Raw genomic sequence first — 144,179 nt, 5'->3', positions numbered from 1 at the left:
ATTATAAATGCGCGACTGCCAGCGACACCCCATTACTCGGTCGGGGCCCTCTTCTTTTCGGCGCCATTGCATCGAAAATGCTCGCACGGCTGAAAACAAAAGACGGAATACTGCAGGCTCCCTTTCGAGAGTTGTTTTTTCACTCGTATTAATGCGGTACGCGGCGCAGATACACGGTTAAAATATTAAAACGCGTCCCGGAATTTCAAGCGAAACGCGTCCGACGAATTTCGCCAGCGGAGCTTCCGTCACTTTCGCAAACAGCGTCAAAGAAATCTGAAACAGCGTATACCGTAGCGGGGAAAACGAAAAAATAAACGCGAAATCGATCGACCAGGGCGATTTTTGTTTAAAATATGTTTTTTGGCGTGCAGGGCGAGTCTGATAATTTTGCAGGAAATAGTTTCGATTGAACATTCGTTGAAGTATCAAGGGGAGAATTTATTGACGTAGAAAAAGCATTCAAAAGTTATTTAAAAATCATTCGAACAGAAAAAAAGGATTCTTTTTATTGAATTTTCACATCAATTAATTCTTCATTCGTAAAAGAATAATTGAAACATTTTTTTTTCAATTCTCAGAGCCAGTTAAAAAATCGTGAAGACCAATTTACGACTCACTCTCTGTAACATTCATAGTTTTCAAATAACCAGAAATAACAATAACGAGTTTTCATAAATTTATGTACTGAAACAGAACTGAATTTTTATCTTTCCCAACTCTTTGTTGTAGGCAACGAAAAGAGAACAGACATTACATTGAAGAACATCTTTATACAGGATGAATATAGAAAGTATCGAGGACAAATTGGTAACTATGTTAATAAAAATATTTTACCATTTTTAAACTAATCTATTGGAATTCTCATAGTGTATGAAGAATCATATATACACGTATAAATTGTAGATTTTCTGTAAGTGTCATATTTTTGCAAATATTTGGATTTTGGTAGGTGTCCCCCGTTAACTCGTTTGTTTAACAGCACTTTGTTGAATATCAGCGTTTACCAGAGCTACCGCGATAAGGTCAGGAGACACGACCGTTCCCTTTTCTTCTCGTCTTCTTTTTTTCCATTCACTTCAACCTCGTAAATCCGCGTCCATGTTGGCCTGGGGTTGAGCGCGCACTCCGACGCGCATCGATCCGAGGCGTCGCGACGCCTGCCTCTCTTTTTGGATCCTCGGTATGTGTATCCCTTCGAACCTACCGACGAATGCCATCTCCACCTCCCTTTTTCGCTATCTGTATTGAAAGACGCTACGAATACACGCGGGAAATCTTAATAATCAACGAACAAATGTTATTTTACAAGAGTTTGTATCTGGTCGAAACTGTAAACTTCATAAATTGTATTTAACATTTCAAAATTTTATTAACACTGAGAACTGTTCAATTAACTGTTGGACGGTTCATTTTATTATAAATAAAAGAAACGAATTTAATTCAGGGAGTATCGTTACATATCGTAATATTCTTGTATGCAGGGTGACGAGAAGAATTATTTACAAAAGCTGACGTGGTTCTATTATAAAAAAAAATTCAATTGAATTGTTGAATGCACAAACAAATATGGATAAAATTAGCTTTTATTACATTGGGTAATATTTTTAATCTCCGCTTACGACGGGGATACAACTATTTTATTCCCTTAAATTATTTTGTATAATATATGTTACGTATACATATCGATGTAAAATAAAATGTACATGCTACAAAGTCTTGAATGAAATGAAACAGAATTTTTTTTATTAATAATCAGCATTTCCTAGCGGTGTATTCACTTTACTATTTTAATTTACCATTACATGTTTTAGACCCCTTCTAATTAATCATTTTAAAGAGGAGAGGAAGATCTTTTCCAAAGTGAACGTGTATACACGTTGAGCTCCTTATACCTTAAGTATCTTAATTCTCGAATACAACTTTATTCTCCGTCTTCCTTATCTTCATTCGGGACAGAAGTAAACTGGTCCCGAGGAAGAATTAACTTTATTAGCGTGTCGTAACTTCCCTTCCATTATCCACGGTAATTGTTACCGCGATGCTTACTCGGTGACTTTCCAACGTTTCCGTTCTAAGATTAATTTAATGCGGATATACGAATCGCAAACTAATTTCTTGTCCAACGAAGTTCGTTCCGAAGTTCCCGTTTGTTGGATCGCTGTAACTTGAATGGAGCACGAGAGCCTCGGGGATCCAGCCACCGTATTTTATTGCTTTTTCATGTCGCGTCGCGAACGCATAATGAATTTGCAAAGATGTTTACTTCGAAATGAAGACACAAGATTGTATCTTAAGTGGATACATTAATCTATTAAGAGATTATTAATTGGACTATTGATACTTTACCGATTAGAGGTTTATTAATTGTCTTCTTGCTATGGAAACTGGTACTTTATTATCTATTACTGGAATAGCATTGTATGTCCCAATCATTATATGCATTATGAAATATAATATGAACATTAATCTGAAAACGATTGAAGAATAATATATTAATAATAATGTACACCACCCACAGATATTGCAGCTAAGAAAGAACTCACATACATTACTAGATTGCAGATATATATATAATGTATTATAATATAATATATATATTCATATTTTTGCACATACAGTCAATTCCACAAGTATTCGTTCCAGTTTGTCTATCGAAGACATTTGTCTAAATTAATTGATAAGCTTGATGTTTCCAAGTAAATTATTTATTATAAATATATACACGTGTGAAGTCTACTTATGTACATATTTATAATGAACCATTTATTTGGAAACATCAAACCTGTCATTTAATTATACAAATTTCTTCGATAGAGAGTGCGAATACTTATAAGGCTGACTGTGTAAGTGACGAATTGAGAATTAAATGAAAATAGGTGTTATCTTCTAAAGAGTTCCAGATGAATTTCATCTATTTTTGCACATCTTCATAAATTTTTCCATATTTCGGGAGTTCGCTTTCACACTTGTAACATTCCCCGGTTGAAATCGTAAAAGAAGCCTGCGTTGAAAAATCACGCAACACGTGCGCGCGCGCGCGCTCTCGCGGAGGACGTAAAAAGGAAGTCTGAGCGATTTCCATCTCGAGCGACCTTTCGTCGGTCGGGAAAACGCGAGCGTGTAAAAGCTCGAAAGCTGGAAAAAGCTTTTCGGTTCGGTGCCGGTCGGATAAAAGTTCTCCTATACCTCCTTGCTGCCTCCCTCTGCCCCCCCTCTTGGTTTCTCCACCTTCGAGATCCCTTTTTCGCCCCCTCGCGTTCGCCCTGTCCAACCCACCCCCGTTGGCCCTCCGTTCACCCCCGCGCTTCGCTCTCGCGCGATGGAAGGCGAAGATTGAAGCTTACGCGAGTCGTCTCTGTGTTCGCATATTCCGTCTGGTCTCCTTCATGGGCTTCTCCGACGCCCGTGCGTTCCCTCGAAACGCCCATGCGTGTGTACACACCTTGACGGCACGAGGGTGTACGTGCCCTCCGCCGCTCGCTGTTGCCCTTCCTCTCGCGGCGGTAGCGCGCGCGCTCTCTCATTCTCTTCGGATACAATGTGTGCGCGTCAAGAATACACGCTATTGATCGCGGGTGGATGCGAGAAAGAGGCAGGAAATACGAGAAACCGGTCCCTGCTTCTGCAAACTCCTTTCCTCCCCGTGTTCTTCACGTGAGAGGAAGAGAATGTGACGTTATTCCGACGGAATTCCCCGGGTATTGCCCGCGCGCTTGATTTATGCGGATGACTCCGAGAACGGGAAAGTATTTCGGAACGTTTCGACGTTCTCGCGTCAACGTTCTGCGTCGAGTGGAATAGAAACAGGGTGAAACGGAGTAAGGTTTCAAAAAATGGTTGAAACTGGAGGCTCGAATGTTACGAGAATCGTCTTTGGAGTGGGTAATGCTGGAAGGGTAGATTTCTCTGTTTTAGCCTGAGAGTATAGTAAATAGAAGAATAGATAAATTTGGAAAATTAAATGTTTGAAACTGAAGGTCCAAGGTAACAAAGATTTTGTTCGGGGTTGAAAATATAGATGAAAGTTTCAGCTGGTTGTTTAACCCTTTGCACTCCTATATCGAGCGCGACTCGACATCAGTTTTTATCGCAGGAACTCCTTTGTCGAATCCCACTCGACGTTCTTTCATGTCGATATCATACACTTGAAAATTACAAACTACAATAAAAGTGAGAATAAAACTGTTATTTAAGTAAATTTGTTTCTTCCTTTATTTATGTAAATTGCCTTATTTTTTAGTTAAAATAAATTCAAAATAAAACGCGTTTAGAGCTGCTGGTAACGAATTTGAAATATAATTCATGGTGCAAAGGGTTAAATTACTTGAACAGTCCCAGTCCCAATCCCAATTGCATTCTCCAAATATTTGATTTACTAAGACGTTCAAGTATTTAACACTAGAACTACCAACGACCAACATATATCTATGTTAGCAACACCATTAGTTTCCTATTTCAGTAACTATCGCCAAAAATTGTATCAAAAGCTCTCTTGTTAACAAAAAAGTTAACAATTGACCAATCTCAGAAATAAATCCAACATACATAAACGAAACTAATGCGTTCTATAATTGTAGCGTTTAATAACTAGCAAGAAAAGTGAGAAGCGAATGTATCCGAGCAGGTGAGATGATCGTTAGAGGAGATTACAGCAGCGAGGCATAGCACGTGTGAAGCAGAGAATTTTCAAGTAGAATTTTTCCGTAAGAATCGAAGAACAAAGTTATCGTAACGAGCGTTGCAGCTGGTACGCCCGAGCTCCCTTCGTATTTAATAAGACATTGTTTCGGTGTTTTCTCTCGTGATTTATTGATAATCGGCATAACGGGGCACGCTGGAAGCCGGAGACGCTATAACGATGCCACTCCATCTTGGTTCGCCCTGGCGACGCTATTCGTTGCTCTTCTTCTCTTTCTCCTTCGAGTTTTTTGTCTCCTTCCGTTCGCGCCCTCGGATCCCGGTGATGAATGGATCCTGGCGAACCTCCAGGACAGGGAGGAGGGAAAAAAGATATCCCGGCCTATGCGGGAATTATTCGAAGACGAAGACGTCGTTGTCGGGGGTGTGAAAGAAGAAACGACAACACGGGCCTCCGAGGTGCCTGAGACGGACAGGGAATGGGGAAGAAGGTCTGCCGGCGACGTCGGGCTTTCGTATGATTGATCGAAGCTACTATAGTTTACTATAGGAGATGATCGTTAATGATATCCATCGGCTGGAGAACCCGATCCATTATTAACGTTGTCATCAATATCTCTTCGCGAGTATTTTGCTTCGTCGTATTCTCAGCCGCGCTTACAGCGGAAACGTTCGTTTATTTCACAATTGCGGGCCCCGCAATTTTGATCATCTGCCCTTCTTTCATATGGCAAACACGTTTTGCAACATTTCTTCAGTTTCTATGGGGTGGGACAAAGTCATCGTGTTTGGATCACTTCACGTATTTCCAATAAATAGCATATTTGGGAGGTTAAATATTTTCTTAGCAATGTGTTCATTTTCATGCAAGTCTTACATTTTTGGGAAAATATAAACGTATTCTGTCTTATTCTCTTATATTTTCCATCTTTTTTTTATTAGCATAACCAGGACATACACTTTTTTGTTCGATTCAAACTGGTTAAAATTTAATGAAATTTTTTTTTAACTGGAATCACCCAGGTTCAATATATTCATTAATTTTATAAATAGATTAATTTCATGTCAATGTCCTAACAGAACCAATTGAAAAGTACCTCTACATTACAGTTATTCATAGAAAATTCAAACATTGTTGAAGTATTGCAGCATTATATTTTATAACAATCATAGTACCTTGCAAATAAAAATGCATGAAGTATCATATAAATACAAAATAAGCATTTTCAAGCTATATTTCAAGCAATAATAATGTATGCACATTTGCCCGTCACATGTTCGGCATCTTCCCTCTCTTGAATATCAATGGCCATTGATACGTGTCATCTTCTTTCTTTTCCGCGTCACTACACACCTGCTCTTACCGGACGCAGGTAAAACACACGTTGGATGTTTAAATTAAACGTGGGAAAAGGTTGACGCGGCCGTTCGCTTCTCCATTCGCCCGGGAAGATCGCATAAATCAGCATACATGCATTCGTCGAAGAAAAAACTTCGACACGGTACGTTTGGGGGCGAGGGGTTTTCTCCTTGGAAAAGTTTCGAGGGCCTTTCCGGGTTGCGGGAAGGGGGAGGGGCAAGGTAAACGCGTACCGGGGCTGGAAAAGAGCGAGAGAAACTCGTTCGAATTTTCCATTTCCAAGAGTAGGAACCCTTCGTGCACGAGGTGTGCGCTTTCGAATAATAGTCGTGTTTATCTCAGGGGTGAGACAAGTGGGTATCAAATGTCATACTCTCGTTTGATGCCAGGTCATCTATTGCTGGTGGTGTGCTACTGCTATTGAATTTCTACATCTGTGGTACTTAGTAAAATTCCAGTATGACAGATAAAATCATTTTTAATATAATTCAAGAGTGATAAGTGTATCATTCATTTCCTTTTGATTTGATCAATTTTTAAATGATAGACGGGAGCTTATCGACATTGGAATCTCACAGAATTATATCAGAAGTGTAGCTTAATGAATTGGTAAATTATTCTATTAGATATAAAATATAATAAATTGTTCGAAGACGTGCAAAAGGCACAGTGAATTTCTAAGATCTAAATAATCGTCATCGAATTTAAATGTGACTTCTATTAATTTTATTTGATTTTATTAGTCATTATGTGTGATTTTTTTTTAAACATTAACAATGTAGGAAATACGTGACATTCGTAACGTATAAATCAGAGTATGGGTAGTACACCGGCAAGTATCCTGACAAAGGATTCGGTAGGTCGTATATCCCAGGACCGCGAGCACTGCGGTTTACAATAGACGTGCGGTACAATGGTGTCGATACAAATATACCTCAAACGTCAATTAATCAATCTTGAGAGAGGTCGGAGGTCGAGAGCGATATGACAAACCTAAGTGCAGCTAGAAATCGGATCCTAATGCACAAAGGGAATGGTTACAGTTTGTCAAAACCGAACCATTTATCCCCGTCAATGTAGAAACTATTGATCTGTTAGGTACTCCACTCTTCTCCATTATGAATGAAGATTTCTTGCTCTAATGACCATCAATGTCTCTTTAGCTATTAATGAACGACACGCACGTGTACCTGCAGCTTCGTTTTTCTCAATTTCCTTCCACTCTTATCTTCTGTTTTTTTGTTAATTATTCTTGACAAGTATTACACTAGGAATTTTCTTCAATTGATTGATTTTATTTAATAATTTGTGGAGTAATTACACGAATTATAAGCATGTAATTAAATCGTTACTGTACAACTATAACTATACAAAAAAGAATTATTTCACTTACTTATGCAGAATAACATTTATCCAAACTTAAACGATAAATAAATAATCACATTTTTTCTAATTTTTATTAAACTAATAAATAAATTATCTCCATAGAAATTCGTGATGTCGACATATTATAAAGTGATTCGATAAATTATATAGTGGGTATCGATAAGTGAACGAACCTCGATGTCGTATGAATTTTTATTTCATAGAAACGTTTATTAGAAAGGTATCCTATATTGTTCCACAAAAAGAAATACGAGGATATTAAACGGGTTAACGTAAATTTAAATCGACGTTTCGCGGTATGCGGCACAATTGTGTTTTGACTCCATCGATCGTTAATGATGCATTCTTTTGTGCCCGAGAGCTCCGGGTTCTCTTATTTTTTTCCTTCGCCGTTTTCCTCGTTCCCTCTTTCCCTCTCCCTCAATTAAGGAAGCTGAAGATCGCGCGCCGACGCGCTCGTTTAACCTTCCATTTTTCCAGGGACTCGTTCTCTATTTATTTTCTTAGTAAATTACTTGAGGACGGTCCGGGACACGGCAAAAAGGGGTGGTCGACGGGGGTGAATTGTCGACGAAGGGTGTGAGGGAATGAGAGAGGGCAGGAGAGAGACAGTCGCGGTGAAAGGGAGACAGAGAGAGTTTAAAGACGTCTACACCCACCTGTTGAGACGTTCTCATAATTAATTCCATTTCACACCGCCACGCGCTTACTTTCTTCGCGCCACGATGGAAAGAATGAGAAACGGAAAGGAAAAAAAAGGTGACAGCGGGTGAGATTGAATGTTTATCGTACAATTTAAGAAATTCTTTCCTAATTTGTAACGTATTTAGAAACCCTTATAAAATATTACGTCATTCTTCATTAAGCATTAAACCCTTTGTGGCTGCAACTGGTTCTAGCGAATATATTCTCTTTTCTTTAGTGCACATCCGTGAGTTTTGCAGCAAATATAGTGAAATTACAGAGCTATGATTTGTTTAAGAATATAATTAACATTTTTCGAAAAATCACCCCTAATGTGGTTACAATTTACACATTATAATAATAATGGAAATTCGTTTTCACTGAGAATCAGAACATTTTCTCTCCTTTGTCACTTTTGTCACTGTTATCTGAGATCCTGATTTCCCTTCCCCTCACTTTTCTGTTTATTTTAATAATATCAAAGCAAAGATTGCTTTCTTATATTTAATCTTGAGTTGCTCTACAAGGTTGCAGAATAAACTCGGTCTTCGATCACTCGTTCGAGCAGTTGGTGGCATAGTGATTGATAGCGGTCAGCAACGGGCAGTTTCAATTTACAATTGCATCCAGATTTTCCGGTTAGTTTCCAGTTCCAGAAAGAATCGCTCGAGACTCGCGAAGGGGGCTGCATACACAGCGAACTCGTTTCTATGTGTACAGTTCGGACTGGAGTATAGTTCGCCAGCTAAACTTTCTTTCGCATCCATTCGGTCGCGTTTTAATCTTTCTCCTGGTTTGGAAACCCGCGGGTCCGTCTGCTCCTTCGGGTAGTTTCATTTCAATTTCATCCCCCGTCCCGTATTCCAGCCATCTCCAAACCTCGAAGCTAACGGAAGAGGCAAGGAATAGATATCTACATTATGCTGATACGAACCAACTACGTTTCATCCGCTTCCTACCGTGGTCCACCCTCGCGTCTTTCTGGCCACCCCCTTTTTTCCCTCCCTTTCTCTCCGCCGCGGGTCTTTCCGTGGCTTAATCTTGCCAACTGCGATATGTAAGAATCTTCCATCGAACTCACGCGACGTGCAAAAAAGAGCGCCATGGTGTTTGCGAAAGTAAAGTTTTTACTGGTAAAAATTGTCTTCAACGTCGTAATGGACGTTTCGCGTTGGAAGTAATTTTCTGAATATAACGTTATCACTTGGTAAATGTTAGGGGGGAATTTCGTTGGAAATATAATACGCAAGAGTCAAGAGAAATTTATTACTTTGGAGAAATTTATTACTGGTTACATTGAAATGTTATGTAAAAATATCGAATGTTTAAGCCACCATTTTGTTTAGACAACGGAATTTTGAAGGTTCTCGAGAATTTTTTAACCGACTTCGAAAAGCAGGAGGTTACTCTATTCGACATGTATATATTTTTTTTATTATTATTCTTGTATATGTATGTACTGTTTTGGGTTTCTATAGCATATGTACTTTGAATTTATGCAACTATCTATGCGAACCTCGCGTTGAACATCCAACAAATAGAGACATAATATCGTATATTATAAATTTATGTTCACTGTACATCTAGAAAAAAATTCTTCATCTGAAAATAAATCGAGACTGTAGAATAAAATTTCTTGTGCAAGGCCTCGCATTTGAGAAAATTAATTTTCAAAATTCTCGAAGCACGTGAGCCATTGACTGCGACTTGCCAATAACACGTGTGCCCTACAAATATTTAATCTTGATTTCCTCGAAAACGAAGTTCTCCACAGTAAACCTTTACTTTACATTTTCGATTCTTTTTTTTTTTCAAATAATCACCCTGCGATGTTACATTCGAAGGGACAGTTTATGCTTTCAAGAAACCAGTCCCACAAACGTAGATGTTAAAGGTTCGCATCTCGGCGTTAATCAGTCTGCTGGGTATGACGAGTGTACTCGTCATCGCTCGATTTTCGCGACACACATAGATGCGCGCTCTCAAAAGGGGGGCGCCACAGCTAACCGGTTAAGGGAAAAAGCAGGATACGCAAGAAAGTAGCCATCGCTCGGCTGAAAGCGGAAAAGGAAATCACCCCCCCTCCCCCGTCGTATGGGGGTGACCCTCTTCCTTCCTTTTTCCTTTTTTCCAAGTGAACTCATGCGAAATATCGATTCGCCATGGCAGCGTGGAGCATATAAATAAGAAGAGTTTTCCTGCGTGCACACGCGTCACTGCCCGCGCCACGTTCTCGCAGCCCCTCCAGCCCATTTCTCTGGCATTTACGTCACGGCACCGAGAGGGAGGAAAAAGGAGAGAGGGAGTTTTACACCGGAGATGGGTGGAGGACTGTGCTCGCGGAACAGAGGATGAGCGAGTTTCGCCGTTGGGGTAGAGGGATGCGAAAGAGACGGGCCAGAGAGACGGAGATTATGCTGCGGGACTTCTGGGCTGGAGCTTCAGGAGCGGGAGGGAGGGAGGCTCCTGCCTACGAACGAAACATCTCCCTCAAAAACCACCCTCGTTCCCTCACCTCCGTCATCCTTCTATCCTCTCTCGTTCTCTCCATCGGACGACCCCGTACATCCACCTCTCGTATCGATTCATTCGCGATCTTGGCACTGGCGACGGATACTTTTGCTCGAAAAAAGAGAGAGAGGAAAAAAAGGAGAGAGAGAGAGAGACAGAGAGAGGGAGAGAGAGAGATAATCGATGACAGCGCGATAGGTGAAAGTGAACGACAGCTGTGCGTCCTTCTGACCGTTGTTCCATAGGGTACTGTTGGGAACCGAACAGATTCGACCTGGGAGGAATGCGAGTTCTATTGGACAGGTTTATTTAGATCTTACACTCCAATTAGTTGGAGACGGTTGAAATAGATGGTAGCTTACTATCGTTAATGTTTGTAAATACTGAAATTGATAAAAATAAGTAGAAATGTCCAGACGAATGGGCCAATATGTTCTTAAAATTGATTTTCTTGAAAATTTAGATTGTGCGAACGATTTGTATATTATGTGTGTATAGCACTGTAACCTTTGTGGGTGATGGTACTGTTGGAGTCTGAAGAGATCCAACTTGGTATTTAACTACTAAATTAATCTTTCACTATTTTCAAGAACTTTTATTCTTGTAATCTATGTATCATTCAATAAAAGTCAGTTAACAGTGTGAACTAATGATCGCAATGTAACTTGCTTTTGTTTAAATAAAAACCAACCAGTTGAAAGTCCCAGAATTTTTTACAAATATATGACATACGTTCAAAACAGTAGGATAAAATCTGCATAAAGTTACACAAAGGGGTGCAGCAATACTTACAATTAGTCCAGCGCCAAAACAATTTCGCTCTTCCCTTTATAAGAATTTTAATTTCAAATTCATTAGAAAAGAATTTCGTAAATTTGGAGGATCCTTTGGTCCGCCTCGCAAAGAATAGTCCTTCTCTCGAGCACGGCTCGCGTTGCCTTTGGATCATAGATTTCGTGTTGGGAAGTGTCGAATAATCACGCGTCGCATTGTCAAACGGTTCCTTTCGATGTCAGTCGAATAAAAAGTTGCTTTCTGATAATGGGAAAGAAGGGACACGATCTGCGACTCTGGAATTATTCGATCTGTGCCCCCGTGATTCGAGTGGTATGAGATAGAGAGGGTGGTCGAGGGGTTGGGGGTTGGTGTTTTGGGCGACTTGAGGGGTGGAGGAGGGGGTGGCGTTCGCGTGGCTGCTTGGAAGTTTGCCGGGCGGAGCATAATGTCCCTAATGAATCCTCAAACTCAAATTAAAACTTCGAAATTGTCGGCAGTCAGCGAATGCGACACTCGATTCCGTAACAATGCAAAAGTTCGCTGTCCCGTGTACTCTCTGTTGCGAAGGAGAGAAGAGGTCCAAAACAAATTATCGGTTGTCTCGTTCACGATACGCCTTCGAGGGGTTTCCATGCATTGGCCGCTGCAGGAAGGAATTTCTCTTTCTTGCTTGACATCTTGTTTTCCTCTCGAAAAGTCCGCGTTTCGTCGGCCACGCTCAGTCATGCTCCGTTTATCCAGAACAAATTAATTGAACGGATGAGACGACAGCGATTCCGCCAGATACTTTCATCCCCCTTCTATCAGCCCTCTTCGTGTAACGTAAAAAAAGTTTTATTGTACGCGCCGTGTAGGAGAAGTATTTCAAATTCGTCGAGAGGAATCTTTATGTGCAAAATAAGACAGCTTAGACGGCTTTCTGTTCGAGATATTCTTTTGCTTTAAATAATATAGACTTGGTAAAATTTTGGAACGCCTCTCCATTCTGCTGTACATTTAAAGTGAATAATAATTTAATAGAAAAAATTGTGACTATGATAATTGATCTGTTGTATCGTAATAGTTTAATTGAATAGTAAATGATATTATTGAAAAAATAGAATTTTATTTTATAGGTAATACAAGTGAACTTATATGAAATTAATAAGATTATAGTGAACGTGAAAATGTCAAGAATATGCGACATAAAGCCAGGCCCTTGGAAGTCAAATTACTTAACTTTATAAAATAGGTATTAGTGGAAATCCACGTTATAAAAATTGTTTTAACATTGTTCCTTAAAATCAACCGCTACGTAACTCAAGGCAGACGAAGAATAGTCCAATAGCCAAAGAGAAAAGTTAAAGTCCTAAGGGGTTGAACTGTGTCCATATAATACAAAGTTATTCTCTATATACCTAAATAGTGTTAGAGGTGGTTCTATTTAGAACCTATCGTATTTTTCTAGTTTTTCCGTTTTTCAATGTCTTTCGAGATGTTTAAACGAGCCTCGTCTCGATACTTTTACAACCGAGACACGAACAACAACCCTGTCCGTGAAATTCCGATTGCCCGTTCTCTCGAAAAAAATTGAAAAAATACACGACCAACGAAGGAGGTAAATTTTCATACAACAGTAGGATTCGCGACAACGGGCATCAACTAACGAACCTCTTTCATCCCCCTGAAACGTAAACCGTGTCGTCCCCAGCCGTCCGGCGTTGTCGTTAATAATTGAATAAATCGCGTCCGCATTGTTACAACTTTCGCCGGTCCGCGGCTGTGCACGTAATGTTTGCCGGTCGCGTTACAAAAAGAAAATGATTACCTTTTGGCCGCGAAGTCGCGGGGAACCGCGCGGGTAATTTTCCGCAGGAAATTTACCGCGGTACATCATTACCTGCTGCAGTCTCCCCTGTTCGTGTCTATGTTCACAAAGAACCAGAGCGCGAGGGAGCAAAGAGGAAAAGAAAGACGGGGGGTAGGTGGTTTGTACCACCCTCCCACCCCTTTTCTCTCTCATCCTTTCCGCTTTCGTTGGTACTCCCGATCTCGTCCTCTCGCTTCCACGTTTCGCGGTGCCCGCTCACTCTTTTCTTCGCGAAAAGCGAAAGAACGTCGTTAGCTCGCACGCCGTACCGGCTTGCCTTCCACCCTCCCCCGTCCCTTAGACGTCGCGAAAGCCAACGTGGAAGGGGAACGTGGCTAGTGGTGGGCGTTGGTTACCGAGGGTCGTCGTCGACCTCCACCCTCTCACCCGTGTTCCCCTTGAACCGCCCTCCCATGCAGGTCCGCACCCTCCACACCCTTCCGCCACCCTCCCTCTGCCGCCCCGTCGCGTTCACCCGGCGAGGGTGGCCCGGGAGGGTGGGATTGTGTATTCGAGATAAACCACCCTCCCCGTCGACGGCACTGCCACGTGTGCGCCGACCATTTTGCTGAAACATAATGTAACTCGGAACGATGTTAAAATATGGCGCGGCCTCGGAATTACACGCACCCCCGCGTGTATTAGAGCCACGAACCACTTTCATCCCTTCCTTTTCGCCGTTCTTATCGGGAATGGATTCTGGCAGGTTCACTTCGCGCGATTGAATATCAGGCAAAATGGAAAGAAAATGAAAAATGTTTCACCCGGGCTTTTCCTCGGAGACATCAGTCTTGGGGAGTGCAACTTGTTGTTACAGATTCGTTTCCTGTTTGTAGAATACGAGGACACCTGGGGTGCGCTGGAAACATTTTGCAAATGTAGGTATTTTTTAAGGTTAGCGTCAATCGTTTGTTCTGCAGTGTCGTTGATCGCGAGGTCTGCGCAGATGGTCCCTTGGTTTTAGTTCGGGGTAGTTTAAATCTAACCGAGCGCCGTTTTAAAGGGGAGGGACGCTCGTTCCGGGCAGGGATGGGCGAAATTTTTACCTAAATAGCAGTTTTGAGTAACAAATAAAAGGAAAATAGGTCTTTACTACGATGAATCCGTTGGTTCTCATCGGGTAATTTAAGAATTATTTAATAATGCAAAATTGTGTCGTAAAGACATTATGTTGCACAGTTTATTAACGAAGAAGAGAATCTGTAAACATAAACCTATACTAGCTATAAACAAACTTAATATTTAACGGTGTAGGTAGGTAGTAGAATATTATGTCACAAAACGATATAAAGCAAATAAGTTAATTAATATATTTATTTATTGAAATTAGATATTTATTTCTTTATTTAATTTATTGACATTGTTTAAATCGGATGTATGTTAAAACATCCTGTTTTTTTTGTTAAATATTTTCTTTGATACGTCACTAACAGTATTATTACATAAAGCAACAAAATTTAATAAATAATGAAGTACTTCGACAAAAATTACAATTTGGACTATAAAATAAAACAACATTTAACATTCAATGAATAAAAGTTTCACAACTGCCTGGTCGAATAAACGTATCAAACAAAGCATCGATATAAACTGTATACAAATCGTTATACGACTAAAAAAATTCAAGCTGATACCGGAATAATAACTGGCCTCGCATTTCATCGAGAACGAACCACGACCACGTTGTACCGCGCATAAACGAGCGCGAATTTGGCTTCAGGCGGACGGCTCGTTAATTTTCTATAATTTTCATCGAAAACGTCGGGCTCGGGGCGCGCGGTTAATTTATAATGCTAGCACATGCTCGTCGAATTAAGCTTATCGCAGCCCCGGTCTCACGTGACGCGCACCGTCGCGAGAGGAAAAATGTCACGGTTATGATTGAATATTTATAACGGGGGCCGTGTTACCTTTGCATCGAATCTCGCCTGGGAAACTCGTTCTGCTCGAAACTCTATTACAACGTCGCCGTTTATTTATGTACCATTAAAACTTATAACGGGAACTTTTCCTTCCGTACTTCGACCATGTAAAAACTGTCGCAACTTCATTTTGTGACATTATGAAATTACTTGTCCGGTTTTCCTTGCTGTCGAGCGTGCCCGGTATCCCGCGTAAAATGAACTTACAATATGTAGAAATTATTAAAAAACTTTATTACACGGACAACCGACACGCCTGCCCCGTTTCGAGATACGTTCGGGCATAATTTTCCCATCAGGGTCGAGTCCGAGCGCGTTGCCTGAGTTTTACAACGTTCGTTTCGCGTCAACACTTCCCGTCGTATACGTTCCGATCGACGAAATAACTAGGGTTTCAGCAAGACATAATTCCACGCGTAGATCACGCTAGGTTCGCGAGGAATTTTTGAAAAAAATCCTATCGATGGATCACTCGCGAGGCTCGTCGAATAAGCGCCGAGGGGGATGCACCGAGCGGTCAGTCGTTTTGCGAGCTACTGGCCACTCGCAGTTGCATCCGCTGCACGAGATGCATTCACACACACATGGAATCATCTCGTCACATACTACACCAACGGAAACGAGGGAATCTGCATGACGGAGTCAACGCTTGCTCTCGTAATTCGATTTCTGGAATTAACTCAACCCCGCTCGGGCATCTGTTCACACGATGTTTTTTTCAGAGAAATTCGCTAAACGCTCGACTCTTATTATCCTTACAGGTGTGCAATTAGCGCACCGAGTTACGGCGAAATTGGTACGATTACGTTGAAACGAGGAAGAGAGATGAATTTATGGGGATGATGTATCCCAATTGAACGAACGCGTTGTGATAAATTGTTGACAAGCGTGCAGAAGAAAAAATGTGTCAATGTAAAGCAATTGATGCTTTAGTAGAAATGTGTAGAAAACCTATAATTTTTTTTAAGTAATAATATTACATTATTAGTGGATTTATGTGTGTACTATTTGCATTCATTAAAGGTAATTTGTACGCTCTGCACTAAGCAGTTACTATAAGTATTATTACTATTATTATTCGAGAATAATATAATTAAAAAATTGTATTTTGTCTTTATTTTCTAACTTTTTATTTGAATTATTGATTTCAATGGTTGTATGTATGTACACCTCCGTTCGTAAGTATATGGACACTTCCTTAATTAGAATAAGAATCTAAAAAATGTTACGAATATATTAATAACTATCACTTATGTTTCTCTATTTAGTTTGCAGTATAATACTACATACACATTTAGTACACATATACTATATACTATAGTACACATTTTATAATAATAATTGTTTTATATATGTTTTTTATAAATTTTCTACATTTCACACTTATTCAATTTCGTAATATTTTACAGAACAAACTCTTTTTTTCATCAGACATACCGAAGAGGTTTATAAAATCTAATGGTTAAAACGTGTAAACAAAATGCTTGGACAAACACATGTTCACTTGCGGAACATGTTCGTTCGCAATCGGTACGATTTTTTAATTTGGAAACATCCGATACAAATATACGACGTATCAGTCCATGTATATAAAAGTAACACTTTCACTGTCTATACAATACGGCCTGAAGCCTCGAGTACGGTTCACAAAAAGACAAAGTTGCCATGGAAGTCGAACCCCCCCAATTATTTTGAGCACTGGGCAACGAAGAGTCGCGCAACTTTCCGGAAAAATTGGAAAACAGTCACCGTCACTGGTCAGACACACTCGAGGGCAAACAGTACCGGCGCGTTAGAACTATTTTTTTACCCCGACCGAAACGCTATGTAGCCTCGTAACGACTAGTGGACTTCACCCTTTGCCTCGTCTCCGAATAATTTTTTTTCTCTCTTTCCCTCGCGTTGCTCGCCCCACCCCCCCTCCCCGTGAATCACGAGGCACGAACAAAGGGGCCCGAATAAATACAAATAGCACTTTCGAACAACGGGCCAACGAGGTCTCCGCCTATGGCGTTGTCTGCGAGGGCCCCGTCCTCGTTCTTCCTCCTTTTCTCTTTTTTCATTTCCTATTCATTTTCTCACCGATGCGTCGCTTCGCTGTGCCACCCCTTTGTGCGTCTCACGACGTTCCTCGAGAGAGCGCACCGAACGCGACGGATCCCCACGCTATAATTGGCTTTCACCGGCGTATCGATACCGCATTATGCCTGCTGATTAGCATACTCGCCTCTGCCAAGATCTCTTTCGTCACGCGCATAATCGTTAGGTGTGCCGAGGGCCCAAGGGGTTTTCGGGGACTCCACGCATGACTTGGCCCGCGTCGAAGCTGCGACATGGCGTCGCGTCGATTTGAAGTCCATAGAAATTATTTTGGTTTACTAGGTATTTCAGTAGGATAATTTAGTGAGTTGATTTAGCAGTGATGGTCTGAATTTGCTGAAAGTGTTAAAGAAGTTGATCTTATACTCGATCGAAAACTTTGAATTTTATTTTAATTGTTCGAATTTAATTAACATATATTAATTGTTTGTTTTTTATGCGTCCATGAAATAACGAAGACTCGAACACATTGGACATGTAAAGATTTTTCTGTAAGAACACGTCGTAAGTATATCACTGGAAATTTTGGAATTTATTAATCTATTAAGTGATGTGTGATGCTTTCTTATAGGAATATGTGGTAACTCTGCTGGTTCAACTGTGCAATGTTCAATTTTTCATTCAATCGTGATTATATAAACAACTGAGAAATATTTTCTTTTTATAGGTTTCTGGAATTAAAATAAAATTTGAGTCACCGAGAGTTAGAAAAGAACAAGAAAGATGTATTTGAGCTAATTTGTGTAATTTAAACGAAAATAATAGACTCTATCGTGACGAAGGAGTGTTGTTTTGAACAAAATTTTACAATATTTTGTTAAATCGAAATTCTTGAACAATGTCGCAATTATTCACGCTATGTAAAATAACTAATAATTTTGTTTATACTATGTACAGTATAATTTGGTACAGAATGTTTTGTCTTGAACAAAATCTGTCGTGCGTTTTATCAAACGTTCCTGCCGCTTTTGTTTTTCCCTCTGTTGGTTTTTTGCATTCCTCCTTTATGCAAATCGGATATGGGATTACGGTGCCAGGGACGGTTGCACTTTTGCCAGCCAGGCCTGGTTTTGAATAATTCCCCTAGAACCCAATGTCACGGTGTCACCTGGGTGAATGAAATCCGAACAGCCATGAGAGAGAACTTACCGTTTAAAATTCTGTAGAGCTCGTGATGTAAAACAATATTATACGGGTAACCGTGTTTTGTACCGTTCGTCACAGTTTCATTGCCGCTTAAACAATTATCCATGTACTTTTTATAAATAGTTAAGAGGCATTTCTATTTCAAAATTTATATTCATTATGGAGAGTTATGTTTAGTACAGATTTCTTAAAGTGTTTATTAAATTTAGTAATTGCTTAGTTAATTGGAGCAATCCATTGGCTATTGGATTTATTTATTCGTTACATTTTTGGGTATTTTGATTTAACTTATAGTTATATTATGAAAAGTACTGGGAAGTTATTTCTATTATTATTTAATTTTATCATGGATGAGTGACGTAATCCCTGCTTTTCCATTTAAAAACAATAAGACAAATTCTCATCGTCGATAAATATTTCCATTCCATTTCCATTCCTATTGTTAACGCCTATTAAAAATAAAACCAAGCAAAATGGCTACTACTACTTGGAATCACACGGTTAAAAAAAAATATTCTAAAATTAAACCTAAATTCTACATTGAAACTAAGTAATAGATGGGATAGTATGTAATCCATTTAACCTGAAGGAGTTAAGATGTTTTACGACATCGAGAAACGAAATAAACGCATCAACACCTGTTGTGCTACTGGTACTTTTTTCTAGGTTACTTGGGGAAACGCGTACCCCTCGAAAAATACTTACCTCGAATGAGAGCAGCGAGTGCAATTTAATGAATATTAATGCACGCGTTACTTCAGCGAATTGCACGCCGTTGTCCCGAGGGTCCCGTAACTTGCTTCTCGCCAACGAGTGGCAGTTCCCAACCGGAAGTTAATTTTGTACGAATAAGGAGCATCGGGCGGGTCGAGCGTGTTCGTCAATGAATTTGCGAAAAGTAAGGCTCGTGAAGTTTTCAACAGGCCGAAGGTCGAGCCCGTTTTTAATTCGAGGTCAATGGTACTCGAGGGAGACTTAAAACTCGGGCGAACGATGGGTCTGTTGACCCCTAAGATTTTTTACCCAAGGGTGGATGAAACCGGACCACCCTGTCATTAGCATACAAAAGTCTGGTTCTCCGCTGGAGAGGTCCGTGGCGTGGTTAACGACAGTCATTACGCGAGGTTGGCAGCTCGTAAACTTTCCTTGCGGTTCTTTAAAATTCGTCCCTTCCTTTGCGACCGCACTTCCGCATTCACCTTGTCCATTTAACGTTTATTTGCGCGTTATCGTCCGTTGCTTATGCGCTACCCCTAAACGGAGGATTCTATGATCACTTAACTGCGGAATGAGTCATTTCCATTGGCTCACTGAATAAATTACGAATCACGAACGGGAGGTATTTAGGTGGCAGGTTGAGTCGATGCAATCTTTGTCCGATTGTCACGTGATTAAGATTGCTTTGACAAAGGAGTAAAATTAGTCTTTGTGCTAAAATAGTAACTAATATTTTATCTAGTGTTTAATATATTTCCTGTATGTATATTTGAATTTTTTATTTTTAAATACAGATAATCAGTGTTTCATTTAAATTTATAAATAGAATACATATTAATAATTTAAGAGAACCATATTTTCCCTAGAAATGTTCTCGATATAGTAACTTCATGCGCGCTGCTTCACTCGCAATTGAACCGTTATTGCTTTCCTCCATTTATAACTCTATACAAATTTGATTTACCCATCCCACGTCATATTTTAATGTAACAATTTTATTCCCAGTACTAATGAATGAAAATAGAATCTAAAATCACAAACATCGGTTGAACGAACAGAATTCCAAATTAAAATTCAAATAGAAATGCTGGCCGTTTGTTATTCGAATAAGATTTTAATATAGCCTCAAATTCCACGGCTTCCTTCAGCCAGCTTCGATGGAAAAATTCCGCAAACGTTTTCACAGCGCACAATGCTCGTGGCGTATTTTCCTAACAAGGATTTCCGTATTTATTGTAGCATCGAAATTGAATAGCGCAGAAAATACACGATGCCAACAATTCCATCGACGACGAACTCGACACGGCGCGTTCTGAATGGCACACACGCGCGTCGTCTTGAGAAAAGTTTCGCCAGGAAATGCCAGCATCCTGGAAGAAGGAAGGCGTCTGTTTTTTCGTAGTCTGTTGGCTTTTTTGTCTCTGCCGGCTGAAAGGGTTGTGAAACGAGCAAGGGAAAGGTAAAGGAAGCCTGAGAGAGACGGAGGCTAGGCGAGGTGGCTGGGCAAAGAGAAGGACGGAACGATCGCTGCTAAGACGTGTGGGAAACTAGCCTACGGTATGCAAATGAACTGGTGGAATGAGGAACGGCTGAGGGGAGCAGGGCTACGGTGCAAAAAAACGCTAACCTTCGCGTTGGCATTGTGCTCCTCATAATGGACCAGTGGCACCGATCTTATGTAAATCGTCGCTCTGATCAAAGACGTGCCAGTTTCCTTCTTCCTCCACGCTTTCTGATCTTCTGATGTATTCCATTCGTTCGACGTACTGTCGATGACTCGGACCTCGCCTGTTTTTCTTTGCCTCTACTCAATAACCGTGTAATTGTTCTCCTCGTCCAGCTTTTCATTTCGCTTACGTCGGGACCGTTGTCTTAGAAACGACCGAAGGTTTATTTTCAACTGCGAAGGCCGGGAGACGGATTAACGATGGCGGATACACTTTCATGGAAACGTGATTGTATTTATTTATTTTTCAGTTCTTAGGATGTTTCTTCTTCTTGGTATGCCAGCTGGACGGCTGCGTTTCATAGTTTGTCGAGAAAGCATAGTTTGTTTTTGGGGGGATTCGTCTTCGTTGAATGTAGGAAAGTATTTTTCTTACTTTACTGATAGTTTCGTTATTTTATATTAGAATTATTCGTATTCATAGTGCGTTAATAACGAGTACAGGTTATTAAATGAAAGCTATTCAAGAATTTGAAGATGGAGGGAAAGTATTATATTGAAATGTAGAGTCAAAAAGTGAACACCACCTATATGCAATATTTTAATCACAGTTTTAACGATGTTTTCTATGTATTAGTTTCTTCTTAGTTTATTTCTTTATTATCGCATCTGTTTGCAAATGGAGTCATTGGCAGATCACATATTGCCTTTTTACTTCAATACACTTTTAACCCTTTGCAGACTTATGTCGAGTGAGGCTCGGCAATAATATTCAAGAATTTTAAGCTGGAGGGAAAGTATTATATTGAAATGTAGAGTCAAAAAGTGAACGCCACCTATATGCAATATTTTAATCATTGTTTCAACGATGTTTTCTATGTATTAGTTTCTTCTTAGTTTATTTCTTTATTGTCGTATCTGCTTAGAAATTGGAGCCATTGGCAGGCCATACATTGCCTTTTTATTTCGATACAGTTTTAATAAATCCGTGCTATCCAAACTTTTTCTAGCTTACCGTATGCGAAATTCAATTAGGAATTTTTATTGATACTTAAAGCTTGCCTTGAATAGAGTCTACAATCAGAAATTGTTACGTCATCCGCAATAATTTAATATAAAGTTGAATGCTTTTAAAGTAATCTCTATTTCCCTTGCCTACTTATACAACAAAAGTATTTTATATACTTCACAGTACTGTTGTTGAAGATCTACCGAATTTTATTTAAGAAACCAAAACTTTCCCAGTTCTCGTGTTTTTCTCTGCTCTGTCCTCTCAAACATCGAAATGGATAACGCAATGGAAATATTGCGGCTAGGCTCAAGAGAGGAACGTAATAACGATAGAAATTGAGATCGAAGACTGGGCGACGACTAACTGGCGTTGATTCAGATTCCACCGTAGCGAATAATCCATTTTCCCTCGTAATTCTCGCTTTCACTTTTTGTTTCTGTTTAATCGCCGTCTGGCAAGCTGCAAGAGAACCTCGGTGCCGTCCAGAGGCGACATCCGGCGGCGTTTCCGCGTCTTCCCCGGAAGTTAGGAGCGCCGGAGGTGGAGAGGAACGCAGAGGGTTGGAAGTGGGCCGAGTAGGATGAAATCGATTTTTTTTTGCTCGCGCCGCCGGAAGTCCGAATACCGTTTCCCTAATTTTATCACGAGATGGCGCCAAATCAACCGTTTACAGATGATGTTATTATTTTCGCTCGCACTTCTCAGGCGCAATTTCATTATCGGCCAACTTTAAGGAAAGATGAATTGTTGAACAGCACAGCCTCTTTTTAACATTAATTTTCCTAATTAATAAATTAAATGAATACGAAGACTATATTATGAAAAACATAGTAAGAGTTCTGCCCTTAGTTGTAGGTATTTCTCAGTATAAACGATGAAATGTCTACAAATAAAAGCATGAAAAAGTAATTAGACAACTTGCAATATTTCGAAGTAAGAAATAAAAGTTGTTCACATGTATCAGTTCAACTTATAACAACGTATGTTTGTAGAAAGTGTTTAATTCAGATATATACGAAAATTTAGTGTTATGAATTCGAGTACATAAATAAAAGTTTTTTAATTTAAATATTTAATGTTAATTTACAAAACTACGAATACAAATGCAATAATAAATGGAGTCGATAAAAAGGAGTAAATAAATTGTTGCATATATTCGGATTTATAATACCGCATGTTTTCCATTACATTTGATTTGGAGCCTCTATATTATATTTTACTTTTCTACCTCGTGGTATTCATTAATCCTTCAAGAACACATTTGCAAAACACGGCTGCTTTTAGAAATGTACAAACATTTGAAAAACACGGAGTCTCAAATATCCCAGAGTAATTTTTAACAAATTCCTACGTTTCATGAATTAATCAAGTTAATTATGCAATATTCTACGAATAAAATTCCGAGTGTTTCCCCTTAACATGTCGTCGCGATGACATGATTAGTATCGTCGTATGGGCCATGCGTAATTCACAAAGTACAATTTCCCGCTTTTTATTAGGAACCTGGGAAATTGTGAAACGAATTACCGTGTCTCGCCTTAATCATCCGGCCAACCAGAGCGTAGACCAGAGATAAAGGAGTAATTAGCATATGTCGCGGGACATCGGAGACAGAGACATCTGACAACGGGTGTCGAAAGGTCGATGCTTGATTTTGTGCACCCCTTACGAGGCCACCTCTAGCCCACATGGAAGGTGGGGCTTGATGGTATCCGAACGTCCATGAACCCACCCTTCGCCCTGCCCAACCATGCCTCCCCTACGATCCTCCCTTTTTCTCTATTTTCCATCCCTCCCAGCATCTTCTTCCACGCCATCTGCGACCCTGGCGTTGTACTTTCGATAGAGACGGACAGGGTTGGAATTTAATTTGACACGGTTTGAAAAACAATACGCAGCAGAACTTTCCATCGTCGGTCAGCCACATTCTCCCTCTCGAGGTGAACAATTCGCCTTGTCGAGTCTGTCGCAATAATCGTTATTGTTGCCTTGACTGAAATTTTTTACAGTCTTTTTTTCTACAGATATCGCTTGTTGGTAGACTTTTAACCCTCTGCCCTCGAGACCTTTTTTTCTGGTATCTACCAGCAAGTCGAGATGCTTTCTTAGCATATAATTGCCACGAATGTTAAGCTTTGATTGACTTCGAAGATGAGATCTCAAATTTGAGATTTGAAAATCAGGTCACCCTTACCCCTTCAACAATCATTTTATTGACACTTTGAGTTCCAGTGAAAGTATACTTAAACAAACATTATTGCTGGTTGATTTACTACGTCAAACCTAGTTACCTCTTATGTGACTGAGAGTCACCTCTCGAAGGCAAAGGGTTAATATTTATAACGTTTGAGGAATAAGCTATGTTATGTAAGACTGCTCAGAAACAGTTAGGGGATGTTTTCTGACTTATTATTGTAGAGTAGACACTACTCTATACAATAGAATGGGGATGTTTGGTTACTCGGAAGTAGAATAAAAATTTTTTGTTTGCAGAAGTGTGATGTAAGTGATACTAATAAATCTTCTAGGAGTGGAAACATCCCTTCAAATTAATTATGAATTTTCCTAAAGCATTGGAAGAAAAGTTATTTCTAAGTTCTGAATTTTTAATACATAGTTTACAGTGTGACGAAAGAAAATCTTGTGACAGATATATTTCCTTCCTCATCCACCAATTGCAAAATATATTCAAATTATATAGAATTTAAATCTGTTCTTTCCTAAGAATATTAGTAAATTGCACGCGTACGACAAATAATTAGTCCAAGGGACTGGTAATCGTGACTTAATAAAAAAGTGTGTCAAACTTCGAAACAGCGTTCACCGCGAAAAACTGCAAAATGCAATAGCACGAGTACGTTGCAATTCGCTAACATAGATATCAGCAATCTTCGACTAGAATCTCGGTAGCCTTGATAACGAAAGCGTACATTCTCGGGGCGCAGGACGAATTGCAGCTGCAGAAAACGAGGAAAACTTGTGATCAGATAAGGGCGAAAGTGGAGGCGAGTAGCGTTATAAAGGAGTCGGTGAAAAAGAGATAGCGGAAGAGGAACGGAGGGGTAGCGGGGGTACAAATTACGACCACCCGGAACTGGTCTCGTGGCCATGTTAACTTTCGTCGCGTGCCTTCAGGAAATGCCTCAACTTTTGCAGCCACATGTTATCGTCGGGGCATTATAAACTTTCCATTGCTCGGCCTTTCCCTCTCCATTCCTTTTCCCTTTCCTTGTTTGCCTTCGTTATTTACGACGCGTTAACGAAATTTGCCTCTCAACCACCGCGTTCTGTTGTAGAACTTGTACCTTACACCTTTGTAGAATCTTTCTTCTATGTTTCACGCATATAATAAATGATTGGAGCACTATACGTGAATAAATTAGTCATTTTGCATGAGAGTGACAGTTACATAATAATTACATACTATTAAGTGTCAACTATTCTATTTAAATTCATCGTCAAGAAATATTAGAAGCTTTTCTCCAAGAATTAGAAGTGTAGAAGTATGCCTTCATCCATAAACTAGCTATCGAATTCCATCAGAAGTGTTCCAGAGGTTCCATAAAATTTGCCTGGCGCAGGTACCTTGAAATGATATGTTAAAGAATTACGGGTACAAGAACGATGGACAAGTCGAGCATAATTGGCCCGAAGTCTCTCCGAGAAGGACCAGCTGCGTGTCTAAAAGCGATGCGTCCGTTTGCTAACGCGCTAACTGTTCATAAGAGAAGTTCATCGCTGGCCTCTCGCCCACTTTTTCCTCGCTGAATATTAATTATTCTCTCGGAGGGTACACCTGCCCTCACCCCCGGGCCCGGACATACCTATACACTCTGTATACATGTATCACGGCTCATGATTCTCGCCGCAGATTATCCTAACAGTTGTGTAACGAAGTCGGTAACGATCGGTCTCTCGAGGATACGAAACCAGTCCTATGTTTTAATACGACCTGCTACCCCTGAAAATGGAGAAAACAGCGAATAATACTCGCTTTTCAGCAGGATGCTCATCCTTCGTTTAAGGGGGCATTTCACTGTGAACACACAAAAAAAAGCATATTTTCAATAATTTTTTTCTCAGGTACTATTGCATAAAATTGAATGAATGTTTTTTTCCCTTAAAGGTATGATTAAGGAAAGTAAATAAAACATTTTTTTTTTTTGGTTAAAAATATTTCGTCATTTATTTACAAAATAATATGCATGTGTGTAAAAAAAAAAAGTTATCCGCTGGCGCAGGTGATTTTGGCTCTCCTGGTAATCTGAAACAGAAAATCGAAAAAGTTTATTAAACTATGTCGTCACACCTATGGTTGGAACCTCCACTTATTTATTTGTTTAATAAACAAAATGGCAGCGTTTCTTGTGAAAGGGAGAAAAAAAAAACACTTTTTTTGTACCGTAAATCAGGTGAAATTGTAAAAGTAAAAATCAAAATATCAACTACTTGGAGGTTCCGACGATAGGTGTGACGACATGGTTTAATAAACTTTTTCGAAGTTCAAGATTCGGGACAATAAAATCTTCACATAATAAATAAAGCATTATTATGCTACACGTCTTTCACCCAGTCATTCGAAACTTCAAACCAAACTAATTTACTATTCCTTTATGAAAAATTCTGAATAAAGTTCAACTAGTCTAAATACATACAGTCAGTCCCATAAGTATTCGTACCCTCTATATCTATTCAAGACATTTGTCTAAAATTTAGATTTTAAATTAAATGACAGGGTCTGATGCTCCAAAATAAATGTTTTATTATAAATATATATACGTGCAAATTTAATTCATATATATATATATGTTTATAATGAAAAATTCATTTGGAATCGTCGAAGCTATCATTTAATTTCGCCAAATTTCTTCAATAGACATGGAGGGTACAAATACTTATTGGACTTACTCTATATCCCTAAATATCAACGTCTGGAATAAATAAGCAACCAACCGAATATTACTTTTTCACGCTCCTATAGGAAACCATTTACCATCGAATAGACTTCCGCGATAGATCCGACGCCTCCGATCATTCCCAGGGATCTCTGCGATCGCAACGATGCGCGTGGCAACGGGAACAGTTCTATCAGCTATCGCGTTCCCCCTTTTAATATACATTTTTTTTTTACCCTGGTTGTATATATCTCGAAAAGCAGATGTCACGGGTGGAATCCTCTCCGACGCTTTCACGCTTCCAACTCTATCTCTATGATTCATATTTTTCGACGTGCAACCGGTTTTGTTATTCCCTGTCGCATATTTTTTTTTTTACTTGAACGCGGGTTCGAGCACGAAACGTCGTGCGCGTTTGGTGACGAGAAACGAGGCTGAAGGAGGAAGAAAGAGAGAGAAGGGATGCTCTAGGGCGAGACGATAGGATGGACAAAGAGGTGGTGAACGGAAGATGAAGAGGATAACGAGGAAGGAAGGGAGATACGAAGCTGGTCCACGCCGCCACGTCGAATGAGTTAACGGACAATGGCGGTCCACGTTAAAAAAATAAAAGAAAGAGGGACGGAGAGCGAGGGGAGGGGGCCCTCATTACGAGGGGCGCCCCCGGTGTATTTGTCGATAAGGGGGCCTATATGCAAATGGCCGTCCCTTGGCTGGCGACGGAAAGAAAAAGTTTCCCTCTCTGTTGCGCCCGTTTGCTCTGTTTCCCTTGGTGCACGAATAATGCCCTCTGACGGTGTACCAAAGTAGAAAAAGGGGGGTATAATGTATCGTAATCAGATGATCAATTATTAAGAGCGCGGCAAAAAAACAACGAGGGTTGACATAGAACTGACAGGACAGGAACGTATCCGGATACGAGGGGGCCTTCGTACTTTTTCTCTCGCACGGGGCTTCTCCTAACCGTAATCGATACCCTCACCAATTCTAAAATTATTCAGCGACGTTTTGCATATGTTCTCTAACTGTTTAAGCAGTTCTCAAGATGGGGCAGAATTTTCGTTTGGATGGAACACTGATTCTGTTTCGTTAATTCAGGAAGGATAAAGAATGCAATTTTGAGACGATTTTCTGAGAGGTGTTTTGTTTGATCTGGGATCTGGACCTTGCAGAAACTTAAAGGTCGATTCAGACTATACGTCACGGACCGTCACGTTCCGGCAACGACACGTACCGGCACCGACACGACAAAACATTAAAACACGCGTTTTAATGGAACTATTCACACTATTCCCGTTGACGGAACGTTCAGGTCGGTGTCTGTTAAGTGTGAATAGTTCCATTAAAACGCGTGTTTTAATGTTTTGTCGTGTCGGTGCCGGTACGTGTCGTTGCCGAAATGTGTCGCATAGTCTGAATCAACCTTAAGAAATGAACTAGTAATTAGCTTGAAGTTGTGTATGAGCCGTTCGCTGCACAAATCGATTAACTTCACCAGTCACATCAAAATTGTAACATTACTGGCAGATTATTTTTTGGCTATTCTTTCTTATTAATTTTATATACTGTTGCGCCGGGGGGTTGAAGCACGAGAATTCATTTTAATTAAATATAAAGTTTATTAACAAACTATAACTTTTGAACAATTTAACGATAATATAACGATAATCTTGGAGGCTTGTAACGAAACGTCTTCTCTCTCTGAGTTCTCGAATCGCTCTCTACTATTTTAAAAGTTTGCCGCTTCCTGGCAACCGGAAGCGCGGGAACTCGTTTCCGCAACTTCACATCGTCGCAACAATACCGTTAGATAAAAGCTACGTCTGTATTTATGCACTCTACAATGTTTATTTGAATTTATATTATAAAGGGAATTTATAAAAATAATGTACATTATTTCATCACGTGTAAAAGATTTGTGACCTATTGTGGAAAATCATGTGATATGTACAAAATTAATTGGAATGAAATCTTTGTTCATGATTCATTAAAACATATTCACAATTTTTCAAATTAAAATTTAATGGCAATTGGCAATTTTCATTCAATGAAATGTGAAGGAATCTAAATCAACCTATAAAGTTCAGCAATGGAGACGAATAATAAACTGCTTTTGGAAGTTTACCAGACTGCTTCAAAAATATTAAGTGCGGATTTCATGTTTGTGTGAATAAATAAATTGAATAACTTATCGTTACCCACGTTTAAATTCAGTCTACTGAAGTCTGAAGAATGTGCCTTAATACTCTTCCACATACATCTGTAAATATTATTTTAATGTACCTATGTGAAGAATATTATTTTGAAAAGCTGCATGAAAATTAATGTACCGGCGTAACTAGTCCTCTTCAGCTTCTGCTTCAGGAATATTCAACGTTATGAACAAACACTGCTGACAAGCAAACTCGTCCTGCGCATTGTTTAGACGCCCTGCATAATAAACGTTTCGATCTTTTTCAGTCTCCGCTGCATAATAAATGTATCGCTTTCTTCGGTTTCTCCTGCATAAGCTAACAAACTTTCCTAGGCATGTGCATCGAATACGTTAGGACAATAACCCGATATCGAGTTACCAATTCTTAATGGATGTGGATCTAGCCGCGATCATGCGTGTGATCGGAGGTAAAAGCTTGTCGTGGGTATTTAAAACGCGTATCCGTTATGCGCGTCGGCCGGGCTTTGAAATTATAATTTCCATATGAAAACAGATCGATACGAAGCGTTTGGAGAATTCATAATTTCATTCGAAGGACATTTTCGAAATGTCTGAGTGGAAGTAATTCGTTATGAAATGTATGGGAGATTATAAACATTCATTGCAATCTTTGCAAACTTAATTTTTACTGAAACATTTTCTGAGTCTTTTTTGGATCTTTATAGTAATATACAAGAATTATCTGTAATATAAATACATAAAATTCATTTCAAATAATTGTTTCTGTTATGTAAGGATACAAATTTTAGTGCTATACAATTTTTGACTAATATGGTCTGCGTTCCATTCGGGACAATTTTTGTAAGTTCCTATTCGTAGATGAATAACTGGTACACAGAACATAAAGGCAGTTGTGGCTATGAAACAAGGCCACGATAAATATTAATGTGAACTTTTCTTTCGTATTACATGTTGAATATATTCTTAAAGTTATGCTCATAATTTATGAAATGCTCTGTGAAAAGTAATTTTTGGTTTCAATATGTTACAAACTACTATAGGACTAGATTGTATTAATGCAATCGATAGGTTGATTTTAAATTAATTCGTTAGAGTAATGTTAGTGATGTGAATACTCACATGTTTGTAGGTACTTTTACAGGTAGTTTCTTGGATCACCATCTGGATTAAGACAGATTAACCTAGAACCGGATTAGCCGTGTGATTCTTAATAGATAATCATTTTCGAATTAACCTTTGGGTTGCAGGCTACAACTCGTAGCTGTCTTCGTAAATTAAGTGAGATGCTCGAGTAGATTATACCTTTCCTGCAATTTTTCATCGCTGTTATTCTTATTCTATTAATCACAGTGATTTTTGCGAAATACGTGTTGTGAAAGGTCAGGGTAGATCATAAATCACCCCATAATCAGACATCAACAATATAGAAACCATCTTGTTTGATGTAGAACATCTCAACTACTAAATCATTCTAAACGACCTCTGTTATTATTTTCCTTGCTATTTAATTTTCTAATTTATTTGTAAATGGGTACAGTTAATTATACTTCATAATACATGTTTCAGTAATTTATTACTGTCTTTTGAACAATTTTTAAATAATTTCAAGACTTAAATTTTCCATCAAACAGTACAGAAATAAAAATTTACATTGCTCCATGACATCTCTCAACCTCGCGACAACGTTGCTGTGTTAATTTATAGCAATGGTTACTTCCATTTTACGCTATTTAAAATAATATAAAAACTAAACGTATATGCTAATCCATCTAAAAAAATTAACTGATTCATTTGTAGATGATTTTGAGTGGTTTACTGCCTCAAAATATTAATTACTTTCCCGCTATTAAGTATTAGCTTGATATATTTTTATTACGGTTTTCCCATTGATTTTCCCATATACTACATCGAAGGTTTCTGCGTTTGTTAAATTTCATCCAGTGTATCGATACCAATTCGACAGCTGATACACAACGGTTATCGGTTTATCGTTAAAAGTGAAAAGGACAGCGATGCGTGTCAGATATTGTAGATGTACCTGACTCGTGGCACGTGCCACTGAAAACAGGATAATTTGCTGCATACTCGCAGGTAGCACGAACATATTTGGGGTTGCGGCAGGTATACACGCCTATATATCGAGTCGATACCGAGGGGTGGCTTTGCCAATCAATAGATATTCATCCCCATCGAACCATCGACACTATTGTCGATACACGATGCATTCAGCTGCACCGTGGGACACGCAGGTTGCGCTTTGATGCACCGTGCCACAAGTTAAAGAGATCGCTGACAAAGCGACGGACACAGGTTCCTTCCCGGTTCATTCTCAAATTTCTCACTTTTCCTCGACCAAATGCGTCGCTCAAAATAATTAGAACATTACTAAACGATTGGGTGATGATCCAATACTATAGTTGTTTTCAAACATTACGCAAGACATTTTCTTTAAATAAATATAGAACCTGTATGGTCAATATTTATACACGAAGAACTTGTATTATTTAGACTTTTTTTCACTTGTCTCTGGACAGAGAAATGAATTGAATTTATCTGAATAAGTATTGATAATAGCGTGATGGAATCATGTGGTATATTCTTATAATTTTGTTAAATCAAAATTCAGGAACAAAGGTACATTGTTAATTGGTTCAGTGGTACATTTCAACTCTTCTACGAAACAGGCATAGGCACGTTTATGTTATATGAAATATTGTAACATGGAGATAATCACTGTAAATGTCAATATATAATACAATTAATTTTTCCAATGATGCAACATCGTAACACTATTATTATTAATAATACTACTATTATTAATAATATTTATACAAATAGACTCACTACATTATATTTAAAAAACAGTCTTAAAGAAATAAAAAAATTCTAACAAATCATACAGGTATGCTTCGAAGCTAATCCTCTACTTATCATAAAATAAAAAACCAGAACTTTTCGGTTCATCAATATGTACACACAAGACAATAATTATGTTACTTTGATCTACTAATGTGGAAGAGTATGGTAACAATAATAACGAACAACTCAGTATCCTTTCAACAATCACAGTCGTTCATTCGAATGGGAATGCTAATTGGTCGGAATTCCTTTTTCTCTATCGTAGCCGTTGAACATTTCAATCTCGCAACGAAGTTCGGTTCGACCCCCTTCACAGAAAATTAATTAATTAACGGTCGATCCATCGACGACTGAGAATGCGTGCCGTGCAAAATCGTCGCACGAACGTTTCCCCTCGCGATGGAGGAATAAAGAGGGAAACTGCCGGCAAGGGAGGCTGGTTTAAACCTCCGCGTGTCCCGCTGAGCGAAAATTTGCATACGCGTTCGGGACTTAATTAGGTTACGCCTAGAAAACGGGTTGAAGTTCACACACCTCATTAGAAATTCCAGAGGGCCGTTTCGTTTTGATGTATGCGCCTTTCTTCTTGTTTTTTCCCGCTCTCCGACCTTCGCCCCTCGTTCTTTCGCATCGTTTGCTCTTCTCCGTGATAATTGAATGCGGAACGTTCCAAGATTTATTTTCGTCTTGATTGTTCGCTCGTATCTTTTCTCATCCTTAAAATGAACCCTGGATGGCGATTCATTTGTATGAATTTTGATTGACGGGAACCAATCAGAATTTCTCTCATATAGTTCTTAAAAAAAGAAGACACACAGTAACTGGATCTCATTAACCACATTTTCATTGCATTCTCTCGATTCAAAATTCATGAAACTACTCTATATTCAAGAAAAATATCAACAAGCAAATTAAGGCTCATCTGTTATCATTAACCTTCCTTTTGCCACGCCAGAAAATGAACTTTAATTCCTATAGGTAATATTCAATACGTAATTCCAACCTGATAAACAAGACTGTAAATCTACTGGTTTTTAAGAAAATATCTCAATGATTTACATAACTATCGCGTAAGAATATATAACGAAATGAAACACGGGTAATGCGATACGAAGATGTAAGTCGTCGCTATTATTGTGAGAATTTGCATGGAGCCGGCACCCTACTAATTATAAATTTCATGCGGTAACCGTGTAAGGGTACGTGTCTTTGGCATAGACGAAACGAAACCCGCGATTCTGACGTGCCACGAATCAGGACCTTATGTAAATGATATCCTGTGCACGAGCATCAGCTGTTCTTAACCTATTCCAAGACACGATCGCGCAGGAAACCAGATAGTTGGGCCTCCTCGTTCGAGAGAACGATCCCACGCTAGTCCCTGCGAGACTCGTTTCATTGATACATGCAGCAAGTTCTGAACAGGCAGCTTGGATCATCCTCCTGCTTAAATGGATGAATAAAAAAAGTATTATTTTACTGCATGGAGTGCTTGGAAGGTATTTTCTTATTCAAATAGGCAGGATCGAAAGTATTATTTGTTGACAGTTAGTTATAAATCTAAGAGGACTGTATAATATTACTGCAACGTGACGAAGAAAATTATCATTTATATAGTTCCATATACATAAGTACATACGAGTCGTTCAGTCGTACAAATCGATTGAGTCTATAAAATGCGATGAAATATTTTACAAATAATAATAATAATAATGCGATGTAATAATGTTTGTCGATTAATGGTGTTAATCTTTATTATTCAGAAAAGTTATTATAAATATAAAAAGTTACGACTATAGCCAGTGCTCTGACAATTAAATTCAAGATTTTTTAAATAGGTTCATCGATTTGTGCAGTGAACGGCTCAATTGTGAATGATTCTTTCAAAAGTAATCGCAAAGAAATCCCTGTCCAATTCGGTTACCAGCTTCAAACGACCTGGCGATTACTCACGGCGCAGGCGGCTGCTTTGCGACAGTCGCTCGCCTACGCGATTCTCACTCACGACTCCTTCCTGATTGCGTCGCGTCGTTAGGTGGGAGAACGACTTTAATTGCGAACGCGACCGACAATTTGTACGGGGAACGGCTTAACGAACTTTCCCTTTGTCACTCGCCTCTATCGATCCCGAATGAATACCTCTTCCACCTCGCCCGGAAGGGGGTGGCACGGTAGTAATAATTTTTTAAGAACTCTCGACTTCCTTCCCGCCCCGCACCAAGGTCCCCGTCCGTGCATTTCCGCGGTCGTGATTCGTACAAATTGCAATTTAACAGTGACGAGGAGAGAGAAAGAAACGAGCCCCGACGGTCGTTCTGCTTCTCGAGGATTTTTATCGAGAGACGTAATCCCACGGCGAAGGGGGGCAGGCGGAGGCGGCTCGGGGTCGTTTAATAACGTAATTAGCCCAAAGGATCGGAAATTTCTGCGGCGGATCGGGAATAAATTAATGCAATTATCCTTGATCGAGGGTGGTAGCGACTGGGCGAAAGGGGTTGGGAGGCACCAACTTCACCCCTCTCCCTTCCTCGGCGGTACTAGCGGCACGACGGAAACGTTTCGGTCGTTTTCCGTACTCTTTGTCGATTCTCCGTCTTTCGAGCTCGAGTCAACCACCGAAAGCGACCTGGGTCTTGTTCCGCGATGGAGGAACGCTTATTAACATCGATGGATTTGATCAATTAAGTAACTTGTTGTCTGTCCTCTCACTTGAATTTCGCAGCTGCGATATGGTGCAAAATGTTATTAATTGATAGATGGATATACGGTGAAGATTTAGGCTTCTCAGTTTGTCATATATCGATCTCGACGTCATTCAACTTTAATATTTAGGTTCTGTAGCAAAAATTACGAAACTTTGGTTCTTCTCGCGGCTACTTTTTGCAGAGAGTTCAATACTTTTAATTGTACAATACAAAATGTATTTTTATTTCACTTTTAAAAATCAATTTTATTAGTAGTTAAAATGATCTACATTAAAATTCTCGTAAATGATACGCATACGTATATGTTGTTGATTTGAAAATGTATTTTTAATATTTTTTATATGATATACATAATTGTGTGTATATCTTACACGAAACATGTGCAGCTGCATTCAATAGTAGTTAGATAGAACGCCAATAATTTTGTAAAAATTTTTTATTTGGTGATCCAAACCACGTGTCCATCGCATAAAATGCTCCTATAGGTCGTTTTCTTTTCTTTCATTTTCACTAAAGGACAATAAATGCTCTCTGATGCTTTCATAGCTTAATGACCATAGCGCTTAAACATTTATTTTTATAAAGTTTCTCTAATCTCCACGACAAATTATTGCAACAATCCTTGATCGAGAATAGATCTGACTGAGCAAAACGTGTTGTAGACACGAATTTCATTCCTATTTCGACAACAACAATTCGATAGTTCTTTTTACGCATTATCAGTTTTCCAATCTCGAGTCAACCGCCATAAGCGACCCGGGTTTCGCTCCACGACGGCGGAGGAACGCTTATTAACAAACATCTCATCGATTCGACTCGCCCAATTAACCGACTTACTTTCTTTCCTCTCCTTTCTTTTATTTTTTGTACGCGTTCGAAAGCTGCATCCTCGAGCTCGGCTTTAAATGAATACTCCATGGAGCCAAGGGCCCCGCGGGTGGTTTCTTTAGTATGCTAAATATCCCGCCGCTCGGCCTCCGGGGAAAAAATGTCAGTCCCTAAACGCCTGACCACCGATTAATAGTCGCTTTTTTCGATTTCCCCGGGAAAGGCGAGCGTTACGGTCAATTATTAACTTAACGACAACATCGATGTAACGTGTAACCCTTCGATCGCCTCGCGTGCACGATACTTCCATGCTAAGTGTTCAGCTTTGTAATTTTGGTATTATGCAAAATGCTTCCCCCCTTTTTCGTTTCGTCTCGTGTTGCCCGACGCTTTGCGTAGGCACACTTTGAGAATGTAATCCGAGGGATCGACGTTGAGGCGACTCGTGTCGTGGTTGGAATTGCTTCTCGAGGAAATTTTACTCGGAATCCGTCTCACGGATGATCGAACTGTTGCGTTTGGTTCCATGGTATTTTCGATGTAACGGTTGGAGTTCGATTTTGCCTCCTTAGTTCGTGATGAAATTTGAAGACAGGTGTAGTGTTTGATTTTATTTGTGATCGAAGCTGTCGAGCGTATTATCGCGTACAAATTTCGAATAATAAGTAGAAGTTACATAAATGTCCATTTGTTGTTATTCTGGTGAAAAATTCTACAATTAACGAATACATATCAAATAACCCCATTCGCTTTACTTGTAGGAACAATTTTGTAAAATAAAATCTTTTATTGAAATCTTAATCAATGTCTTCATACACCAAACAGTATAACATTTCGTTATGTCTTTCACGCAAGCCTTCAATTAAAATACTGTCGCTATAAGCAAAACGTAAGAACTACATTCTTGGTTCGAGATCTATTTACCAGTTTCTACTTCGTAGCATAAAAAAAATTGATCTAGCAAGTTAATGATTAAGAGCGGAATATAGGCTCGCAACAGGAAACATTTATACTATGAATTAAATGCGAGTGTAAAAAGATATACGACTGCCATTACTAAAGATATTCCGTGACGTTGGTTTCAACGAGGCTTCCACCCTCGTCTTTGAACGTTGATCCATGTATAGAACTCTGGAGGCGGTTCTCTCGGTGGATCACCGGGTGGCGACGTGATCTCGCACGAATTAACGGGCCCGCATATGAAAAACGGCGCTCGCATGCACAATCGTGCGCGTCACGAAGAAAAGAAGAAAAATAACGAGAGCACAGGAGTAGGGGAACTTTGTATAATTCGCGCGAGAAAGGGGTACGTCTTCCGTTCTTCTTTCGTGGACGTGGGTTTAGATTCTCAGGCACGGCCGTTTGTAATTATGCAAACGCGGTGACAAGGGCGCGGGAACGTGGTCGACCTGAACCATCCAATCCGGAGTAATGAAATTTGGGTAATCGTGCTTCTGATTGCTTCTGAATTCTGACGGGGCAATGTCGTTACTCTTCACTTTTAATAATCGAATAAAGAAAAATGCAGCCAGAATAGTCATTTTCTCGGGCCAATGTGCAGATGGGAGAATGAAATATTTGTCCATGAAACTAGTAAGTATATCAATGTAGTTTTATCATTGACTCTAGATGAGTAAAGTTGCTATATATTTGCTGCATCAATGGTACTAATTTTAGTGTGAAGTTATTAATGGCACCAGATGAAAGTACGGAAAATGGGATCGTAATCATTTTTCTGTAATATTATGACAAGTTAGCATGGATAAGGGTAAAATTATTCGGTATTAACATACAATTTGCTACAGAGGTTTCATAGATTTGGAGAAAAGATGATAAGAACGTTTCAAATCACTGTTATACACTCGCAATCATATGTCACCCCTTAGCATACATAGACCAAGAATGAGTTCGTACTATAAAATGAAGAAAATAAAAATCAAAACTATCAAATTGGTACAACAGATGTGCATTATAATCAAACATTAAAACAAGCACATGTAACCTACACATTATCCTCCATACACGCTATAGCAAACCAACGTTCAATTAGTATACTTCTACTTGCAGTCTTCACTTAAATTCCTATTAGGTTGTCCCGAAAGTTTCTTTCGCGAGTTGCACTCAAGTATTTTACGTGGTCGTGTTTATATAAATAGACAATCTAATTTCTTATACATTGATACTGTAACAGTAATGAAGCGAAATGAATCGTACACAATTCAGTAATGTAACATAAAACATAAAATATCGTGTATATACTAATTATTAATAAAACGAAAGACACTTTTGGGACAACCTAAATTACAAAGGAATTTTGGCCATTGAGTAACAATTCCATTCCACGGTTGCAAGGAAGAAGAACACGACGCGGAAATTGAAGGAATCTCGGGACAGATGTGCCAGCAAATCACGCCCCTGGAAGAGAAGGAGCCCTGAAGGTAGCCCGTGCAAGGGGCCCATTACGCGAACCGGCCCCGGAACAAGAAAAAACGACACATTGTGATGGGATGTATGCGCAAAGGGTCGCACCGTGGGACTAGAACAAAGCCCTGCGATAAAAACTGGGCATGAATCCGAGGGCCCGAGCGCTTGAGAAGGAGGAGGAGGTGGAGGAGGGGTAACGGGGGCCAGTGGGGGCCCCGCGCTTTCAAACCTGCTCCAATACTTTCAGTCATCCGCGCGTATTCGAGCCGCGTTTCCGCTCGTTTCTTCGCTTCTCTCCGCGTCCTTTGTTCCGCGCGATCCTCGACTACGATAACGATTCGCTGTTGCAATGATCGCGATTTCCCCGAGGTTTCTTCCATATGTCACGTCGCACAGGTATTTTTGAAGTGACACACACTGAAATACGTGATTTTTGAGTTACCATTACGAAGGAGTTCGGGAGACACTCTATTAATCATTGAAAGTGCAGGATTTTAATTCTGTATTATAAGGGGCCACCTTCTATAGAAGTGATAGATTGTTCAGGTGTGACCTGAATTGTGAACGTGTTGATAAAAGATTGCGCTTGGGCTATGTTTCCTAGGGACTACTTTCCAGCGTTATTTGTTCGGTGAATGATCTTTTTTTTATGTAACCAAGGCTGTTGGTAAATATAAATTGACTTGAAAGTGTAGAGAATTATAGAGGATAAGCTATAAAAGGTGGAACACGGTTTTCAGACTTGAATATTACTTTGTCACGTTCATTGCCGGACTAATACTCTTGAAGATGTCTGCTGTGATTAAATTTTGTTTACGGACTATTGGAAACTGTGTAATGAAACATTTATTGTGGTATTTAGTTTTGTAACTTCATCAAAGTTCAAGTATTTCATTTAAATTCATTTTCTGTGACACTTAACTTTCAGGATTAATTTTTGTAGTTTGTCAGTGAAAACCACTGTCACCCATATATGGATGACGTGGCGATCAACTTGTTCATTAAAAATTTTATGTAGTTAATTTTTAAAAATGATTGATGTCAAGTACGAAATTTTATACTGTTCATTGTACTACTCAAATTGAATATTAACGGACATTTTGCTATTACATTAACAAGTTTTTGAAATGACTATTCTTACGAAATAGCAATAGATGACACCTTCATTCATAGTATCTAGAACACTATTAAAAGGAAGTTCAAAGTCTTATAATTGGTTATACATATAAAATTCTAGAATTCAAGTAGTGAATGTGACAGTGCCAGCATAATCAATTCCATACTGTTATTTAAAGTCAACTATTCACATCTTGTACCTACGAAATTTTCGATATCATTTGTAAATAATTCTATCAGTTATATAAGGGCGACCAGTATCTCAAATTTATTTTAATTTTTTAAGGTTTAAATCCGTCCTTAAAGTTGTATTCTCATTTCACGAATTATTTCGAGCAATGAACATTGACTTGAGTTATATTACAATTTCATGATCAATACAAGCTGGTACACTGAAAATTAGAAGATAAATTAACCGTTTACTGCACAAATCAATTAACTCCACTTTTTCAAATGAAATCTTATTCAAGTCTTTGCACTCGAGAGGTGACTCTCAGTCACTACTAGGTTTGACGCAGCAAATTGACCAACAATAATGTTGCTTTAGGTTTAATTTCTTTGGAACTCGAAGTGTTGATAAAATGATTGTCTAGGAGGTAAAGGCGACCTGATTAAGCTTAGCGTTCGTTTTAATAAAATGCTAAGAAAGCATCTCGAATTGTTAGTAGATACCAGAAAAAAAGGCCTCGAGTGCAAAGGGTTAAGTGTCCAAGCACTTGGTATAGTCATAACTTTTTATATTTATAACAACTTTCCTGAATAATAAAGATTACCACCATTAAACGACAAAATTTTGTTGGCCATTGAATAATAAATAATTTATTTCAGAGGCCATTTTGATCGCATTTCTCAACTTTATGTTTCATGGAGTTAATCGATCTGTGCAATGAACGGATAAAGTAGTACGCAGAGACGTTTGTTTACCCGTTCAAGAGCGCGTGGCAAGGGGGTGGTATACGAAATTCCTGAATCGAGTCGCAGGATCTCGCGTTTACAAAAGATTTTTTGCGCGCCTTAGACTTCCCACGTGGTCTATAGTAATTTACAAGGACACGAACCGGAAAGGAAGCAAGATTCGTGGGATCCCGAGAATCGAGAACCGGAATGATGCTATCCCCTCTCGTTAGATTTGCACGCGTCTGGCCCAATCGTTTCACCTTAGGCCTGGAGCAACCAGTTTTCGTGCGAACCGCGTCAGGTTAACCTGTTCCTTTCCTAATCGTCGCAAAATTAATGAATACCTCTCTCGCAACAGTGACAGTCTTCGTAGAAACGATTCGAGGCGTTCAAATAGAATTGGACCCGCGACGTGACACAGTGCGAGAACGTTCTGTCGCGAAGTTTCATTTTAACGATGTCAGCCGACGTAATTGAGAAGTATTTAACGTGTTCCTAGTTCGTTGGGGGTGTTTCGCAAAGATGGCGGCCGTTGGTTCGAACGGTCGTGCTACCGGGGGATGTGGAGCATTAGGGCAGTTCGAAATACACACCCCTGTTTGTGGGACGCAAACCGACAGAGGGTGGTGGACTTTTCAAGATGGTCGAATCGACATGAAGTTTTTGTGTCTCCGAGTGGAAAGTTTTCTAACGTCGTGGATATATTTGTTGGAGATTTTCTCTTTGTACGTTGCATAAATGACAGAGTATATTCAGGGAGATTCGATATGGGAAACGAGGTAGAATTAGGAAATGGTTCTTTAACCTATTCACTACGAACTACGACATGTCTCGTAGTTCAAATGTGTTGCAATTAGTCAAGGGATAAGTTTATAACGTTTTAAGTCACGAATTATTGCAAAGGAAGATCGTAAATTTTCTTTTTAAAACAACAAATTTAATATTACTTTTTATTATCAAAATAGTAACATAGATTACACATCTTTATTAAATCCTGGCGCCCAAAGCATTAAATTTGTCTGGCAGTGAATGGGTTAATAGTGTTATGTAATTTTATCAAATGTTCATCGATCCCTGAGATGTACATACAGTAGAATATGAAATCATCAAGTTGCAGTAAAAAATTTTCATTTGTATGAAAATTATGATCAAGAAATGAATATAAAAATATGGTTGACTGTAGAAAAAGGCATCCACTCGTGAAGTTAATTCATATAAAAATAAAGCAAGAAAGTTCTATGATTTTAGTTAGTGTTGTTGTTATGAAGCGTATGCATTATTCCTACTTGCATTCTTTGATGCGCAAGTTGATCTCAAAGTTGACCCCACGTATTTCTAAATCATTTTTAACGCAACTAAAATCTAACGAAGTAAATGATAATTTGATATGACATCAAATTAATTTTACGGTTATTAAACAAATTTCTAAATCACCTTAGCTAATATTACTCAGGTAACGTTATTAATTCTATACTTATATTTATTAAAAGCGAAATTATACCAGTAGTTCTTCACAACATTTTGCTTCTTCTGATAATATGAACTTGGGTAATTCAAGTATAAGTCATCCTGAGGTTAACACGTTCCGTGTCAAGCCGTTTTAGTCTGACTTGTTGATCAGGTCATTTGATGTTTTGACTAAAGATTGCTATATTATCACAAAATATTTCATTGCATCATAAATCCATAAATAGTTAGCTTGTTTAGAGCAGTTATCATATCGTGTACCACTTCATTCTATTAGTGGAAATATATTTTACAGAATTAAATTTGTCATGAAATATATGTTTTCAGCAAATTAAATAAATATGTTTGCCAGCGGTGGTACACGTGGCACAGAACGTGTTAACAGACATTCGGCGAACGGAAGGCGCGAAAACACCGTCGATATTGAATACGCGGGTTACGCGCGAGGAGCGAGTCTACCTGGTTAGTCAGGCTTTCATCCCTCGCGACGTAGGGAGCACGTCTCGAGAGAACGAAGAGGGGTGGAAAAAAGAACGAGATAGAGGGCATAGCCGCGTATGGATTTGCTCGGTGCCGTTTCAAGGGTGAGGTTAGACCAGGGCGGTTTGAAAATGATGAAAAAGCTTCTTGCGTCACTGTCAGCCTCTGTCGCCCATCCCTTTCGCCCTCTCCTTCCCTCGTCACCTACAGAAGAACCTGCACCCTCGCCCCTATCCATCTTAATATTATTATTTCATTCCGCGAGCCCGTTTTTTAGAGCCTCTCTCGGTTCTCCTCCTCTTCTTTCGCTCTTTCTCCCGATCTAATCGTACGAGTACGAGTTCAACCTCCGTTCCCTTCACGGTGGAAACCACCTACCGCCCCCTCACTCATCCCCAGAACCGATCCACCCCCGTCAGGGGACACCCTCCACCTTCCGCAGCACCATCACTTACGGATCAATAGGGTATGGAAGATAAACGCACCTAGAGGGGATTCAGAGGGGGCTGTCGGTCGGAAGGAGGAGAAAGAGGAAACGCAAATGGCATCCACGCTGACTCCCCTTCTCTTGTCAACAAGCTACAGTAATTGTCCTGTTGTTGTTGTTGTTGTTGTTGTTCTCGCCATCGCCGTGCTGGATTACGATTTTCGCGGTCGCCGGCTTTGTGCGTTGCGCTATTTATCGTCCGCGTTCTGTTTATCGGGAGACCTTGCGGTGTTGTCTGGAAACTCGTCAGGTTATTTTATTCTCTTCTACTGTGGTTATCTAGAGCAGAGCGTCCTGTTAAATTAAGGGTGGCTCATCAAGGCGTAGCTTAACATTTGTGTGGTGGACGCAGAGAATTTGTTGAAAGATTATTCTTTTGAATTGTTAAAATATTTTATTTGTACCAACCTGTTTGACGCTTAAGTAACGAAGAATGAATTGCTCAGGTGGTCGAACTCGTTAACACAACCTACTAAGGTTTCATTTGTACCAGTTTCATCTGTAATCGAATTAATTAGCCTTAGTGACGTTTTTTTCAACTGAATGCATAAATATTTCACGTGGTACTAAATTGAATAATGTATGAAACAATTGCTTATAATTTATATATTATATAAAATTTTATTGTTTTGAAGACGAATTTCTAAATCATCTTAGCTGATATTACTCAGATAACAGTATCAATTCTATATTTATATTTATTAAAAGCGAAATTCCACAAACATTTTTCACAACATCTTGCTTCTTCTGGTAATATGAACTTAGGTAATTCAAATATAAGTCATCCTGAGGTTAGTAGACATTTCCCAAACGGAAGGCGCGAAAACAACGTCGGTATTGATTATGTATATAGTATACAGTCAGGCCCATAAGTATTCGTACTCTCTATGTCTACTCAAGAAATTTGTCTAAATTAATAGTTTCGATGTTTTGAAATAAATGATTCATAATAAATATGTACATGGATAAATTTTATCTTTTAATTTAGACTCCTCAATATACATAGAGGGTACGAATACTTATGGAACTAACTGTATATACTATACAAAAGTTTGAAAACGGTCATTTGATCTGCCACGGTTGGTTCAGTGTCAATTCCCTTTTGAATCCATTTTCCACAAATGACACAGTGGCAAGAAATCCCAAAACGATCGAAATCCATCAGTTTACACCGTCTCGGCTGGATCCATCTTGAACATCCCTAAAAATCGAAGCAGACCTTCACCCCCCAGTAAACAGTATCGGCATTCCTTTGGCTTCGCCGAAGAAGACCAATCTTCGTATCAAGATGAGCCCCCCTGAAATATATTTAGAATCTCGCGGTGGCATCGCGACTATCTCGCATAGAAACGAAGGGGGGGGGTGGCACCTTATTCAACGTCATTTCTTTTATCGATGAACGGGATGAAGCGTCGAGTTCGCTCCTCGAAGAAGGAAATCGTTAGGAGAGCGACATGCAAATTCGTTCGAAAGTTTCGCCCACCTCTGGGCTCCGGCACCCTCTGGGCAAGAAAAGCGGGACAAGGGCGGGGAGGGGCCCTCGGATGAGACGTAGGAGCGCCAAGGAGGCGAAGAAGAAGAAGATAAAGAAGAAGGTGGTCGCGAATGTTTTCTGTTCCTGGCTGCCGGCGATTTATGCGCTCGAAATCGCATCGCCCCTGGAAATGAAACGTCGCGAGGTAGACGGTGCCGGTAGGGGAAGAATGAGTCTGCACGCGGGGAAGAAGACGGTGATCTACGTGAGACGTTTTCGCACGACCTCCTTGTCTTAAGAAAAATTGAAGATGTGGCTCGAATCCCCGGGGATACTCGAAGCTTGCCACTCGAGTGGCTCGCTTTGGTACTGTAAGTGAAGATCAAAGAGAGAACTTCTTGCCGAGCTAAACAGTACAGGGCCCTTGCGCGTACCTTCCCGACTGAAAGTAATTACGGTAGTGGCGTCAGGTGATTTCAGGTGCGCCGGTCTCCTGTACCGGATTTTAAAGTTCCGATGGGAACTGTGGATTTCTTCTCGATGATTGTGGCGGTGGTTGGCCACTCTAAATTCTTGCGAACTATCTTTCAGGTTCGCCTTGCGGTACCTTCGTGTTTCAGATCTTTAGATCAGAGTTCCGCGAAGTACAAAGTGCGAATCACGAAGTGGAGGGGTGTTTTGTAACCCAAGGGGACGCGAGAGGATATTCTTAATGTAGATAGATGTGGATAGTTTCATTTTTAGGTGGCAGACTCTCGAGTGCTAAGGCTGGGTCTTTTGCGACTCGTGCGAGTGTCTTAATCAATGTGAATTACGTTACTGTGTCCAAGGTTTATTTAGAGTTTTGTTAATTCTTTCCTTTAACACATTGGCTGCCAGACTGAACCCCGTGGAAATGTCTATAAAATTAAAATTTTTGCTCGAGACTATCGAAGATTAGATAATTTAACACTTGTCCTAGTATTTAATTATTTTACCTCACCAAATTAACGGATCCTATCCAGATTTAGTTCCATTACCGCTTCACCTTCGAAATTAATATATTTAGTTCCTCGATGGAAAGTCCTGTCACCTATTTCTGAGTGACGTGGCGACCAACGTGTTAAAGGAGTCCGCAAATATCGTAATAGCATTTATTTGATTCTCTGAAAAAGGATCCTGCTTCCATATATTGAATTTACAGGCACTTGCATGTCTGCTCATATTACGGTTCATTCTATCAGTATAGTTTTCCTGATTACAACTATTATCTTATACTGTTAGGTTCCTGAAAATTGGGAACAAATAGTAAAACGGTATTACACAATTTCGAGGTATCTTAGATAAATATGAATATATCCTTTGTTCCTCGGAAATTTTGTTTAGATAGTCATAATAAACTTGGGTCAGAAAAGACCCAACCTCAGTCATCGAAGAGTTATTTGTAAGAATGCGTTTTGTTTGGTAACCTTGTATTTAGTTTCACGTCATTTTCATTGTATAGTACAGTGAATACAAGTTATTAATTAGTGCAAGAGATTTGAAAGTATACAATTTAATAAAAATTGTTCGTGCATATATTTTCATCGTTTTTCTTCTTTGAAGGGATGGACCTTCCAAAAAGTTTGGATACCACTGCTGCGGAGAGAGTCGTTAGGCACTTTCGATAATAATCCTGTGTTATATATTGGAAAGTCTAGGACACGATTGGACTCTGGGAGTCTTCTCAAAGCTTGCCGGTCGAATGTTCCGCTGGCAGCGGAGATCAAAGAAGTAGAATCTCTTTGTCTTGCGTCGAGGATTTCCGGGGTACTTTGGAGAAGACGGAATATTAAAATCTGGGGAATTAAATTTTGAGAACGTCGCGAAATTTTCGCTTACGAAACACTCGCAAACCATCGTCTGTATATTTCGTTGGAATCTGGTACTTCAACACACGAATGCTTTGTTATTTATTCAAAAGTGAACCGCTCGTATGTCATATTTGTTGAAATATCACTTAATTCTGCTTACACGCGTTAGTTGATTTTAAAAGTAGCAATTAGAACAATGACAAATGAGATGAATAAGTTTTTTCGATTCACCCATTCAATGACAACTAAGTAATGTTTTATACTTTGCGTCATAAGTTTAGATTGATTACAATTCGTCACGGAATAAGTTTACAGACAATTAAGTTACGAATTATTAAAAAGGATAAACATATAGAATAATATTTTGTTCAAAAAACAACAAGATCAGTGTATAATATAAAAGAAATAACTTAGGTTACATAGGCTTGAATAAATCTTGACGCCCAGGACAGAACGAATAAGTGAATTGATAAATGGATTAAGATATCAGGTACTCAAGTGCATATTTATCATTTTTACCATGATTTTTATTGAACATGAGCGTCTTTGGACTCGTTAACCATTTGACTAGGACTGGGTAACTTACGACAACCCGTTCGAATCGAACTTCAGTCCATAAACATATACAAGGTATGAAAATAATCCCCGTATCGGCGAACGGAAGAGCAAACAGCGTCGGGGGTGCTGTTTATCGACAACAAATTCTCGCGGTACCCAATTATTTTGATATCCCTACTCATAAATCTCGCGCTCGCGCGAGATAGCGCGACCTCGGTCTCCAAAATCGCGCGGTCGCCTCGTTTTTCAAGCTTCGTGAATTTTTATCGCGTCGCGACGCGTCCGGGGGGCCGCGTGCCATATTTCCCCGGCCACCCGATAGATTTTCGGGGCGGAGGGGGACCAGTGCGAGAAAATATCGTCGTAGCAAGATAAAAACATAAAACGAGAGGGAAAAAAAACAATGGCGTTCGGTTTCGGATCACCGAAGCCGCCGCCATCCCCTCCGACTTCCTCGACTTCTTTTCTTCCTCCTCGGGAATTTTCTTTTTCTTTCTATTTTTTTTTTTTATTCTTTTTCAATCGCCTGCACGCCGCTCGGCGCAGGGGCCCCGGATGGCAATATTCGAAGCGAATCGAGCCAAACCCGTTTAATATCAGCAGATCGAGGCACAAATGAATATTCATTAAACACATTTTTCCGATTTTAATTACATCCCCTAAGCGGATCTGGCCCGGGCTTATGCAGCGGTTCTCCCTGCCTTCTCTCCATCTTTTCCCTCTGTCTTTCTCCGGTTTCCTCCGCTCCATCTGGCCGTCTCTTTCCCGTTTCTCTGCTTTCTCATTCGCATCTTTTTTTTTTTTTTATTTCCACGTTCAGTTCTGCCCACCCTCGGTGCCTTGCCCGCCAACGTATCATCTCCTGTCCCATTCTCTGTTCGCCGTTCTCTTTACATCGTAGCCGCTTTTTAATGAAATCCACCGCGGCGCGGGAGCAACGGACGCCCATTATTAATATCACCGGTCTTGTCTTTGAGCGCTATATAGAATTACTTTGTTATTAATTCCGATGTTCGGTAATTCCGCCACCGTCTGGGATGCTCGTGTTCCATTCGTCGCGCGAAATTGCTGTAACCGTTCGCGTCGAGCCGATGATACTCCTCGAAGGGAGGCGAAATACTTTCTTTTAGAATCTGGGGTTAGACGTGATCGTTGACGTGGAAACGCTGTCCCGCTGTCCTGTCCGGATTGTTTCCTCTTTCAAGTTTTAATTTTTAACTTCGATGTCGCGTGAGTGACGCGAATATTTTATTTATTGTAGTGTTATGTGATATTATAGTTTATCGAAGTTTGTTCTAGTGCTGTGGTCATTGTGACGACGCTAAGTCGTTACTGGAACATAAGTATTATATTTTCATGTATAGTACTACTTTAGGGAATTGGTGAAGAGACATCGTTGTTTAATGAACTCTTTATTGAACCTGTTAAGGAGAGTCTAAACAAAGTATTTACATTCCGCATTATCTACAGTACCCAGCAGAGCATCTATTAATTTTTAGTTATCAAAAGAAAAGAATTAAATTCAAAATGTGTAAGACGAAACGTTGAATAAAACTAGCCCGTACAACATCGACGATTAATCGTCAAATAAATAACCCATCGATTAAATTTAACACTAAACCTACCGACGTTTCATTTGTACCTATTTCGATTTCGATCGAACAAACAGCTAGTCTTAAAGACACTCTTTTAAACGAAATGCAAAAATATTTCACGTGGTACTAAATTAAATAATGCATGATACAATTGCATATAATTTATATATTGTATATAAGAATTGTACACAAAAACTTGAAAACGGTCATTTTGAGTAATGAACGCCAATCATCGACTTTCATCAAAGTTCGAATGGAACGTCAATCCACCTCTATCGCACTCAACAGTTGATCTTGTTTCGACGATGACAAAGTTGACAATCTCAGTTGTTTTATTCTTCCTTCAACCTATGACTGTTCGTCAAGGTTGGTCAACACCGGCGAGCCGCATCGTCCCTTGGGCCCTCAGCGTGCTCCTTATCACTTCAGAGGGTGCACGGATGCGTGCGCACGCACGTGCTCGACGAAACGACAACGTCTCAGGAAGCGCGACGCGTTCGAGTCGAAAGGGTCTCGTTAAACAATCGTCCAGGGCCTTTCCTCAATCCTTCTTCTCTTCTCCAGACACCCCCGAAATTTTTCTTTGTGCCGCTGCTACCCCCGTTCGGCGTTGCCCTCGTGCAGAGCCGCGCACACATGACGCGATGGCGAATGGTGGAATCGTGGGACGCATGCGCGTCCTCGACATCACGTTCTTTTTTTCCTCTCCTTTCTGGGTAGCCCACACCCCACTCGCAAGACGAGGGGTGGCTTGACGGTCGGGGGTGCGGGTCTGCGAGGTAAGGGTGTTGCCACGGGCAACGCTAACGAGCTCCATGAGCGACGTTAGATAGAGCAACACACCCCCATGGTGCCCTCGGAATTCCCCTCCTTTCCTGCCGCTGCTACGACAAACCCCGTAGAAAGTTGGTTATGTATAAATACTCCCTCTTACGCGGCTACCGTCTACGCGATACGGAGGACGAGTGCGTGTAAAAGTGAAGAAAAAAAGATGAAAGCAAAAAACGGAATATACGTCTATCACAAACGCTGACTTTTTAATTTATTGTTAATCGAGGGGTAGAATTTGTTACTTTAAAAAGAACGCCGTGAAGTTTCTAATCAAGATTGATTGTACCTGTACTTTATTTTAATAAGACAGCGTACAAGTCGGAGTTTCAGAAACACATGATGAATCTAGAATAGCGCTAACTTATTGTTCCATGTTCTCTTTTATAGATAATTGTACTTTTAAAAATTCCTCATATTTTTTCAAGCCAATTTTTAAGTACATTGTTTAGTAAACTAATGCTCGAAAGTTGATCAATTTAATATCGATACAAAATTGACTAGTTACGTATTGATCTATTTTGTACTAAACATTCGATAACTAACATTCGAGAGTTGACATTACTAAAGAATGCATACCATTTGGACATCGATCGAGTAAATTCATACCCATACAGAGCTAACCCCATAGAAAGTTGGTTATGTATAAATACTCCTTCTTGTGCGGCTACCATCTATACTATTCGAAGATGAGGACATGTAAAAATGAAGGAAAAAGAAATAACTGAAAACGGGACGCGATGTACGTCGATTCAGATTCCTGGTCTCTTTTTTATTTCATTCTTCCGCGCGCACAGATGTAATTTAACCACTTTCGTTCGCCATTCGTTCTTCTTGCCGGAACAGCTTGCAGCTTTGTTTTTCGCTGCTTTGTGCCTTACCTCGAGGCCTTCTCTTTATTTCTTCGATCCAGGAAATTGATTGTACGTGAGAAAGTGGACGATATTTTCATTATACAATAGCAATAACACACCTGTGTGACTACAAATTAATATTTATATACATTTATCTATTCCGTTTGGATCCAAACATTTCCAAATAATTTACAGTTCACTTTGTATTTATAACGAATATATATGGCTCGAGATTACAGAAACTATAATGCACGTCATCTACGCCCCGATATTTTACGAAATTTGATTTTGGCTCCTACCACCTTAAATCTAATCCTAGATCACATCAGAAATACTTTTATTCGTACAGAAAAGAATGTAGAAATTGTTGAAAGCAAAATAATACATAGACAACGTGGGAGTAACGAGCAGAAAGGGAATCGATGGTTTTTTTAACGAACCAACCAGAGACCAGAGTCTCCACGATGGGAGTGAAACATTTCTGGTTTCACGGACAATGTCGACGATTTAAGAATCGTGTTTTAATGCGTTCCCGAGGGTTCGCGCGGGAAAGGTATGCCTGGGAAGAAAATTAATTCGAGCTAAAAGGGTTCTTTCTTTCAGGAAGATGTTCAGGGTGAGGATCATGCTGCTAGGGGTGAATCAGCGGGGGGTTTACCGGCCGCGGCGGGCTGTGGGAGGGTGATTGTCGGAGCGGGAAGGCAATTACGTAATCAAGTAATTAGTCCCTGACCCCGGTTAACAGGTTTCACCGTGCCATTCAACCGTCCTGATTTCCTACCGTGTCTCAACTTCCTTTACTTTCCATTCTTTCGCGTGGGACGTCAGCACCGCCAGCGAGATAAGTCTCCGTAATTTCGAATATCTTCACTGAAATATCATAAGACAAACATTCCAACTGTCTCTCGTAGTTCAACACATTTTTTGACAAATTGCTACTTTGAATTCATTTTATACAAGTTACAAGAATTTGATTATTTAATTATAGGTGACTTCTACTTCATATTTCCTCTGTTTCATTTTGCATTCTTATTAATATTTTTCAATTTTTGTTTTATCCATTTATATTTTATTTTATATATGCTGTCATATATTGTACATTTTTTGTCAAGTCTTCGTTAGGAATTTTGTGTTCATCTCTTGTATATTTTTAATTGGTCTGTATGCTTATGTTTATTTGCCATGCCAATCTCAATAAATACAATGCATATTTAGAAGAAGTATCAATGCTTTTACCGATTCACAAATAAACATATTAATGAAATTTTAGTTATTTCGAACTTCGTGAATTTTTGTATTCCGACTCGGTGTTTCCTTCAATAATTTTTTACGTAGCATTGGCAGTCTATAACGTAGTTCAAAGATCGATAGTTCCATTCCTATTCGGCAAAAACGAGGGAAGAAAATTCGGCGAAAATGTTGTGTTTAATTGACCTGTCTATCGGTACGCGCTGGTAATTCCAAAGTTATTTCGCCGATGCGAGCGGAAGTGGCTGTCTGAACGTGCTTCTGCCGTTTCTCTTTTTCCAGAAAAAAAAAGTGTACGCGCGAACTCACTGTAGCCAAACAAGCAAATGAATGGTAGGGAATGAAAGTTCGCGTAAATTAAAAGACTCCCTTTAAGCAACGCTATTGCGAGGAAAATTGTTTGCGCTTGTGTTCGATACGGGAGCGAAGGAACGCGTTTACGCAAACAAGTGTGCAAGTTTCTCTGTAGTCGCGTGGAAAATCATACGAATTTTCATTTATTTACATATTTGTTCGTTGCGTAGACGGAGAAACCCTTCCTGTACACAGAGGGTAATGAAATGCAAGCTTAAACTTTTCACAAAATGTGGATACAGCACAGACGGGTATTGAAGAAAATAATCCGATGTTTAACAATGAAAAAAGAGGATAATGTTATTAGAAGTCAAAATTTCAAATCAGCTAGAAGGATTATGGAAACGTGGACTATGAAGCTTTCCGAAAGAGGTGCTAGGATTTAGTTTTTAATATAACACAAACGATATGAAATATCTTCGGTTTTAAATTTTAAATGAAAGTTCAGAGATTATAATTACACATGAAAGCTAACGTGTCCATTACTACTGTGTTAACAAATGTCTTTTGTTCTTAAAAAACAAAATCCTAAAGCTCTAGTAAGCTAAATCATAAATTTCTACGTGAATCTAGACTTCGATTCGCTCGTTATTTATTAAGTGTTGAAATAATTAAAAAGAAAACGAGCAATTGGAAAATTTGTTATACTAATCAACCTCTAGATCACAAATGCTGCCACATTTTAGTTCGCAGCGATCGAACGGTTGCCGCGACAGAGTAACTCGATTTTTTTGTTCAACGGGTGGAATCCATGTAGAAATATTTATTGGAGCGAAAAATGCGACAGGGTACCGGCAGACCGTTCTCTTTTCCCCCTTCGGGTTCGGAAAGTTTTGAGCAAATTTTTAAAAGCTCGATAAAAAGACTAGACGAGCCGGCGGGCGAACAGGCAAACGAGTTTCGCGCAAATTGGAGAGCTCCTTTTCGCAAACACAGTCACGGTTAAATCGTTATATTTGAACTGCGTGGAACACGTACGATTAAAAAGGGGGAAAAAAAAGGAAAATTCAATCCTCCGGCTCTTTGTGGAGCCACGTACGATTTTTCCTAATGAGATACTCGTATTTCAAGAGGGGGGTGGAAGCGTTAAGCGCTTGCAACACGAATTTTTGTTTTGAAGACATCAAAGGAAGCCCGTTCGGTCTGTTTAAAAATATCGATCGTTATGATGTCGCGTACAATTATGCCGAGAATCCTTATTCGTATAAGCGAGAACAAGCGGCAATTACCAGTCGCGGTGAATTATCTATAATTCGTAAAAAAAGAAAGACGAACACTATAGAAAAATTATGGAAGGAATAATGCATATGTGCCATTATAACTCTTCATGGACGAATTAGTTTGACTGAATTGAACGAAAATCCAAACTGGTATCGAGTCGTGTCCAGACTACGGATTTTATGCATTCATGACGTACTCGAATATGAAAAACGTGTGTTCAATTTATTCAAGGTAGGTATGTATACAGCTGAGCAAAATCATTAATACTATTATTTCAATTTTAAAAATAAATTCGATATAGATTTGAGTTATGTTGTTCGTATCAGCATGTAGAAATGTAAGGAGTCAAATTCTGAGAGAATACTAAATTGTGACATACAATTAGTCCCATAAGTATTTGTACTTTTTATGTTTATTAAAAAAGTCCATCTAAATTAAATGATTGGTTTTGTGTTTCCAGATAAATGCTCCATTGTAAGTACGTACAAGAATAAACTTTACACACGTATATATTTCTAATGAAAAATTTATTTCAAAATATCAAACCTATCATTCAATTCAAACAAATTTGTTTCAGTAGACATACAGGGTATGGCTACTTATGGGTCTGCCTGTATATTCTTCCTACTATTTTAGTTTCTTGATTGAAATACTACATGTACAGTTTCTTATTTATTTCTGGTACCAGAAACACCAGCATTCTGTTCTAGAAATAAAATTTCCATATATTATGAATATTACAGGTAAATATTCGAGTATAGTGCTTTCCTAACTATTTATATCAATAAATACCTGAAAGTTTCAAATGATATATATCGTCTTTGCGCGACAATGAACGTTACAGACATCTCGTCTTCATCCCAAGAAATGAAAAAAAAATCCCGCGAGCACACGGGAGACAAGAGAGTGGCTTTGAGGGTGGGGGTTAACATCGAAGGCAAGAGGAGAGAACAGATCGAGGGAGGCTTACTTATTGCTATGTTTTAATATAACGATGCTATAACGATGCTTCGTCTGCTGTTACGTTTACTCCGACGTCGCCCACTCCTATTTGCTCCCATCACCCCCGTCCGTGGTTTTGCTTCAATAATCCGTTCGCGATACTCGCTATGTGTTCGTGCACCTACACGATACAACGACGTCATTTCTGATTTTCATTGAAACTGGTTTTCTATTTTAAGAGACCAATCGTCGAATTTTCTGTCGTTGGCATTCTCTACAAAATACTGCTACAGCAGGAATAAATATTGCTGGAATTATTTGTTATTTTCGATCAAGAAGAAGGTAACAGGTATATTATTAGAAGAAATAAAAATTTCAGTGAGAATTTAATTTAATAAAGAGGGACTAAACAATTGTGGCTCTATCGTAAACAGTTTAGTTATAATGATGTTTTAACGCGTTATGTTGTGCTAATTATTAATGTCGTTTTGGGTTATTAATTTTAATGGACAATTAATTTTAGTTTCATTTTTCACACACACACAGATATTGTTTACACATTTTAAACAATATTACCTGATCGCGGTCATTACTGTACAGTGTTATCTTTTTGGTGGTACGTATGTTAACAAGAATTTTAATTTACCATGTAATGAAGTTTAATTTTCCCTGAAGGGGTTAAACGAAATCAAGAAAAATATATTCCCATAGTCAAAGTTCGAAATGAAAATATCAATAAAAATATTTCAGTTATCCAAATTATTCCTACCTGAATAACTTCACAATGCTGGTGTACATGAACTTCATTATACTAAAAAATTAATCTCGTTCATAACGAAGATAATTAAATAACGGTTCCAGTAATGCCTCGCAGTGAAACTGCTGCGAAACTCGCGGAGCACATGGTCAATGCTAACGGAAGGCCTCGTATTCTTTCCTTTTCCGAATATTCCGCAGGATGCAAATTATTTTTTAACTGGATCGATGTCCCCGGAAGGGCGTGTGTCTCCGATGAGCTGCATCTGGAAGGGAGCAGGATCGGCAGGACAAAGATATCCCGGCAGTCAAGAAGAAATGATCAACGAGGAGGAAGAGTCACAGGCGGCGGAGTGTTCTCTCTCGATTATTGTGCATGCCACAAAGCACGGTTCTTTTCTCCATTTCTTTCCATTTCTCTTTCTACTGCGGGCCCCTCTGAGTAACCTTCTATATCAGTTCCTCCACTCGCCGTCCTCATCTTGGCGGATAATACCGGCTCGGATATAATAATACTCCCGCACAAGGCACAATGCGATATTTTCTCTTGGAAAATTATCTCTGTGTTGCTTTCTCAAGCTTCTGCTCCTTTCCACCTACTGCGTTTTCCTTTCGTCGTCCCTCCGACTCCTTTCCGACGATCACTCTCGCGGCCGTCCCTTTGCTCGACGACTTCCACTCTTGATGTCGCTTTTAATAACACGACCCGCGGATCAAATTTCAATTTCATTAACAGCGAGGAGAATATGTATTTTTTTCATGCGAGCTGGTCCCTGTTTACCGTGCTCTTTAAATAAATCTTTCATTCACGTGGCTGTTGTAGCATACGACATGTGCACTTCGCTTATTTTTAGTGCTATTCGACTAACATATTTTCTATCGTGGATTATAAGATTTAGTAGGATCATTATGGTTTTCATGGTTACATTAGATACTTCCTGTGTCTTCCTTCTGTAGAAATTGATCGAATTTGAGGAAAAAATTTTATTTCTCCACCATCTAGTATCATGCCTACCTTATTTTATTTTCCATGTATGTTTTATTAATCAGACAGGTGAAATTTAGCAAAACAGCTCGTAAACAAAATGAAACAAAATCTTCCAATGCTCTCCTCCACAGAAATATTCCAGCCTAAGCTGTTCCAATTTCAGGGTACAATTCACAAAACGTCAGAGAAGACTGGATGCAGACAAAATAATCGAAAGTACTCGCAGATTTGAAGCGCGAGTCAAATGAAAAAAAAAAGTGTACGGTACACGTGTACCGTTCTCTCCGGGATATTTCTATTTTTACAGTCTACAGTAGCGAATGAAAGGAATTGGCGCGAAAGCGTGGAACACAAACAATCTGGCACGTTCGCGGATGATACATGTTTTCGTTTCGCGATCCCATCGAAGTGTGGCGCTTTTACATCCAATTCCTATAATGCCAGCCGCTTCCATACCCCTCCCCCTCTGTAGCCAGTCCTCCGTACATCTTTCTCGCCGTCTCCAACCAAGAGGATGGACGCCGCAAGCGCGTCCAAACAAACCTAGACCGAGGGAATCGAAGAGCCCCGCGTTCCGAAGGATTTGAGAAAACGGGCTCAACGCTTGCTCAATTTTCCCTCGCCGCCTGGAAATCCACGGTCCCCCGAAAATAGACGCCGGAATCCCATGATAATGCAAAACCAGGTTCAGATACATCCGAAACGATTGAAACGAACGTCGAAATCCTTCCTTCACGGATAAACCTTCTTCCTCGAACGATGTTTGAAGGTTTCGAGAAATCGAATATTTATTCTTGCATTTTTTAAAGATGTAGTTTGGTATTACCCTGTAGTTCATGAATATTGATAGACTTTTAGTAGGTGGTCGACTTTTTCAGATATACGTGGACCTTTGAAAAATAACAATTGCATGTAATATATGGAAACTTTAAGTAAACCGAAGGTAAGGATCATGGAAAAATATAGAAATTAAACTGATGATCATGAGGTAGGAAATTGCGTCTTAAAAACCATAATAATGTGGAAGTTTGATATTATAGAAATAATTTAATTCGTACAATGTTCATAAGAGTAATCTTAATGCAATATTTATTTCGAAAATGGTATGCAATATATATATACACGTGTTCTTTTGGTTCGTATCCAGAGAACGCTCATAACGTTTCATTTTGGGAGAAGGCACGAGTATGAATATCAAGGGAGCCGAGGTTTTCAGCTGACAAAGCGAGTAATTTCATCGTCCGACATGCTTCCTTTGAAAAAGATATGGTTACGCGAGAAATTATGAAATCGTGCAAGCAGAACGATACACGAGCCTGTACAATATTCTGAAATGATTTTCTTCCCGTATACTCCTGCTTGCATTCGTTATGATTTTATTGAACAAAGAGAAAATGAAATTGCAATGCAGTTTGCGTATGTCGAATTTTACTAATCGATGTATTGTAAGTAGAAAGAAAGATCAGTTTTGGTTTAATGCATTTCCTGTCCATTACCTATCAATACTGGTCCAGAATTTAAAAATGCGTAACCATGATTATTTCTTCGGTGAAAAATCAATCTATATGCAAATCCAAATTGACCCAGTGAAAAATTGATATACGATAATAGGTTTAACGTATCATCTGTCCAGCGCCTGTGTACGCTTTGTTTTAAAATTAAAAAACGTTTAATAATGATACTTTTCTCAATGAAAAATCAATCTATATGCAAATATAGGTTGACCGAGTGAAAAATTAATGAATGAAAATATTTCTTTCTTGGACTAGTTTTGCTGGAATCGATACTACTATTGTTGCCAAACGAATACAAAATGACTTGTTGACATACATGTAAAATTGTGGGTTATAAGAATAGTTTTCTTTGCAAGCAGAAATAAATGATGTTACAAATCAAGCCATCTCGGCATAATCGGGGAACATATAAAAAAAAAAATATATATATATATATATATATGTATGTCGAATTAAGTGACCTCCTCCTTTTCGAAGTCGGTTAAAAATTGAAACTTTACACGCATTATTGAAACTAGATGTTTAAAACTGGCTTCCCTGATATCAAGTAGAGTAATTGGCCAGTTAACTTGAAATCTTGTACAGATTTCTTATAAATATTTCTTTAATGTCTGAACTAAGATATATTACATAGTTTTCTTTTACAAATAAGAGGAGACTGAGAAATGTCGTGAAAATCAATATTTGTCACTATACGTCCTCTTCTTGTGGATTAAAAATAATATCGAATTATTGCAGAAAATTAATATTAAACTCTCACAGAACATAATAGAATTTTAGACCAATAAGATGGACGTTATCACGAAAACCATGGACCAATTTAAATGTAAACAAGGCTTACATTGAACCCTATCATTTTTCAAATATTAAGTACAGTTTTAGATTGCCTCTAAGGATTAAAAAATATGTAAGGTAAATTATGAATTAAAATACTTTAGTTGTGCACACACAAAAATTACAAGGATCTCTTACTTTTGACATGAAAACAGAAGAATACCCTGTTTATTGCAGTGGTGTCTTACGAGCTGCAGAGATCCGAAGGAGGAAAGAGTCACACAGTTCCTGTCGCAAAATAATCCCCTATACCAGCTTATTGATCAGATCACAAGTCGTTGGAGCACGCCACCCCATTTCGTCTGCCCCTCTCTCTCACTCACTCCCAACCGTTCCCACCCCCCGCACAGAAACCGGGCATTTTTATTCGTGCAGTTTCATCCCCGTCCTTCCTTCCCATCTCGCCTCACCTCCCCCGCGCCGCCTTCTCAACGACACTGGGGTGGCAAAGTCGTGAGAGCGCCATTTTTTATTTCACCTACGTCGAGGAACGGCCGCATGGAGATTCATTAATAACAAGCTGCGGTGGTTCCTACGAGGATTAGAGAGAGAAAGAGGGAATCGAGGGGAAAGTGGGGGAAGGGGAGGGGTGGGACTCGTTTGTTAGGTGGGATCAATCCACGGACGAATATCGGGGGAAAAGGAAAATTGCACGAGTCGAAATATTCGATGGATTAGAGGACACGTGCCGTCGCGGTAAGTCTGAAGAAAATTGGTAGGAAATTTTAATAAAGCGCCTGTCTCGGTTGCAATTACAATTCGCTGCCCCGTTCGTAGACACCCCGGTTTCTAAGTAGCTACGAATGAAAGACACTTGGGTGCATCATTTTTACATGGAGTTTTTCGATTGTAATAGTTTTATAGTATACACGTATAATATTGGAACCGATACACGATATGTGTGTGCGGGGGGATGGAATTGAGGACTATGTCTGACCCAATTTGACTCGCAATTCCTTCCAGGATTAATTATTCTTTTTCTTTACGATACATTTGGGTTTACAATCTTGGTTTCAACAGCCAACGTTTACATTTAATTATTTTTATATGAAATGCGTTGTAATAGGAGCGAAAGTGAGCAGAATGATGAAAAATCAAAACACAGGCTAACGTATTTATTCCATACCTTAAAAATCGTTCTACAAGAGTCTCGATATGATGCTTGGAATGTTCGTATTCATTTTCAAAAACTGGAATGAATGTCCATTAATGAAAGAAGGTTCATTTGTATCTGTCTTATGAACGTTGAGGGGTGGTTTCACCCACTAAATATGGAAATTGATAAAACTAACAAAGTTATTCGTAAAATATTAATCGATGTTGTACACGCACTGAAAGTTTCAAACCAATGGCACCAAACAGAACCAGACACCAAAAAGCATCCCCTCGTCAGACATTTTTCGCTGGATGGCGAGTCTCGAGGAACCAGCTTTTTCCTCGGCGCTTCAACGACTGTGTTTAAGACAAAGAGTTAATATGAACGCAGTGAAATACGATGTTTTATTATGCGTCAACATATTACTCTTTCCTTCTCCTTTCGACCGTTTACTCCTCCCGCTCTGCCAACACTTTTATATGGCCGATCCTGGGGGTTGGTCTCCGCTGAGAAGCGCCTTAGGGTGGATTGCTGCTGTTGCAACGAAGAAAGAGGATTTTTGGTATTTCGCGGGAGGAGGGAGACGGAACGACGGATAGACGAGGACAGATTACAGCTGGTGGGGGTCGGTTAAATAAGGAACAGAAATAAATAGGAAGGGAAGAAAAGAGCTCGTTAGGGGGTCTCCGTGAGTTTCTGAGTACCCAACTACCCGGCCAAACCCACCACTCTTCTTTCTCATCCTCTCTCCTTCCCTTCCCACCCTTCTGCTAGTTCTGTCTTCATTTCTTCGTTCGTCCCTCGTTCCTCATGTCCCATTTCGTTCCATGAGCGTTTCGAACCACTCTCTCGCGTCACCGATTCGACGATATTTTCAACAATGCTATTAGTTTCCTTCGATATTTATACGTAAGTTAAATATTGACAAGTTCATTTTTACAAGTGAACCACGTGCTAAAGGCTAATTTGTATTTAATATGCTTGTATTGCAAATGAATTTTTATTTCCCTTGTACACGTCGCATTGAACTATATGAGAGCAGTAAGTATACTGGATTTTTTTTTTATATTCATATGAAATACTTGAGATAATATTTTTATAGATTTAGAGAAAATATTTATTCGCAAGAAATGGTCATCGGAATAAGATGGTCGGTACATCGCTAATTATTAAATAAATTCTAATTTCATAGCTAATTGTAAGACCCAGTTATAAAAGTAGCAAGACAATCATAGTTTATGTGTGTTTCACTTTAACGTTTCAACCGTTGAGTTTTCACCTTTTCCAGTACTGTACTACATTTTTTTATAATTAGTACCAGTAATATAGTTTAAAGTTTGATCCTATGTGAAACACAGAAAAAAATAGTAGAATAAACTAAACTAAAGTACACATATACAATCGTTGTCAATTAGAATGCAACGTATAAAACAACGTTTAAAATTGTTAATTGCAACATTATGTTCTGCTTAAGCTATTTGTTAGAGAAAAATGATACAAATTAAAAATGAATCCTCAGGGATTGTAGTTATGCTTGGCCTCAGCTGTAGTACTGGTTTGGGGAACCCGAGGTACCCGACCTCCTTGTAGATCCATTAGGCCTTACAATAAGAATATAACATATGAAAGAGGAAAAACGTACGGAAATATATTTTGTAAAGAATCGTACATTTTGGAGGAAAAAATGAAATTATCTTGCATAATTTGGACACCGTTAAAAATTATACCAATCAATCTAAATTAAAAATAAATCGAACAGAAGAACCAGATGATTATATATCAATTATACGAATAAACACTACAAGAACATAAATTACAAGAACAAAATACGAGAGAAATATAAGTAAGATGTCTTGAAGTACCTAGTGGAACAATTTTAGCAAACTTGGACAAAACAAATTTCCACGATTTCCAAGTAAAACAGAATGATTAAAAGTTTGACACGCGTTTAATAGGACGTTAATCGTTTCCAAGGGGGATGGTAAATTTTAACGGGTTTAATTTTTCCCAATATACTTGGTGTTTCGGGTGGTAGGTTGGTCAACCCTTTCACCACGGAAGGAAGGAAGGAAGGAAGGAAGATCCGTCTCCCTGGCAAAGGGTCGACTAGGTTTTGTCGGGCGGTAGGGGGGTGGGTCTTTCGTCGGTGAGTTTAACGGGGTTTTGCTGGTCGCTGGATCGAGGGTTTAGGTTAGGTGGAAAGAGGTGGTTTAGCGAGTTACGAGCAATTGCCCACCGCCATTCTGCGCCATTGCTTCGTTCTTTAACCGACCAGCCACTTTCTCACCCCCTAAGACCGGCTTCCTATACCCACAGTAGGAGGGTAGAACTTGATAGGAACCGGCGAAAATTGCGTGATTAACTGAAACCGTCTCCCCTCCCCCTACTGTTCATCAGTACGCTCGTACAACCACGAGGATCGGGATGCCTTCGGGTTATTTGGCCACGGACAATCCTGAAGGACCACGACGTCCTGTTTCGTCCTGCTCTTCGATACATCCGACCGTCGCCGTCGGTGGGGTACCTCGGAACGAAGGTTCTCCAATCGTTGTTGCTGGTCCGAACGACCTGTTCTGCGGTCTTATTGTCGTCGATGCGGTTGACCGGATACTCGAGGGTATATTAAGGGTTACCACGACTCAAACTACATGTCGCGTTTCGAGGCCGATGAACAATTCCACGATATCTAATATACCTCGAACGGAAGTAGTCAATTACTTGAGTTTTTATTTGGTCCACTAGAGCTGGAAAATTATATTTATTATTTTGTTTTGTTTATTGGTATTCATAAAGTATATTTATAATTTTATTAAATTAAGAAATAGTGACATATATAAATAAAAACACATATAAATTGAATATATACGTACATTGGGTTTCGGATCTTTAGAGTATTGTTCTTTAGAGTATTAAATTCTGCTAGTATACTCGAAAAAAGGTTGGTTTATTTTGAAAGTAACATATACAAGTGCATGAAGTTAATATTAGATAATCTGTAATACTCAGATACACGTATATCAAATTCCTTGAGTTGTCTGTGAGTACTGCGTCCATTCTTAAAGCAGCCCCATTAAGAAAAATGCTCCTTGTCGGAGACAATTCAAGTTTCCTCTTTGTATGTCAAGATTACAGCTAATGTATGTAGTTTATTATTTATTCCCTTGCCAGTCTCTAAGGACATCCTCTTCTCAATGTCCACATCATACTCTTCACAGATCTAAAACTGGCATGGGATACTTCGAAACAAAAATTTCAAAGAATCTAATATAGGAGACTTAGAATTATTTTAGATATAGTTGCGTTCCTTTATTCCCTCCATTTAAAAAAATAAAGAATCCAAAAGGAAGTCTATGTTATTTCTGACTAATTGATCATTTTTAATTCCCGAGCCAAATAGTGAAACAAATTTGTACCTAGCCCAATACAAAAAAGGTTAAAAAAAGGTTCTTTGCGTACTTAGTTTTAAGATTGTACAGAGAGACCGAAGGATTCTATCACCCTCTGAGTCTCCACTTGAAGCAACCTCCACGTGGCGCGACCTGGTAATCGGTATTACTCGCGACGAAAGATTATTCGAACAATCCTTGGTCGCGAGTAATGGCGAGCTAATGGCTACGAACTTGTAATAAGGTATTTAGATACAAAAAGTGGTTGCATGGAATGCCGCGTTAGAAGTGTAACTTCTTGGACACAATAGTGAAATTTTATTAATTCTTCCCAGATATACGGAAGATGATGCAAGGAACTTGCGACACTTTCCTTATACAGTCTCCTAATGAACTGCTCGTCCACGAATTGGTGAAGTGCCACGTGACCTTCCGGCGCCAGAAGGTTCACCACTTCTGGTGTATTTAGTTTGAACTCGAACGAGAGAATGATCTACTAAAACCCTCGATGAAAATAAGACCAAATAAGAGGGGAAAAATAATGTTAACGAGCTCCTTGGCCGCGTGTCTCCATTTTCAAGGTGAAAACCATCGGTATTCCCGTTTTCCCGCGTGTTTCTCACCCGAGCACCCTTTCCACCGTCTCCTCTCGAGACACGGCCTAATAGTCCTGTCGCTATCTCGCATTGTAATCAGAGGGTGGCAGCATGGCTTCCTGCCGTTGGCCCAAAACATTCGCACGGCATCAATATTTGATCATGGCGGGCGGGGGCACGTGTAAGTATGTGCGCTCACGCATTGAGGGCGGGGCGAAGGTACACAGGGAAACGTTACAAGGATTACAGACATACCGTTCCGTTGACCCTGCCGAATTTTCATAATTCCCATTTCCCATAGAAGTTTCACCTGTGCGATGCAAAAGTTCTACAAGATTTGGAATATTTAAGGTAACGTAAACAATTTGCGTTTCAGACCGAGTCGATTTGGCCCTCTACGTTTAGGCTTCTGAAGAGAATTTTATTATACTATAGAGTTATCGATAAACTCTTGCAATGGTATGTAAACTGAAGGATAAATCTTAATGAGTATATATTTTCATCTGTATTTAAAGAGAATTCTACGATAGAATTATCGATAAATTCTTGTAGAGGGATGTAAATTGAATGATAAATTTTAATGAATATAAATTTTCATGTGGATCTACCCTGGTGTGAGAAAGTGTTGATCGTTGCTTGTAGATTATGCCTAGACTGCAGGTGATTATGCAAATTCCTATTTTTATGTGCGCAGATGATGAACAGCAACGTAAATTGAAATACAGTGGGTGTAGAATGTATTTGTACATTGATCGATTTCTCCAAAAAAGTTTTGTGTGAAATTGTAGTCTCTTAACTTCTCTTTTTATAATCAATGATATTTTACATATTCTCGGAAGTCTCTAAGATAGATATAGTCCAAACAACATTTACTAGTTAATATAATTTGTGAAATTAACAAAAAATTGCGAAAAGTGGGTAAAGGTATAGAAGCAATAAGTATTTGTACGATTCTTATGACGAACCATTTACAGTAGAGTTTATAACATAAACACATTAATTTATTGTTTCGTATAAATTAGAAAACATCAAATTTCCAGTAAAGTACTTTTAAAAAAGGCTCCAATAGAGGAATGGAAAAAGATGTACACTTCTTATTAACTTCTAGCTAATAATTTAGTTAATTTAATGCCTAGAAGAGTTACAATAAGTATAAAATCAAAAGGAAATCTCACGAAGGAAGTATTATATACTTGTAAATTAATGTAAATTTCTTCTTTTTTAACCAAACTTTTAAAAATTAAACACTTGTGCGAATACTTATTGCTTCAACATTTCTATCGATTAATTGCTTATTCTTGTTAATTTCCCAACTTACATAATTAGCTATTTTTTTTGTAATCTATCTACTCTAGAGATTTCCAAGAATATGTAGAATGCCATTGCTTATAAAAAATAAGTTATTAAATTACAATTTTACATAGTTTTTTTGGAAATTGATCGGTGTACGAATACTTTCTACATCCACTGTATGTTGTATCTTCTAAATGTCGTAAAGTGTATTTAATTTTTCATACTTTGTATATTTATTCATTTATAAACATCGTTGTATGTATTTGTATATTTGAACTTGGCATAAATGGAAATATTCGTACTACAACTAAGACTACAACTTATCCAACTTAACGAATAATTTCCTTTTTCGTGAGCACTTTAGAGGTGAAAATATTTGAGTAACTTGAACAAAGCATAATATCTATTATAACAAATATGAACAAACCTTTACACGATAGTATCTGTATGTCCTCCATGCCTTATTCAAAATTATTCTCTAATGCAAGAATTTCGCTCGTGCTCAAATATTAATGTCCCGTCGAGCAGGTACTATTATAATTACAACGTGCACTCCTCGTATTGTGCACTGAGAATTTTAGTTTCAATTTTAATTTTAATTGTAATGTTAATTAGACTCGGCCAGAAGCAGAAATAATAGTCGTACACAGAATGGTCGCACGAAACGTAGGTAATCGAAGGCAATATTCGTCGCAGGCAACGCGTGGCGTGTCGACGATCTGATTTCAGCCCTTTCCCTTCTGGCTAGTGGCGGTATAATGTAATCGGAGTCGCGCAAGCACATTAGCTCCCTTGGAGCTATCCCGGGCGTACCTTGATATCCTACCGTGTTATGGACCGTCCTAATTGTCCCTTAGGAGCCAATGTTTGCACAGGCGAAACTTTTTTCCCTTCTTCTCGGCGTGTACACAAAATTATTTCTCGATCCGTCAACGAGGAGGCGAGCGTAAATATCGAGTTTCGTCGGGACTCGAGTTCAGCGTGGAATTACCGCGGGAACACCGATTGGAAAACGCCGAAACGGAACAAAAAAAGAAATAAATGGAAAAGAGAAAGGGCCGCTTGTAATTTTCACCGTTTATAGTCGAAACGTAAACAATATTGTTTCTATCGGCGCCGCTTTTCCTCCGGAAATAATACCGGGTATTCGCTAATTCAAGTTTTTCGATACCTTCGATCGACGAATACCGCGAAGAGAAATTTCGCGTTTCGCTCGTTGTTTGAAATAAAAACTTTTCCCTCTGTATCGTTCCCGTTTCAACGTCTAACGGTATACGCGACTGGTTTTTCAGCGATGCGTTGTTTCCGAGTTACAAAAACAGGTATTGAATTAACGCGGCGTAACTGTTTTCTGTGGTGCGCTGCAGCGGGGGAGTTTTATTTAAATAATGTGGAAATTGAAACACATTTGTCGAGCTCCCGGTCACGGTACGATATTCCATTGTGAAGAATTATTGCGCATAATAATATATGTTTTCGACTTCAATGGTCATCGTCGTGTATGGGAAATAATTTTAATCATTCACGAATCATTGATATTTGTTATTCTATTGTTATTTTAAAAGAGGTATTGTGCATCCATGTTTTCAATTTCACTGGTTATATTCTGATATGAGAAATAATATTCAATAATCACACTCAAAGAAATTTTTATAAACGAATTATTAATATTAGTAATTTTAATATATTATTAAACCAGAAATGTTACTGTGCGGTTATGTTGTCAACTCCAATGATCGTATTCAAATGTGAGAATAATCCGCCAAAAAATCTTTTTGTAGACGTCAGTGCACAAAACCTGTATATACAGTGCTTGCAAGATAAACAGAGAAAAATTGTTTATCGTCAAATCTTCAGATATCAATTAGGTGAGTTTCATTGGTACAGCATCCCTTTACTTTTATCATAACTTTACGACCCCATATCCCATTCCATGATTAAATAATTAGCGCTGCTCCATCTTATTCTAAAATATATTTTAGAAATAAAATATCCATCGAGAATCCAAAAGCAGCCATTTTTGAGCATTGTTCTCCCTTTCCTTGTTATAACGACGTCGCCACGGACCACAAGGGTGGTCTAACGTCCGTATAATTAGAGGAATATTAAGACAGAAATATTCTCAGAAACAACTGGTTAATCATATATTACAGTCCGATGATCACGGACGGTTGCATTAGATCTTAAACTTAATTCGATGCTCCATTTCGATAATTGGACCTAGCTCGAGTTGTTTACATTCGGAGCGAGTCGCTCGTCCTCCTCAGGATGACGTTAATTAGGCTACCCTGATCCCTGCTCGAGGGTCGTTTAGATATCACCCCAGCGATTATATCGCGTCTCTAGAAAGACAGCGTTTAGCAGGCCTGCCCGCTGCGACTTCTCTTGTCGATAATTGAGGTCGACCGTGCCCATTTGTCTCTGCATTAAATCGAGGCGATCGACCGTGTCTTCTGTTTTCGTTCTGCTTATCTGCTTCCCATGGACTCTCGCCTGCTTTTGTTTACAGACTTCAAAGACGTAAACATGTTGTTTCATATCCTAGATTACTAATTAATTTTAATAAAGCATATATTCTCCTGCCTGATATATGTATAATAGTTACGAGTATACTGCGGATCTTTTTGCAAAATAAAATCTTCGCGAATGTGCCTACAAAAATTGAACCTAAATAGGAATGTATTTTATTCTGCAGATACTATAACATGAACTTTACTTTCAATCTTTTTTATAATCTTGCATATTGTTTGCATTTTGTAGTTTCTTACACATTCAAATTTCCTATAAATCCATAAAGATCCGCAGTCTAGTTATGAGTATCTAATATTCACGACATCTTGTACATAAGGTACAATATATGAGCCGTTTACTACACAAATCGATTAACTCCACCAGTCACATAAAAATAGTAACATTACTGACGATTATTTTTTGCCTATTCATTCTTTTTAATTTTATATACCGTTAGATGAAAGCTACATCTGTATTTATGCATTATACAATATTTATTTAAATTTATATTATAAAGCATTTCTCAAGTTTTTCTTTTATAGAGTTAATCGATTTGTGCAATTAATGGCTCGTATGTTTTACTTACATAACTTCATACAGTGATTTCGTTCACAAAATTTCAAATTATTTTTATTTGAATCTTCTAAAGTATATAGTAAAAAAGAAAACACTGAAGAGACTTGTAAGGGGATGAAACGTTATCCAACTAAATTTCATTTAAATATCGTCGCATCCATCCTTCGTCCACCCTTATTTATGGATGCTTCAGAATGTCTGAATCGTACATTTTCCTTCATTCGCCAATGAAAAATGTTTTTCCCCCTAAAGAAACGCGTTAAAATCTACAAAAAAAAAAAATGAGTATACTGTGAAAAATCAATGACAACGATTGCTCGTGACAAACACGATACACGGCTGAGCCTAATTATTCGAGGGGAAACAGATTTCCCGACTTTTTGACTGCCGTTAAGTTTGATCGACCGGTCAAAGGAATCGGCGATGCAGTCAGAGGAGCGTTCGACAAAGTCGTTAGCAGTTAGTATATAAAGAAACGGGGGAGGTGGCGAGCGGAAAGGGGGTGGTCCAAGGGGGCATAACTGAGTCTTCTGCCGTGAGATGAACCATGAACAGAGCTCAATCTCCCGGAATCCTGAAGAACGGACACCGAACCACTTCAGGGCTGGCTTTAGAGCAAACCGTCTGGAAGATCGTCTTCCAAAAGGACCAGACACAGAGGCTGTGGCCCCTGTGGACGAGCGCCCATATACACGCGTGCATCGCGTTTATACACACGTGCTCCACACGGAACTTCCGCACACACGACCTGGACCGTTGATGGAGCGTGAGAACGTCCTTTGCCAGGCCTCGATTCTTCAAGCTTAATTGGTCCGCGAGTCAATTTGAGAGCCGAAAAAGGAAGAGCAGGTAGCATAGACGCGAGGCTGCTTCCGCTCGTGGGGATCTGGAGTAATTTATCGTTAGATGATGGAAGCGTCGAACTCCAGTCAAGGTTAATTCACCAAACAATGGCCCGAAGAAACGCGTAAGAATTGAAAGTTCGTAGACATTTCGTGGTAATTTATACGAGAAAAGAGATGAAGCTAAATTTGGAGTTTCAAATATTCTTAGAGGGAAAAATATATTCCTGTTAGTACTCTAGTTAATGAATTTACCATTAAGAAGCACTTATTCATTGATAAATACAAAAGTAATACGGTAATGGTTGTAGGAATTGATACGAATACTGATCATATGATCCTTAACATTAACCCTTTGTACTCCTATGTCGAGTATGACTCGACATCAGTTTTTGTCTTAGAAACTCCTTTATCGTATCCCACTTTCATGTCCAAGTCAATAGGGATGTACTGCCTGGTTTCATTTTCGTACATCCCAAAGGAAAACACAAGGATTGTGTAGTTTGCTCAAATAGAAAAACACCTGGAGGAAGAAAGGAAACCAACAGAAAACCAGGATTCCATCCTGAAAATTTTTTCAAAAAATATCATACACTTGAAAATTACAAAATACAACAATAGTGTAAATAAAACTGGTACTTAAGCGAATTTGTTTCTTTCTTTTTTTATATAAATTTCCTTTTAGTCAAAGTAAATTTCAAAGAAAACACTTAAAAGCGTTGGGAATTGTTGGTCACGAAATTGTAATATAATTGAGAATGCAAAGGATTAAAACCTCGAAACCCATTTGCGTAACAATGCTAACGAATATAAACTGCACACAACTATTCATTCGCGTCCTCCTATTAATGTTAATTTTAATTCCTACAATCATTACGAATTTAAATTCTCCATATAGAAGTCAGAGTTCCACTCTCGGTTCAGTTCCAGTCGAAGTAAAGACCAATTGACGTGTCTTTGATACTCCAGGAGGGCTTTGACGATAATCGTTTGGTAACAGTGCGTCACTTTTTGCGGCCGCGTTCTGTCGGTTCATTCTGTCGAGAAAACCGAGGTCAGAAATGGGAAAAAAAGAGGCGCAATCTAACAGACGATTGGCCGAGAATGGGCCCGGTGTCGGTTGAACGATTTTGCCTGCGGGCGACATGTGGACAGGCAGCAGGTGATTCCGATGTAACGTGTAAACCCCTGGTCGCGTGTACGTGAGTGCAGTCGCGCGTGTGCAATGCACCCACGTGTCGTTCCTCAAACCCCGTACACCGTGTTCCACGATATCGTCGAGTGCAACGAATTGCACCGGAATATATTGAGTCCTCAAACGAGGAGATTACTCGTCCTGCTGACGAGCTTCATGTGTAAATTGAATTTATAAAAATAGCTTCTTTTAGATTAAAAGAATACATATCTTCTCTTCGTTTCACTTTAAGTAGTGAAATTATCGCGTCGTTTCGTTGGATATTGTGCGTTCTTTGTTTATGGAGATTCAAGTAGGTCATCTACATGTAAAGGAATTTAATGTAAGAAGTTAGGGATTCATGAAAAATAATGTAAATGTCATATGAAAAAAAGACTTATATGTAAGACTAGTGATATATAACAAGTAAGAGAGAAAGTGCGTTAATATAAAACAGATTACGTGCTCTTCTAATGAAAAAAGAAATGTAAATGTGATATGAAAAAAGACACATGTGCAAGACAGGTGATTTATTAAAAGCAAGACTGGGCCAACAGGTACAATAATCGATATAAAACAGATTACGTACCCTTACAAAAGAAAGAAAGAAAAAAAGTACGGTTTGCATTTCGTTCGAAGCATGATGGCTCCCGATATATGGCTGGCAGAGACCTGACGGTAAACATAAAATTCAAGTCGATAAGTGGTCCGATCGATTTTCGATTAATCAGCACGCGTGCAGCCACACGAGAGCGAATTGATTCTCTCTCTCTCCTCCCTCTCTGCTCCTCGCTCTGTTGTCTCGCGACAAGACTGGTACACAATCAAGACGAGCGGATACTGTTTACGAAGCGTCGCTTCAGCGACGACGGGCTAATGGCTTGAAGACATTAAGTTAATTGCTCGGCACATCGTACCTATGTACTCGCATTTGCGTGCGCGGACGAGCCCATCTTTCTTTTCCCTATCTACCTTCCTGCCGCGTGTACCCCTGTCCCCCTTGTCGCCCCTTTCTTCAGCCGTCACGTAATGTTCACCGTAATGGAAGCATCGTAAAGGACATAAGTGCTCCTACCGTGGACTTTTTGCGGGAAAGAGCCTCGTCTTCCTCGTCAATATTCGATCCATTAAAGTGGAAGTTTTCAGACAGGTTGTCGCACTCCTCTCGACCGATTCGAATCGGCTGCCGGCGCCCCGAGATACGGAAAATATTTTTCTAGCCAGAGTATCCACGGGCGGCCTTTTACCCTGGCAAGTTGGCGAACCTTTGTGACAAAGCGCATTCTCTGGCTTCGTGGTTCAACGCGACGTTGGTGTTCTGCTTTTCTTTTTTAGAGACGGTAAAATAAGCTATTCTCAGAAACCCGTGTTTTTGCGAGAAATAATGACAGGAAATTTCAATTTGGTACTATGAATGCTTAAACTATGGATATGGAGAATTGTAGGTGTAAGAGAAATTGATGAAGAAGGATTGATGATAGTGGTTACCTAGTGGTAAACTTCAAAGAAAACTCGTAGCAGGAGAGAAAAGAAAATAAACTTAACACATTCGCGACCGACGGATATTTTACGTTTCTAATCCCGAGTACCGACGAAACCTATTCTGCAGCTGGACATCGCAAATTTCGTATCGTTCAGGCGAAGATAAAAATGACAAAATACGTTTTGAAATATGAATGTTGTAAATACAGTCTTATAAGTATTCGTACCTTCTATGTCTATCGAAGTAGATTACTTAAATTAAATGATAGATTTGATGTTTTCAAATAAATGTTTCATTATAAATATGTAAATAGATAAACTTTATACTTGTATATTTATAATAAAAATTTATTTGGAAACATCAAACTTGACATGTAATTTATACAAATTTCTTGATTAGATATAGAGAGCACGAATACTTACGGGATTGACTTATAAAAAAATTTTCATAATTCTTTCATAACCAGGAATAGAATTTGAAGTGACGTGAATTCACGTCAGCGGTCGCGAATGTATTGTATTAGACCGTATCGTGTGTACTAGACTTATTTAAGAAAATTAATGGTACTTTTGATCCTGCTAATAGCCTAATAGCCAAGCCAGTTGATTTTTCAGGCAGCAGGACAATCGCTATTATGCAACCAAAATATCGTTTGGGGAAGGGGGGCGACGTTACTTTTCTTTCTATTTCTGTCTGCTCCTGAATCGAGACGGAACGAAATTACGATTCCGTGCGCGGAGGACTCGTTTAATGGATACTTCAATTAAAATTGGTCCAATCGGGGGACGGGTTAATTAAAACGGTATTTACAAGGGGCATGAAATTTAATAGAAAAATTTTCATTCGCTCGACCAGCCCGTGGAAAGTTGTAATACCGATTACGTAGCCCGAGAAGCAGGAAAGAAGCAACGTGGCATTTATTAATTCGGCGATGGCCGCGACGGTGCGGGTTAATCGTTATAGAAGCAACTGCTGATGAATTCACGAGCTGCCCTTATACATATGGATGGCCCCGCGAAGAGCTACGCGGGCACCGCTGTATAACTTAACCTAGAATAATCGTAGAATTATTTCCCACGGAGACCATCCCGCTATCCTCGGGATTTTCTACTTTCGAACAATTTTCTTAACGACGGGAGGAAAACGCCGGCGAATCGAGTCGCTCCGTAATGCATATTAAATGCGAAGGCTTTCGCTATCGACGTCTCGTTAACGAAAATATACAAATGCCTCTGCACAAATCGCGTATTATCTTCTAAACCTCTACTCTACCATCCTTATTTACTCCTTGAGAAAATCACTCTTTCCTGCTCGTATGTATATTCATGAATTAATTAAATAGAATCTAACTTAGCATGAATTTTTTTATTCTTTGAGAAAGAGATTAATCTTTGGTTGTTCATATGTGTATTCATATATTCATAAACTCAAATCTAACCCTCTATTGGATATATTTCATTTCACCTTTTGTAGAAGAATCCGACACTGTTTTTGAAGATTGTCTCGCACCATTGAATAATTTTCAGTCAAACTTATAACTACAGAATACAAAAATATTAAGTTGTTCTCCTTCCCTACATACCTCTTCCCAAAAAGAGAAAAGGAAACAATGCTCGTCGAAGATAAGAAGAAGGGTATCGCCTTCCCTTTCCATCATTAAACGATTTCTAGTCAAATAAATACTGTAACTCCTCGATGTAATGATATTACAGCACAGGTTGAGCCTAATTATTCGAGGGGAAACAGATTTCCCGACTTTTTGACTGCCGTTAAGTTTGATCGACCGGTCAAAGCAAAAATGTCGGATGGGGTTTCGTTAAGTAGATATTAATAAAAACAAACCGACCAATCAGAGTGCGCGGATACCGTTGGAGCGGGCGCGGTAGCGAAGGCTACGCGCTGAGCGGCCGCGTCGATATCCTTCGATGCACGTCGAGTCACTAGTTCGCGTACGAGAGCGGCTACCTAACGCGTAGCCATCGCTATCGCGGCCGCTCCAACAGTATACGCGCGCTCTGATTGGTCAGTGTTTTCCGTTAATATCTCCTCAACGAAGCCTCGGACAACAATTTCGCTAAGGAAAAAGTTGTTTCAAATCACCCCCTGAACCACGCTTTTCAAGGACCTCCAACATTTTTGGGACACCCTGTATATCTCGTTATGAAAAAAAAACAACACAGCACACTGTGTCCTCGAGACTGGAAAGAGGGGTGGCGCCTTCGTCGCTGATTTTTCCTGCCCGTCGAACCGTCTACGTGTATTTACATAAAAGGGCGAGTCGTTGGAATTTTTAAATCAAATTCCTTATCGGACAAGCGCGAGGTCGTGCAAAGGAAAGGTCGACGGGAAGGGGGGGGGGGGGGAATGTAGCCGGTATAGGATGCGGGGATGACGGTGCGAAAAAGGTGAGTCTCTATCCTCGAACAGGAAGAGGTAACGAGCTCGTTCCTTCTCCACCAATTCCCTTGAAATACTTCGCAATCCCTCCCTCTCGAGTGTCTTCCCTGCTTCCACCACTTCCTTGTTTCCTTTTCTTTCCCGTGTCGCGCTTTCTCGCAGCTTTTCAAGTCGACATCCGCGCGGGAAATGAGAAAACGATAAGAAAATGTACCATTCGAAGCTGCTGCGGCCGAAGAAGTATGACTGTTGATATTTGGAAAATAGTGCAGAAGGAAAAGAAAACTGTGGTAAAGGGTGTCGATAGTCACCGAAACTCGTGTTCAATATTTTCTTTTACTTCTCAGTTGTGATAGTATACTTCAGGATACGTTCATGAGTGTTACTTTCTTGTATTACCGCACTGATGGAGCAACATTTATTTCCTGTTTAAAATGTATGTTGATAAGTATGTAACTAATTTCCTACTTGTAAATTTCGTACGCAACGTTTTATATTTCTTTAGTTGACAAACGTCAGATTTATTGAGGGTATATTTTTTATTATTACTTGATTTGGCTTAATCTCTTTGTTAAATAATGAACTTAATAGACAGAGAAAGAATTTTATGGTACCAACTCTATTTTCATTTAATTAAGTTTCTATTTCCTAATACCGATGTTACTTTTAATGCCTATTTTGTGGTTTTCTACTCATGAACGAGCATAACATTTTAGTCGCAAATATACAAATACGCGGTAAAACGTCTTCGGTATAGCGTAAATGGCGAAAGAGTATGAGATTGAAATGGAGAGACAGAAAGGCAAAAGGAGGGGTTACCGAGAACATAAATCTTCGAAGCTTCCTTATCAAAGGTGCTCCACTGGGAAATGGCGGCAATCTCGGACCTTTTCGTTCTTGAAATGAAGGAAAGTCGATCTCAAAGCCGATATGCCTATTGCACTGATTCGCCCAATCCTATAGGGTATAGATGAATATATTTAAATTGGCTCCATGCTAATATCAAGCATCAGTTTTTGCAAGAATGTTACAACGACATATTTCAAACCACTTGTGCATTGCTTTGTATCGTTTCAGGTCTGACTTCCTAAAAAATTACCACTCGTTTATCGTTAAAAAGTAAAATCCTGGAGCCTCTTTTAAAGAAAGTGGCTGGTTATAAAAAAATTATGGAAAAATCTTTTTATTCTATACACTACATATTTATAACATTGATATTTCGAAACATATTTTGTAATTTTTATCTTCACCCTAACGATACAAATTTGCGATGTCAAGCTTCAGAATTTGATTATTTTCGTCAGTACTCGGTATTAGAAACGTAAAATATCTTCCGGTCGTGAATGTGTTAATACTACCGCTACTACTGAAAATAATTATCTCGTTAAGCGTGGCAATAGTTCGTCTTGGACGTCCAGCGTCGTTAAGCTGGCATTAGAAGTATTGGTGTCAATGAATTTTTTTTTTAATATGTCATAACAACAAATTTCAATCCATTTGTGCATTGCTCTGTATCGTTTCAGGTCTGACATTCGAATAAATTACCATTCGTTTTTCATTAAAAAGTAAACTCCTAGAGCTCTTTTTAAAGAACGTTTGACTAATATTAATACTACCACTACTACTGATAATGATTATCTCATTACGAGTCCCAATGGTTTGTCTTGAGACGTTGTCCAGCGTCAGTTGCGTTAAGGTTGCGTTAGAAGTGTTGGGGTCGGTGAATTATTTTTTACAGAATCGTCGATACGACAACAGGAAGTTTCTCAGTAGGCGTAACAGACGCCGTTGTATAATGTATTCGCATGCATATAGTGTTGCTCGTTATCGTGGTAGTCGGTCGTTCCTTGAAGGGGTGTCAGGTGAGAGAGGCCCTCGAGCGTAGGGAAATAGGAGTGCTATCGGGGTGAGAAAGGCGGGACGTGGGGGTGGACGAAGAAGAGAGGGACGAAGTGAGAACCCGAGGAGAGAAAGGGAGGAGAGGGCTCTCGGCTTTCGCGAGTATTATCTTGTCAGCGTGGATAACGACACCTCGGCGTCGTTCTACAGCCCTCATCAATTATAAATCCCGGCTACCTCTTACTACCAATCGCGATATCCCTTTCTCGAGGCCCGCAATCGCAGATCGAGACGTCTCATTATCTTGCTAGTCGGCCATTGCGGTTTCGTCACACACCCCTTGCCGAAATACAGAAAAAATCTAATGGCCGTGTATCGCTTCACCGAGGGCCTTCATCTTCCTCCATTCCGGACTTATTATAGCTTTATTTTTATCGTATGGTCAGTGGAAATCCTTTCTCTCACTTCGATGATGACAACTCTTAGGAAGGATAACGAGGTCTTTTCAGTAATTTGTATTGTATGTACAATGATTACAAAATAATGAACGCTACGATTGGCGGAGAATTGACTGTGGGAATCAATGTGACGAATGGAAAATTTAAAGCTTGCAATTTTAAGATAGACGATATAATGTTGTAATACTATGCATGGTTGGTAACTTAGAAGAATGCCTCTAAGGGGTAAATGGTTTTGATATCCATAGTGGGTTTAAATAATTATATACTACCTATGATACGTATGGATAGACTCTGTGGTAGTATGGATAAAATCATTCAATCGAAGTATACCCCTCAGGGACATTCTTGCTTTTCTGAATTTTACCAATTCATTTGGTAATATCAAAACTATTATTCAGTTTAGTCAAACATCTTCAACAGATATAGAGGGTACGAATATTTATGGGATTGACTGTATATACATACATATTTAATATATTTATTAGATAGTTTGAGGTACACGAGAGTCAAAGTATCAGCCTTACATCGTCTTACATGTTAATTGTGTTTTATGACTAATTTATACTTGATTAATTTATGATTAATTTGTGACTTCGTTCTACAGTGTTATATTCTAAGCTTGCTGGCTTTCAGGAACACAGTTATAACTCTAATCGTTCTAATCTTTGGTCCTATAAGGAACGTATCAACTTCCATTGGAGGCGTCCAACCTAACCTTCGTAGCTTGGAGATCATGCTGTTCCTATCGTTGCTGTACTTAGGGCAATCCATTCTATACATTCGTTCTTAACCTCCATACTATTCCCAAATAACTAATATTGATGAAAATTTAAATGCTACCACATCGTCCTCAAGACGATGGAAAGAGTATTTTTGATATTTCTTCGTTCGCGACGATGATTCCACGCGTTCGACTCTCGGTGATCAGCAAACGATGAAATATGCTTACACAAAAATTGTCGAAAAAGTTGAACAATTCGCAGTTTTTCCTGTTCCGCGTCTTCCACGGTGCTAACGAGGCGGTAAAAGCCGCGGGATCGCTTAGAAACGCAAAGCTCTTGGTGATCAGGGGGGCTAACGATCCCGTCATTAAGAAAGTTAAAATGAATGGGCTTCGTCGGCGTCTCAAACGCAACGATTTTCCGGCATCACGAGGAATTCCTCGACCCCTTTGCCCTTCTTTCCTTTGGTGGACGATGCACCAGGTTCACCCCTGATGGATAAAAGGTGTTCCACGTAATGAAGGGTTCCAGTCGGCCTAATAAAAAGCCGCTGCCATTAGGACTGCCCTTTTCTGTTCCTGCTGTTAGATATATTTTCACCGTCAGGCCTCCTCGCGACGAAGCTAGCAGGAAACGATCCTTTTTCGGAGATGTCATCGTAGTTATCGAGCCAGCTATCTCGATCGTGCTCCTAATGGCGTAGATAATAACGTTTTCCGGTGGTAGTTGAGAAGCTTTTGTTCCGAAATATTCGCCTTCGCAGTCGCTAAGTCTTCAGATTCGCCGTGCTGATTTCTGCGAAGGTGTGAAACCGCAGCTTTCACGGCACGAAACCGAACGCCTACTTCTTGTGAACGCCACAGCCATCCCACACGCCCTTTCTGTAACCGAGAACAGCATTTCTAATGGAAAAATAAAGAAGTATCAGCTTGCAACTGAAAATGATGAGTCCCTCAAAATATTTAAATGTATCAATTTAAATGTATTTAAATTTAAATGTATCACGACTTTCTGGACAACCTATAAATTGGATATTTTTTCTAGAACTGTATTGCCGCAGTTAGTAAGTTAATAAATAAAGATTCTGATAGAATACTAATGTAAATTAATAGAGTTTTATTGAATATTGTATTATCAGAATTGTATAATCAGAGTGTTGATTATGTCTATTTAGAAGGTATACAAGTGCAAGTGTACATTAATTTAAATTACTTTAATAATTAAGCTGCTGGTAGCGATAAAATGGTGATACATAGCGAGACCGATGTGACAGAGTTGTCTGTTAAGTTGCCTAACCCTAGGAGCAAGCATTATGTAAATTAGGGTCGGTTAACCCTTTGAAGGCGATCCATGAACTCGCCATTCATCGGAGAATGTCTGGTTGCACAGTTTTAGGTGCAAATACAGTACTCCAATCCACCTTTCAATTTCTTGTATCGTTTACGCTTTAACTTTGTTTCCAATTGAATATTTAAGCTGTCTATTTTGCAATTTAACTATATTATAATTTCTTAAACCAGAGTAGATACAGATACTAATTAGCGATTACCAAAATCTACCTTTCGATTTACATCCCAAACTTTAGAGTTAATACAAATTTAATCCTAAAATGTTCTTACGGAACAAAACATAGGAAGTTAATTCTTCTGACACATCAATACTCATTAGCCCTAAATTAAATATACATATTGCTATCAAAGCAGTAATTAATTCGCTACCACACGACGAAAGACGAAAATATCTTTTAATTGTCTGGGAAAAGTTGGAGACGATTAAATATTTTACGACTCGTTACTTTTAGCGTTTAGGGCAACTTTTACCCCGATTAAGAGGCAGGGGTGAACGAGACGTAGCAGTACCAATCGCGGCCACGTGGGTCGCTGGTTGTGAAAAAAAAGTTACCCCTGAAGAAAGAATTCTGCCGCATCGATGCGATGGAGGGTTCGAAAGGGTGAGCTGCTTTATCGACCCCTAACTTTCTCTCCACTGGTGTCATTTACAATTCCACCACTAGATTGGTCTGACGTGGTCGAGAAATTTTAAAACCACCCTTGCTTCTATTTTCACATCCCCTTTTTATCCGTGTCTCCGCTGCTCGAACTTAAAAATGAAAACACTAACGTACAATGAGAAACTAAAAATAAATAGGACCCGATTACGGTCGTTATAAACTTCTAAACTTTCACAGCTTCCCATCGATGCGATAAATTAAATTTTACGGGAGTTCGTTAACTACCTTCCTCTTTGTTTGCCCACTGTGGCAACCGCAGGGGTGTTAAAGGATTTTAATGGACCATGAAATAAACCTTTCCGACACTCCTACGCACCCAAGCTATTTAGTTACATTCAGGATCCAACGAGTATTAGCTTCTCTATTACGTTTGAAATTATATCAAGTGTAGGAATATTTTTCAAACAAAAGTTATACTATTGAAAATTATCTTGAAGATTTATTTCTATTGATAAGATGGATATTATTATTAACAGCACAATATTATTCAAGATCAGTTGCATTGAAGTGGAGCAATGTTGGCATACCAAACAGTATAATAAATATTTTGTTTTCATATAAAAAATAAAGATGAGTTTCATTTGTTAAATGCTTTTGCATGTGTAAAGATATCATTACCATCATGTGGTAGTGCCTTCTCCATCGTGCAATTTTTTTTGGATTTTGTCTATTTTCAATTGATTTGGAAATAATTAAGTTCTCTATGGTTTCAAGACTTCATTGCTTAGGTCTTGCATTTGAAAGTGTTAAAGGTTTATATTCTGGTCTTAAACAACTTTAATTACCGAATGTTATACAGTACGTATTGGATAATATATTTACCTAACGTAAACATTTTGTAAAAATATCACATTTTTCTATATATTTTTGTCTGTTAACAGTTGCTGAAAAAACTCTACTTCAATATAACTGATCATGGATAATATCATACTGCTGAAATTATATTATACGTATAAAATAAAAATAAAAATACTGAGTTTCACTTTAAAATTGAAAACTTCGAATGAAATGATATTCAAAATAAAATAGATCCTACTCGATTACATAACAGAAATACGATTATAAAATATACCGTGTGTATAAAATAGGAAACTTAATACCGAGCTCCGGTTGCTTGGATAACCGTGTCTACAATATATTTCATCAAAAAATTTGGATTTCCAACCAACCTAAATCCATAATACTTAATAAGCAAACTATACCATAGTTTCACTTCCAATCAGCAGTTTTCGCAGATACGCACCTCAAACTTTCGGCGTGGTCCAAGAATGTGTTGAATTTCAGTATCGACGCTTCGAATGCCAACCTCCTTCAGAACGCAATATTATTGGATTAATAACTTTTGTTTTCGTTGCTGTACACGGCTCGCTCCCCGCGTTTACGATTACTATAAAATACTCGCGTACACGCTTCTTCGTCGAGCTTCTCTGTCAGCTCTACGCGAACGTATCGAGGCAAAGCGGAAATATCTCGAGCGTGTAATAAAGCACCGAGAAAAATGTCGAAACTCGAAACCGAGACGAAGCACGAGGTGCATAATGTACGAGTATCATACGTCACAATCAACTGCACGCGGCGCCAAACGCTTATTTCTCCGATGGCGCTGCCACGCTATGAAATTACACCAAGTTGACTTACGTTCGCGAACGACACCCCGACGTAGTCTAAACTCGGTTTCGTCGGGCAAAAATAATTTTCTCGTATATTTAATGCTGTATTTACGTCCATCGCAGCCTGCCCCGCGCGGATCTCTGTTCTCTGGTAACAGGGAAGCCCAAAGGGTTCCACAGATTCGGGAAATCGAGGGGTTAACGAGAGGCGTTCGGGAGGGTACACGATGGACCACCAGAAAATGGAAATAGATGTCCAAGTTGTCATTAATATTTCGTAGAGGTTTACTGTTAGAAAGTCTCTAGGATTTGATGATTTAATAATATTCGAATGATAAGTAGAAGTTAGGTTTATTGGTCTGCGAGCAGTGGAGAAAGGGTCATATTTATTTCAATTTTTCAGTGCCCTCTTCACGGAAATAAATTCATGGGAAAAATTCAAAATATACAAAATATTTAGAGAGGTTTATATATATATAGGTATTACTGTGATTTGTTATGGAAAATTTATATGAATGTTTAGGCGAAGGAAAAGAAGGTACAACGATTAATTGAAAAAGAAGAATAATTAGGAAAAATTAGAAAGGAATTTATACGAAGAGAGTGAAATGGATGAAAAAACATCAAAATAGGACCTTACTTTACAAACTGTTTATTTATTTTTTATATTATTTCTTATTTATTACCTACGTGAACACTTTAATTGTATTCAATTAATTCATCACAGTATTAAATAGGTTTTGTGTGTTCTTAATTATTGAAAGAAGTGGTCTTGAAGTAATAATACCTTGAAGCGAGTTCTGAATTCTCAAACTACGAAGTGGTACTTTCATGTATCAGAATGGGCGATAAATTCTTGGAGCATTCAATGTTTCAGTAAGTTTGAAACTATTAATTGAATCTTGCTTCAATGATCAGAGTTAATGGCTCCCTCCTCCCAACAAAGTTCAAACGAAGTGGCATGACAGTTATTCAAATTACACAGGGAAGGAATTAACAGTTAACTTCGGTGGAGTTTAGCTCCTCGAATTGTAATTGGAATAGAACTGTGTAATTAATAAAATGTCAACGGCGAAAGAAGTTTCGAGGGATTTTATACACAGGCAAGTACTCTTTTGTTAGAAATTGAAAATCGATAACGAGTTTGTTCGTGTCCTAAGTACAAAGTAACATCGAATAGTGATTTTAGAATAGATAGAGTAGAAAATAAAATTTTCAAGTATTATTAGTTGAAAAAATGCTGTGGAACTAATTTTGGCGTGTGGTATATTTTATGATAATGTTTTCAAAAGTTTCTACCGTAAATTTCAGAACTTACCTTAATGACAAGGAAGTATTTTTAATGGTACTAGATACTAAATACTTACCATAAATCTGACGAAGTGACAGAAACTGATAGATAACAAAATTAATTTTATTGAGATCTCTTAATATCTTTCATTTATTATCTGTTACTTTCCATACAGTTTTTGTTAAAAATAATAACAAATAGTAAATTTTATTCGATGTTTAGTTCGCAATACGAAAATTTCACCTCAGAGCTAAGTAACATTTTAAGTAACATTAATAAGAAGTTGAAGTTAAACAGTATAGAGTCGTTCGAATTGAATGAAAACTTCCAAGAAAATCCAAAACGATATCACTTGTCGAGACAGCTGAGAATCGCGGAGTTGGAACAATGAAAATTTTGCGTAAAAGAAAGCGGTCGGGCGAATAAAGCGCTCGATAATCGGCGAGGCAACATTATCTGACGGATCCATCGAAAATATGATACCATATGCTAATAACTCACGCATGGCTCGTCGTAAAAAAGAAACTGAGAAAGCTGGTAGCAGCGGTTAGGCTAACCACACAGACCGTATTATGCTCGCAAGGACGAATAAAGCTAGGATTCCGCATTGTGGTGGGCTGAGTCGCGTTTTCACCGAGTCGAGGAGAGAGAAAGCGAGAGCGTAAGGTCAGGTAGAAGCTTTTAAACGTTCGAAAAACGAGACGGAAGCCAGGTAGGGTTGCCTCTGGATGGGCGCGAGAAGGGCGGGTCGACGTAACCGGTTACAAACGCGATATGTACCTGCGATTTTGCTGTCCGATCGGATCAGTAGCCGGTTCGTTTCACCGGATATTCGACGTACAAAAGCAAACTCTGGCGGCCGGCGAACCTCGAGCAACAAGCCACGAGCCGCAGAGTCGTGACGGGGTGAGATCGGTTTTCTTATTTACCTTGGCATCTGTGTACGTTCAAGCTGCTAAATGATATCGGGAGTTCATTCCTCGGAGAGAAAATGAAATTATATATTAAGTATAGAAATTATTTTGTCATGTATTATTATTTTGTCGAACCAGTAGCTCAGGTTTTAATTCCAATAACCAATAATGGCACCATTATAATTTTTTTACTTACAAATTAGATTGCAATACCGAGTAATTGAACTGTGCAATGACTTCTTATTTATTTCTTCAAGAAGATCATACAATAAACAAAAGCAGAAGTATTCGTTCCAAAATTCTCTTCTACTAATACACTGTCGACTACTGGTACAATTACAGCATACTTTATTTAAGTCTTATGGAATAATCATTCATTAAAATCGCATATCCTTTATCATCTTATAAGACTGAAACTTACCAGATCTGTGACATGTGATTACGTTGAATCTTCTACAAAGCCTCTAAATTATTTCAGTGATTGGCACATGCCAAAATAAAAAATTTCACTTACCTGACCACTTCATGATTCACTCTTCAACTGCTAGTGACATTAGAGGAAAGGTACAAAACAAAAGTGAGCAGTATTGAGAGCATTAACAAACAAAGACTTTATTTCGATAAATAATACCATAAATGGCACCCGTACTTCTAAAACTAAAACAAAATAGTATAATAAATGAAATTAGTATAGTTAGGTATTTTCAAGGATACCGCCTGATCAGTTAACCTAATAGAGAAATCGAAACGTGTACGCGTAACGCGGTTTTTAAAAACCGATTTTTATTACAGCCCACCGTGAAAACAGTGTTGTTGTTGCTCTTGCGGGCGGAGGTTGGATTAAAAAATTCGATTCGTCGATAAAGCAAGCAACGAACAAACAAGGTCAGTGGAATATGAATGGCCGCTGACTTTGAGATACGAGTTTGCCGATTGATCGACATCAGCCCCAAAACCCATCAATTGGTCGAATTCGTCCCCCTCTGACGGACGGGGTGGGCGCATTTCGATTTCCACCCCCTGCGTGCGAGGGTGCGTTTGTCATCAAACGGCTCGGCCATGCTTGAAATTTCGTGCGATACAGCCACGGAATATCGATATTCCCCGCCAGTATTGCTGAATTCCTCAAGGACGACATCAAAGGCCGCTATCCGTGGTATTACACTCACGGAAGGATGTATCGCGCAATTTTTCTAGAAAGACCGACATTCTGCATTTTCTCCACGCTTCCATGACTATCTCGGCTAAACAATTTTTTTCTCATCGCTAATTTTGTCATTTACAAACAGACACCTTAATTGACAAGTAGATGCATAGAATGCCAGTTTTGGGGAATTTTATAGGGTGTACACGCATGTTATTAAAAAGGGTTGCAAAATAGGAATATCTATATTAGATAACGTTAGAATTAGACATCTTAGGTGTATTGAGAGGCAAAGGATTACTACAAAATATTAATTTTTGAACACTTCATAAGGTACAATACATTTTATTTAGAAGGGTTGCAGAGCAGAAATATCCACGGGACGTTATAAATTTTTTGCACTGTGCACTTCAAGAATAAGCTCTAGTACAGTTAACTCTTTGAGTTCCAGAGAAAATTTTCGTACATATCCGAGAAATGTCAGACACGTTTAAGCAAAGATGCATGATTGTAAATAAAAATGTATATTTCGGTCAATTTTATTTAAAGGTTCATGACATTTTCCCACAATACTAAAAACATATTAGACTTCCTTTATTACTAAAAACAAAATAAAAATAAAACGTTACAGGTTCAACAAGAAATAGATTTGTATACAGCAAATATATTCACAAAAACTTGAACTTGAATTTTGTTTGTAAATAAACACAATTTATTGTCTGTTAATTGTTAGATATTGACGTTATTTTCATAAAGCAAAATTGATTTTTTGATGAGTTATAGCACTCACAGCTTCGAGCAGCTATATATCGCTCTTTTCCCTATTTGCAAGTTTATGAAAGAGGGACATATCGCTCCTTGGCACTCAAAGGGTTAAATATATGAAGTCTTCTTCGTTTACCACACAACAGGGTCTTAACAGTTCCAAATACACCTGTATCTCGACCATCCGATCTACATCCCTCCACCCTTCGATCCACCCTCGCCAAACAACGCAATCACAGCTAATTTCGCCATTAACCCCCACGTCCATCAGCACACAGAGATTTCCGTTTCCATTTCGATCTCTTCGATCGGGCCGGACTTAAGAGTTTTAAACCAAAAGTGTCAACCGTTTCCCCGTCACAAGGTGGGAAAAGAGACTTTCGTGAAATTGGCCCCGACGTCACCGAGAGAATGTAATACTGAAGCTCGACTAGGTCTCCGCGAGGTGAGGTCTTCTCCACGCGCGCGGGAATCTACGCCACTCCTGCACCGCGCGTCGTGATTCTGGTTTCGAGAGAATCCAACCCCCTCTCCCGCTCCGTGTCCCACCACCCTGAAGAAATAAATCTTCGGCCCGGGGCTCTACATCACCGGTTGGCAAGCAATTTGGGCCCCGACGATAACTCATATATGCATCGATAGTACCTCCTCCCTCTCTATCGCGTAGCTACGTCGGTGGCGCGGCGTCGGTGTGAGCCAGGCTGCGCTTGTATACGCGTAATATATTATGTATGTACGTATATAAGCTGAGAAAACTGGCGAAGATGCACGATGATTCGGTGGTCGAGGTACGATCGTCGGCGCATGGGGGACGAAGACGAGAGCAACGCGGGGATAAGGTTCGACGAGGACGCGGAGCTTGGTAAATGGCGATAGCGGAGAAAATAAGCGGGTGGGAAGGAAAGATCACTGCCAATTTTTGCGAGGGGGCTCGATTTTCAATTGTATCGAATCGATTCCGAGAATATTGATGATAATCTGCCGCCTGAAGTCGAGCGTACCCCTGTAGCGTGGTTGGCCGTTCTTTTCCTTGAAGCGTTGTTTAAAAATAGGTAGTTGCCAAATATAATTATGTTGTTTCTTTTGTAATTAGGTTGTGCACAGGAGAAAAGTAATCAAAGGGAAGCTATTTCTTTAAGAATATTTTCCATACTTTTTGAAAATTTCATTAACTGTTTCAGACCCGATTTTTTTCTGATACTAATGTAATTTAATTTTTAGGCTAAACTTAAATTAAAATTAGTATGGAAAAATTTTTTAAAATCCTAATATTGTAGTTTTCCAGGAAAACTGGTCTTTCTTCATGTGCATAAATAAGGACATCCGCCCTAAACGATAGTGTCGGTAATGTACGAGTCTTATTAAATTTTGTGTTCTCAATTGTGGACGCCAGGTCTGAAATGGTTAAAATTATATTTGAAAGACAATCACGACAACAGCAGTATTATTTGTTGGAGCTTTAATATTCTGGACGGTTGCTTAAAAATGTTTTTATTTTATGATGTACTACATGTGATAATACGCATAGATACTTTGATACTGTTTTATTTAATTATGTACTTCGATTCAGTTAAACCGTTTAACAAATAAACACGTATTATTTAACAGTATTTTAAAAACATACTAAAGAAGTGAAAATTCCAATAGAAACTATAAATTTTCTTTTCTATCATTCTGAAATGAAAAGTACTATACCTTTTTGCTCAAAATTCATAGTACCTACTATAATACAGAATGAAAAAGAGGACCTCTTTTGATTTATTCATTAGTTCAAAATTTCGTGTAGTTGAGTTCTTGTAGACTCGTGAGATGAGCCAATAAACAACGAATGATTAATAATAATTTTCATAGAACGTGGAGGAGACGTAATCCCATTTCCGTAGCAGCAGCAAGGAATATCGGAGTTATCCTTCGTTGAACGCACTCGACATTCACAACCGCGTTTCCGGATATGATTTGTACGTTACGTAAGCACGTCGTTCGGTTTCTTATGTAATCCCAACGGTACATGGGTAGTTTCGTGCATCTTTGCATATAATTAGAAGAGCATTGAATCGACCCCCATCGGGCGTCTTTTCACCATGAAAAAGCAGGATGGGACCACGGGGGTTGGTCTGCTCGCATCCGAGTCAGAGGTACTACGCTCTCTCTTTTTTTCGGGCTTCACAAAAAGAGGTCTCTCCTTCGCTCGATGGAATAAAAAAGGGTTGACGGCTCCTTTCTCGATCGGCAGGTACATGCCTGTGACGTGTTCCAGGGTATATGCATATTACCTGACAATGGCCCATCCGGAAGAGGGCAACCGAATTAGGCCAGTGCTGTACGACATCTGGCTCTAAACTATCCGATCGAAGGAACAAACTCGTAGATATAAAATATTTTGATTAAGAAACAATTGCTTTTTAATTTTGTAAGAGTTGTTAGGAGTGCGTATAAGTGTCTCCATTATGCGCACATTTCTTGTCAATCGTCAGTATGTTTTACTTTTCTTTTTTATCAGTTTATCTTATGTGCATTTTTGAGGAAAAAATGTCACCAAGTAATCGACTAATAATGTTCCAGTTATTAGTGTATCAATGCGTTAGTATTCGATAGAGGAAAGACAAATGTGATAATTGTTATTTTTACATTTGTTTATGAAGTTAAAACGAATGTGTTTGGAGTTTTGCAAAAAATCATTGTAATCTTTCAATGGATTTGACGTTTGGCATTTTCACGTCTGTCGCTGTTATGTTTAAAATTATAACGAGAGTGTGTCAAAGTCAATAATCTTAAAGCATGCAGTTTTTTTTTTTTAAATAAAACAAATGAAGTGAATGTAAATGTCGATTATAAGATAGTGTAAAAAACAAGGTGCACTTACCTTAGACTATCAAATTTTCAGACTATTCAATTAACAACACAAAAATCTCTCGCAACTATTATCTTTTGACACAACCATGAAATGCAACCCAAATCAAAATTGAAAGGAAATGAGCGATGGGCCAACTTTATTTCAGACCAAAGTGTTTTCGATCAATTTCAATGAAAATTTCCATTGTTAACATGTGTCTATTTTGAAAATAACAGAAGTCACTTTTTCCAAAAAATCAAGTTAATGATAACAACAATTACAATTTACGACTCGAATATCTCGAATTAAAAACAAACTGGCTCGTGCCCACATTTAAAAAAAAATCAACGTTGCAAATTTTCCAACTGGAAAGTGATTTGGGCAGCAAGACTACGCCCCTGGGAAGGCAACCCTTTCCTTCTTGGGGCCCGTGTGCTTCCTTGAAAATCATCGGCATAAATTATGCATGCAGGTAGTCAGCATTGTGCGGACGCTCACCTCAGCGGGGCCCGATGATAAATTATTGCACATTGAGAATTTCGGGGCTAACGAGGGTACGAAATTTGAATATCCTTCCTCGCGCTTTTCATTCTCACGCTCTTCCGTCTCTTTCCCTGCTTGCTTTTCCTCGCAGCCCCCCCCTGGTCTTACGTCCTCTTCCTCTCTCGCGCTCACGTGCATCCATTCTAGCCTACCTGAGGTTACGGGGGTACAATGACTCTCTGATTTGATTTATCGAACGATTTCTCTCCTATGCGCGAACTTGCGTTTATCAAACGATTACTCTCTTTCTACCCCTATGAATATCTGCGGGGCATGATGAAACTGTTCATCCACGACACTGCTGCGAAAGTGAGATAAAATTCGCCAAACTAAAATGGTTTCGTTTCCGGAACGTATGCGATTCAACCTCCTGTAAATTGTTTCGTTTGGAGTGCTTCTATGTTTTGAAACATGATGTACTTTCCTTAAGTTGTGTGTATTCACACTTTATCGGAAGGGTAGATGTAATGATTATACTCAAACACATGAATATTCGTACTTCAACTGTCGACAAACCTTTTTAACTCTTTGCACTCGAGGCCTTTTGAAATTAGTGTTGCAAACCGTTTGCGCTCTTTGTTTTACCTACTTCATTATCTTTGTTTTACCTAGATCTAAGGCCGCATGCAACTAGTTTCAGAGTGATTTGAAACTGATCAGTTGAGTCCATGTGCGATCGCCTTTAATGAATTCTGTTGCCACGAATGCTAAGCTTAAATTGACTTTGAAGATGTTGTCCAATTCGTGATTGTTAAGTAATTTGAGATTTGAAAATATTGTCACCTTTATCTCACCTACAACCATTTTATTGACACTTCCAAAGAAATTAAACCTAAACAGACATTGTTGTTGGTTGATTTATTCCGTCAAACTTAGTGGTGACCGTGAGTCACCGCTCGAGTTACTGCATCGCGCTAAGATGTGACGGAGAGTAACCTCTCGACCGCACAAGATTAATATTTATAACGTTTGAGGAACAAGCTATCTGTTATGCAGGACTGCTCAGAAGCAGTTAGGGGATGTTTACTGACTCATTGTTGTAGAATAGAGTATAGAATGGGGATGTTTGGTTACTCGAAAGTGCGATATAAATGTTTAGTGCGATATGAAGTTTCTAGGAGTGGGAACATCCTTTCAAATTAATTACGAATTTTCTTAATGTATTGGAACAAAAGTTAATTCAAAGTTCTCAATTTTTAATAGTTTACTCTGTGATGAAGGAGAATATTGTAACAAATATATTTCTTTTCTCATCCACCAATTGTAAAATAACTGAAGTTGACTGAGAGACATCCCTCGAGCGCAAAGGGTTAAATGTTTTCAAACATGTACAACATGATGCACGTAAGTTTGAATCTAAAAATCCTATAAGAAAGTTTTTAGTTTCTTCTCCGTTTCCTTGATTATTTGATCGAACTCCAGGTACGCCAGTCACCTGTTCTCCCACATTATCAAGCATCCTGCGTTCACAGGGATCTCGATCGAGGCACCCAAACAAGAATAAGATGAAATCGACGCCTCTTAACGCGATTACAACGCGATAGTTTGCCTCCCGAGGTGGAATCCATAGGTCACGAAAAAATACGCGATCACGGCGCGGTATTTGCTAAATTCGTGTTACAGGCAGGGGTCACCGAACCGGACCGCCCATCGATGTAAACTACACCCTTATAAACAATCAAGGGTCGTCTCGGTGGTGGGGTATGCGCGCATGATGGCCGCCAAATCGGACCCAGTGCCCCTGTCACGATTGGTAAAAAAAACGAAATAATGAGCTTCCTCGTTCGACCCCACCAATCGGTATTTTCTTCGCTATGGGGCACTGTGCGCAGGGGGGAAATAGAAAGAGAAAGTCAAGGGAAGGAGAGACCGCGGAAAAAGAGAGAAAATCGCGTCCATCCGTCGTGGTACGAGAGAGAAAGAAACAGGAAGAACCCCACGCGAGCGATTTGCATACACGCCCAGCCGGCTGCGCGATGTGAGTCAGTTTCATCGGCGAGGGGTTAAGTCGAGTCGTCTCTCCGCTTTAATGAAGTGCCGTTTCAACGACGATTTCTTTTTTTCTGTTCATTTTGTTCTGCTGTACTTGGCTTGCAAAGTAATCTTTGTTATCGGTGGAAAACAAGCTGTTTTCTTTTTCGATACGAAACGAGGATGTTTCGGAGTTGTCTCGTGCAGTGTCGAGTGGTGCCCGATGCTTTGAATATAGATGAGATGTAATTACACTACTGGAAGTCATTGGATGATTATTGTGTTGGGTAATCTGGATAATGCAAGGGATGTGTACTGGTTATAGTAACGCCTTCTTGCTGGATGCTTGATTGTAGCAGAATGTTTTTCGTAATTTGGTGTGCAATCGAGGGAAGGATGATTCTTTAGCTAAAAATGAGTCGAAAGCGTGGAATAACATTTTTCTAGACAGGGATTCGTTCTCGTGATAAATGGATTTGAAAGTTCGCGGGGCAAACGCGCTCTTGTTTGGGGAAGTTCAAATGGCGACTTCTAGGGTCAACACTTTTTCTTCTGGAACACTTTTTCTATTAGAAAATGTTTTGAGTATTTAAAGTTTGGCTTAGAAATTGTACTATGCAATATGCTTTTTACTACTTTTCAGTTCTGTTCAATATCGATTATTTTTCAAATGAATCCTCCTAGAACAAAATTTTACTCCACATTTTCAATTTATTATTTTATGAAGAATAACTTCATTGTTGATTGTACAATGGATTATAGTACACAGTGTATATGTTGGAACCCCTAAAGCATCGAGTACGCCACTATCGATCGTTCGACGTTCAAGAAAGGAATCGCACTCTTAGGTATAAATATTAATTTTAGAAGAACGTTATACCACTGCCTTCTGGCTTTATCCAGAACTGTGAGCACGAGTTTATGCTTTATTTACATTCATTTCGAAACTCAATGGCTAGCAGGCTTGTTGAGGATTCGAAGAAATCGTTCGAGCAGAGAATTAATTAATTTATTTAAGCTGTGAATGTGGCAAGAAGCTTTGGTTATTTTATTTCTGAGAAAATATAGATTCTAAAGACTCTATTGCATTGATGATTAAATTTAGGTGAAAGGTTATCCCTAAAATTATTTTATCAATTTAAGAAATTTTTCATTCAATCACAGTACATACTGTACGAAAAAAAATATATTTGCTATTTGTCAAACCACGGTATTCCAAATTTTATTCATCCATTCAATCCATACTGGTTACATTCAAGTTCCCATAATTTCGAACCTAGCATAACAGACCGTATTACAGGAGACAACATTCAAAGACAACATTTACAGTTAACTAACTCACGCAAACGTCAAGACGTTGTTAAATAAATTACTCATTAGGTCAACACTTCGCAAAGAACTAAAACAAGCTTTCCAGTGTCTTCCGCGAAATTAGGTCACTGTTCTTCAAGATTGTACGTGGATTCATCCTTCGCGAATTATTGATCGGTGAAAACAACCATATTCCTCACAAATTAATCGGAGAAACTCGGACACGCGTATTCTTTGCTTGCTTCTTTGTTTGACGGAAAAAAGAAAACATTGATTACGTCTCAAATGGTTACTGTTTATAAAAATGGGAAAAACTTGAAATCGGGGATTTTATCAACGAAAACAATCACTTCACCTTTCGTATTAGTCGTCTATTTTAAGACTCACTCGAACTATAGTGAATTAGAAACACTGTGGACGTTCCTGTTTCGTTGAGGATCTTCCACGCGAGAGCACGGGAGGCACGAAAGCACTTAGCGACGTTTTATTAATTACTGGTACGAGTTAAACGAAGGAGAATCTAGCCTGGATGGAGGCGAGAAGCGGCAGCCATCTTGACGCCTGCGTGGAGAGGCGCCGCGACGCTCTCCTGGGGCGTCGTGTCACGGGGGCGGAAAGGCGGTGTGCTCTGCGTCGAGAGGGTGATTCTTGGGAAAAGCTGCAACTCGAAAAACACTCGCAAACGCCGATAGATTTTGGATCTTCGATTATTAGAAATATCATTTTTCCCCTTTTTATTATTTTTGGTTCTCCATTGATTCTTCGAAAATAATCTTTCTTGTTTATTACAAATTAGTAAAGGTATAACAAAATCCTTCCGATACAATTTACTTGCTCTTAGGAATCTTAACCGATCACTGTGCTAAAAAGCGTATTTTATTTGGCCCATACAGGAAAGAGAAACGATGAATAAATTAATTGGCCGAGTTTTTAAATTGATTACAAAATGAAATCAGATCTACGATCTCTACAAAACTGTTTGTCAGATAGAGTAACCAATCATTCACCAACGATTAAATGAATTTATATGAATTTTGACAGGTACGAGTTAAAAAAAAAAAGTGATCAAGAATCGAGAACAATACAAAACGTCAATTACGCGTTGTTTATGAAATTACTCTCCCTCAGAATGCAACTGCAGTCGCGAAGTATGTGCAAGGAGAAGGAAAACGCGTTGACTTTATGTAACTCGATAACAAGATGACGGAATCAGGAAAACAAGAATATTTTTCTCTAGAATTTGATTGGCGTGTGTAGAGTCTCCCACATTCTCCCGAATATATTCCCGCGTACATGTAAATATTATATTATACAATCCGTACATGCACGCTTTTATTCGTCCTACGTAGATATATGTTATGTATGTATATATAGGCAGATGGGACGCAGACGCCGGCGTCGCAACGTTCGACGGTACAGTTCCCGTCGGACGGTCCTTCGAGATGGCAGGATTCGGTCCCGGATCCACTCTCAGTCCTTCCTACGCCTTCGTCCTGACACATCGGTCCTTCCCTTCTTTTCTTCGCGAACCATGGGCATCCCACTGACTCAAGGCTCGCGGATACAATTCCGCGGCTGCTCGAACTCGCGTACAAATCACTGAATATCTCGTATTAAATTGCACGAAAATCATTCTCAAGCTTCGAAGCATACTCTCCTCTCGCAAAGTGATGTGAAACTTCCGCTTCTGAAAATGATTCTCCTCCGGTAGCTTCTCAGACCAGTGAGTTGGAAACGTCTCCTCTGTCGCTGGCGATGCTCGAAAATAGTTTAAAAATAGTTTCACCTCGAGGATGGCAACTTCGAGCGGAGTCTGCTTTTCCATGTCGTTTACGTATATCGAGAGTCGTGCTATGCCAACAGTTCAGTGTTCAAATATTTACGCGTCGGGAGCTAACCCGATCCGCGAACCGACGTTTTGTTTTCGTCCACGTTCGCGACGACCGGAGACGGGCAAAATTTTTATTTATATAATTAGGCGACCGATAGGCACACGGTGCGGTGAGACGAGAGATGAAAGATACTAACGAATTCGAATTTGAATTTTTGTGAGACGAGTACCTTCGAATTTTATTGAATATCCTCGTCGATGTTTCCATGTATAAAATATTTATGTAATTTCATGTGTCGTGAAAAACAAGAATTGACAATGGGAAGGATAGTAAATTCAAAATTGTTAACTGCCTGTCGGTTGTAGAATCTTCTTTTGTTATTCACACACTTGAAATTATGTAAGTATATAGCACATGTGCACGATAAGGAAATTCAACGGACGTTTAAATAACAAGCTTTGTTATTAATTCGTAATTTCGACCTAGATAAGAGTTTTGCTCGTTTCTGAGAACGACCAAGGCACGAAGTGTCTCCGAGGGTAGCCGACAGCTGATTGTTTCCCTCTGGCGGTACGTTAACCGTCCCTCGTCTCGAATTAATTACGTCACCGCCAACCACCTCTCCGCGACCAACCCTCCCGGCGCTCTTAATCATCATCCCTTCCTCTCCGTTCCTTCTCATTCATTTTCACTTTCTCCTACGCCCGTGCCGCGCTCCGCCCCCCCCCCCCCACTTTCGCTATTATTTACCCCCATCTTCCCCCTGTGTACTTGAAAATTAATGCGGCCTCTCGTTTCCTGCCAGATAGAGCCGCACTGGAACGGATCGATCGATCCCTCGCGTATCACGTTGCCTTCCGCGAAGAAGATTCGACGCGACGATTGACCGAACCGGAAGATCCAGACGATTTCGCGCGACGATCACCGAGGGTGAGTGTGTCACAATTATTTTCTTACTGTTACGTCTAGAAAAATTGATGAAAATATTTGTTCGATATGTATGTCACGATTAACAAAATGAAAATAGATATTCCAAAACGTGGTTTTGAAGGGGGTAGTTTTTATAAATTTTTTTCCAGGATACTAGGTCTATATAATTCCTCCCTTTTCACGTTGATATATTGATATTTAATTGGTGTTTTGACACAGTTGTATTACAAAGTGTCAAATATTTACTAAGATAGATGTACCAATGTGTGATTATTTATCACAAGTTCTCTTCGATTGTTAACATGAGTTCGATGGTTGGCAATCGTCAAGAGTAGAAAGAACTTTTTTTTTACAGATATACAAAACTTTCTTTTCAAACAAAAGTTTCTTATTAACATACTCCACTATGGACCATGGAAAAATTGTTGATATTATTATCAACATATCAGTGCCAATAGAAAGTCGTATATTCAATATTTACGTATAATTTGAACTCGACTGATAAATTGATCAGAAATGATGTCAATCACTTCGCAATATCACTTTTAAAGTTTATTTTCAGGTTATCTACTCACTCTTAATCCGTCTTAAACCTTCATAACTTCTTTCATATTTCGATTTAACTATAATATTAATCACGATACATGCTACCCAGTATACATTTACAGTATATGCAAAAGAAGAAGTAATCGATTTTCTTGATTCGAAAAAAAAAAAAATGAAAAACCTTCTCAAGGAGTTGCAAATTCAACCAGATTGCGGGGAAACGATATTAAAGTCGATGTTGGCAGTTGCTCTCCGCTGCTTCTGGAGTATTGGAGCATTCGCGATGTTCACGAGACGCCAGCTAAACGGTTATACTTTTGCGCGAGTAATAAATACGATTTTCTTGTGGGCGGGGCGAAGAACGAGGCGCAGAAATTGATAAACGCATTATGGCTGAGTTGAAGCGGAAACGGAATCTTTAATTTAGAAACTGGAATATTCCGAGGGGAATATCCCAGAGGACGTTTACAGCTGTGATGCAAAGTAGATCATTCACTTTAGTCGTTACTTGAATTGTTTATCATCGAATTCTTCATCAATGATTTTTAGAAATCAATGTCTTAAAATGAGTTTGTTGGACCACCAACAACATATTATTGAGAGACTTAAGTTGAAGCTTCTATATTTCGATTAACGATCCACAATCCTCTTCAGAAATTATAAAATCAATATAACGATCGATACTAACAGATACGATTTTTATGAATCGATAGTTTGTTATTTATTCTATTAATTTCTATTATTTCACCATATATAATATACAATCATTTTCCGTTTTATTACGATGTGAAAGATTTTGAATTATGAAGTAAAACCTACATAGATCTTTTAAATTAGTATATTAAACAATACATACATGTTATACTCTAGAAAATTCAAGAAACATATTAATTTCATCATGCACAACCGAGATGAATGTCATATTTCTTCACATAATTTCTTATTAATTTTTACAAATAATGAATACTGATCAGTGAATTCCCACATAAATAAACATATTCGAAACCACGATAATTCCTGACAAAACTGCGCGCACGAATAAACGGTGGTCTATAATTAAATTGAAAATTTCTATTAGCGACTGTCAATCGTTGATTTTTTGTAATTACTCACATATGTACCAACGATTTTACACAAGACAAAAATTCGCTCCGTTCTTTGATCTTCCTCTTTAGTTTCTCACTATCGATGTCACTGTCGGTCTTCCTGCATCGAGATTTCGTGTTAAACTGACACGTTTCCGGTGACAGGAATCCGCGAGGCCGTTTTGTCGGCTGTTGGGGACAGAAGGTGGGGAGAAAGACACCGGTTGCACTCATCAAACCCCCTCTCTCACTACCCCCTTTAACCCTTTCGCCCCTCCACTTTCCATTGTATATTCTGCATGTGTAATTACGATGGTCGAACAACATCGTACGTAGGTTCTACGCACGAGTTGTAAATTTTGAAGAAACCAAGGGTAGCTAGGACTTCAAGACGCGATAAAAATATATTGTTGATTTTCAATCTTTATTAGAATCTTGTGAAAATTGTAACATACTTCATATCTTATAATTATGTATTAATCGATGTTATATTTTATAATTTTTAATTACGAAGTAATTTATATTTGAATACATTCTTCATTTAGCATTCACTTCCTTTAATATAAAAAAATGTTCAATAAAAGTCAACTATATTGTCTTACTTTGGAGAAGTACGTATGAAACATCGAGAAGTGAATTCTTAAATCCAATTAATTAATGAACGAAGCATTGGAAGACGATTAAGATGAAATCCACGGTTCCTTAGTTCTGAGCCACGTATTTTTTCTTCTTCGGCGTTGGGCACCCTTTTTATCTCTCAACCCTTTTTCCTTCCCGGAAGGCGGGCGGAATTCACCCTGCGGGGCACCCCGTTGTCGTTCCCATTGTACGCCAGGTCGAATAATGAATTATATTTTTCTTTTCCATCGAAGCATAGATTATAATATTTTTTACTATCTATAAAAAGCAACCGGGAGACCCGTCGGTTGGTACACCCTGTTCTTTCTCTCTCCCCTCCAAGCGTCGCTTGGTATCTCGCCCCATAACGCATAAAGAAGAGAGAACGACGACAGAGAAGGGTTAAAAACGGGAAGGTACGGGCACATAAATAATCAGAGCGACTCTTCCTCTACCTGGGCAGGCTTTGCATACATGCTAACTAACTAACCAGTCTGCCAGCCCGACAGACAGCCAGTAGAGACGGGGCGCGACATATGCAGTGGGTTGACCCTATCTGTGTTTAATGACCCGCTGATATGCCGCTCTTTCCCTGACGCTTCCTCTTTTTTTTTCATCCTTTGTACCTTCTTTTGTTCGCCATGTTTTATGCGTGTTACGCAGAGCTTCCCTATTCGGGTGTTTGGTATACTTCACACATTGTACTTTGTGCGAAAGGGGTGGTTGGGGATCCTGTAATCGGGAAAAATTATTTTGAAATTTTTAGCAAAATATAATATTGTACTAGGAGGAAATGGTTAATAAGCTTGTTAAATTAAAGAGCAGAAATTCAATATCCTTTCAAGTGGAGTATTTGTGAGCTACATTGGTGGATTATTTTCATTCATTATCGTGTGTATAATAGAGTACTCGATCCATTTCTGTTGCAAATTGTTGGCTATTTCATTTTCATCACTCTAAACAATTTTCATATCTCAATTGACAAGCAACGCTGAACTCGTGATGGTCTTTTTACAACAGAATAAAGGTCAATTCAGACTATACGACACGGACCGTCACGTTCCGGCAACGACACATACCGGCACTGACATGACAAAACATTAAAACACGCGTTTTAATGAAACTATTCACACTATTCCCGTTGACGGAACGTTCAGGTCGGTGTCTGTTAAGTGTAAATAGTTTTTTTAATGTCTGAATCGACCTTAAGTCGAAAACTCTTTATTAAATTCATTCTTGTGTCACGAAATAAAGTGGTTGTGATATATTCATACATTCTATAATCAATTCTAATATATTTGCAATATTTACGTGGTATATTAAACTTCATTAAATAATTGTATGATGTAGCATCTCTTGCACTCATTTATCATACCATATAATGTTTGCTGAAACCATTGTCACTCACAGAACTTTCTCAGAAATGAAGTTCCATATGAAAATTTTCATTTCGCAAAGTGTCACCTCCTTCTGGGTTACATCACGAATTACCACTCACTCTTGACGTTACGTAACCTCCATTTCAACGCTCAATTTACTAGAAATTTAAAGTCACGAAGTCAAGCGACTTACATCTTGTCTTATATTACGTAATATATTCTTACAGATGCCTTCTTTGAAATATTATTTTATTTGAAAGTTCTTTTTATAAACTTAATACCTTGAAGAGGATTCCAACAAAATTTGTTTCATGCATTCCTTCCCAGGGGGACAAAACTACCTTTAGATCTCAATCATTCTTCTGGTCGTGCAATATTATCATAACTTCCAGCAATTTTGCATAATCCCAGCATTGTTCATGCACGGAACAGATCGTGTGGGAGGCATCGGAACTCGATAAATCAAGCGATTCCGCGTAATTAAACCGAAGCTGCGTGTCAGAGGCTCGGGGGGGATAAAAGATGAAATCCTTTTTCTTTTCCTTTTTGGTAAACGGCACTTTGGCTTGTATCCCGTTTCACACATGGTGCCGCGAACCCCTTTTGCCGGCATTTCGGTCTCCGTCTGTGGCAGGTCGGAGCAATGTTTTAGATCTTATCCCCGAAATTATACGTCTGTCTGGCTGTCTGCTCCTACTCCCAACCCTCAGGACGTTGGCACGCGGTATCAAACGCTAATCGCATGCCACGTCCCTCTTCCTACGGCTCCTTCCTCTTTATTCCTTCTTCCTTTTCTTCCTGTCTGGCCTGCTTTACGTCCTTCTACCTTCCGTTCTCTATCCCGCAGGATAACGGAACGACACCTCTACCCACGTTTCGCTGGCAAGAGCAAGTCTGAACGTCTAGGCTCTTCTTCGAGGGATTCCGAACATCGGGAATTCGTTTTAGCGTTCTTTCCCTCGGCGTCGCGCGAAAAGTATTTCGGTTCGGGTGCCCGCGAGCCCTGGACCGTGAATATTAGTTTCGCGCCAGGTCGTGGTTCAGTTTTAACCCTAAACCGCGAGATAATATTGTCGAAACACTTTAATTAATTTCTGCAATTTTTCTAATTCGAGAAAATGAGCTTGAGATTCAAATTTTGTAAATGAATTTCTATTTTGAGATTTTTATATTTTAAAGGGTGATGGTTTTGGCATCTTAAAGAACATATTTATTTTTTGACTCTTTGGTTTTACAAGTTTTTTCAGAATTTACAGATGTTACAGTTAAATTTCATTAATGGACTTATAAAATAAATTTAGGTCCTGATATCCTGGAGATGACTTTGAAAGATAAAGTTAAAACATAAAATAAGCAACAATATTGATGTATTGATTTTATTCTTCATTTTTTATTCTAAATTCCAAGCTCACTTTTTGGATTAGAAAACGTACACTAAATTAGATTCCGATTGGGAACTGTTTCACAATTGTAAATGGATATGACTAACGGGATACTGTGATATTTTATAAAAACTATCATTTATTATTATTACACAACATTCATTATAAATACATTAGTTGATATTACTTATTTTTAAACATTCTATATATTCAAGGTCCCTTTATTTACAAACATAGTAGTTCAATATGAGTAATATTTTATGCTGGATATTTTAGAGTTACCATTCAATTGTATGAACTTCAGGTATTTGTTCCAATTGGATCCCAAAGTGTTATCTGGATTAAGGACGAGAAAATAAGACGCGCAAGCGCGACCATCGCGCAGGACCAAGCTCACCCCTAACATCTCGTTCTACGTTATTATGCAACAAGTTGCTCTGCTCACCCTCTTCCTCTTTCTCTCTCTGGTCTCCAGTCACTCGCAGTTATTAAGCGCGTCGTTTTCATTGGGCAACATTCCAGTCAAATGCTGGATATTATATGCTTTCTTTAAAGACGATAGCTGATTATTCGCGTTACTCTCCGGCGAAGCGTCTCCTAAGAGACACTAAATCCTTCAAAATGGAAAAATGAATTCTTTATCGAGACAAATGTCTCAGTGGTTGTATTTACAACAGAAGAATTATGATTTATTCTTAAAACGATAATTTGCGTAAGAATGTATGTTAATCCTATCAAGTTATGATTGTCAGGTTCTATCTAATATTTTTTATCTACTATTTTAATCTCTCTGCACTTTAAAATAAAGTGGAGCGTCTAGCTGACACCTTGCCAATGCTATTTTATTTAACAAACTCCAAGGAACTCTTTTAATTTCGATACATCCATGCTAAACGATTCCACGCACGCGCGCATGGCTGCCACGCATGAACGAACGCCCGTTAACAGAGCGATGTTGCGTTAGGTATTGGAAGCAAACAACGAAACGTAGGAACTATGCGGGAAAAACGCTCGGAGAGGAAGAATAAAATCCAAGATAGGCGGGATATTCAAATAAGCATTCTCGTTGTAGCAACTCGAATACGTTACTTCCAGAATCTTTTTTCGCATCGCCTTTTCTCTCCCAGTTTTCCTTAGTCCTTTTCAGTACGACGAAGCTATCATATTTATATGCTCGGTATCATCACGTTTCTTTCATCACCGTACTAGCTTTTCAAAAATATCTTTGCACGAGACATTTTTAAATAAATATTTGCCTATGGAATGGCGGTGTGAATATGAACATCATAACTCAAGTTTTTAGGTATCGGAACTTTGTTTTTCACTCGCTGTGAGGCTTTGTTCAGTAGCTTTAATCTACAATAATAGTGAAAATAAACTCTTTATGTATGCGTATTCTCTGAGCCTAAATAAATCATAAATCATAAATACAATTTTATTAACCTGTATTGCATAGCTTGAAATATTTTTAATCTTTCAAATTTAGTAAGTGCACTTTTTTCTGAACGGTATCCATTACATTGATGAATCATTACACATTTCTAATCACGCAACACTCGAAGTAGTCCTGACTCCACGATAACAAAAAATCTATGTATTGAACCTAAACATCGTGTGAAAACGATGTTGAAAATAACACCCGCCGTATTGTTGTAAACAATAATACCACGGGAGAACCGTTCCATCCCGAAGTGCGACTATTTTCGCGCAACTCGAAATCGTACGGTCGATTAATAAAAAGCAAAAGGGTGGATGCTGATTTATAGGAGGACTCGTCGCTGGGTTTAACCCTTTCGACAAAGCTCAGAGCGCATCCTCGATGACTCGAGGGTAATCGTATGCGTTTTACGGGGCCTTTTAGACCCGTGGCGTCTCTTCCGTGTGCGATGTTACCTTATTTTGCCATGGTTGAGCAGCATAACGTCGCAATAAATCGCGATTATCGATGTCCTTCTTCCCGATTCTTTTATTCGATTTTACTGCATATGCAGATACGAACGAGTTATATGGGCCGTGAAAAAGCGAGAAAGGGCACGGCTGCTCTCTGTTCTAATGACAATAAAAGGAAAAAAAATGCGTGTCCCTGAAAAGTCACATTTTGGAGGTCGGGTCGCGTTTTGTCAGATTGGTTATCGCACTCGAAAACGGTGCGGTATTGGGGTATCCTGTATCTACCTGGTTGTTGAAGTGGTGCAAATATTTGACGCCCTATGAGCGCTCCCTTCTATAGTGCGTATGATACACGCATATATCCCATGAGTTTGTTTCAAAGTGGGCGACTGTGTCAATGTTAACCATCACGTATCTTGTTACATTCTTCAGAACTGAGTTTGAGTTTATATCAGGAGATGGTAGATATTTGGATTCAACGGTATTGATAATCTTACACTTATTTGTGCATCGATATATAGTTTCCATGATGATTTAAATCAAAATGCTTAGAGTAGACTGTGAATATACAGTCAGACCCATAAATATTCGTACCTACTATATGTCTATTGAAGAAATTTCTTTAAATTAAATGGCAGGTTTAATATTTCTGAGTGTATATTTGTGTAAATATATGCAGGTATAAGCTTATTCATTAAAAATATTTATTTGGTAATATCGCAACTATTATTTAATTTAGTCAAACTTCTTCAATAGACATAAAGGGTACGAATATTTATGGGATTTGACCGCATATTTCTGCAATAATAACACCATATTCTTAGACACCCTAAAAGGAAAGATTTCCCCCAAATAGGGCCTCATTTTCCAAATTCCAAACAATCAATTCATACAACAATCTTTTCGTACTAGTTTCCAACGAAAAAGGAGACCATTCCTCAAGATATTTTCCAAGCATCCATAATTAAAACCCACAATTACAATGTTTCAAAACCTCCTCGTCCTGAAAACTTTAACAAGAGACTCATCGAACCGATAATTATTCGCACCACCCGTAACCTATGTACGATGCACGAATGGGCGCTCTCGTGTGCGCCTATGTAGCGTCGCGACGCGCTCGTATAACCGGATACATCTAGCCATCCAGTTTCTTCGTATCTTCTTACACGCGTAAGCCTCTCCCGCGCGAACGTATATATTACATACGTTGTTCAATTTCACGACGTCTCGCTTCAATTCAGCCGACGGATTTTCCACCATTACTCCGGCGTATTTCTCCTCTTTCTGCTGGTTCTCCACCTACACCATCGCGCGCAATCCACCCCCCGCCAACCTCCCTCGGCTGCGTTCCTTTCGCCCTCTGTCGGCTTCAGGGACGGGCGCGCCACTTTGTGCGCGAAGACAAATTGGAAATATCTTCTCGCGAAATATAGCCACGGCACCGGGTTCGACTCACCCGGAATATATGGGGCGACAACGGTATATCCGGCCGTACTGGCTCGTTATTAAATATCCGTCCTCCGTGCATGGGCGCACTGGGTACCAGAGACGTCTACCGCCAGCCCTCGAGCCGGTTACCAAATGGCTCGTGGTAATGCCACGGTCGCACGATAACGAACCTCCAAACCGTCGTACCACTTTCCGCGTCCAATTGATTTTAAGCGTGACTCGGTAGCCGGGGATTAATCTACGTTACTGGGTTTCAACCATGTTGGAAATTCGGACGAAATGGGATCGTTCTTGACCCATGGGACGATTTTTTATTCAGCGATGAGGCTCTTTAGTAGATTTTTATTTGGATACTATGGGTTTTAAGTATTTTTTTACATCGTTACTAATTTCATTACTTCTCTATCAACAGTTTTAGTGGTTTCGGTTATTCCATGGACAATGCAACTATTAAGAATTATTAAACACCGAGTATCACTCACGGTGACACGTTGAAAGACTGCATCATCAAGGGGATCATTATGGAATAATACAAGGAAGGCTTAGAGATCGCTTAGGTTCCGATTTGACGGATTAAAGGGCAGCGGAGGATTGTTCGATCGTTTTAACGGAAAGGGCTTTGTCGAACCTTCGAAACAGCATCCATTAATAACGCGTCCAATATAATGCCGCATTAAAGAACAGTAGCCGTGTAAAAGGTCCCGAGGGGCCGCCCCGGAATCATCGTGGAAATGTTTGTATCCGCAGGCAGGTAGTTGGGGTCGTGGGTCAACGTGTGTTCGCTCCGAAAAGGGTGTTTTTTTCACTCTTTTTTTTTTAGGGTACTGCACGAAGACTTCTGGGGAAAACGAAAGTGGCTCGATTGAAAAGCGATTTTCGGAAACGGGTCAGGTGTTACTGTCAGGAAAAGTCGACTTTCCTCGAACAGGATCTGTAATCAAAGCGACATACAGTGGATGTAGAATGTATTCCGTACACCGATCAATTTCTCAAAAAACTTTTGTATGAAATTGTAGTTTCTTAACTTCTTTTTTTATAATCAATGATATTTTACATATTCTCGAAAATCTCTAAGATAGATATAGTCCAAACAACATTTACTAGTTAATATAATTTGTGAAATTAACAAAAAAATCCGAAAAGTGGGTAAAAGTATAGAAGCAACAAGTATTTGTACGATTCTTATGACGAACCATTTACAGTAGAGTTTATAACATAAACACATTAATCTATTGCTTCGTACGAATTAGAAAACATGAAATTACCAGGAAAGTACTTTTAAACAGTTGTGCGAATACTTATTGCTTCAATATTTCTATCGATTAATTGTTTTTTTCTTGTTAATTTCGCAACTTAGATAAATAGCTATTTTTTTTTTGTAATCTATTTATTCTAGAGATTTCCGAGAATATGTAGAATGTCATTGTTTATCACAAATAAGTTAATAAATTTTACATAGTATTTTTGGAAATTGATCAGTGTACGAATACTTTCTATATCCACTATAGCCTCTTATCTAGATAGAAGTTTCAAATGACGAACAGTTTATTTATTACTGGGTAAATAAAAATGAACATTGGGTACGTTTGTTGAACATTCCAGAACAAATTATATATTTATAGCCTCACAATTTTAATCTCCAACATCTTGATCCATAACTTTGAGCTCCCTTCAGAATTTGTATTTTACGTCAGACTACCACATGTTAGGGAAAAAATAATACTGTTACTGTAAAAAGCAAACCGCTATCATTTAATTTTTTCTATTAATTAGCACTAAACCTACCAAGACCGGTCAAATGACCGTTTCCAAACTTTTGTATACAGTTCTCATACACAACATGTAAATGAAACACGATTGTTCCACGCATTATTCAATTTAGTACCACGTGAAATATCTTTTCATTCACTTGAAAAAAGTGTGTGTAAAATTAGACATTTGTTTGATTCCAGTAGAAATATGTACTAATGAAACCTCGGTAGATTTAGCGTTGAACACAATAAACCAAAAATATATTTTTTATATAAAAGAAGAAACTGGACAGTTCAATTGAACAAACGTCGCAAATAAATTGCTATACATTCACAAATGAAACGTAGCCCATCTCTGTCCCTCAACAACAAAGCATCACTTTTTGCCATTCAACGTTATTCATGGACCGTGCGAGGTATCGACAGTTCCGTGGCTCAGTTACTTCCCGTGTACAGTATCAAGGAAGAGTCTCGGGCTAGATTGCGAGCGTTGCATAATCTACGCGACAATGTCTCCTCGAAGGAAACGACGAGCCATGAATATAGTTGAATATACCTCGGATGCAGCGCAGCCCACGTGATGGGAAGATTCACGTTGGCGTCGTCTACGCTACTTTAAATGCCGACTCGCAGGTATTTTTATATTCCGCACGCTCAGGTAGAAAGCGACGCGTACCTACCCCCGGTTGGGAAAAAAAGGTTGCGTAACCCCTCGTTGCTAGACAAGCACAATCAGCCAGGGACAAGAGAGGCTCGTACCAACCGAAAGAAGAGGATGAGAGAGAGAGCTACCTACTGAACTGTCGGCACAATGACACCAAATAGGCGGTTGATTGCACAATACTCCCGATGTTTATCGACCCATCATCGATACATGCCTCTTCTGCCCGTCAGACAGGGACAATCCTCACGAGTGCGCGCGCGACTGGAGTCAACAACCGAATGTTACACCCAATTTAAGACGGCCAATGCGGAAACGTTTGATGCGCATTAGAAAGCGAGAGGGCAGAACTGCCCTTTCGAGGATTTCAGTCGAATGTCAGCGAGCGACGATTTCGATTGCTCGATGACATTTCGGTCGACGAGAATCGCGCTTGAAGAGACGCGCGCGCGCGATCACTCGGGTGATGTGGAAACTTGGCAGGGAAATTAAGAGGGAATTTTGCTAAAGAGATTCAAATATATGTATTCTTTTTTTGGTTGTTTTATTGTAAGTTTTAGGGATCAAATGTGTATTGCTAGGTTGTCAGATTGAAATTTTTTAATTTGACGAAGTTGATGGAAATTGGAAGGTGTTTGGGTACAGATTCACCGCACAAGTCGATCGACTCCATCAGTCACATAAAAATTGTAACATTATATTCGATTAGTTTTTGGCTATTCTTTCATATTAATTTGATATACCGTTAGATGAAGGCTACATCTGTATTAACGCATTCTACAATGTTTATTTGAATTTATATTATAAAGGGAATTTTAAACGATTTAATGTATCTACATTATTTCATCGCATTTCTTAACTTTTTATTTTATCGAGTTAATTGATTTGTAAAATGAATGCCTTATTTGCTAATTGTAATTATATTACATATAAACTCAAACAGTGCTTAAGAATAACTTTTGAGAGTAAGAATGAGAACGAATAAGAATAATGTTTATAAAGTTAGGGACATCAAAGCACTTCAGTTTATATACAACTTCAATATACTACTATTTTTTCACGACAAAAATGAATATTTTTTTAAAACAAATCTAAATAAATACATAACGTTAGAAGGAGCTATTATCCATAATGTTTAAATACAAAATTCAAAAGGGACTGTTCTTCTCTGACGTTCCACAGTAGAAAATCGACGAAAGGCTTTTCTCCTAACTAATTTGCGTAGCTTGGAAAAGATTTCCTTCCCCTTTTCTAATAAATTTAATTAAACTCCTTCACGACTCGTCTTTTAACGAGAGTATAATTGCAAAGTGAAATGGACCTTCGTTACAATGGAATCCCACGTATCGCCGGACAAAGGAAGTGGTAATTTAAAATTTTAAGCTTCCTGATGCTCGCGATGTTCAACAATTTAAGCCTCCGGGTAGACAGCCGTATTACGGTATTCCGTTGTATGCACTGAACTGTGTGACATAAAATCCAGAAAGCTGAGCCGGTCCAGTTAAATCTCTTCACGGTAAACCTAAAAACTGACGGCGATGAGGAGAGGATGGCATGTGGTCCTTAAATTAAAAAGTTCTCCGAATTTATTGCTCGTAAGCTAATTCTAGTAAGGCTGAACCTTATTGGTCGTACACTCTAGGGGTGACTGAGCTCTTCATGTATGAAAGCTATCATGCTAAAGAGATGCTTTGAACGCTTCTGTGCAGATTTTAATTGAATATATTTAATTCACTTGCGTTAATTATAGGATTTCCTGACTTTCCAAGTTATGTCAAAACAGTAAGGAATTTGGGAAAATAAGGTCTCTGTGATGTTTCTTTAATTTATAAAATATTTTTTTTTTAGGAATTCTTCTAGTATGATGGTCTCCATACAAACAGCTACATTTCGATTCGATCTTCTTTGTCTGTAATTTGTTATTCTTGCAAGTGGTTAAATCTTTATAATACGATGACATAGGTCACAAAATTCAGATTGTTCTGTGAAGTTGATTATAAATAACCTAGGTGGCCTGGAGGAGCCCTTCTTAGCCTCAACCCTCGATCAAATAAGGTACCTTATCGGAAACACGAGAGAAAGAATTCCTGTCGAGTACACTGCGGGAGTTTTCAAGTTTAATCGTACGGAGAACCTCAGAATAAGGAAAAATTTCTTCAAAAACACAACTTCAAATATTCTAATAAAGCCAATAACTACAGTCCCACAAATATTCGCACCCTCTGTATCTATTAAAGAAAGTCTAAATAAAACTATAGGTTTGATTTTTCCAAATAAATATTTCGTTACAAAAGTATACATGTGTAATGTTTATTCATGTACATATTTATAATGAAACATTTATTTGGAAACATGAAATCTATCATTTAATTGAGACGAATTCTATGGGACTGACTATATATCAAAAATAAATAAACAACAAAATTTCGAACCTCGGCCAAGTCTCTTCAGTTGCAATTAACAAACAGTATAATCTCCCATAACGAGGCAACGTAAACAATTCCTATCTCGAAGTATGGGACACAATTCCCACGGTAGAGGGTTAAACTCGTCTCGTAACTCACTCAAGAATTAATCCCACCGTTCGTGCGATGCAAATGAAACGATACCGAGAAGCGTCGGAGGAAATCAGCGGATCCTCGCGCGGGCCTCGAGTCTGTTATCGCGCGGAGACTCGCGGAAGTGGTCGACACAATGGTCCGAATTAAAATCAGCGTGAAAGATGTCGAGCAATGAGCCGTACTTGGCAAACGTCGGATAACCGAGAAAGAAAGAGTGCGCCACGAGGTGAAGGAGGTAGGGGTGGAGAGCGAAGAGGAGGGGGACCTCAGAAAGGGGGTTTTGGGGTTGGTCGAGGGTGGTGTGAGTATGTGGGGGTTGAAAGGCGTTGCCTGGCAACCACCCCCGGCTCTTCGTAATGGCCGCCACACACGTCGCACACGCACATCCTCTTCCTTCTCCAATGTTCGCCATCCTCCTCCCCCGTCCGACGCCTTCCTCTTCTTTCTGGCAAGACACCGTTCCCCGCATAATACATATCCTGCACCCTACACCCGGCCGCGTGCGGGGTAAATTCTTAAATTTTGCCCGAATTGAAAATTTCCATATCTTATTCCCGCGGCGCGAGACTGCCTGCTGGCTGCTGGCTGCAACCAGCAGTCGTCGTCGTAGACGTCGTCTCAGGGCGTTGCGCGACAGCTGCAATCGAATCGAAAAATTTCCCAAAGCTGCCGCCGTCTTATCCAGCGTTCGTCTATTGTTAGGACGCACGGTAATCGAGGAAGAGGAGTGCATCGACGATTTTCCGGGGTTTTCAGCGGGTAACGCGTTGCTTGGGCCGCGTTACGATCAGACGAATTGCGTGCTCGATGGTGGACTATGATTCTGGACTGAAAATGTCGGTATCCGCGATTTTATCTGTTCCGTGATTGGAATAATTTCGTTACGTGGGTTGGGTGAATTATTTTCTGTGAGATACTTTGGAAAGGGCAACCTATGATTCAAGTTTCGTGGTTAGTTATATGGAATGAATCTTAATATTAAATCATATGCATTTTTTTAAATATTTATCTAGAGATTGGAATATAGAGTATTGGAGAAGAGTATTCGTGTGAGTTATGAGGATCCTATGGATAATCAGATATCTACAAAGTTAATAAATTGTTCCGAAACCTAATGGTGCATTTCTGACGAAGAAACCAAATGAAACGTTGAGTCAATGAACACGCGGTTTTATTCTAGTCTACAAAAAAAAAAAGAAAAATAAAGAACAGTCTTATCGACTAATAACAGCCCGTTTGAAATTAACCATAAATTCCTTGGAAACACATGCACAATGAATACAATTTCCTTTGAATATATTTCTAAGAGAAGATCTGGAACAATGCATAGAACTGAATTTAATTTCAAGCAATGATAGCTTAAGAAATAAATTTCCAGAAAAAAGCAGTCGAACGTGATAAATAATTCAGTTCGCCACGAGTGATCCCATACAATAAACTTCTTCTCTAAAAAGACCACGGTTCTCCAACTAAACAAATAAATTTCAAGACTAATCGAGCACTCACCGATTAAATACGCAGAACGTCCTCGCGCAATTTGCATTAAAATTAAGCGTTGCGGGGATCGGACGGTCGGATGCGCGATCCTTAGGGAAGGTAAATGGATCGCTCTGTGACGAAGGACACTATCCGTGAAGTTCCGCAAGCAGAGTAAAGGCGGGAAGCACAACACCCGGAAGCAGGAAGCAGAGGGTCGCGAGTCCTTTAATCGGATGTCGGGGCACGTGTTTCGCGGTGGCACTGCTCGCAGCTGCCAGGACATTTATGCAAATCGCGCCTCGGAGCCGGCTGAGCTTTCGGCTTTATGCACTCCGTTTTAGTTGGCGAATTTGCATCCGTTGAATCGACTCTGCCCTCTCTCTCCTCCTCCTTCCACCTCCTGCCCGTCCACCCTTTCTATTTTTACCTTTTACTCGCGATATATACCTGCGAGGACGCGAGCGACTGTATGTATACCGGGCCGCCACGTAACGCACGACAATATCGGCCAATTTGCATACGAGACGCGTCGCTATAGGCTCTTTCAATGTTTTTTTCGGTGTACCAATCGGGCCGAGACAAATATTTTCTCTTCCCACAGGCTCCTACACCGCTGCGCCGGAATATTCTCTTGGCTTATTCTGGCTCGTGGCGTACGAACAATAGACATCAGTCATCGACTCGTTGCTGAAATCGAACGACGTTTCACTTTCTCGTTGGCGAATGGTGGAAATAAGTTTTATTTTTCTATTCAATTTGTGCAAGTGTAAACGTTTATAAGTCCTTCATTGGACATTCTTTAAAATAAATCTAAAATTATTTATCAAATGGTAGATAAGTAATGGTGACTGAAGTGGTGGGATGAAATATTAGAATAATTAGAAGAGTTAGGTTTCATCTGTCCTTAATTAAATCAACTTTTGGTACATACAGGAAAAAGGAAGACTGTATATAAAAAAAATTGGTATTCTTTTGCTGGTGACGAACAGAAGTATAAAGAAATTAGAAAATAAACAAACAATCACGTAATAAAAGTGTCCAAATATTTTATCTAATCAATGCTGCATAAGGAGGATGAGAACCTTTTTTAAAAAAAATGCACGATACATTACAATAGATTCAAAATTTGTGTTTGGATAACGTCATTGTAAAACGATATTCCTAATTAGTCGAAACATATTTACATTTTTTTTTTTTCATAATTCTGAACGTAACATAAAAATGTACACTTGGATAAAAAAAAAGTACGATTTAATCAAGCAACTATTAATAATTGATCAAGTAACATAAGTAACCTTCGTTTCTTTTATACCAAGTATCATAGTTTATTAAAAACTCTGCTTCATATAGATCTCTGAATAGTTCCTATACTTTCCACAAATTTATAATTAGATAATTAACCAGGTCCTTTCCTTACGTATCATTTTTCCCTATGCACCCCCTCTTTCAACTGGAGGAAGACAAAAGGAATCTATACTTTAGATGTAGTACTGAACGATACGGACGAGTTCTATAAATTTGCGAAAGCATTGGACAGAGACAATTTACTGGTCCAAGACTGAGGATGTCATTTACATAAACAACTAGTCGCTAATAGCCTAGACGTTGATGCGGCCTTAAACAAATAATAAAAAAAAAACTCTCCCTTTTCCAAAGGGCACCACGTCGAAGCGTACAAAGGCTAGCCTGTGAAAGGGTTAAAGTTCGAAATCACGCAAGACCAGAGACCGAAGTGACAGAGACTTGGCAGAAGAATAACCCCCGTGGGGCATCCTGTAGCCCAGGCGAAATAGAGAGTAACCAATCCGCGTATGCTTGGAGTGGAATAATATTGTCATGCAAATACAGCTACCCTTGTACACGTATGCTATTACGTGCACGCACACGGTTGTCTTCTAACGTGCATGACACACGTGAGGCACACGATATGCACGGGAACGGCTGCTACGCGGTGATTTGCATATACCTATGGAGTACGGGAACTGGAATAGAGAGACGTCGGTAGAAAGAGGACGACAGAGACGAAAAAGGGAGCTTTCGCTCCACATCTACCTGATCATTCGTTCGGGACCTCGGAGGGTTCGACGTTGCCAAGAGTGTGCGAGTGCGTGCCACTCGGGAAGGAGGAAGCGAGAGGAGAAAATGAGGCGGTAGGGGCAAGAATTGGGGACCATAGATCGTCAGGGATACGTACATATTTGCAAATATATTTATCCTGGTTCGGCAGAGCCGGAAAAGTTAAAAGGGCAAACGCTGTACGCTCGATACTCCGTCCGAACTCGTTGAACCGCGGCCAATTTAATGATTTCGTCCTACTACCGTGTTCCCGCTCTCGTGAAAGAGATTAGAGCAGGGAGAACGTAACCTCGTACGTGGATGCTCGTCGAAGGAAGGAAATTATGGTGTTTCCGGGGTTGGAAATATCATAGTTCGCGCGAAGTTTTAGTATTTGAATCGTTGGAGGAACGTGGCCCTTACCCCGGGTCCACACTGCGCGAACACTGGTTCGCGTACATCGTTCATGAACATGGTAGCTAACCCTGTTATTCACCGGTTTTCGCCGTAGTGTGGACGGGAAATAGCAGAGTTTGCTAACAAATGACCCTCCTAATAGGCGTAAAGTCGTAAAAGTAGCCCCGCTGGGTTAGGCGAAAACTTTGTTCGCGAACCAAATTCAGCGATCCACGAGGTGGTGGATTCGGCGAACACGTTCGGGAAAAACATCGCCTTTTTCCTCGTTCTTGTCCCTTTTCGAACCCTCGGAGCTTGGGCATTGCTATTCTTTCAACTGTGGGCCTGGTTTTCATGACCACCCGCAGGTACATACTCCAAAGTGGTAATATGCGTGACCGAAGTTAACATTATTTTCTTATTACTCATCCAAGTTTGTATATTTTTTGTTGTATCTTGATGAAAGTATATGCAACATATTGGCGAGATTTTCCTGATAAAAATGGCACCAAACACGATGCAATTCAGACAACTTCAAGTTTTGTTTACAATACGGGAATTGCAACGAAATGCAATATTTTTATAATATTAATACTTGATTTTGTGAGCCAGTAACCGATTAGAAAGTCTGTTCGAAAATAGGAAACAGATTGTAAAATTCTTGCCAGGAGATAATTAGGGCCTATGAAAAAACTAGGTAACTTTTGTAGCTATGTGAACCTGATACCCGACTTTTCAAAAATTCATTTTTTTTATGGAAAATAATAGCATTTCATTTGTACTTGATTGTACCATCAATAGTTTCGTTTGTACCTTCATCAATTAATAAATAAAAAAAATAAAAAAAATAACAGATTTTTGAAATCTGTTTTTTCCCTATTTTTTAGAATCGTTTGTACCCGTTTGTATACCTTTTCGTTTCGTTTGTACTTCAATAGTTTATGATTTATAAGCAATTGTTTATACGCGTAAGGGGAGAGTTCGTCACTCATCAATTCTGCGTATTTCTGAAGAACTCATTTTGAAGTGGAAACGTAAGGGAATGAGACCGCATTATTTTCAAAATTGAAGTTACAGGCACAGAGGAAGAACAGATTAAAAAAAATTTGAAAATTAATTTACTCCTTTTTTACGCGTACAACAATTGTTCTGTAAAATTTAAACTAGTGAAGTATAAACGAAGTGAAAAAACAGATTACAAAAATCTCAATGTCGGATGCTGGGTGATTTTTTTTTATTTTTTTTATTTATTAATTGATGAAGGTACAAACGAAACTATTAATGGTTCAATCAAGTACAAATGCTATTATTTTCCATAAACAAATGATTTTTTGAAAAGTTGGGTATCAGGTTCACATAGCTAACTTGTTTAAGACGTGTGAAGCTGACAAGGGACGTAAAATGGTATTTTAAAAAATATTAATAGGCAAGCATACTGTCTTAAAAAAAAGGTCAACGAACATTTCTTGAAGAATAGTATATGTAATATATACATATAGGCTGTAACAAAATCTATTACTTATCATAAGTGAAACTCAAAATTGTCTGAATTGCGTCGTGTTTGATATCATTTTTATCAGAAACATCTCGCCAATATATTGCATATATTTTCATCAAGATACAACAAAAAAAGCATAAAAACTTGGATGAATATTAAGGAACTAATATTAACTAATATTAACTAATATTATCCCTTTGGAGTATCTGCTGGCGGGTGGTCGTAAACGGTCGTCTGCTTTCGAGCATTTCCAACCATGGAGGGGATGCGGATCGCCCGAATCCACAAAATAACATCAGTTTCACAGGAGTACGAACATCATAGATGTTCGCCGGCATGTTAGCGACAGTAAGAACACCCTTGCGTATGTTTTTAGGGTATGTTCTTGTTTCGTGTTCGCGCAGTATGGACCCGGGATTAGAATTTCATGTTCCAAAGTAAAGTAGAGTAGAGTTCCATAGTAATGTTTTAAAGTAAATAAAACAGAGTTCCAAATTTCATAATGGATCGTTGTATTGGGAGTATACTTAGTTAAATTGTATAAGAGAAGTGTATTCCTGGTAAAGAAATTGAATATATTACTTATGGTTTGGTGTAAACAGTGCAGACTCATCTGACACAAGGCGTCGTTCATTTCTTACCCAACATATACTACCTAAGTCCTATTATTCAAAGTTTGGGTACGGCCAATCAGGCGACCCAGGTAAGCACGATCCCAAAACGAAGGAAGGGGTTGATTCCGTTTGTCGCGGGGTCCAGGACCGATTCAGGGGTTAGTTTGCTCTGGTACATCACGTAGACAACATGAGATCCATATTCAGTGGTGAAATACGGTACAAGTGCCTCCACTCTTTATTCTATTAGGTCATACCATAAGTTCGTACTTCAGATTGAATCAATATTTAATACAAAATCTACAGAAATTTTCAAGTGACGGTATAACGATTATGTCAAAAAGGTGGGAAAATATTGTCAAGCGAGAGAGATTACATTTTTTTATTTTTTACCACTTAAGGGTGTTTCACATATTAATTTGAGTAACAGAAAGTCGAGAAGAAGAACAAGTGGCATGAACTTGTGGGACGACATAATATATAATACATTGTCAAGTGGCGTGCTCATACTCCATCAGTGCTTCCAGTCTCCGAGCATTAGAGTTATCGAGAATGCGCTGATAGGAAGAGAAGCAAATCCACGAATCTCTCAAAGTCGGATCAAAGAAAGAAATTCTCTCGAATCCGGGGATCCAGGAAATATTTTTAAGGTGAATAGAAGTCGCGATGACTCCCCAAGTTCGCACGTATTCGAGACAGCTCATTCCCTATCTACTCAAGAAATCAAATCTCCTAGAGCGAAGGAAAAGTGACAAGCTCCGCGATCGAAGGAGGTGGCGGCGGAATGCGTGGAATTTCTGGTAACCCGTCAGCCGTCGATTTCCAAGCCTGGGTCCGCCGAAGCCAGGCACGTACAGACCAGCTCCGCAACTTCTGACAGATACAAATCTTCCCGACGTTATTTGCAGCGCCGCGGCGTTAGCCCCGCTCGTGTGCACTCGACAAATCTCGATATGGAAAATCCGCGAAACGTATAAATGTAGCTGTCAGTCGCAGCTTGCACCCCTAACACCTTTATCCTTCGGGTCGGTTGCCTCTCTCCAATGGCGGAGGGCTGCCTCTAAGTGTTTGTCGTGTACACACGCGTATCCCAGCGAGCGGAGAGACCCTTCGTTTGCGAAATACAACCTACGGATTCGACGGTTACGCGTTAAATGAACACCCCCGGGTTCCTACTCGAGTGCTTTAAATTTACAACGTTGGCGGATGTGTCGGTATGGAGGAAGTGTTACTTACGTGGAGGATACCGATTTTGTACGGAGTTTGCCGGGTATTGCGACGTAACAGATCTGTAGACAAAGACAATAGAAGACAACAGAAAATAGATATGGGTCTAGAAAGTAATCGTTTTGAATATATTTGAGTTTCGATCTTCTGAAATTAGATGATAAAATTCGAAAGAAGTGGGTTTGTTCAACAGTATCCGTTGGTAAAGTGTGAGAGAAAACTGTTTTATTGGAGTTTCGAACGCTTGATACTCGAGAAAATTCGAACATATACTATGATTATTCAGACTTTCCATTCTTGTTCATAGAATTGGCCAGTTAAGACTTCACCTATACTTTTCGTACACTCTGTGCATTATTCTGCTTTTATGCTAATAACCACATGCAATTGAATGCAAACAAGCGGCATTGTTTTATCGGCGCAAACGATTATTCATGAATATCACATGATGACTTTCCAAGCAATTTTAGTTCTCTTTGGTTCATCGAAGTGTTCGACTTTAATACCACAGAGAAAGTATGTGCCATGAGGGATGTTTCAATAACGTTTTCCTTTTCAAGGAAGAATATAAAGAAAAATGTTACAAGTTCGCAGCCATTAGCTCGGTATTACTCGCGATGAAGGATTGTTCGTCGCGAATAATACCGATTATCAGGTCTCACCACGTGGAGGTTGCTGCGACGGAGACCCGAAGATAGAAAGAATCAAAGTTCCTTCGATCTCCCTCTACATACAGTATACATACATAGATGCATACTTTACATAGAGTCGACGAGCTTAATACTAAGTACGAAACGATGAAAGTCAAAGGAAAACAAAATTCCCTTCGATTTCCAAAGTCTAAGTCTGACTCTGCCAAATAATTATTTGAACTAAATGGAAGCTAAATTGAGATCGTGACGCGACGCGACCATGAAACTGGACTTACTGAGTCAGTCCCGTTTCCTCTTGTTGGATCTGGACTCGAGAGGAAGACGACCGACGCCTCCGAATCAGTCCTACACCCCCTGCACCCATCTGGGAGCCACGATAGGACCCGACTTGCACCCGTTTCACTGCGCTTTGGACTTACTGCACTGCGCCGGGAGCCTGGACTACACCAGACGGGATACAGGGCGTAGAGAACCGATCCGGAGGAGCCGATTGTCTTTCTCTCTAATACAGATCCACCAGGAGGACGGCAACCGACCTTTCTGTCCAGTTACACAGTTGGTCACTCCACTTATGACATGAAGTGATAGTGACCGAAGTGGAGAACGAAGTTGCGAGTCCAATATGGACCTACGAACAAACAAAAGAATCGAACAAATGATTAATAATTATTTGGTAGAGGACAGACTCTCGTACATGCCTTAAAACTAACTAAGATACATGCCTTAAGACTAACTAGACTAAACTAACGTACCCACAAGCAATACCAAGCTACGATAACTAAGGGAAACTACGCAAGCAAAAATAGGAGGAACGCGACACGCGGACGCGCGATCGCGAGATCCATATCGACCGAAGGATCGTCGAAGAATGAGCTCTCACTTCTTGTATACCTGTGTCGGTCGAGGGTCGCGGCTCGCTTGTGCCTTTCGAAGTAGAGAAGGGGATGGGCGAACAACAACCGCGTGACGCTCGCTTTGAAGGCTCGTTGAATCGATCGAGAAAATAATTCGTGAAACATTAATATCACAGCAAAATTATATTCCCCGTCATTGTTTAAATAATAAGTATCGTTAATAATTAATTTAACTATTGTCAGAAATTAATATTTAGTTGGTGCAATCAGCAGATATTAAAATATTGACAATTTCCTCACGATTAATGTCTCGAATGGATACTTATTCTGAACTGTAATTGTTATTAATGTTTAATCGAACACTGAATGATACTGTATGTATCACAACTGTTTGTTTATGTCGGAAACATTAATTTATGTTAATAATTACTTCGTAATTATTCCTATTGCCTACAGGACAATGAACTTGCAAAGTCATCGTGTAATAATTATTATCCACCAAGCAACCCATCGATTATTCGTGAAAATTAGGCGAAATTCTCGCTTCAGCGTAACCCTAACACTATTTCCGCGCATCCAGTTTTCCCATAGGAGGGGTGCACTTCGATTCAACGTAGCGCCATGCATCCCGCGTCTATCCTGCCGCGGCTGGAGAAGAATTTTCGAGAAAAAGCTCGCGACTTTCCAAGAGTGGCATCGAGATATGAAAATTCCTGACATCCTATATTCGGGCCTCGGTTGGTTGGTCGCTCTCCTCTTTTTCCGTGAGCCCCCCCTGGGGCCTTCATTCTGATAGGGTTGCCACTGGCTTTTCCATATCCGCATACATCGACGCACACCAACAACACATACGCGCGGGCACACACACGCAACACACACATACACACACTAACACGTACACGTAGATACTGTAGCCACCCTTATCACATATTTTTGCATATCATGCCACTGTTCTCGGAGGCACACCTTCCCGCGAAAGGTCGTAAGGTAGAAACAAAATCGTTGGAGAACGAGAGAATGAGGAGGCCAAAAAGAATGACGCGAAGATTTTGTTCGCGAGAAAGATCGTTATAGTTTCATGATTAGAAAAGAAAAAGGTATTTCGTTGGTGACGCGAAAAGCGCATACCGGGCGTTGTTATGGAAATTTATTGGATCGTGGATAATCTATGGGTGCAGGATGGTTCGAAAGGAAATAGCTTGTTACCTTCTTTGGTGATTCATACGTGTATGAGAGAAACATTGGATTCACGTTTTCAGTTATTGAGCATTCAATCGTTGCTAGTCGTTTTACCATTGAAGGAAAATTCCTTTTTCTCGAATTATTAAGGTCGTTGATATTTGTGTGAATAAAACTGTAGGGGGTGTTTCAGAATTATAGTTATACTATATTGTAGGTACTATTTACGTGTACAGAGAAGATTTCAGAAACGTATGTCAAATAACTAACTGTTTAGAAACTACTTAATTTCTTTCGTTATTTATTTTTTAATAAATAATCATTTTTATAATCAATATCTTAAAGAAAAATGTATAGTTACATTAAATGAATGGTTAGAATGCAGCCTAATAGTGATTATTTTAAGAAACATTGATCTATGTTTCAAAGTATACCGAAACAACTTTCTTCGTATCGTTTAGGATAGCTCCGGCAGCATGGTACGGTTGTACATAATTTTCTATTCATACGACAGAGAGACGTGCATCAGCAGCAGTGTGACAGAAGTTTCTTTGTACTTTTAAATACTCGTGGAAGTACTTGTTCGCCGACGATACGAAAGTTTGCGCGACCGAGTAAGTTTCCTTGCTTCGACATCGTCGACCATTCCAAAGTTATAACCGTGCGAGCCTATGTTTTTACACGCTTTGCGTAAAGAATGAAACTCTCGCGAGGATGCACATCTTTCCGAATCTTGTAAGCACTTCAATCGTTCCGGAGGAAACATTATGTTTAATTCTTTATTTCTACCCTCACAGTACAAGCGTTTCTCTTTCCTTTGAAATGTCTGAAAATCTTCAGACCCAGGCATCGTAGATTGATATGCGAAAATTTCCGAAAGTCCAATTTTCTGATTATCTATAGCATTATTCACGAAGACGTGTATATCTTTCAAAGATACCTTTCATTATTTAAAAACTCATTTATTCTTCATTCATAAAAATTTATAAACGTGTCTCGTAGAATTAGTGTCTCGTACAACCATTTATGTACAATGTTTGTTTAGTTGAACAATTTCTTTTCGTTTAACATGACATACCACTTCATTTCATGATACAGATTATAACTAATATTTAATAAATAATTCATGAAATGTTATTCATTTATCATCCGTGTTCTCAAGTTTCGAATTTTAGGTTTTAACATTTTTTAAATTATCCAATATAATGTCACTATTATGTTATACTTAGGTTTCTGAATATTTCTATCTACAAAGGGAATTCTTTCTAACGATTCCTCTATCCAATGGTGGCTAAAACATCTAACGATCCCACAAAGCCTTTGCATGCCGTCTATGAGACAGTGGCCATTGCGAGAGGTGCGAAAGGGTGTGAGTGTGGAATTGTCAATTTCATAGTCGAACGAGAAACTCGTATCCCGCTCAAGGGGCATATTTGCCTGCGGTGCGAGCTACATTCGCCATGGCCATATTTATATTATTATTAAACATTGCAATGCGCAGCTCATGCATACATTCTCGTATTCCAAATCCACCTTCCCCCGCGGAGCTTCCTTCTTTCGCGAGATATTCCATTTCTTCGCCACTATTTCTATTCCAGTACGTTCCGCCGCGGTTATGAAAAATATTGTTCTGTTCCAGAACTGTTTGATTAACGAAACATTGTTATTGCTGGCTCTGGTGTCACTGTTTTATTTTGGTACTTTGATTGTCAGGCAACCGTGCGATTTCATTGCAAGTAAATGGTTTACCTCGTGAGTTGTAAAAATCCGTCTGTTGAACGACTTTGTGGTAAATATTGATGTGCGAAATTTTCATTTATTATTATTGACATATTTAGTAAGAGAAATGATCTTACAAACACTTCAGGTCAATAAATACGTTATTAAAAATATACATACAGCTTTTGAATTATTTTATTATTTTCTTTCTGTGTGTGCCTCAATAAAACAGTATTCCTTAGATTTTTATAAGAGTCATGGAGACATCTTGCCGTCGTGTGTACATTTTAAAATAGAGTTTTTCTTCTACTCGTTGATATTATTACACCGTTCGCTGGTAATTCGAATTAATACGCAAATTTTCCTCTTGAGAATTTGATATTTATCGAACTATTACATTACGTAGCCAACGATGCCAGACGATACTCAGAAGTGGGCCACGAGGAAAGGATTGAGAAACCCTGATGTATACGCTACGGTATTCAAGAGCGCAGGCTACGCCACTGTGCTATTCACTTGAGACATTTCGCGGCGTTGGGTTTTCTTCTCATGCTCCTGGCCCGCGGGAAGGACGAAGGAAGGGGTGTTCCTGGATGGATAAGGGGTGGTGGATGGGCCGACGGTGGTTTCCGGAATCCGAGCGGGGGCGGGGATGGTTTTTTCTTTTCGTTTCTACCAGCGAAATGGGAGGGCCGGAGGGCGAGCGAGAGAAGAGTGTCTTATACCGCGGGTGCAGCGGCCTCTTATATGAAATACTTATACCGGGGGATATTCAGCAAGCTTATATTCGACTCGCATGCAAATCTCTTCCATACTTGATTTCTCGTGGATGCGACGCTCCGGGGGATGATGGCTCGTTTTACGCGGCAGCCACTTTCCTTCTCTCCTCCGTTCTTTTTCCCGTCGTTAAGTTCGACCAGCGTCGTATCGTTGCTCCCTTAGAAAAGATAGGGTTGTCCCTTGAATACGCTTCGAGCGGATCGCGCGCGAGGACGACGAGATTTTATTGTACCGTCGTCGAGACACGCTTCGAATAATGTTCACCCCTTCACGGTTGGTCGTCGTGCTTCACCCAGGCTTGATTTTTAATCATTTATTTGTCCATCAACGACAAATCATAGTGGTCAATTTGATCGATCCGAGTAGACAGATACATGGAAGAAATTTGTATTTATTTTTGTTTTCTCAAAGGAGACAGAATATTCGTCACAGTTTCATAAATCATTTTCTTAAGTTTTTATTTTTATTAGTAATAGAAAAATGGTTTTAAACCATCGCTGGTCCGTAAGCCCTTTATCATTGTACCATGTTCAATATATTTATACATATATATATATATATTTAATATAATTATTACATAGTTTGAGATATACGAGAGTCAAGGTATTACTCAGTCTTTGTATCGCTTTCCACAGTCTTATGTCGTCTTACATGATAATTGTGTTTTATGACTAACTTATACATATTTATTTTATGATTAATTTATGACTTTTTTCTACAGTGTTATATTCTAAGCTCACTGGCTTTCAGGAATTTTTCTTAAGTTCTAAGGACCCATTTATACATTCAAAACAACGCAGCTTACTAAAGCATATACATGTAAAAGTGCTTGAGAACTTACTCGCTATGAACAAAGAAAATATTCATTACTAAACCACTTATTTATTTTAATTTTGTTATCGAAACGTCGATACTTACAGTGTGAGAACGTTTACCACAGAAGTTACATTTCGACTCTTTCAACCTTTTCCATTTTCACCATTTCTTCTCATTGGCAATCGTAGTCAAGTGAAGAAAACTTCAGCTTAAGCATGACCAACGAAAGTAACTAGGTGAACGTGACATGGTGGTTCTCGCGCCCTCATACGTCATCACAGCCAAGGTTCCCCAGCTATTACGCGGTGGCACATGCATCGTGGCTGGTACAGTTTTTGCCAGGAAAATATGGCGACCCTCTCGACCTTAGAAATAATATAATCTCGCTATTTTACTTGAAGCACTGTGTGCGCCGCAGCTAGGAAGTATACGCGGGTGGAGCAAAAGGGGATAAGAGAGGGATGAAACCGTGGAGGGGGATGCGGTGTAACATAGTACGGGGGGGTTGAACGGAGTGGGGGATGGTGGGAATACTGTCGGATAGGGCGCGATGGTCTAGCTTAAAGTACCAAGACACACTGTCTAGCTGCGGAATTGTTTGGCGAAATACGTTGGGACTTTGTCACTTCTTTCCGAGTACATTTTCCTGCGACGTGTACCTATTTTCCCCGCATGCTCAGGTTGGAATAACTTCCGTGGAAAAACAAAGGTTTGATTTACTTAGTTCGGGGCCAACGGTTTTCGCGGGACGCGTTCAATTACTCGGTAAATAGTTTTCGTACCTCGAGTCGTCGTTGTCACTGTATTTCTGAACTTTCGTGACGTTGGTTTTGCCATTCATATCCTGGAGGAGGATTAGAGGGGTTGTTTAGTCTTATGTAGCAAATGTTTGTTCAGTTCACTTTTAATTAATTGTGTAAAAGCTTTTCCAAAAGGAGCTTCAGGATTTTGTTTTTTAAATAAACATAAATTAGTTTGCACAGTCGTGGCGGATCATACGACATTATTTTTCATATTAAATTGTAGTCATTTGTAGTTTCATGTAGAATAAAAATACAGTTTGGAAAACTCTTTAAATAACTCGTTAAATAAAAATAAATTTGTCATTATCTTGTGTCTCAAACTTAAAAACAAAAAAGAGCAATAGCTGTATACAGGTGGACGTAATTAAAGAATACATAGAGAGGATGTCCTTAGAATATTACATAAGAACTATACATGACCTAAAATTTTCTAAAATATATGAATAAATACTAATACAGATTTCTGTCCTGAAAAAATTATAGACGAGGACCACGAAGAATGATTCCTACATCAAATTTTTCTCCATTTCATTCTTACTTTTCGAAAAAGCATACTTAGCCTCTCGAGATCGAGATTGTAATTTTTCCTTCATTCTGTCGCGTAGGAAAAATTTTCGATCGAAATTTAACTATCGTGATCGAACTTGGCGAAGACAGCCGAAGAGTCGTCGTATGGATTCTACGTCGTGACGTTCGTCTCTCTAACCCTCATAAATGTGTGCGCGCGTGTTGCATAGAGGGGGTGGGTCTTAGAAGGATAGAATCCCAAGGGAGGCGTCTCGAAAGATAGGCAAGATAGAGGCTGCGAAATATGTATGCCTTTAGGATTCTACTTCGAACCTGCGAGAGTCGAAGACCCTGCAGGAAGTCATCTTGTGTATCGCAAGATACTTTGCGTTGGGCATCCCTTTATGCATTTTCTTTCTGATAGCACGGTTCAGAGAAATTTTATGCCGACAAATTTGATTGAAACGTCGTTAGCTACTGTCATTAAAATTGATTACAAGAACTCGCATAATCATTTTAAATCAAATCGAAAGGTACATAAGGATATAAGATATTAATATTTATTAATCCCTTTAAATTTGTAATAGTATATACCGAGTTTGTATAAAATTCTGTTTAAATTCAAATATTCATTCATCACTTCGTTTATCTTCTTTTTATTTGGAAGAAATTTTATCAACTCTTCAAAATATTAATTATGGTAAACATGCCGAATAGGGGACCCCGCCCCTATGACCTTGACCTTAACATATGTTTTTTTCTTATAACTTTCTTATAACTTTTCTTATAACTTTTTCTAATAACTTAACCGTCGCTCACTGCTTATTAAAAAGTTATTAATCCCTATTCGGCATTTTTACCTTAATTATTATCGAATTTGTAAGATAGATGAATTGATATTTATACTTTCATCCTTTCCAACTAGCTATTTGTATAAACTAATGATTTTTTAATTTATTATAATGTTAATAAACATAATATACTCTATATAATATTAAGAAATTATTAATTTATTCAATTCAACATCTGGACACTGAAAATTTGATCCAAACAATAATTGTTTCACAAAGTAAGACGATCATGAATTGATATTTAATGATTTAAAAAATTTATTGACCGTAGAATTGTCTGTGTAATTGATTATATTCCGGTTGCGCAATTATTCGCGATACGATTTGCAGGGAGGCGATAAATTATGGTAATTCACCCTCGTTTACTTAGACGTCGCGTCTACACTCATTGCTCGAACGTCCCTCTGAAATAACATCGCGCAGAGGAAAGTCCTGACCCACCTTAAGAAGTTTCGCAAAGTACTTCGCAGTAACTTTCACTCTCGTTGAATGAACTTACCCAGAGTTAACGGTCGAAGTAACGAGGAACACTTTTCCTCTTCTGCGTGGTTCAAGCATGGAGCGTACAACGTACCATGTACTTGTTACGCTAAACAAATTGCATGTCAATAAAATGAATGAATTATTCGCAAACAATTAAACATAATTCAACTCGTTTGGGTTAGCTGGGTTAAAAACTGTTTTGCTTAGCTTTAATATATTATTTAAGGTTTTCCATGCAGTTAGCAATATATTTATACTTATAAAATCTAAATATTTTAGTAAATTGTTGACATTGTTCTTTCACGCAGTTGGAGTTTTATTTATTTTTTAAATGTTAAATGTATTTTCTACACAACTACTTTTCATTATAGCCCCGGGACAAGTTAATATTCATTTTATTTTAATATGAATTATTCGGTTGTACCCTACGTGAGGGTGTAGAGTATTAAATATAAAATATAGCCATCGTCCTTGAATTAAAAATAAAATTTCAGGAGATCTATTCTATAGTACGATAAGATAATTAATTAATTAATTTTTCATCTTAAAATGTATTTTTGTGTTATCAATTTAATATCTACAAGGTGTCACGGTAAATTTTATTTTTAATTTAAAGACAATTTATTGTCTTTCAATTTATTGTCTTTCAAATTGTCGCGAAAGAGTTGTTCTCCGATGTGAAATTTTTATCTGAAATTGGTTTCTCGCGATCTGATCTAGGAATTGTTGCACCCTCGCGAGAGTTACATTCACGGCATCCCGAGTATCGCGACTATCGATTTTGCGTTTCCAGTAATTTTACGTTTCCAAGGAGAGGCCAGACAGAAGAAGACGGGCGAACGTGCGTACATATACTCGCATATGTGTATTTGCGTATGTGTATGTGGATACACGCGTATGTATGTCTCCTTATGTGCCTCGTGCGACCCCCGTACGAATACGTGTATCGTATGGGGTAAAAAGGGGGTGACGTCGCGGCGCCATGACAGATGCGTATATCTGTTGAAGAAAAAGATGGAGTCTGTGATAGTTTGCGTATGGTGAAAATAATCGAACATAGTTGGACGGGAAATGTTGAATTTACGAAGAAGGAAACGTTCCTTGTCCACATTTTTATTTGGAGCTAAAATTCCATTGGTATTAGGTATACTAACACAAATGAAAATTTAATTTGTCGAGAATAAATATGTTCTTTAGTTAAATAAACACTTGTGTGGTGGTACATGATGCTACACGGTGATTAACACATTATATATGATAATATTGGATAAATAATTCAATGATTAATAGTTAAAACGTACATAACTCAAGGAGCTCAATTTTTTATATTCTTCTATATTTATGTAGTTATATTTTTAAACGTTTCAGATTCGAAACGAGCATAATTTTGGGGATGATTGATGTCTATTAAACAGATATTTAATTTACTAGAGACACTAGGAATAACAGATTTCTAAAACAGATTTAAGAAAAAAACTTGTTTCATATCTAAATCATAAATGTGAGAATCAATAAATGGGAATTAATTTGATGAAAATAAACTACTTCTTTCAGGTGATCTAAAACAATTATTCCACCAATGTAGATAATCCCCAAACATTTTGTATGTCGTAAAGCGATATCGCCTGATCTTCCCCAAACGTAGTTGGCTTTTCGTTTTCTAGTCTGACGTATAACAGAGTATAACTTTGAACCGTGGCAAGTTGACAGAATGTCGACGTAGCTCCCGTCGTAGTGGTACTTAAGAAACGGGTACAGGACGTATAAGGGATTAGCGTGGATGCTCGATATTAGGCAGACGCAGGACATGCCGCACCGCGAAAGTTGGGGGTGGTACGCAGGGTTGCGAAATGGTGAGCGTACGAAAGAAGACGGTGGAAAAGGAGGGGGCAGGTTGGTTGGCAAGGATATAAGATAAGGATATACGTGTGCATCGCATCCAGGATCCTTGATCCTTTATCCCAAGAGAGCTCACGCCGGAGATGGAGCTTCTCGAGTCCTCCTTTCAGTCGAGACTGCGTCTACAGGTCGCTCCAGCGTGGGACGCAACGTGGACGTGACGGCAATATTCAGATTCCAATTATCAATAAATAGGGCTACACAATCACAGAAGATTTAAAGAATTCGAGAAATTTAGATGGAATTTAATAATCTTTTAGTTAGTTTCTTATAGATGTTTCACGCTAGTAGAATGATCTAAATATAATCGAACCATCGCAAAGAGTTTTGCACCGAATGAGTAGCAAAATCCTTCCCCGAACGTCTCGAAGAATGGAGTTGAGAAACCTTTTGATAGACGATGGAGATAACATCTCCATTGGAAAACATTCAAAAGTTGTTTGAATCCATTCCAAGAAGCATAGGAGTTGCATTAAAGGCGAATGGCGGACCAAGCCCGCATCGACAAACCAATATAACCTATTTCACAGGTGCCTACATTATTTTGCGTCCAGCTTATGTCTGCAACTAAAACGCTCTATAGAATCAGTAATGGAAGTTTGCACGTCAACGTGACGCGAGATAGACCTTAAAAGATTACTGCGACATACAGTGTGCTGCTTTCTTCGCCGTCTCGGTCTCGCGATACCATCCCTTACGCCCACCCCTATCCGCGAGTTCTCTTCTGCCGTATCCCGATCTCCCATATCATATTATTCACGGCGAATCCCTTTTCGCATTTGCCTCCTCCTGGCTCCTTTTTTGATATCAAGCTGGCTATTATGCTCGTATTATCGGTACTTTATGGACATCGATGTCAATGAAACGTTGAAATTTCGCGGCCCCGCACACCCACACCACCGTCACGTTCCCACTCTAGACGTCTTGAATGGCAGCGCAGTATTAACGACATGTCGAGCAAGCTTCTGGCCGGAATTTATGGTCCCATATTCTCGGGAGAAAATTGGAACTGGTGGTTTTCAATGTCTGGTTCCGCCAATGACAGGCTTTACGTCGCGGAATGCGGGGATTATTGCAACTTATTCGCATTTATCTATGGAATACCGCGGGGATAACAGTGGTTTGGAAAATGGAGACTTTGGAATATTTTTAGTGCAGAAAAATTTAGGTGATATATATTTTTTTCATTGAAGAGGTAAGACGTGAATATTCACTCACAATTGTAGGGGGTAGATTCATATTTTTATATTTTAAAGAATATGTAAATGGAACGTTTGTATTAGCGTCATTTAAGGTGTTACAAACATAATCAATTGTTGCATAGTTATATACTGGCTGTGCTATTCTTCACTGATTCTATTTTACAAATTTTTCATATTTTTCATTATCATATTATTCAATATTATTAACTCATCGTTAAATTCTTTATTCACTATCATACTTTTCATTTTTATATTAATCATGATTTTCCATTCGTTATTATATTTTTTCATATTCTTAAATTCATCGTATACTGTAATATACAATAATTTCCATTGCTCAATAAAATACATACCAGTAACGTTATAAAGTGTCAGAGCCAGGTTGCCCTCTAAGCTAATTTCACCAGAAAATATTAATTCGAAATAGCCACCTCCACGTTATTACGTCCTACTAATTTTTTCTTTTTCGAATGCCTCTACCCAGAACGTAAGTCGAAAATTGTTCGAGCTGGAAGTTGCGATCACGTCGTTAACAATGCCATCGCTCGCCTCGCGTCTCTCGCCGGATTCCCGGGGAAACATTTTTATACGTCGATCCCTAATGGCTCTACAGAGTTCCACGACCGTTTCCATCGTTACGAATGCTTTTTCTGTACACACATGACCGTCCTACGAAACGTCGTCTCCTCGAGCATGTAAGAACACTAAGGATCTCGTCGGTATAGTTTTCTCAAGGGTCGTTCGTTCCTCTGAAATTCAAGCTGCGAGAGAGAAACCATCTCGCTCTCCCTCTTCCGTTCGTTTCTCTTTCCCTCTGTCTCTTTTCCGTTTCCTGCTGGATTCGGTGAGCGGCGACGAAGGGGATGGAGGACGACGGCGATGGCGGAGGGTCCAAATAGGATTTTGCGTATTCCGGCAGACGTCAGGACCATTACCGGGCGCAGAAACAGAGGATAAGGGAAACCGGGAGTGTGCGAAGACGGAACTGGGGAAAAAAGGAGAGGACGAGGGACGGATAACGTAGCAAAGACTCGGAACCTGGAACACGGCTGGGCGGAACGGTGGCGCAGAGATTGTTATTTCAAAACTGGAACGGCGCAGAAGTGTTGCGAAAACGAGAAAAAGGAGACGGGACCGACGAACCGTGAGGGTGGCTCGCGAAGGATGATTGTATTGACTTGGAACGGTATTGTATCCCCGTCAAGAGCACGTGTGTGAAGCGCGGGGGTGGGTTGGATTTTTCTTCGAGCAGGGGTTGGCAGGATCTTTAGGAAGAATCTCGCTGACTGATGGTAGAACTTGAAAGACATGTAGAATTGGGTCGTCGACTGGTGAGCAGGCTCGAGGACCGCTGGGTCGCGTCAGCATAAGAAAGATGGTTGATAGATTTCAGAAGAGGGAGGGGAATTCTCTGTCTACGGAAGACCAATATAATATACTGGTGAAAAGGTATCCCTGAAAAAATATATATATACATATATACAGCGAAACTGCAACCCGGATAGGGTGGTTCCTTCGTCGACGCTGGCGAAGCGTAAGCTTTTCCTCGGGAATACAAACCCTCCCTTAGTTTGTGTACGTAGGCGTGCAGGCGCTTTGACGATGTCTTCCGCGCTGGTTGGCAAGTTGAGAGCTCATCATACGACGACTAAGGATTTCTCTTTTAAAAGGGTGGTCACCACGGTCAGAGGTAAAGAGATGGACGAACGAAATTGAGGTCCTTTTCAAGCTGGTAGCCCGGTTGGAAGGTTTTATCGAAGACGAGACACATCAGGGGATGCGATTCTGAGTCGAAGAATTATCTCGGGAAGTTTAAGGTCGAGAGAACGATCAAAAGGGCTCGCTGCCGACGAGGGTGGAATTATTTACTTTCGAAATTGAATAATGGATCCCTTACGTTTGCAATGTTCGCCCTTTTCTCTTTCAGTCGACGTCGAAACAATCCTCATTTCGATTTCAGACTTGAAAATGTTTTGGGGCGCCATCGCTTTTGAAAAAATTGCGTTATTGGATTGGGAGGAGCAGGGATAATCGGTGTAGGATTTCAATATCTCGATAATGGAAATTTTATTTATTTATATTTTTCTTTACAATCATGCATCTTTGCTTAAAATTGTCTGACATTTTCCGGATATGCATGAAACTTTCCTCTGGCACTCAACGGGTTAATTAATGCTCGCATATTTCATCAAGCGGATTTTTATGTTAGTAGATATTCATGGACGAGCAAATAAATAAAGAAAATTTGTTTAATTCGGCGCAGATAAAGATAAAAAAATGATAATAAAAATATAAAGATAAATAAGAAATAAAAGTACCTAATAATAAATATAAATTGACAGGAACATCGTTCACTCGTTTGTAATTTCAATATACCAATTAAAGTTGATTCTTCAATTCACTCCTTGAAAAAGCCCTGCGAGAATAAATAGAGCAAGTCGAAAATGGTATAAAACTGCGTGGCGCGTATCGTGGCTAGGAATGTTTGCAAAAATTCTGGCTCGACTTTCAATTTAAACGATGGGTGGGAGTTAATTGGCATGAATAATGAATTCCAGTGCTGGCGTTTCGCTGGTGGAGAGATATACGTCGACGGGTGGCTGGCCTGGGTTAGTTGAGGGTGTAGGTCCGGGCGAGAAGCGCAACAGGTTCCACTTAATTATTGAACACTATAACCGACTGGCGCAGCTGCCACCCCCGTTTTTGCACCCCTCGCGGCGAGCCGTAATCAACCACCTGTCCGCGATTACGCCAAGGTTAAGGTCGATCGTTGCCCTCAAATCGCTGCGAATTCTTCCTTTTCTTCCACGCTGCATTCTCCTCGTCGAATTTCCATAGCAAAGGAGACACTGCGCCTCTATTCGAAGTCAGTCTATTCTTCCTGGCGCGTCAGTTTTATCACTTTTACGAAGACTAAGAAGTATTCTCTGAATACATCGATTCTTTCTGGCGGGTCTATTAAATAATTTGTATAAAGATCACGAAAAATTCTTTGTATTCGCCAAGTTCCTCAATTAAAATTATTTTTGAGTTGCCAAACAAGCAATTTCATTCAATGACGGACGAATGATTTCAATCTCATTCTGTGCGTTACCTTCACGTAAGTTGAAGACTTACATTGAGATTTAATTAATATCGTGCATATAGAATTAAATGATATTCAATTTCTATTCTATTATTTTATAACTTTCGTTTGTTAATATACAATTCATTTTCAAATCTATTATTACATAATAAACATCAAATAATTATATAAAACAGTCATTGTTCGTGATCACTTGTTCCCATATAGCAGGCAAATTAAAAATTGCTACCAGCAAGAGTTACTTATGAATCAACTCAATATGTATAACGTATTTCTTCTGCCAATGAAAGAAAGTACCTTTTCCTTGACCACATCGTCAAACTTTAATTTTCATTACGACTGCTAGAATTCCACGTTTCAAAATGATTTATTTCTTGTCTTTCGGCGATCACGCTTCCCGACGGAAGCCAGATTCGTCGAGCTGCGCGCACGAAGGGAAGACATTATTTCGTTTTGGTGAACGTCTCGTTTCACGTTGGCAGCACTGCACGCGGCAGTACGGGAAATGGGTTCAGAGACGCTGAGACGGTATTGATTTTCTATCTGACGTATGAGAGATGCGTGTTTCGGATGGTCTTCTTGCTCTTTGTTTTCTCCTTTCTCGGCTGCTTACCGTCTCGGCCTGCGCCTGCATTCTTTAGAATGCACTTTGATAAAATGTCTTGTTTACGAGTTTAGAAAATACGGGGCGGCGCGTCGACGCGCACTCGCGCGAGTAAAAGGTGGACCTTTTTTGGCTGTCCTTATTTTGGGAAAAGCAGTTTTCGGAGTTTATCGTTAACGAAATCTCTTTACGGTACTTTCCGATGATATAAGAATAAAGTCAGACAGAGATGCACTTCATCTTCAGAAGTATATTGGTTACGATCATTCAAACTCGATGTAGTGAATATAACAATTTAATTTTATGGAGCGCGAGACATTTCAATCCTCATTCTGGATTTACTCGATAATAATTCATGAATTATTAATCGAAAAAAATTATTTTTAAGGAAATAGACTATTATTCAATGTATATAGAAGAGAGAAAAATTGTGTGAAATTGTGAACCATATATTATCGTGAAATTGTATTTATGTATTTAATGTTATAAATATATTTAGTAATTTTATTACGTGTACCACGGGTATTGACCAATATACTTTCTGTCTTAACATCAACGACTCAAAAAAGGGGAGTACTTCCAGAGTCCGTCTATCAGTCAATATCCAAACTATTCGATTATGTTTATGCATCGGTACACCCTTCTGAAATTCCCTCTTTCCCTGGTTAGTCGGTGCTCTATTACTGAAACGATTCGCGAGCAGACCGAGGCATTCTTTCAACTTTTCTCGAATCTGTCAAGTTCAGCCAGCGGCTGAACTGCGTTTTCTTTCTTTCGCGTTCGTGCTCCCCCACAGCCGGAAGCGGGCGTATACAGAGGAGAACGTACGTGTGCCATTGCAGCTCCGCGAATTACGTACACGGGACGGAATCTACGTGTGCCCGTCCGTGTGTAAAACGCGAGACGCTGCCTGGAGCAGCCACTGTATTTACCCATATCGCGAGTTTCTCGATAGTTGTTGTTTCCAAATAGCGTTTCGTCAACGTCAGCCGGTCTCGCGAGTTTCTGCTCCCCCCTTGCCTTCCGTCGACGAGCAAAAACCCTCGTAAGAAGAAGAAGAAATCCATTCTTCACCAGACGCCATCTCTCGCGTGCCTGTACGCCAAATGGCGCGCGATACGTTATCCTTTGAAATTGTCGAATTACAGCTGTCACGTTCTTAATAGACCTACGAATATAATATACGGGGAATTTTCAATATTTATTTACGGAAACCTACAATTATGAGCACTGCATTCTCAGATTCGATGTTACAAAGGCTCTTCCATTTTAAGAAAGGGAATTCTAAGGAAAATAAAAATAGCGGTTCGTTTGATTTAAAATTATTAGGTAGGCCTTTATTAAATTGTAACTATAGTTCTTAGATTTTATTACTCTCAGAGGATAAATTTTCTTTCTGCGAATGAAAGTGAATTGTAACGAGGCCTTGTATTGCTCTGGATTGTCACAAATGTCTTGGAATGAATGAATAGGTACTCAGGGTAGCGAACAACTTAATCTTCGTAATATAATATTCTGTTATGGGACATGGCCAGTACCCTTCACCGACTATCCATCCCTTGTACTCATGAATTCCTCGAGATGAACTCAATGAACTCGAGATCAAGAATTCCTTCTTATTTTTAATAATATTCAGAATCGAGCTCGCGTCGAACGACTGTAGTTGCCGAATTCGCATAAAAAAAGAACGCCGGGGTGTGGCTATTTGTTAGCGACCGCAGTTTTGCGTGTTTTATCGCGCGGTGTTCGAGGAGCGAGCGAGCCAAGAAACGACGAAAGGTCATGGGGATGCCTTCGCGCAAAGTCCATGGAATTAGCGAGATTTACACGCGACATAAACGCCGTGAGGGCGTCGTAAAAGTTTTCAGATGCGAGGCTCGTACACGGAGGCGCGTCTCCCTGCGAGTGTAAGTGTCCGCCTCTTGGCTCCACGTATGCCAACGAAGAGAACGTGTCCTACGCGAGGCATTCGTCGAGGATGCGGTGCTCCCCGGTTCGATCCGTGGCGCATAGGTTGGTATCACTGCCAGAACGGTAACGGCCCCATAAAAATTCTGAATCGCTGCAACGGCCAAACTTTCGACGTCCCTTACGAGCGCGGGGGATAAGGAAAAACGCATGATGGAGAGGGGGACGCATATTCTCTTGAGAGTGAGAAAGACCTTCCATTGATCGACGCGCCATTAATTTCGGAACAAAGTATATTTTTGAATTTAAAACGAATCTCCAACGCGGTTGATAGACGTATGGGAGACATCTGGTTAAGGTAATAAGTAGGTGGAGATTTTATAAACGTAAGCTTAAATGGGAAATGGATGTGGAAATATTCAACAAGAATCGATACGAAATATTGGATTTAATAAAGAAGTGTCCCAGAATGAGTATTTATTTAAATAGGAAATGGATATGAATTAAATAAGAATAAATCCGAAATATTAAATAGATTTAATGAAGAGATGTTCCGGAATGAGTTTATGTTTAAACAGGAAATGAATGTGAAAATATTAAATGAAAAGGGATACGGGATATCAAGTAGATTTGATAAAGAAGTGTCCCAGAATAAGTATTTATTTAAATAGGAAATGGTTATGAATTAAATAAGAATGAATCCGAAATATTAAATAGATTTAATGAAGAGATGTTCCGGAATGAGTTTATGTTTAAATAGGAAATAGATGCGAAAATATAAAATAAAAAAGAGTACGGAATATCAAGTAGATTTAATAAAGAAGTGTTCCAGAATAAGTTCAATGATCAGAAAAGAGAAACAGTTTTACCGTATACTTCTTATTTTTGTGGAGATCCTTACTAGTTCTAAAAACATTTCCTATAATAACAGACACCTAAACTATTAAAAAGATTGCAATACATATGGAAATACAAAATACATATTCGACCCACGAGTAATCGCCAATTCTCTATAACTCTAGACTTCCATATGTCTGACCATATACTTACTTTTCTACTAGCACTCCACGCACTGAATACCACTTACACAAAATGCTGTATCTTAAAATTCTTCTGACACTTAAAACCACCTTTCTTATACCCTACAAAGATAGTAAACTTGAATAAGCGCCATCAAACCAAATAAAACCTGCAGCATTTAACGTTCACGTGGAAAACCGAAGTGGAAAAACATGAAATTAAGACGACGCTTCCATTCAGTCGCAAATTTCGGTGTCGTGGACTGAAAAATCGTTTAGGAAATTTTTCCCTCACGTGTTAGAGAAACGTCAAGCCTTTTTCAAGAAACGTTCACCTACATTTACGAGGCACCATAGACGCCGAGGGGTTTGGCACGGAATGTCTCTGCTATATCGAGCGATTTGTTCTTGCCCTATCTACATCCACAACGTGCTCCGTGTTGCTCGATGAAACATGGCCGCTTCGTTCCCGAAATGGCACTTTGCGAAAACGAATTTTCAAGCTTCGCAATCTTCGATCACGTCTATACTTGTAACAACGAACACAGGGATCGATAAGGATCGTGATCCGCGTTGCTCGTCGACTTTGTTTGAAAGAAAGCGTTTTCGAGCACGCGAAATTGGTACATCATTTCAACAAGCAAAATAATGTTAGTATCGAAACAAAAGTGGTATTAAAATCGATAGTGAAGAGTACTATGTTTAATCATTTCTAATTTCGATATACTTTTTATTTTGCTAAGTTCACTATATATATCAGTACATATACTTTTTATTTAATTTGTTTCTTTACATTATTGTTACAACAAGAATGTTGCATTTGAGGGAGTGAACGATATAGATATTTATTTTAAAATAAATTTTTCCAATGCAAAAGGAAACATTGTGAAACAATTAACTATAGCAAATGTTATACAATTTTATCATTGTATTAACATGAATGTAAAATATAAAATATAGTACTTTCTGAAACTGGCTACTTATCTTAAAAATCGATTTACAAAATACCTTTTTCCATTACTGTATCATGCCTCGATCACGCGTTTTCGGTCGACGTTACAACAAGGCTACAGATAGAGGCCAACACGACTCCTGTACCTTTATCGTCAAGCCTTTTCGCCATTTACATCCTGGGCTTATCTATGGTCGAGGAGGTCGGGCCTAAAGATCAACAACGGTGTAGCGTCATTGAGAAGGGGTGTTGAACGATGTAGGAGGGTGGTGTGGACTCTTCCTCGCGTCAGGAAGATTATCAATATCCAAACTCCTATCTCTTCAGGGCGCGTGTACACATTTCGTCTACATGCTAAAGAGCCCGTATCTACGGGGGTGTAAACGTTCCGTCGACACATAAACACCCCCCTCCCAACCGGTAGATTACACACCCGTTGAGCCTGGAGTCTTCTCTAGCTCGATTAAAGATCGAATAATAAGACGAGTAACGTCAACTCACTGTCAGTTCACTATCGCGCAACGATACGTTGTGGTTTCATGTGCATGATCAAGCTATAGTGACTCGGAATTAAAATTCAACTGGACAAAGGGCTGGTGAAGCATGAACCGAGAGATAAATGGTTTGACTTTATATTTATATTTCATTTTAGTAATAAAAATGTATTAAATAAAATATGAATATTTATTTCGTAATTATAGTAATTTAATTCAATGCTGGCTAAAAACGTCTTTTTTATATTAATTCCTGATGAAAATACACCTGAATGTAAAGTTAACATTTATTAATCCGAATTATCTCATGAATTTTATTATTCGTGGTAAGGAGTTATCGTAAACTTGCAGGTAAAAGTTTAAAAAAAATGTACTGTTCGCAATGTTCTCAGTCGATGGCCGTCATTGTAGAGGCATAGGCACGTCAAATCCCTCGATTCATCATTCGCTCTCAGCGCGTTGCAGTTGTATTGAGATGAAATAAAATCGAGGCCAGTTATTGAACCAGCGATCAATCTTCTTCGCGGTGCATGCACTTTCGGCATTTTCGACACGATGAACGAGCGTTGTTCGCGTCGCGCTCGCTGCTCAGCGCCATTCGGCGAGCATGATGCTGCTCGTTACTCTTACGCGCCTTACGACCCATGAAAAGCTCGAATGGTATTGAGGGAATTAATTTTTCTCGACGATGCCACCGACAGTTTCGACGATTAATGAGGTCCATAGAATTTAAATTAAAATTAAAATTTTAATTCTAAGATTGAATTAACATCATCTCTTGTTACTCTATATTCTTACATACTAAATTAATAGAGAATAGGAAAATATACAGTCATTCCTATAAGTATTCGTACCATCCATGTCTCTCTTTTTCTTTATTTAAGTATATAGTTATACAATGTAACTGTAATGCTACCCCTAATATTTCTACGAAGAAATTTTTCGGGATTAAATAATAAGTTTCATGTTTCCAAATGTATTATAATGATATTTATAATGAACTATTTGTTTATGAAACATATTATTTAATTTAGACAAATTTCTTCATAGAAACATAAATGGTACGAATACTTACGGGACTGCATATCCACTTTATACATGAAATTACTCAACAAAGCATCGAAACGTCCAGATGTTCCACCATCGGAATCAATTATACTTTGAGACGCGATAAAAAATTCTCAGTACCATATACAAGTGCTGAAATTGCCTACGGAAAAGAAACTCGAAGCGAACGTCCCAGTGGCAAGGCAATCCTGTACATTAAATTCAGATTTCGGAGGCTCTCGTGGAGATGGCGGTCCCGTAATCCTTCGATTTCATTTTCGAGCGGATACGGACGGCACTTCTTCAGAGTCTGACGTCCCCGCGAGCATTCAATGACTCGCCCAGACCCATTTTCCATTGCGGCCAAGGTAGATAAGGCTGAGAAAGAGAGTTGCTCTCCGGCGCAGTCGAGGTGGAGGTCTTGCAGTGGCTCGACGTTAAGGGGGTTGAAACTGGCTGTAGATGCGAGATGGTTGCTCGAAGACGGCTACCGATAATAAATCATACGATGATACATTCTATCGTTCCATCGCCGAGCGGTTCGTTCCTCTTCGTTCCTCCTGAAAACCAGATCCTAAAGAGAAAGCTCGAGCTTTCTCGAGAGAGATCACCTCTGGTGCTGGGAGAGAGGTTACCTCGTCCTCGCGAGGAGGCAATCTATCACTCTTGGAACCTTACCATCCAGGACCCCTCCTCGCGTGCCTCCTCAGCCGCAAGACCCTCCCCACGCATCCACTAGTGCTTCTGAACCATCCACCTTCTTTATCTTCGTCCTTTCGTTCTTCTGCCACGGCCTCTAGACACCGCCGATCTCTCGCGGTAAACCTTATTTCTCCACGGTATTTCTTCCACCCGCACCTTTCTCCTACTTGTGTCGATGCGACCACCGCGATTTGTCGATATCTGGGAGTCACTTGGTCCCTAATCGTGGTGGATTGCGTTCATGTCTGGTACCTAATTGGGTTTGGCTTCCATCAAGCATTCGACTGCATCTTCCTCTTTATTTCCTAACAGTTCGATATTCGTTACGATGGAAATCTGTTGGTTTACTTGAATAGCTATTATTTTTATTGATAACCTTTAACTAGAGTAAGGTTAACAGTGAGATGCAAGACGAAGTCGGGTCATTCCTATACTAAAATTCCAAGAATAAACATTATTTACAAAGGAATCAATTATTTGAAAAGGGACAAACCGATTAACTCCACTTTTTGAAAAATCTTAAATTTAAGTGCCAAAGCACTTGGTAAAGTCATAACATTTTATACTTATAATAACTTTCATAAAAAGGAACAAACTTTTTTCAATATTTATTTGAATTTGTATTATAAAGAAAATTTTAAAAAACAATGTACATTATTTCATCGCATTTCTCAACTTTTGCTTTATAGAGTTAATCAATTTACACCTTGCACAATTATGTCCAGGTCCTTTTCTAATGAATGCCCAATGAAGTGTAAGAAACTTCTTCAATTGAGAATTCTACATTTCTTACAGAATTTAAGCAATGAAAAGGTCTTTATTTTCTTTCGAACGAGCACCAAAAATAGCTATTATCGAACATTGTCCTTTACGATCCGTCAGTGAATAATGGCGCAATATTTCACTCAAAAATTCTGTTTTTGCGAGATTGAACGACGACGTGGCAAGGGAAAGCTAGGAAAACGTATTTCGAGTACAGAGGAGTAGAAAAAGATATGCGGGAAAATGTTTCGAAAGCTTCTAAGAGTTTCATGATACGAGCGCCATGTAAGTTCACTTGTTACAGCGGTAAGAGGATCTTTGACGAAAGAGGCAGGGAAAATCTTACGAAACGCCGTCGTAACGAAGGATTATGCAACAAAAGTGTCGGGTCGTAGTCCGGGTAATTGGGGTTTAAGGGGCTTTTACACTCGAGCGACTCGTGCTTTCAGTAACCATGCGAGACACGTTAACAAATGTTGGAGTAAGCGGCTCGTCGACGGATGCAAGCGTACAACTATGCGATATCTTAGGACTGACATTACAAGAACAGCGTGACATTTCATTCTCTGCACGTTGGTATCATTCAGCAATTTCATCATTTTAGTTATACACAAACATTGATAAAAATAAATTTGTTTGAACATTAATAGAGAGGTTAGCATGTGTAAAAATAAAACAAAAATAGTAGCCTTGTTTTAAGTAAGCATTTCCATTAACATATGAAGCACTAAGTTTTGATTCATCTTCAGAAGATCAACAATTATTAGTTAAATTATTTTTATGAAAAAAGGTATAATGGACAATGCATTAAACTTTAAACAAACTAGATTAAGAGGTAACGCGACACTCTCAGTTTCACGGACACGGTATTAGGAAAAACTGACGAACATGGCTTATCCAGAAGAATTGCGTCTAATACCAAGAAGTATTACAAGAACACGTATCGACTTCGTCTGAGAGGGTGTAACAATATCTTCCAGTCGACCAAGTTCAATATTTTTTACCCAGTCAAAGTTATAGTCCTCGCCCCTTCTCACCCCCTACCAATACTGTTTCCTTTATCTTCCAACGAAAGCCAGTATTTCATATCGTCGATTTTCTAACAGACTGCCTCCGAGGCGGCCTAGCATGTCAGAGTTTTCTGCATTCGCGGTAATTTCATAAGGAGCCTCCATCTGAAACGATCGTTTCAATCTCTTCCTCTCCTTTCCCGCGTGTCCGCAATTTAACCACTGTTCACATTCCTGAAACTTAAGCAGGGTCCCCTCTTTTTTCGCGAGATATACGCGACCACGAGGGTTCGCGTAATGGGGGTGGATTTTATTCTCCGGAGGTCGCGGTTTTCTTTTCCCGCGACGAACATGGACGCTTTGAACCGTCATATGGTTAGTTCGACGTATTCATTTTGATCATTCGATTACTTTCGTGGTATGAAATTTGACAAGATTTTTTAATGATTGCGTATTATTCTTTGTATTTGTTTCAGCTCTGAATTAAAATATTTTGATTAAAGGGGTGGAAAATTGGGAATTTCATTTTGTATGATTTTTTTGACTTGAACTTATTTAGACCTCTTCTGTAATTTTTGAATGAACTTGACTTTTATAGAACCAATATTTTTTTAGATATATGTCTAGTTTATTTTGTGACTTCTCGTAATATTTTCAATAATGAAAGGAATCTGTACTATTTATATATAATTATCCAATTTGATACATTTAACCATACATTAAAAATAATTTTCTTTTAAATTGTGCAATATTTAAAACAAAATTGTACGATTTCTTTTGCTTCACGTGCATTTTATAATTTGAATTATTATACCTGTGGATCCTTCGGAAGATGAGTCAAAATGTTAACAATACCTCCTGTTCAGAACTAATTGTAAGTACATAACCATCCTCCTAGTTTCGATCAATTTTACTGCGACTTCTATGATTATATTCTTGATAGACACATCATGCAATACAGTCAACTAGAGATTTAATATCGCTACAAACAAAAAGGAGCTCACTTGCGATACATTTTGCCAAAGCACAGCCTTCGCGAAGCAACGCACAGGAGCTACGCGTGCTTTCTATCGCGGCGCGTCATCGAGAGGATTGCAGTGCCGCCTCGTCGATGTCTTCTCATCCCGTGCACGTTAAGAATAATAGAATTTTGATCGAATACAAACAATCGGGTGGGTGGCAACAGGAAAAAGTCGCTCATGGGAATATGGAAGAGGCTCTCGGTAAACCGCCCATCCAATCATCGCGCGGTTCTGCCCGCGTGTCTCTCCTTCCTTCACCTCGCTGATTCTTTCGTCTTTTGTCTCGTCTCATCCCTTCGCCTATTCTCCGCATTTTTCACGATCAGTCTTCCGCCATGGGATTCGATGCTCCACCTGCGGCGACGACTTGTCTCGTTGTATTTTCACCAGCGATGGTAAGCTCCGAGCCCTGTCTTTGCTATCTTGTAAACCTCAATTTATTAAACAATATACAGAGTGATTCTTAACTTTAAGTCAATACTTTGGTAACAACAAATAATATTGCAGGAGTCTCGTGAAGTCCGAGAAGCTTGTAGGTTTTTGGATATGACGAAACATGCATTGGATTGACTGTTTAATTATTATTTTGAGTCACAAGGGTGAATGGCGTACTTCAAGAAATACATACAAGTAACATAAATAGGTAGACTGATGATACTGTATATAGTATTTTCGACGAGAATGTGGAGTCGAAAGTTAAAGAAGCTTAAAAATAATTCTGAGTGAGTGACGCAAGTAAGTACTCTAATACATCATCTTTGAATATAAATAATACAATGTAAAAGAAGATTAAAAGTGAATTTTCGGCAAAATAGTGGAGTCGAAAGTTAAAGAAGTCTACAAATAGTTTTAAGTGGGTTACTTAAGTAAGTAGTCTAATACCGTCATCTTGAACTATGAAGGATATGGAATATAAATAGAATACAAATAATACAATATAAAAAAAGATTAAATATAAATTTGAACGAATAATGTTCCTTAAAGAAAATTAATGTATAATACTCTCATAAAACGTGAGTACAACAAGAACCTGCTGGAAACTTTGTAACTATGAATCATCATATATTTATTTTTTCGATTATTTAATCATCGCTTGGACCACAGTATTGCCCAGTAACGCAAATAGATAACAAATAACTCAAACTGGATAGACACTGACCTTCCCCTCGAATAATTTCTACAGGTTCGATCAAGTGTCCAATCGAGGTCAATCCTATTTTCGTACCTTCGTCGACGCTCAATATTCATACCAGCATCGAAAAAACGCGAGCATTCAGCAGCACCGAATTCGCTGGAACGTTTCACAATGGTATCGCGTTGCGTCCATTGGAGAGTTCCACGCGAAAATTCTCCTGGCAGCAACGCGACCGAAAAATTGTATCGTCGAATCGCGTGACGATCCACGCAACCCGTGGACCCTCCCCCGTAAATCATGGCAAACTCTCGAAACTCTAGGGCTCGTGTAGACCTGTACGCGTACAGTTGGATTGGTATTCGCGAGGAAGACGCGAGCTCTCGAGCTGACTGACGTTTCTCTTATTTGATCGTTGATTGTCATGCGAAACGCCGCACTTCCTATTGATTGGGGTTCCTCCGACCCCCCTCCACCCTGATTCGATCCCGCGTGTGTGTCTTTTCGTTCCATCGGTGGAAGAATATGGCGTGCCTTGTGTACGGTGACGTCCGTGTGTCCTCGTACGTATTCAGGATCGCGAAACCTGGGAAGGAAGAGGGACGAAAAGAATGCCAGGGACAAATTTAGGGACCCGTTCGAATGGAGATGCCGTGTCGATGTTACTCGCATTTGCATTCCGACTTTCGATACAAACCCCTTTGTCCCAGACCCCCCGGCTTCTTATTTCTTCCTCCATCCCTTGTTCTCCTGTCTCTCGCCCTTTCATTCTCTCGCGATATCCTGGCTTTGGTTCACCCTCCTTGTCGTTCGAGCGTCTTCCTCTTCGGGGGCTGAGTTAACTACCAGATGAAATTCAACTCGAGGTCTGCTTCCTTCTGGATCTCACCTTTATGCGTTCGAATATTTTCTGGCGTTACTTAGCAGCCTTTTCTGGGAACTCGAACGTGTTTAGTTTAGAACGTTAAGGGGTAACTTGGGACATAACGTTGGAATTCCTAGGAGAACACTTGAGTTTTGAGTCATTCATTTTGTCAGATATCATAGCTATGTTGGATGCTCGAATCATTAATCATGTGCTTTTAGATTTGAGCTTGACATTTAGTTAAAGAATTTAGTTTTCGTTCTTTATTTTATTTTATCTTTCACTTTTTGATAGTTCGTTCCATACAAAATTAATTTTCTTTTCACCTTCTTGTCTCGTTAACTTCAATGTCATGAGTGAACATTTTGTCACTTGTTATACATATTTTCTGATATTCTATATATTCATGCTCATCTGAAATATTTGACTCAATATTTTGAAGCTATTATAATTTATACTATAAATAAATTATATTTTATAGACTATTTATTTATATAGCGCTTTGCATTCGAACAGAATATGATTACTTGATATAATATTTTTACGAGACTTATGATGGATCCATTTACCTAAATGAATATTAACCAGTGAACTCGCAGTGTCCTGTTTCACCCTCGGGGACTGTAGCTGTGCTTGGTCGCAGCTGCAATACCCGAGAGCTTGGTACTGCCACTGAGCTTTACAAGAGAATAGATTGATAAGAATATAAAATATAAAAGCAAAACAATTTATGTAAAAATGTTTTGTAAAGAATGGTTACAAACTTTCACCAAGCCAAGATGTTTCATAAGTGGTGGAGCAAATATTATAGAAACAAGTGAAGTGATTCTGCATATCCTGAATACTATTAAGAAATAAACCAAGCAATCCTGTTTCGAGTCACGCCATAATTATCTCGCCTTTTCTCTTTGCGTCGTCAATGAAAATTTGTTGTTAAAATATCCTAAAATAGATTTTCCATTTAATCTCCATCTAGCAAATCTATTTCATCTCTATCTCATCAAAGAATTTCAGTTCGAGGTTCTACAAAAGCGGGTCAGCGAGATTGCTCGTTGAATTCGAGCGGCGAAAACGATAGCGCGCGGCGGCTAGGAAAGGGAAAAGAATGATAAGTGATGCGAGTAGCGAAGACGGGGGAAGAGGGGGCGGGGATGCGAGAACCGGTGAACTCGGAGTGATATGTACGGGCGTGGGTATGCGGGGTGAATATTTCACGAGGAAAATTCAGTTACGTCCCGAAGATTCTCAGGACACGTAGAGCTCGTCCGCCACTGCGGAGCATTTCGGAGTATTTCAGACTTACTTAGTTAGAACGTTTGCGTTCCTATTTAACGTCCGATGCCTGCGATTCCTTCGCGGGTTACCTTCATGTTTTCCTTGCGCGGATACACTGCATTTTTATGCGTAGCCGGGCTGCATCGCGCATTCTGCCGGTGATATTTTTTTATAGCGCCGCGTTACTTTGACATCCCGAGAAATCCCTCACAAATTTCCCTGCGGTCGCGTTCGAGGATAGACGACGCCTCGATAGCAGAAATTTCAATATTTTTACGGAGAATATTTCGTCGACTCTGACGAAGCGTTAGTACAATAATTGGTGACCGTGGAATAATACATAAGGTACGAAATTTGTCTGCTTAGGTTTTTGATTTTTAATTTTAATTTTATTGTCCCTGTGATTGTAATGTTTCATTGTTTTAGTAAGTTCATTGTTGACGTTTTAATATTATTTTCTGTTTTCCCTACATTCTTTCATCTACGTACTCAAATTTTGGATTCCGTTGTATTCTACACATGTAGTGCAGAAAAAAACGATGTTCGCGTTCGAAACAACTTCCAGTGAGACAATTTTAGTTTCTCAAAATATATACAGTCAACCTTATAAGTATTTGTATCCTCCATGTCTAAAGTAAATGATAGGATCGATGTTTCCAATTCAATCTTTAATTGTAAATATCTACATGAATAAACTTTATACATTAATTTATTTGAAAACATCACATCTATCGTTTAATTTAGACAAACTTCTTCAATGAATATAGAAGGTGCGAATACTTACGAGACTGACTGTATAAAGTGAAGTACTTTTGGAAAAAACATCAAACAAAAGATGCTTTCGAACCTGAAAATTCTGATTTAAATGAAACTTTGTGTGAATGAAAAGCATATTGTAGTATTCAAAGAACGAAGTCTCTTTTTTATAACGTTTCTTATTACTATTCCGAAGCCGATTAGCTCGCTATTACTCGCGACGAAGTATCGTTCGATTGACCCGTGCGACTAGTCGAGATGACCAACGAAACCTGACTTGCAACCTTACGACAACCTATATCGAGAGCAATTTCTCCGAAGTATTCCAGCCTCGAAAAGGCGACGTCAACTTCCCGGGATTAATATTCCCCCGGTTACAAAGCGCTGACATCGCTGGCTAGAGTCGAAAGTAAAAATTCTTGTGTGTCCCGGAGAGAGGACTCTTTCGAGACGTGGTAGCGCAGAATCGAATTCCTCGCCTCATACGCAGGGTCTAGCGAGAGAGAAGGAGGTGCAGGGAGGTATGAGGGGTCGATGGAGGGTGGAATGGAAAGAGGGTTGGAAGCTGAGTCGACGTCTTTCAGCCGATATAAGCGCGGAGTGCAGGCGGAAACGGGAAAGAGACAGACGCGAAAAGAAACAGCCGTAGGGACGTGGCAGAGGGGGGGAGGGGGGGCGGAATGGGAGGAAGGCCAGAAGGAGGCACCGGGATACGAGATTTCGTATGTCTGCCTGTCCGTCCGTCTGAACCCGAGGGCACATCAGCAGCCGCCAACCTCGAAGGTAGAACTTGGCAGATAGACGCATGCCTCCTCCCGCGATGTGAGAAAAAGAGAGTGAAAAAATAGATAGTACGGATAGTAGGATAGGATAGGTAACCTAATAGAAAGAGCTGACGGGCGGGAGGGTGGGCGGAGGGTAGGGCTTGAGCCGACGTCATTGGCAGAAGGCTGTCGACTCGTCTGCGAGCGGTTTAAAGTCGAATTCAGAAAAGCGAAATCCTCCAGGGTTATCTATCTTGCGACGTGGATGCGCGTAACCTACATACACGACGAGAGATAAATACGAGCTCGTTTCGTTTTACCTCGTTCGAACGTCTTTTCTACCTCTCGAATGTTCCACGGGAATCGGCTTTGCCAAGAATCATATGCCGCTTCTTCGCTTCTGCTTTATTTTCTACCGGGGCCTAATTAGACGTCGGTTTTCGCGTTTGCGAACCGAAATAGTTTGCGGGATTTTTGGTGGATTTTTGGTGGCGTGTTTAGGGATTGTTTCGTGTCGTAGTATGGTGTTGAGCACTGACTTCGGGTTGTATCGTGGCACGTGAACTATCTTCCAGGTTGATAAGTGATAGGTCTGGGGATTATTTATTTAAAAATCATTGCTTCGCATGTTTCCTTTTAACACATTGTTGACAGGCAATTTTCCACAGAAGCGACTTTATGTCACCGGCTACTAATTCGTAATTTTTGTACTACTGAACTACTGAGTGACATAAACCTAAATACCGAGAAAAATACATTCTATTGTTACAAAAAATCAAAAAACCGACAGGACTAAACACGATGAGCAAAGATTTTGCAATATTCTATATCGTCCTAGGTTGCATACATTGAAATAGATAATGCAAGACCAAACACGAGTCTATTTGTGACTGATCAACAACGTTTGGGCATGAAAACACGAGTTAACTCGTAACCGTTTAACAATGTGTTAATATACAAGATACCTAAGATAAATCGTTCCAAAAATACTAATAAGCAGTTGTAAAATTACACGCCTACGACCCACGGCACGATATCAATCTGGCAGGGTTATGTTTCGTTGCAACTCAGATCTTCACATCTCTACCTACTTTCAACCTGTCCTTTCAAAGTCGTATTTCGAGAACCCTAAACCTTTCCCCCCAAAAATGTAAAAAGGTATCGATATTTCGAGCCAGAGACGCGAGACGATCCTCATAAACTATCTCCTTCGGATTCTAGCCGCTCATCACGCGCGAGGAATATGCTCGCATATACGTCTCGTAGGAAGCATTTTTGGGGACAGCATGCGAAAGGGGGTGACTACGAGGGAGCATACGAGCCTCGCGTCACCGACGCACCCTTAGACTCCATCCTATTCCGCGATTCTACTCACTCATTCCACTTTGCTCACCCCCCTGGGAACCACCGGGACTTCTATTCCTCTCTTCGCATCCCACAGTTCCGACACTGACGTCCCGACATCCGCAGTCCTCTCGGCTCCTCTCGTTCTCTCCACCCTACAACTATCGCCATCTTGCTCCTCGGTTCCACGTGTTTCCGTTCTTCCGCTGTTCAGCCACCCTCCTGTTCCTTTCCAGGTCGTCGTGGCATCGTTTTCCCTCTTCCTCCGACCCACCTCTTTCGTTCCTTCGTCGTTCTCCGACCCTCCTACGCACCACTCTCCCCTCATCGTCCTCGTTCGTACATCCAATATTGTAGATACGTCCTGGCTTCGTCTCGGGAATCGTGAGTGTACGCCAGCGACGCCCGTTCGTGCGCGTACAGGTGTGCACCGGCAGACAGGTGCGCGTCGTAGACGATGTAGGGTT

This window comes from Hylaeus volcanicus, chromosome 2 (genome assembly GCF_026283585.1).
Source record: "Hylaeus volcanicus isolate JK05 chromosome 2, UHH_iyHylVolc1.0_haploid, whole genome shotgun sequence".
Taxonomy (NCBI): domain Eukaryota; kingdom Metazoa; phylum Arthropoda; class Insecta; order Hymenoptera; family Colletidae; genus Hylaeus; species Hylaeus volcanicus.
The sequence above is the reverse complement of the archived record's forward strand: the minus strand, read 5'-3'. Positions refer to the sequence as shown.